The 120817-nt window shown below is 30.3% G+C and overlaps 5 protein-coding genes across 5 annotated transcripts; 4 read left to right on the top strand and 1 right to left on the bottom strand.

Moving 5' to 3' along the window:
• Nucleotides 1-20366: 20366 nt before the first annotated feature.
• LOC148278197 (circadian clock-controlled protein daywake-like) lies at nucleotides 20367-35050 on the top strand. The gene is made up of 5 exons (XM_088231780.1): nucleotides 20367-20525; nucleotides 23054-23294; nucleotides 31182-31312; nucleotides 33209-33361; nucleotides 34430-35050. The coding sequence occupies exons 1-5, from the start codon at nucleotides 20456-20458 to the stop codon at nucleotides 34579-34581; spliced, it is 747 nt and encodes a 248-aa protein (XP_088087906.1). The 5' UTR covers nucleotides 20367-20455; the 3' UTR covers nucleotides 34582-35050.
• An 11441-nt stretch (nucleotides 35051-46491) lies between these two features.
• Nucleotides 46492-61092, top strand: LOC148278196 (protein takeout-like). The gene is made up of 5 exons (XM_088231779.1): nucleotides 46492-46672; nucleotides 47723-47969; nucleotides 52958-53088; nucleotides 59155-59304; nucleotides 60842-61092. Exons 1-5 carry the CDS (start codon nucleotides 46597-46599, stop codon nucleotides 60994-60996), a joined length of 759 nt encoding a protein of 252 aa, XP_088087905.1. The 5' UTR covers nucleotides 46492-46596; the 3' UTR covers nucleotides 60997-61092.
• A 4773-nt stretch (nucleotides 61093-65865) lies between these two features.
• LOC148278195 (protein takeout-like) lies at nucleotides 65866-76962 on the bottom strand. Its single transcript, XM_088231783.1, has 4 exons — nucleotides 76944-76962; nucleotides 68390-68636; nucleotides 66034-66164; nucleotides 65866-65870 (listed from the first exon to the last, which is right to left on the bottom strand). Exons 1-4 carry the CDS (start codon nucleotides 76960-76962, stop codon nucleotides 65866-65868), a joined length of 402 nt encoding a protein of 133 aa, XP_088087909.1.
• A 4498-nt stretch (nucleotides 76963-81460) lies between these two features.
• LOC148278194 (protein takeout-like) lies at nucleotides 81461-85951 on the top strand. The gene is made up of 4 exons (XM_088231782.1): nucleotides 81461-81699; nucleotides 83306-83436; nucleotides 84291-84440; nucleotides 85800-85951. Exons 1-4 carry the CDS (start codon nucleotides 81461-81463, stop codon nucleotides 85949-85951), a joined length of 672 nt encoding a protein of 223 aa, XP_088087908.1.
• Nucleotides 85952-108467: 22516 nt separating this feature from the next.
• On the top strand, nucleotides 108468-111042 carry LOC148278193 (circadian clock-controlled protein daywake-like). Its single transcript, XM_088231778.1, has 3 exons — nucleotides 108468-108596; nucleotides 109047-109199; nucleotides 110773-111042. The coding sequence occupies exons 1-3, from the start codon at nucleotides 108536-108538 to the stop codon at nucleotides 110922-110924; spliced, it is 366 nt and encodes a 121-aa protein (XP_088087904.1). The 5' UTR covers nucleotides 108468-108535; the 3' UTR covers nucleotides 110925-111042.
• Nucleotides 111043-120817: the final 9775 nt, after the last annotated feature.

The raw sequence follows: 120817 nt of genomic DNA, 5'->3' as shown, positions 1-120817 counted from the left end.
GTCCACTCCATTCAATATCATAGAAACTCTAGGGCTTTGCCCCCACTATTTTGTGCCTCGTATCCACGTGAAAATTCGTTATCCCACCACACATACTTATTATTGATTAAAGTCAATCTGATTAAACGTTTTTAAAGAATGGAATTTGTTGTTAAAAAGCATAGTGTATAAATTTTTCAATTTTTTATTATTATATTTATTATAAGGTGCGGAAAGGGAAAGATGATGATGATGATGATAATTTACTATCTGTTTTTTTGCCATATTGATTCTAAAAATGTAAATAAGTATATGGCAGTGAGTACAGAGTACTTAATCATTACATAGCAAAAGTATAGATTATTTATTTTAATGTCTTAATTATAATGCCAATATTATCTGTGATTACTGTTAGGTGTTGAAAACATTACATTGAATATTGATTTAGTAGATAAATCACTTCAAGTGAAAAAGGCACAAACGTACACATTAAGAATATTTTATTTAAATAGGAGTAAATATTCATTAATAAATATCATTTGAACTGTAACGTAGAAAGTAATTTTAAAAATGGTTGTAAAATATTAACATTAAAAACATATGAAAAAAAATAAATTATGCTGATAAAGGTTCATTGGTTTTTATTTTACCCTTGAGAGAAGAGGCGTGAAAATGTATTCATTAAATGAAATGTGTTGTCATATTTTATTAAATAGGCATTAATGAAAAGGAGCCGAGTTATAAATATCATCAACCATCTGTATATTTCAAGTAGAATATTCATTCATCGCTCAATATTTTTAATACTGCCTTTCAATTTAGTTCGTCGGAACACGCACAGATGTCTATTTATATATTTTTAAAATTATTTCTTACCTATACTGCCGTCATAAGAACGAATGACGTTTCTACATAAAACAAAAAACGGAGAAAATAAATATTTTGTTACTCGGAGATTGAAAAATTCGCTGTGTGAAAAATACTATAAAAATTGTGTTTATTATTATGTGACAGTATATACTATGGTTTGTTCTAACGAAATATACATATATATATATAAATTTTTATAATTTTTACGTTGTATAATTAAAAATTACCGTTTTCATAATCATTTTAGTAAAAAAAAATACAAGAAAATATGTTTTACTGCAATGAAACGACGATTCTAGCTAGAAACGCCCTTTTTATTTAGTAACATCTTTCTTTTTTAGTGTTAATATGCCAATTAATTCTACTAAATTAAATAAAATAGACGTTTCTGGCCATTTACTGCTTTTCAAAATAGTAACGCCGATCTAATAATCAATTTACTTCGAAATTACCAGCAGATCTTAAATTAAATTGAAAACGAGTATGTACATTCACGAGATGTTTTTAAAAACGGAATAGAAGATAAAATAAGCATTTCAATCAGTCTTTTATAATTATAAAAGTCAGAACAGCCTTTTATATTTAGTAATCTTCAAGACTTTTTGCAAATCAGTCTCATTTATTAGAGAAAATAGTAGGGTTGTGGTTGTTTTAGGAAGATAGATGTATTTTTATTAGATGCGTATTTTATTCCTGATTCCGAATATGTATTTAACTCATTTTCGAAAACAATGTAAGATGCGTCCTTCTTTCTTATGACGTCAGTATATGTGTTAATTTTTCCATAAACACCTACAGGGTACTAATGTATTTTGAAATATTATTAGTTGAAGACAGAAAAAATATACATATAATGTTTGTTGTTTTTGTCAATATCAATAATTATTTAAGGTAGGGATAGGAATCTGAACCTCCACCAATAATTTAAATAAAGAGGAAGTTATTTTTTATTTTTTTGTTAATGTACTGAGCCAAAAAATTTATTTTTTTTCAATTCGGTATATCGTTTTATCACCGCCATGATTTTTTTAATGTTATGTATTTCTAAAATTACTCCGCATGTAACGTTAAAGGTTTTCTTCCGCTTATTCTCGGTCAGTTCTGTCGATTGGTACGTTCGCGGTAAGTAAACCAGATATATTTCTCAGCTCTCCTATCATTGGTTGGTTCATATGAACTAGTGACTTCGTTTAAAGTAGTTCGTATATATTGAAATATATAATTTTTTTTCTTATGCATTTTCAAAAAACTTGACAATACAATTTAATGCTCTTATTTTTACCGCGTGCAAGAAAACATTTTATGTACCCAATTTCCCATAGGCCTTACGTTTTTCAATCTGCTCTCAACCTACTCTTAAAATTCAAATACTGTAATTAAGCATTTATAATATTTAAATCAGTTCATTAATTCGTTTGAAATAAATTTACAAAAAAAAGTGTTTTTAAATTTAATTTCACCATTTACGCAAAAACATTCATTCGTTGAATTAGGAAGTTCAGCCTCAAGGATAATTGCAAAAAAATGTATTCTCACTCGTGGTAAAAATTACAGCATAAAATTGAACGGCAAAGTTTTCTTGAAAATGTATGAAAAAATAATAATAATGATTTTAATAAAAACAAATTACTCGGCAAGACGCCACAAGTCCTTTTGAATCAACCAATGATAAGAGTGTTAGTAATAATAATGATAATATTTGGCTCATTTATATAGCGCTAATTTTGTGAAAAATCACATCAAGGCTTTACAATTGTATACGTAAACTCACATTCTAACTAAGCTTATGTTACATTTTGTATTTTTTTATTTAAAATAAAACGGATGTTAACATAATACAACAGAGATGAAGAACATTTAAGAAAAGGTAATATAGAAGTCTAGGCATCTACGACCTGTCAATGCCAATACCTGACATAAGGCATCTACAGGGCTTATGTCAGGTATTGGCATTGACAGGTCGTAGATGCCTAGACTTCTATATTACCTTTTCTTTAATGTTCTTCATCTCTGTTGTATTATGTTAATATAAACAGCTCCCCAGGGAGTTGAATCCAGTCCTTGTCTACAAAAATTTGGACAAACTCAAAATATTTTTGAGAAATTACCTGGTCCATGAAGAAGTATAGAAATTGAAAAAAAAACATTTTCAGGCGTTGCCTAGTATGTAGGTGAAATAATTCAATTAGACGAATCTCACCCGCATAAATAAAGGTTTCAGCTCTTTAACTTCACAAACATCAACAGATGAAAGAATTGAAGGAATATAGATATTCAAATATAGGCAGAATGGTGAATGTTACACAGTGTGTAAAGTGGCCACTTAAACCAGCCATTGACAGGTCATAAGCCCTGTAGATGCCTAGACTTCTATATTACCTTTTCTTAAATGTTCTTCACCTCTCTTGTATTATGTTAATATAAACAGCTCCCTAGGGAGTTGAATCCAGTCCTTGTCTACAAAAATTTGAACAAACTCAAAATATTGTTAAAACATATGCATTTACATTTGTTCAGACTGATATAATTTCGGTTTGGGGTAAGTCAACTGACAAATCAGGAGAACTCATCGAGAAGTAGAAACGTCACCAGCGAAGTAATTTCAAAAATACAAAACTTTAAATAATCATAACTTACATCATTAACTTGAAATATTAAAAAGGTTTTAACTCCGCGGAACTGATTCCGTTGAACACCTGGCTAATGTTGATGAAAACAATGGCTCATTAAAACAATTCTACCCATTTCATACAAAACAAAGTGCAACTCACGCTCTTAAATGCTCTTTTAATAATGTTTAATGCACATTATAAAATTTAATTGGGCTGATTTCCGTACTGAAATACAAAATGACAGCCGGTTTAGCAAAAAAAAAATACTTTTTCGAAAGCTTTAAGCTCTGGTTGAGGGCCAAAAGTAGTATCTAATATTTTGTAAATATTTTTTGCGTTACAAGTATTCCAAAACTTTTAACTTTTTAGACTTCTTTCGTTTTGAAATTCGGAAAAAAAATATCGCCCCTCCCTACTGTAAATGCCTAGACTGCCATATTCTCAAAATGTTTCCCTGTCTGTTGCAACAAATTTAGATCATTCATTTTGCTTTCAATAAATTGACTTAAGTGTATGTAACTATTTAATGTTAAAACCTTATTTACCTGTTCACTTCAAATTATCGTGTTCACACAAAAAAACGTTCATTTTCATAAACTTATTTTTTACAAGACATTGCATCCTTAGAAATACACCGTCTAAATTTGGCTGTTTAGTTATGAATGCAGTTTGAACACAAAGTTAATGCTTTCAATTCTGTAATTGAAAATGTATTTGTGCGATATTGTATCCATAAATATTTTATCAGTAACCTTACTGAATTGCCATTATTATTAAAATAAAGCAAATGTACTCGTATTTTTTTAACTTAAGATATTAGAAACAATCTTTTTTTTTTTAATGCTAAATTATTATACCAGTGTAGTTATTAAACAAAATAACAATTTCCTGCAGCCAAAATAAAATTAATAAATCATCGATAAACGTCATTTAATTTGGGTAAAATGGTACAGACCTTGATTAAAATCACTATCTTAATAATGTTTTTTTATATACTTAAATACCGCAATTTGTTAAATACTTAATAGGAATATAGACTTACGTATTTTAGCGAATTCCATTTGAATGTCGTAAGTGTTAAAATATATTATATACTCGTATTATGAACACTTCCGGGAAAAACTAATTCGTTTACATAATTTTCATCAATTATGTCAACAAATTTATCAATTCTAAGAAGTGTTTACTCGTGTTCAAAAAACAACCTCACACATATATAACTTGAAGCGACAGTATTTTGAAAATTGGCAGCTTTTAAGTACTTATAAAAAATCAAATGTATTAAACATTTGTTCCAATAAAATATTATATAAAATAAATAGTTAAGGATTCTGACTGCTGTTTATGTATTTATGTTAATGTTTAAAAAGAGGAAAAGAAATGTAAAAATAAATACACGTCAAATATATTTATATACGTATGACTAGATATTTTTTTTTTTATAGTTTTCAAAATATTTTTTTATATTTTTTTAATTTTTCATATTTAGTTTTTTAAAGGGTTCATTATTTAGTTTCTTTTTATATTTTATTTCTAAAACAGTTGAGAACTTCTGAGCCCTTATCAGGAGACAGTTAGTTTTATACCTAAGGCATTCAATATACATTGCAACAATCCCGACAAATCAATGATTTATAATTTTTGCTATTTCGAATATACTGCGTTATCTTTATTTTTTTTATTTTACATTTTTGTTTATATATTCACTTTTTTTTACCTAAGTATGTCAAGTAGTAAAATTCCAAAATTATTATATAGAATAATGGATAAAACAACTGTGTAATACGAGCATGTATAGATATATTGTTATTATATTATTTCAGAATTTTGTAATAGAACACTTTTATATCTAATGTATTTATGTTTATGTTTATATATATAAAAGGCATTTGTGCTAATAAATAAAATAAAATAAACACTAATAAATCAAATAAAATAAATCAAATAAATGTTAAATTCCTATAAAAAGAAAACATTTTTATTTAGCAATTGGAAATTGTATAATTATGATTAACAGAAATAATACATTTGCCATCGTGCGAATATTCAATTAATATTATTTAAGCATCGCTTTTTTATGATTAATTGTTAAACTTTCGTTATCAAGACGATAGTCGCGGCATTATAAATAAATATAATCTGTCATTTTAAAGAATTATTTCATTTGTTACTGTTAACGAAAATCAGTTGTGTGTGAAATAAACCCAGGACCGCGATTATGAACGGCTATCTTCATTGGTAGATAGGTACTGAGACGGTATAAACTTATATCGATATTTATGTGCGAAATTTGTAAGAGAATTGAAAGTATCTTTGTCGGTAATTGGTAATTGAACATGTTTATAAAACAAATAGTAAAGATATTCTATTTTTTATACGGAAAACTTAATTTTACTTTGTAGATAAAATTAAAGATAAATTTTAACTTCCCATCAGAATACGTACCCAGGACCCTGCACGAGAGTTTTTGTCTCTATTGCTGCTCTCAGATAAAAATCCTGAATAAAAACATCAAGTGAAAATATGTCCGCCTAGTATTATATAGGTTAACGTGTTTGCCGACCTTTCTTGTGATCTTGGGTTCAATTCTTGGCAGGGTGGACGTGAAATATCGGTTTTAAAGGTTGTTTGTACTGCAATATTTCATTGCTTCCGAACATTGCACCTGAGGCGTAAGACTGATTACCTTACCTTTCTGTATCAGATTATCAAAATATTCTTAATTTTTAAACGAAAATTACGTTGTAGTTGATATGAGAGTAAATTTATTTATTTATTTAACACTTTATATTTATTTATCAGGGCGGATATATTGCAATAAGACAATTTCTTCCTACCTACCCAAACCGTTCAGTTTGTGAAATTTACAAGATGTTCAAAAAATAGAAATATGGATGTTCAAACTCAGGCAAAATGTTGAATGTTAAACAATGAAAAGCGGCTTCTTAAATCAGCCAATGACAGATCATTAACCTTGTAAATGCTTGGACTTCCGTATTCCCTTCCCAAAAAGGTTATCCATTTCTGTTGTAATTTGTTAATAAATATATGTATCAATGTCTCGTTTTTCAAATGAAAATATTACAATATACCTACAATATGTTCATATATCACTGATATACTTATATTAAAAAGTATGGGTAAGAAGGAAGAAAAAGCCTAAAGGCAATATGATCGCCCTTATGCACATGTATGTAAACTAAGTTTGTATAGTATATAAAGTTATAAAAATAAAATTCTTTTTCGTGGTGGCATAGTTATAAAAATGGCTACGCAGTTGAACTTTTCGAGGTCGTCTAGAAATCGGAAGAGCACAGTAACTCCTGGAAAACCTGTCTCCTGACAAGTTTAGTGTCCTACGGCCGTGAAATGTGTTATCTTCCTTCAACCTTCAATGAGATTTTACTGCAAAAAGGAGCAATTACAAGATACGATCAGGAGCCTACTGCTGGAAAGATGTGACGTTCCGTCACACACTCGACAATAGTCGATTGGGCATCTCGATTGCTTTGTCAAAATGCACGAACAAAGACGAATGAGAAAGTGGCAACACTGGGAAATCCGTATTTATCTATGGTTTTCATGCCACACGTCAACTTTTATTCTATCTTGTCAGACTTCTTCCGTTGAATATGTATGGGTTATTATAGTAAAAATAAAAGAAAATGTTATACTGAGACACTGCAATATTAAAATTATTATTTGCCTTTGACATAACACACATTTATTTTATTTATTTTTATTTTATTGTCATAAACGGCAAATCTGCCTTTTACAAACATTTACAATACTAGCATAATTGGCTTTTTTTTTTAAACATAAATTTCCGTATACCCAAGATTTATAAAAAAAAATTCAACCTAAAAATTATACAGCATATTCAGTAGAATGTTTAAATAATAAAACATTCTAGAGTAATACAACAATGAAATCATAAGTACTGTTTCATACAGCTGTGAAAAGTGAACAAAAAAACTGTATATGTTATGAAATTCATGAATAAATCAATATAATTACCATTCACCATCTTTGAAAAAGTTCAAAAGGTTTGTTCTTTAGGAACAATACCCTACACTAAATATATCAGATACGTGGGAACATCTTACATTTACATCTTATTAGAAATATTTTATATTCATTTAATGGATTTTAAAAACATATTGTAAAATGTATATTTGAAATACGTATTTTGAAATTGAAGAGAGATAAAATAATTTTATTATCATATTTCTAGTGAAATTTCATTTGATAATGGATTGAAAATAAGTACAATTATATTTATTTATTTATTACCAACATGCAAACCACATGCAAAACAACATGTTGGTTTGCATGTTGGTTTAATTGGAGTCCTGACGAACAGACGGGTACGTCTCAAAACCGGTTGACATAGAAAAACCGGTAAGTGGTTACATAAAAATATTTAATAAATTTAGTAAAATGATTGACCATAAAGTTAATGCTTTATTAATATTTGTTGCACATTTGTTGATACGCCATCATCATAATAACTTTAATATTGAATGCTGTGAATTTCTTCTCTTTTCAGTCTTAATTACTCTAGTATATAATATATTGTTGATCAGTGTTGTAAATTTTAAGATGAAATACAACAAAAGTACCCACTCGTCCTTCAAACATGGATACCGATCGTTTTACAAGGAGGAAGTTTGACATCTGAAGTTACAATGTCGCATTTGATTGTCAATGTCGAGTGCTTTGTGGCACTCGAGATCGACTGCATTCGTATGGGTGGTTCAGGAAAGCTGTCGCTCGTAGAATTACGGAAGTCGCATACGATTCTAAAAACGAACGAGTCAAGCATAAGACCCCTGTACTCGATTATTTATCGAAACACGCGTCGTTTTTTTACAATTTTATTATTTTTCATGTAAGATATAATTACTTGAATTTAGATTTTTATATTTAAAAAAAACCTTTCGTTTATTTAAAAATATAGAGGAAATTTAAGAAAAGCCCTTTTTGAAATAAGTTTAGATTACATAATAAACAAAGGAGAATTAAATCTAGTTAGGGGAGCTAGTGTCTCGGACTCACGGCTCAAAGGTTCGTGGTTTGAATTCCACTCTATCCCAACTCGATTCCCATTTTTATATAGTTAGTTATTTGCAACTCACTGAAAATGGCCCCCAAAACGAAATTGAATCATAAGAACGCAATTTTTTCGTTTAAAAAAAAATATATATATCTGTACCCATGAACGCATATTAAATATATAAACAACAAATGAAGTAAAAATGGCACGTCTTGAAATTACTCGTATTCATATTTTTTCATTCATCATACTTTTGGGTAACTTATTACATATTTTATTTGTTTATGCGTTACACAATTGAGGGTTTCATATTTCCAGTAGCTATTTAATGTAAATACGTACAGTTTTGACATATTACAACAGAGGATGAAGAACATTTGAGAGAAGGTTGTATAGAAGTCTGGGCATTTACAGGGCTTACGACCTGTCATTGGCTGGTTTAAGTGGCCACTTTACACACTGTGTAACATTCACCATTCTGCCCATATTTGAACATCTGTATTCCTTCGATAATTTCATGTGTTGATGTTTGTGAAGTTAAAGAGCTTATTTATGCGGGCGAGATTCATCTAACTGAATTATTTTACCTACATACTAGGCAACGCCTGAAAATCTTATTTTTCCAATGTCTATACTTCTTCGAGGACCAGGTGGATTTATCAACAATATTTTGGGTTTGTCTGTTAATATTAACATATTAAAACAGGGATGAAGAATATTTAAGTGAAGGTAATATAGAAATCTAGGCATCTACAGGGCTTATGACCTGTCAATGGCTGGCTCTTCTACCTCAGAGTCTGAGAGTCATCCAAACTAATTTTATTCCGGTTCTCGAGTACAGACCATACCCATAATATAAAATGTTTTCTCTAACAGAGCAAATAAATTAAATCAGCTCTTACGCGATGCTTTATTGACTACGAGAAAACGTTTGGTCCTCGTCTTTTAGTCTAAATTCCTCTCGAGATCATTGCTGTGCAGACTGTAATTACTGTTGTCTGATAATCGGCCGCTCTTTGGCTGATCAATTTGTGGTATCTACAAAAGTGGTACAAGGATGCGCCCTAGCACATTACACTCACTATACTGAAAATTTTTATTTTATGTTCATCTATATCATCTGGCTGAAGTAAAAGTATTAACTCCCCCCGCCTAAAATTCTAGGACTTGGAGTATGCTGACGATGCTTCTCAAAAAATTCGCAAGTGATCTATTGGAAATTTTCGACACGCTGTAGGGAAATTTCACGTCAAGGTTATGTGCAACAAGTCCTGTCCTGATAATGGACACCTCTGTCCTCATAAAGAAAGTTGACATATTTAAATGCTTGGGAGTTAACATAACTAAGAATTTGGTGGCATGCACAAAAAGCTTGCAACTCGCCTAGGAATTATAATTAAAAATTCGAAATATAATTAATGTACAGGAACTTTTAAAGATTTATTTTGCATTGTGCCAATCAATTTTGGAGTACGGTATAATCAGTTGGGGTGGTGCAAGTGACACAGTTTTAAATATTGTATTTGTTGCAAAAAAATCCACAGTTAAAATAATACTTAGAGTCCCGATACAGACTGAAGAAATATTCCATAAATCACAACTTATGACACCAAAACAATTATACGCTAAAACAATACTCACTTATAGATTCAAAAACTACTCTTACTCAAATGAAAGACATAACCCCCACAATACATCACATACAAATAATATAATCGCTAGACCCTCAACACAAAGACAACTTAAACAAATACAAACTAATACCACTTTCGGACAAAGGGATTTTGAGTATTATTCAATTAAAATCTATAACCTACTTCCACTATCTATTGAAGCAATTAATAATGAGAAAATGTTTAAAAAGGCTATAAAAAAATGGATAGTGGAGCTAGGTAGAAGTAAAATGGATTGTCTCATTCGCCCATACCAATACTGAATCAACTACTCCACAACTGTATAGCTTATGTTAGGTTTTTGTTATTTTCATTGTGTGTTTTGTAATATAAATAATATAGATGTACATTAATACCGTGTTTTTAAAACTGTCTGAATATTTGTTAATTGTGTTTGTTTTTTAAGTTAGTCTTCTTTGTTTATTCTCAAATGTAATTTCAAAAAACTAAATTGTTAAGTGTCCTTGGCTCGAGAAACCCCAGTGAGGTCACATTATTTTTATTATTAATTATAGTTTGTAAGCAAAAAATATGAATAAATAAATTGCAGGAGTAACTTTTAAAACGAAGCGTGTTGTCAAAAAATCCATCTTATTTTCAGTATTAAATCAATTCTGACCATTATAACTTGCATGATGCCATTATTTCAGGACGGGTGTGAACCCTGGCAGACCAGCAAAACAAAATAATACATTTCTGAGTTTGCGAAGTAAGTTCTCGGGGGAATATTAGGTAAAGGTAAAGTTATTTTTTTATAATCAGCATTGAAGTTTGAGGACGGATGAAAGAGTCTTATATACTGGAACTTAATTTATGTTTTTGTGTTTTCATAAAACAATTGAAATTAAACAATGCCACTCATAAAACGTATGAAAAGAGTTATAAACATGTAATATTTATTATTTTCATATCTTTAAAAACATGAGATATGAAACAAAATAAACCATAACAAATGTGTGCGGTCGATTATTTACCTGGAGTTCAAGAACAACATTTTCCGTGATATATTATATCATGAATCTAGTTAGGTAGTTTATTTTTAACCAGTTTGATTATCAAATTTAACGATAATAAGACGCAAAATAAAATACCTACGCTATTATTTATCGGGTCATAAATAAGGTATTTTGATGTGCGCGTAATTTATTTATAGCCGATTAAAATACCATGTTGATAACTTTGTTAGTCTAAAATAGGGACTGCGAGAAAAACAAGAAACATGTAGGTTTGTAGGTACAATATTCAAATTTTTATTTGCAAGTAAATACAACTACTATTTAAATCTTTAAATAAATCACCAATATCTCAACAAAGTCGATGGTTAATCGTTTATAAATGTCTCAACCAAGATAAAGTCATTATTAGAAAACGTGTAAATTAAGACATTTACATGGATTATGTAAGACCTGTCAGTGGCTTATTTGAGCAGTCACCATTTTCTTTTTAAATAAATATTTTGCGTTATGTACACAAATATAGTTGGATAATTGATATAGCGCCATTTTTGTGAGAATCGCCTCAAGGTGCTGTACAATAAATGAATATCCCGGCCCGTCTTGCAGCTGCAGAGCGCATGGACGGTTGGAATTCTGGTTCCTCGTTTCCAATTAAGATAAATTTAAATTATAAAAGAAAGGAGCTAGATTACAGCGCGTCTAGCAGCTACAGAGCACATGGATGATAAGAAATCTTGCTCCCATTTATCCATTTTTAAAATTGACAAAGAAATTTAGTGTATTCATGAAATTTAAAAAATTGAAATAATTATAATGCGTTCCAATGAACAATATTTTGAGTTTGACAATTTTTTTATAGACAAGGACTGAATTCAACCCCCTAGGGAGCTGTAAGTATTTACATAATACAACAGAGATGAAGAACATTTTAGAGAAAGGAATATTGAAGTCTAGGCATCCACAGGGCTTATGACCTGTCATTGGCTGGTTAAAGTTCTTATGATTTAGACAGTCGGTGCTGTCTTTTTTGAGCCATTTTAGTTGCCCACAATAATAAAAAATGTGGTCATATTTCCTAAGATCAAAAATATACTTAATGCACGTGTTCGGAATACGTTAAAGTTTATCGAATTGCTCACAGCTTAAATCAGTCATGGAAACATCAGCGACATCTAGAATGGGTAGTAGTAATGCTTGTACGAATGAGCATTTGGTATTAATGGGTGTGAATTTTTACAACCCGTACAAAATTCACCATTTACCATTCGCCTAGTGTTTATTATTTCCTCATCTCCATAACTTAATAAGTTATGGACGGAACATGAATAAATATATATTGAGTATGCATTATAAAACTTTATCAAATAAACTTTTAGAATAGGTTTTTTTATATATTTTTTTTTTTATATGGGAGTTGCTTTATTATTTACCTTGCTTATAATATACAAGGTTTATATTTCAAAAAATGGATTTTTCTGCAATTAAATATCTTAAAATGTATCTAAACTATTGGGATCAGGAGGGATATATTAATGTGGGCTAATCAGGAACTTCTCAACATTTGCTCACGTGGAAAGGAAACCACTTAAAACTCTTCCAGAGAAGCCGGCCTGTTGGCAGTAGTCAACAGGCCTTCCGTTCCACTAGAGGAGTGTTCGGCATTTTGTTCCTTACTTTGGTTTATTTTACCAATTTCCTGCGCTATATTTATCATGTATGATACTACCTCTCGCGTGAGTTCTTTATTACCTATCACCGATGGGATGTCGCATAGATCTTCACCCAGGCCTCTGCATCGCGCCTCCAGCTGTTGTCTTTGAAATATGAAAAAGGGGCAATGCATCAACAGGTGAGGGACATCTTGAGGAGTTTCATCGTCGCATGGGCAGCTGTCGATCTCTGAGAGCTTGAAGCGATGCAGGTAGCTCATGAAGCCATCATGACCCGTAAGCATCTGGGTGAGCTCGTAGCCAGCATTTTGCATTTTTCTAAAATCATAGGCATGAAAAATTGTAGTGAAAAACATTTTAGTTACACTTCCGGTTGTCTCACTTAAATAGCAAATGTCTATTTTTTGGAATAGGTTATTTTATAAAGCTCTGAATATAAATACTGAGGTTCTTTTGATTATTTGTAGATTTTTTTTAAAAGCAATTTTCTTGTAATAGGCTAAATTGCTCTTTCAAATAATATTGTCCACCACGGTAAAATATATATATAAGTCTACATGTATTTAGACATACTCAAAATACTGTTAAATAAAAAACATTCTTGTGAAAATTATTATTCAGATTTAACTAGGTAGGTTCACCCATTTACTATTAGTATTTCTTTTTTATTTATTTAATATGTACAAAAAAGTATATTTCAAGGCATACATAACACGAAAATTAACAATGAAATTTGAATGTAAAAAAATGTTAAAATAAAAATTCCCAGTATTTAAAATAAAATTAATCTATCATCTTAGAACTTTTTTAAATTTTGTATTGTAAATATTTATGTGTAACCACATACCGAATTTTCTATATGTAACGGTTTCGTGGCGTGCCCGTCTTTTCATCAGAACTCAAATTATTCTCCTATGTACATCCCACAATGCACCTTCACTGCTCAAAAATATAAAATCAATGTTCTGATAGGACACATGCTATTTGAAGCCAACACGTTTTGTAAGTGCACGTTGTGTTAGCGCACGATGGTATAAGCTAATAATATCACGTGTCCTATAAACACGTTGGTTTTATATCTTTAGCAACTAACATGGTGTAGGTGTATAATGGGATTTGCATTTGAGTTATAAGTCTCCTGATGAAAAGGCGGGTACGTCTCGAAACCGGTACACATAGAAAAGTCGGTAAATGGTTACATTCAAATATTAAATGACATTTATACAATAGTTTGGCTTGCAAAAGAGACTCTTTTGTGGCATATTTAAATAAATTCAGTCGCTAAAAGCATTGACAGCACCAAGAACCTTTCAGTCTACATTTGTGGTAGCTATAATTCTACAGTTGTCACTTGAATCCGCTCGGCGTATATCTGCAGTCACTGAAAAGCCCGTTGTAGTCCTGATCTGATCGGTCCAGAATTTTAATGCTTTTTATTTCCTTCTCTTCCTCCTTACCACCGACCAGCACCTAAAATTCCCTATCTTTCCTTTTCTGAATCTAATGTCTGACAAACTAAATATCTCGCTTAAAACAGGTATTGTGGAGTGGACCTTACTGAGTCTCTTTCTTATAAACCTGGTTTAAATTATCCCGAAAAATAGCGACAGAATAAAAAAGGTAAAATGATTATACTGACTTATGAACATCGCACAAAGTTAAACTCCATATGCATAGAGCTGGAATAGCCACAATTCAACGATTATACCTGGCTTCGAAGTGATAGAATTCTGCGATTGGTTAACTGTCACATTTTTCAGTAGTACAATGAATCACATTTTTTTTAAATTTAAAAATGTCTTAATCAGATAAAGTAAAATATTGTTTATGTAAGTAAAAATGAAAATAGAATTTACATTATTTTTTTATTTCTTTTTTAAAATGACAAATAAATAAAACCTGTTCGGGGTATGTGAACATTATTATATTATGTCAAATTATTTTATGTCTCGTCTAGCCAGAGTCATCGTGTACTTCTTAATCTTGATTTTAAATTTTAAAATTAAGTTTTTGTTTTTTTAATGTTATATTATTGTTGTTGTTATCTGGTTATTTGTTTTATTTTTACTGTTATGTCATCGTCTTGTATGCTTCCAAATGCAATTTTTATCGTTTCAACGTTTTTGTCACATATGTTTTGGTCAATCGAAGGAGTCATGTAGGGTAATTTATGTATTAGTACATTTAGTAATAATTAGATAATTTATATTTAGCTAAAAATAACTATTTAAATCAGTACATACTGGGTCCACTGTTATTTCTTATATATATAAATGAACTATGTGATCTTAAAGTAGAAGGAGAAATATTGTCATATGCTGTGGTGACACTAATATTATTGTTTATAATAAAACATGGGAGTCAACCTTTAATGACGCTACAAAAAGTATTACGATAATAAATAACTGGCTTGAAACAAATTAACTTAGTTTAAATTTTAAAAAAAACATGCGTTTGCCTTTTAAAATTTCAAACAAAAGTGGCCCTTCACAGAATTTGTAAATAAAAATCCATGATTTAAAATGTAATGTTGATATTTGTAATAAATGCTACAAAATAAGTTCAGGGGAAAGCTATAAATATTTGGGTATATACATAGATTATAGACTAAAACAGGAAAAACATATAGCTAAACTAGCATATAAACTCAGATATTTATCTTATGTTTTCCTAAGACTGAAAAATATCTTAACCAAAGAAATATTAAAAGTTGGATATTACGCTTTAATTCAGTCTTCGATAACATATGGTATAATAGCGTGGGGAGGAGACTTGGACGCGCATAGTCGCTCAATAGAAATTACGCAGAAAAACGTAATCAAAATAATTTCAAAAAACATAGACTATTTCCTAGTAATAAGTTATACGTAGAGAGTGGACTTCTTAGTTTTAGAAAATTATATATATTTCAGTGCATAAAGAATGTTTACTTGAATAGATAATTGTTTAGTAATCATTTAAATTGTATTAGTAATAGATCCGACAGTGTACTGTCAGTTCCAGGATACAGAACTAAGTTTGTACAGAGGCACTCCTCACATATTGGTCCAAGATCCTTCAATTTTCTAACCAAAGAACTTCAAAACATCAAATCACTGGTACATTTTAAAGTAGGTTTGAGGTCTTGGATCAGCATGGAAGGAACAGATAGACACATTCTTTAAAAAAATAATTAAAATTAAAATAAATGCATTCTGCAAATAAATCATGTTTTCGTAATATCAGCATATGTTAATTTAGTTTTTCTTTTATTTTTTTTATGTTCATGTCATACCATATATATATGCTATGAACTTTTAATAATTAAAAAAGGGATGGCCCACGCTCAAATGCTGAAGTCTTTGTGGGCATTTTTTCCAATTCGTGTCATAGCTTTATTTTAAGTTTTTTTTTTCTAAATTGTATTTTTGTAATTATATATCTTTGTAAATAATATGTGTATGGAAAAATAAACAAATGTTTTTTTTTTTAATAAAAATAAATAATAAAATATGAAAAACAGTTACATATTTTTACGTCATACCTACGAAAATAATATGACTTCAGGCCTTGAAACATTTTGCATAACTTTGGGTTCCCCGGTCATGATTTTGTGTTGAATATTAATTAAGTGTGAATTGCCTTGACTTTTAAATATGTATGTGTTATCATATTAGTAAGTTTATAACAATCTTACATATTTCTTCACCACACAATCAAGAACTTGTAATGAAATGTAATTATTAAGTTACTTTTCCTTGAGTATTAGGAATTCTACAAATCAAAATAAAGTCGGTGTTCAACGAAAGAAAGTAGCATTTATTTATTATTTAATTCCATATTGGTACCTAAGAATCAGCAAAAATTGTTAAATCTAGTTTGGAATGAATTTGTTCATACACTCAGAACTTATACTTGTTTAGCCTTAAATGGCGTCGTTTTAATCAGCGCATTAATCTTAAATATTTCTCACATTTTTATAATATTCCTCATAACCCTTGATGAAAATTTTATTCACCTTTCTGATCATGGCATATCACTTCGCCCTTCTCAGGATAGAACACTTTCCATTTCTAGTCTCACCAAACCACTCTTCAGAGATTTTTTTCTCTTCAAGGTGCCATACTTGAGAATGAGCTACCTCTTCATATAAAAAATTCCCATTTCCTGAGCCACTTTTAAGGAATCCCAAATTATTTATTTATTTATTTTATTCATAAATTTTATACATATTTTTGTAAAATTCTAAACATATCTATCTTTACACATCTAGTAAATGTTATCACTGTAACTATCCAAAAAAAGAAACTAACTCTTGTGCTTGGAGAGTGACTTACACTGTTTTAGTTGTTTATTTTTAAGAGTTTATATAATTTTAAATACGAGTACATGAAAAGAAAAATAAAAACAAAGGATATATTATTTATAATATATTATTTATTATAACTTTATTAATCAATTAACTTATTATATAAAATAACATTCACATACAAAACTTATGTTCATTAATCACTCGTCACATTGCTGTAAGAACAGTTTGTAAATATTTAAAGTCTTTTGAAAGTGAATTTCAAACCAAAATAATTGCATACTAAAACAGAGATGATGAACATTTTAAAGTAGGCAATACAGAAGTCAGAAGTCAACGCCTGAATTTTTTTTTTCAATTTCTATACTTCTTCATAAACCAGGTGGATTTACCAACAATATTTTGAGTTTGTCCAAGTTTTTGTAGACAAGGACTGGATTCAACTCCCGTAGTTGAATCCAGTCCTTGTCTACAAAAATTTGGACAAACTCAAAATATTCTTAATAATTGCTGTACATACAAAACTGTTTGTTTTTATATTAGTCCTAGGTTGTTCATGAGTTAAACTACTATTTTTTTGTATTTCTTGAATGTATATTGTAGTTCAAAATTTATTTCAGAATTCGTCTTTATTTTATCGTTTTTCATCTTAAATTTCATCTCTACCTTTTTTATGTAAATTGATTCATCTAAATTGAGCAATTTTGTTATTTTACGTATTTTTATATTTTGCCTTTCAGTTGTAACAGATGATCTCTTAAGCAGTACCTTGTGTACTTTTGAATGAAAAACAATGATTATGGTATTTAATCAAACAAAGAAAGTAAGCCTTTATTTCAATTTGATCTATTTTTATTATTTAAATGCTTAAAAATGAAAAAAGAATACTTCGAAGGCTAAAAAATTATGAAATGGTTTTTCGCTATTAAACGTTGTCGTAAATTTTGTGATGTCAATGTTAAGTGTGATTTTAATAATTATTATGAGCAGAATCAATTTCTCATTTAATTTGGAAGAATTTCTGCAGTTAATAAACCAGTTGTTGACGCAACTCTAATAGCAATGAAATATATACCTGTAACAATTAAATTATTTTTCCTAAAAGAATTTGCTATTTGGTAGAAATCTTGACAAACCTTACAAGTTCAAAACAAGTATCACTGGTTAGGGTGATTCAAATTCTAACTTTTTATTTTGCCAAGCAATATTAAATACCTTACTATTTGGTTTTTACAAAAAAATTTAATGATTTAAAAGTTTCAAATACTCATAATTTACTCCGTCTCCGGATAGATGAAAAATACAGTTACGTGTGTGAAATAGAGCAAGAATTCTGTCCGAGTGTTTTCGACTCGAACCTGCTCTCGGGTAAAAATCGAGTGAAGATAAGTCCGCGTCGTAGCTGACGCGTTCGCCTACCACGCTAAAGGTTTTGAATTCGATTCCTGTAAAATTTAACATGAAATATTGATTGTAATGGTTTTATACTGTATTATTTCTTTGTCCTAAAACTGGCACATGGAGAGCATATTACAGATTATGATTATACGCTAAATTTGCCCTCCGTGATGTAGTGGTCAAGACGCACGACTCGCGCATGAAAAGTTCCAGGTTAGATTACCGGTGAGAACACAAAAATTAAAATGTCATTTTTCTCAAGCCTGGGTGTTCTGTGATGTAATTCTCCCCTGTAGTTGGACCTCCTGGCCTGTTGTGGTGCATTTTTTTAATTATTTTTTTAATGGGCATAGTGCCCTATTCACCATATTGTGCTGGTAGGAACATAATTATGCTCAATTTCCCTCTCCATACCAAGGTCATTAAAGTATCGGGCTTTCAGGTATAGGGGGAATATTCTTACATCATTAGGTTTAACCAGTGATCTCCCGAAGATGCGGCTTCGTTTGTGATATTATGCATCATATTCACATATAATATTCAAAAATGTTTAGAAAAGTTCATTCTAGCAAGGAGTTTATTCAATTCGCAGATTCCGATTTAAACGATCACTTTACACTCTGCGTAACATGCACTATTCTGCCTTGAATTTGTGTTTTCCAAATCTCCACAAATTTCAAAATTTGCGATAAGTGTTAAGTTATGTTCGGTTTCACACGAACATAATTTTTCTCATAGGTGACCTCTGTAGTTTATTTGGAGAAGTTTCATTGCGATATTTTTTATTTAATACTTACTCTTACGCTTTATTTTGTCCACTCAGTTCGTTGGTCGATATACTAGTAGACTAAATCTTAGGCTAATATTCTAGAAATAAATGGATTCAAAATTTATATTTGAAGCACTAACTTTGTGGTTATTCATTAAATAAATAAAACAACTTTGTTTTTTACCACTATTTTTCTTTTACCGACCGGTTTCAAAGCAAACAAGCTTCTTCGTCAAGGTTTACGTAACAAGTTAATTAATTCCTATTTTATTTTCATCAAAGCAAGGTTGTTTTATTTATTTTATTAATTTAAAAATTGCTTATTCCTCAATTGTATAATATTTTTTACGTTTATTTTATATTTATCGGCCTTGTAGTGTCATAGTCAGTGCATTTGCCCACGATGCAAGTGGTCTCGGGTTCGATTCCCGACATGGTTGATTTGAAATATTTTTTAAAGGGGTGTTTTTACACTAGAATAGTATAATAGTGTTATAAATGTAGTCCCTAGACTGGCACCTGAAGCGTAAGACTGATCACTGTACCTTTATGTAATAAAAATGATCAAGATACCCTGTAATAGGTGTCCTAATGCAGTGCCCTGTACACCATTGGGTGCGGAAAGGGAATGATGATGATAAAATCTTACGAGGGTTAAATTCCAGTATTCATCTAGAATGATTTCGACATACTTCAAAAAATAAGTCAAGAATGAAATTTATTGAAATAGATACGAAAAAAAATTAAAAGGGAATATTTAAGTCTTATGTTTTACGGGCCTTGACCACCTTTTTGCTCTCCACAGAAATCACTTTCTAGAATGATTTAATAAATATGGATTTTTAAACACAAGCAGAATGGTGAATTTTACACAGTTTGACAAGCCGAAAGCCCCGTGAATGCATAGTTTCTCATACGTTCTTTTCAAAGAGTTTATTTATCTTCGATTATCTAGATATGTCAGTCAATCTTAAAAAACAAAAAGTATGTTTATATAAATTATGTAGACGTAGGTTAATTTTGAACACCCCTCTCAAATTTGGCGAGTTTTGCCTCCTTTTGGCATATACCTTACATAAATATGTGTTACCCTGAATTCCATTTCATTACCTCTCAGGACATGGTGATAGTTTACGTCCAATGATATTTCATTCTTAACAAAACTGTTTTTAAAAAAAATCAAAATGAGTGCAAAATATCTTCTCATCGCAGTGTTTTTAGTCATTCTAGTCAATGAAATAAATTGTGAATTACGTAAGTATATTTAAGAATTTAAATTCCGTAATATGAGAAAAAGTATGGATTTTCAAACATTGGCAGAATGTATTTTCAAACATTGGCAGAATATATTTTAATTGCGACAAATCCTCTCTTCCTTCTCAAAACAATTTTCAAATCTAAAGAAATTTGTTTATTATATTTTACAGTTGATAAAATATCTAATGATTTAGTTTCAACAGTTATAAAATTTTAATAATATACATAGATAGATACAAACATTTTTTTTTCCGTATCATCGTATTTTTTATTAAGAATACTTTTTTTATTACATTTTATTTTATTTTTCATATAGTTTAAATCATCGCCCGTGGCTTTATTTTATAAAAAAGTCAATAAACGTAATTGTAGATGCCAGCCCTTTTTAAGTATTTTCTTTTGCTTATTGGTTCTCTTATTGGTTATCTGTTTGTATTATAAAAAAAATATTTGAAAGAAATGTAAATTACGAAGAAAAAAAATCATTTGAACACTGTACAGTCTTTCTCAGAACAGGTTTTTCTTGTGAGAAGGACTCTTAAATTATTTTGTAAAAAAAATGTTTCAAATAGCATGATAATAAAAAATAAAAAAAAGTCATCGCCACCTCTCTTTCTGCACACTTTTTTTTACACTTTTGTATTTCAAAATTATTAGACAGCCGAGATTAATAAACCGGGTACTGAAACTATTCAATCAACTACCAGACAAAACTAAACAAAAGACTCAGACAACCTTTACTAAAGGTGTTAAAAATATTATAATTAACAATAGGATGGGAATTTCAAAACGAAAAAAATATTAAGTTGACTGAACGTTATCCATGGGGTAAATAAATAAATAAATTTCAAATATTTTATTTTTTTTTAACGAAGAAATACACTGATTCGAAGAATAACACTTTTTCCGTGTTATTGTGTCGTGTGTCGTAATAATTTAAATAATATCAATGTGTATCTGAACATTTCCAACTTTGAAATCTTAGAATTTAAACTGGGTTTGTACCTATATATAATTGCATTAAAATTTAAAATAAAATATACATGTATTTTATCGTTTCCCACTATGTATAGATAAAACAATTCTTTTGTATCGTAATAGAGAGGGACGATTTACAATGATGTCTTTTCAATGATAAATATTTCTAAAATGATAAAATATACAGTATATTCAATTAGTACCTTAAAAAAATATGTTCATATTATTTTCATTTACGCCATGGATAAATATTTATTTATTTATTTAGTTAAAGACAGTTTATTCCACATTATTTGAGACATAAGTCCCAATTCCATGGCACTAAAAGTCCTGTGTTGAGTTGAGGCGAGCAATTAGTTGACATAGACATATGAGTATATCATCACAAATATTTTATAGGATCAGAAACACAACAAAAATAATGACAATAAAGAAAAAAAAGGCACTTCAATATGGTAAACAGTAAACTCAAACATTTGGAAAATCATTAAGGAGTTTCTCACTTAAGTCCCTCTCACTAAGGAAAATATGCACTAAGTAACCGTCTTGTGTTCCATTCAACTTAAGTTCCAGAACTCAACTTGTATTCAGTAAATATGAAGCAGCGTAAAAAAGCGCGACAAACAGCTTCGAATTCACAGTAAATTGGAATAGACAGTTAATCTTTTTAAAGTCTAGATTTAGGCTCTTCAGTGCAGAAGAGGAAACATCTAATCATATTTTATGTGAATATTTTGCTTTACACCATAAAAGACCTCATCCTCGGGGGACCGCTGGTTAAACCTAAGTGTGTTAAAGAGCTCGTTCTCTATCTAATATCCCAATACTTTACGGATCTGGGCTTGGAGGGGGAGATTTAGCAAAATGTAAACTCTCGCCTTCCACTCAGTAGCCAAGTTCTTTATAGACCTGGGCTTGGAGGGTGAGAACTTTTCACGAAGACCCGTAGCAATAGATTTTTACAGGTCGCAGTGACGTCAAGAGTTTGCATAGCACTGACCCCCACCATGAAGAATGAGAATAATTGTCTTTTTAAACTCTTTTACGAGTTTTGCAAGGCAATGCGCATTGTGGCAACGCGTCAGCAACAATGCTTATTATTCAAAACATTATTTCAATATATCGTTTTTTGAAGCACCATCTCTATTTAATTGTGAACGAAGCAGTGTTTCTAATTCTGTGAATACTTCTTAATCCAGGCTGATGAAAAGTAGAACCATGGACGAGTGTTTTTGACTCAATAGCTGCCTTATAAGTCCTTAATAATGAAATCGAGTGTGAATTCCGCCTCCTTCCGCGGTAAATGGAGCGTTCGCGTACCACCCATGGATGCCCTGGGTTCGATTCCTGGGAATACAAGGATGCAATATTTTATTGACCCTGGATTAATCTGAAGCGTAGGCTTGATCACTTTACGTACATGTAACAGTTAATCAATGTATGCTGCATTCGATTTAAAAATGGTATTCTATACGCACTATTGGGTGCTGAAAGAGAAATGGTGATGACAAGGCGGTGTTTTTATTTTTGTTTTAAATTTTCCACAGCTAGTTATATCAAGCCATGTTCAAGGTCAGATCCAAAATTAAACGAATGTGCCCTGAAAGTCGCCCAAGCATCGTCAAAAACCTTCTCTAAGGGAGACGCTTCTAGAGGAATACCAGCTCTTGATCCCATCCTCGTCAAGGAAATCAAGACCCTCGGAGGGACTGGATCTAACGACTTGAAGATTACACTCACGGATAATGTCCTCACGGGTCCTGGAGATTTGGTTGTAAAAAAGATTTCGTAAGTACATACTTATTGTTTAATTACTAAATTGATTGATAAAATAAAAATCAAGGATTTTGACTGCGTCATAAGCGATTAAGATTGTCTCAAGGGCAACGCTGATATTAAATATTACGGTTGTATAAACTAGTTTTTTTTAGTATTTTACACAAAAATGCATTTTTTCCACCAAAAAAATACATAAAACATAAACGGGTTGTGGTCCCGTTGTAGATTCCTGGACTTACAGATCTGTGGTTTGAAGTACAAATCCAGTTCTACTACAACTTTATACCTATGTTTAAGCTTATTTCGTTATTTTCGTTTTCTTATAAATATATCTCTGTTCAAACGCATGAAGAATGCAGTTCTGGGTAAAAAATAGAAGCAGAAACCTTGACTAGTGTTACAGGTAAAGGTCCTGAAAAAGACAATCGAGTGTAAATAAGTCCGCCGCGTTGTGTAGTGGTTGACACGTTGTCTACTCCCCTCGAGGTAGTGGGATTGATTCCTTGAATGGAGGACTCGATAAACGGATTTTAAAGGTTTTTTTAATTGCAATATTTAATTCTTCCTGGAGTGAAACCTGAAGCGTAAGACTAATCACCTTACCTTCATGTAGCAGATGATTGAACTCTGCCCCGTTTCGTTTTCCAATGCAGTGCCCTATGCAGAGTAAGTGAATTGGATCAGCCAGATGAATCTCACCATATATAATAAAGGTTTCAGCTCGTTTACTTCAAAAAACTCAACAGATGGAAGAGTTGAGGAAATGTGGATGTTCAAACACAGACATAATGGTGAATGTTACAAAGTGCGTAAAGTGGCCATTTAAACCAGCCGATGACAGGTCATAAGCCCTCAAAATGCCTAGACTTATTCTCTTCTCAAAAATGTTTCCCCTCTCTGGTGCAACAAATTTAGAAAAACAATTTATTTTACACTTTATTTACAAATAAGGGCGGGCATATTGTCTTACGGATATTTCTTCTTACCTACTCAAACCGTTCAATTTAAAAAAATTACAAAATCATGGACATATTTTTACAGAATCTTATAATTTTTTACAACAACTTAAAACGAAAATTAACTTAAAAATTTACACTTAACTATGAAGAGAGGTGAGAAGAGATAATAGAATGAAAAGAAAAGGGAAAAATGAACAACTCAAACATTCAGATATTGACATTTCAATGTTTTATTTTATTTTTATTTTTATTTTATTGAAATAAACGGCGCTTAGTGCCTTTCACATATTAGTTACAAATACAAATAAATATACATACATGTAAGCATAATTATAAGTAATACAGAGCATTTAAAACAATATTATTAATTTAGAAAGTCTAAGAAATATAAACTATATAAAAGAATAAAATATTACCAGTTATAGAATTATCGATAAAAAAGATAATTTGGTATTAGAAATACTTTGAACCAGTTAAAAAAATAACTAAGAAGACAATTTTGAATAACATTAAAAAATATATATATATGTATTATTATTGAAAACTAATATTTAGGTAAATAGTATATGTTTATGTATAAAAATATATAATATAAATAATATTTTAAGAAATATTTTTTACTTATAAATTAATTAAGAAAAGAAACGAAAAAAGAAAAAAAAATAATAAAGAAGTTTAAAACTAGTTTTGTTTTCAATGTAAATAAAGAAGAGGGGTCTCTAACATTAATGGGTAGATTATATTATTTATAAATATATACGTATATACGTATGTCAATGTTTTGTTTCATAATATAAATATTATAATATGCCTACAATATGTTCATCATTATCTCAAATTGAACGGTTCGGGTAAGTAAGAAGAAATGCCTATGAATGTAAACCTTATATATGTACATATTGTTTAAATGAATAACTAGAGATATTGGGCTCCCTTGACTCAATACGATTTACCAACTTGGTCCAAGTACCTACGTTGAAATATTGTAGTAAACCTCATTTTAAAAAAATACGTACACGTATACCACTCTGACCCTGGCAGGAATCAAACCCGTGACCAAAGGGGGAGTGTCCCAACCAGTACAGTCATGATGATCACTCTTGTACTCCAGGTGATACTTAAAGCACCTATTAATTAAACATTTCTGTACCTCAGAGGCAGACGGATGGAAATCTAAACGTCAAATGTTCAACAATAGCTAAAATAATCTACTTTCTTTAAGTGATTTCTAATAATTCAGAACATTAATTTGTATTTTCAGTATTTTAATACATTGGTTAATTCCTTATAAAACTTACATGTCTTTGAAATCAATTGACTTGATAATAAACTGGACACAATCAAATTCTGGATTTGCATCCGCCTGCCTCTGAGGTACACATTTATTTCACGAATATCTAGAGAATGGTAGTCATGTGCTAAACAAGCTATGTAAATTGGCAGTCGTTGTTTTAAATTGTAATCAATTCAGTTTTAAATGTTGAACCAGAAACTTCCTGTAACTACTTTGGTGTACAGAAGGTTAACCACTCAGTCGTTTTTCTTCCGCATAATTCATATGGGAGACTACTTTACTTTCGCATTTCTTCTGTCGTTGCATTCTCATACAAAAATGAACTTTTGAAAAAATGAAAACCCGGTGAAATTACAAAATTTAAAAAAAACGAGATATTAATTATTGTTGGCTTTGTTGCAAACTTGGCAACCTCTACTTGAATATTGCAAAGTTGGTAATTGAAAAAATAAAATTTATTATTCCACTTCTGGTTTTTGATGCTTAAATCGTCACTGCTTACGTATAAAATATTAACAGATTATAATAAGAAATTTAAGTTTTAAAAAAAGTTGAGGTTCAGTATTTTGTCAGTTTTTTGTGATTTGCTCAAAATAAATAAATATGGATTGTGCCGAGTTTGCAAGTAGTACCCTCACATGCAATCCTAATTCCTTCCACATTCATACATCTTGTCATACATGCCCTTCAAATGTCTGCTTTTAATATGACCTGACTTGAAATTTTGGTTTATCTGATCATGACACCACTTTCCTGGTCGTTTTCTGTTTTTATATCGGTTTTTCCATTCTTCCGTCATCCATTCGTTCTATATGACCAAACCATCTAAGGAACTCTTTATTGGCTATATCAATAATTACACCTGTCTCAGATTATCACTCTAGTCTGATATCATCCGTAACCCTGTCATACTTTAATTTCCCACACATTTTTCTAAGATATGTATTTCGACCGCATTAACACTACTTTCAACAATACTCAGTCAGTTGCATCTTTCACATCCATACTAGTGTTGGGAATAAAACTCCGTAGTGCACTGCCAGTCTAGCTTCGATTAACATATACTTTTTTCAATTACTGTTTTTAGCGTGTCGTTCATTCTATTCCGCAAGACGTTGAAAGTTTAGAGACAAAACTTTTAAGTTTTTGTAGAACTTCTTTTTAATTTGAACCCTGGAGATTGTTTCTTCTTCTTCTTCTAATGATTCCTCTCCCCGATAGAGGTTGGAAATTATCGTTGCGATTCTTACTTTATTGGCAGCTGCCCTGAACAAGGACTGAGTGCTGCAATGGAACCAGTCGCGCGAGTTCTTAAGCCAAAAGATGCACCTTCTACTTGCACTGCGTCTTCCTTTAATCCTTCCCTGTAGAATGACTTGTAAAATTTTACATTTTTCGCCTTTTGTCACATGCCCAAAGTACTAAAGTTTTCTTTTCTTTATGGTCTTCAGTACCTAGGTTTTTTACATTTTCTAAACTTAATACGATCATTTTATTCGCCAAGAATATTTCATTCGTATTATATAGGTATGCATTCGTTGTACATTAAGTGAAACATTTTCAAATTAATGAAGTTGTGTTTGGTAATCTAGTTTAATTAAATGCATGGTAAACTGGAAACTCATAATGTCCGGATGTCGCAAAACTTATTAAGTATCCATTATTTAAGTTGGGTAAGACGTGTTTAAGATTTTAAACTTTAAGTGCACTCACAACTTGCAAACTTTGACTGCAGCATATTGTAAGAAAGAGAAATTATATTTAGACTGGATCCTTCTCATTAATCATTTGATATAAGTATTTCTCATGTATTATATTTAAGGTGGGTAATTGTTTGAATTGATAATATATATCTCAAATCGACAAAAACGTAGAAATAACATTTACTCCATATTTATGTTTAATTTTCTGAATGACTTAATTGATGAACAAGTGGCATTCGATGTTCCAATCCACCGGTTGCAAAATAATAATGTGCTGTTCCTTGACCAACACATCACAAACTATGGCTTGTACGCACCAATTTCCAGATTGTGTCGTATTGTAAACTCGAGACAGAATAAGGACTTTTTTGGTGTAAGTCTTTATAGATTTGAAAAATCACGAAGATAGACCGGATCTTGTCTTGAGGTAGTATTTTTTTTCATTTTTGTCAGAGCTTTAATTCTATGTAATTGTATTTTATTTGATTAGTACCTGTATTAATTATAAGATTTTTTTACTCTTGTTAGAATGGACTGCATAAGTCCGTCAATAAAAGTTTTTTTTTTAATAGTTAAAAAAAACACAATAATAAAAATATATTAATTTATCGTGCAAAGCACGCAAAGCGTAAGTAGTTTATTTTTTTTTAGGTGCCATAAAGTGTAATATAAAGTTTTAGAAAAAAAAAAAGTCCATTTTCTAAAAAAAATACACAATATCTGATGGGAGACTGCAGTACAATAAAATACGATTCTTGATTATGTCATCAGTTAGCACCTATATGCTGACGGGACGAATTTTCTACTCGTGCAAAATTCGTTTAAGAGGTGTCAAATTTTCTTAAATGTTTTACAATCCAATATTATGTAAATTACTCAACAATATCTGTTTATCTTAATTATTAAATAATCATAACTTTTTTTTATAATAAAACATTAACTTATCCTAAAATTGATTTCAAAAGAGAAGGAAAACATTTTTGAGAAGGGAATATAGAAGTCAAGGCGTTTACAGGGCTTATGACCTGTCATTGGCTGGTTTAAGTCACCACTTTACACACTGTGTAACATTCACCATTCTGCCCATGTTTATACGAATAACTCCCTAGGGAGGAAATCCAGCCAGTCTGCAAGCATTTGAACATACTCAAACATCATTCATTTATCCATGATTGTGATTTAGAGTTCGATTTCTGACAAGATAAAGCTTAAAATTCGGCATTGTTCTCTTTGTTACTAGTGTTAAAGTCAAGAAAAATATCCTTTCTTCGTCTTCTTCCACAGTCGAGTTCATGACTGAAGGTCAGGACTTCCAATGATTGTAACATGCATCAAATTTTTCGAAGCCTCTCTATCTCGAGCAAGTTGCAACGCGTCCACGAGGGTAGAATTAGCAGCCTACTTAACCTGATCGGTGCATCTTATAAGAAACCGATTCGTCGGTCTTCTTCGAAGCATCATCAGAACGGTGGTATCATATTGGTGGTGAGTGGTATGAATACTAATAGCACGGACTGTTGAGATGATGGACATCGTAAATGTGCGTAAAATTCTGGGATAATGGAGAAACCTGGGGAATCAGGTCAAATGTAAAGAAACGGAATATACATAAAGTTCCTAAGGTCCCAGAAAACATCAGACTAAGCAGCCTAAGATGGGCTGGACATGTGCAGAGAATGCCATCTCTCAACATGTCACTCAAAAATCTTTGATGGGTACACAGGAGACATAAGAAAGGTCGCTTAACCAAGGCTGCGATGGGCAGATGACATAAAAAGGATTGATCCCAAGTACTAGACCTATCTAACAGAAGAATTGCAGTAATAGAAGAAGGAGTTGGAAGCAAATGTTGATATGGGCAAAAATTCGATATATTCCATTGAAGAAGAAAAAAAATTGCAACATGAAGTTTGAAACAATTTTATAACAATACGTTCAATTTTCTTTTCTCAGACTGACACATTGCACTGAACGCGTAAAACTGATCGTCGTGACTTTATGTAATGTATTATCAAAATACGATGCAGTTGATAACCAATGCAGTGTCTTAGGCATGGTTACGTACGAAATAGGATAAGGTATAAAAAACTAAATAAAAACACCATTTTACAATATTTTTAGTACGTCTTAATCTTTCTTGACTGGATTAACTCTAACAGGAAGATTCTTTAGCTCTATTGAAACATCTACAATCTTCAATGAAATTAGTAGGTGTTTCAATGGAGCTAAAGATTTGTTTTTTTAAATAATATGAAAAAATGCTAAATTTGTAAGACTTGGCAGAATAATGCATGTTACACATTATGTAAAGTAATTCATTAAGAACCATTGTTTGACTCAAACGGTAACTTAATTAATTTATTTATTTATGGGTTTATTTAGTCCATTTAACATAGTTAACGAGCAATCTTCAAAATGAAATAATTTATAAATAATACAAATTGTTAAAAATATTTTTTTTAATGTTTCGCTTTTTTGTTGATCTATGGTGCATTCAAATCTTTGATTACCTATGTTTAAGTGTACGTGACAGTAAGTTTTCAAATAACATATGCGGGTAAATAAGTGAGCGACTCACACAGCAAATTTATTTTTATGGGTTTTGACGAGCGCGGGCGTTCAGATGCACAGTATATTTTTCAGAGCTATTATACCGTATGTCGTTCGTTATACACCCATCCTGATGATGAACTCTGTAATGCGATTCGAAACACATTAATGTTAGCCGACCGCATTGTACACGTGTGTGTGATCGATGGTTCTTTTTCAGAAACAGGTTCCAATAATAGTCCTTAAAATAAAAATAGTACGTAAATATTTTGAAAATATCAGTAAAAATAACCTTTCTACGCTATAGAGGAGAACTGAGGTCATCAAAACACATGATATATTTATTTGTTTACATTTTTTAAACAGTTATTTTTTATCATTGGTCCTTGACCATAACCCTTGTCAAAATGTAGGCAAAAATAAAACAAAACTGGCTTATTATTGGTTCTTTCAGATTTTAGTTACAGATATATCAAACCAAAATGTCATTTTTCTATAATCGATTATTTTCTCAAAATGTTTTATATTTAACTCATTCTAGTGAAATAAATAACTTTATTGCTATTCGTGTCAACCATGTCAGGAATCGAACTCGAGACCTCTTGTATGGTAGGCAAACACTCTTATCACTTTACCACTAGTCTTTAACACAAGTCCACATAGTAAATAAGTCTTGAAATATCCGTCTTATTTATTTCAATGATGATGTATTTTTTGTAATCTTTAAATGAACATTTTTACATCCAAATAAGAAAGTAAAATTTGTATAAATATGTTGGGTTTGATACAAAAAAAAATATCTTCCCCGTGCGAAGAATAATTATACGAATGAGAGTGATGCTAGTACTACAATAAATCTGTTTTACCATATAAGAAAATGCACGAGAATAGAACTTATAACAAGGAAGACAGAGACGCTGTTCTGTGGCTGGTGTTTGTGTGAAAGAGATAAAAAGAAAATAAAAAAACTTCATTCAATCAGTCGGTTATTGGCAGTAAGCGGGAATGCACGCAGTTATACGACCACCGCATTTATGATTTGTCCCTATGTTTTAATTAGGTCTTTTGCTTGAGGTTACGCGATGTTACATCAACGCGTCTTAAAGAATTTTGTAGCACAGCTTTTTAAGAGTTAACACGGCATTTTTACACTGGAATGTTTCATAGTCCTTAAACTGGCATCAAAATCCTTTTATCCTATTTGAGTAAATTATCACTCAGGGAAACATAAAATATAACAGTTACATCTTACAATAAATAATCAAACAGTTATATTGTAACCACATTGGAATTATTGTTAACGGTTAACTATGGTGTTCTCATTTAATTTTTCACAAAATCTCCAAACATGCTCATATTTAAGAATTATAATTGTTTAATCTCGTTTAAGGATTGATTTGAAGAAAAAGAAAGTGACTGTAAACCTATTTGGAGATATTTTACTGGAGGCTAAATACGTAATGTCAGGAAGAATCCTCATTATTCCTTTGGATGGAAAAGGCAATGCTCGTATCAATTTAAGTAAGTATTCCTGTAAATTACTGTGAAGGCCTGGATCCTTTAATGATCCAGGCGCAATTGATCATTTTTTATATGTTCGATAGTTAATAAGTAAAAACTCTCATCTTTTTATGTTAATTATATTTGATGTTCAAGTTCAATGTAATAACAGTACAATGACGTGTGACTCACAGGGCAGGCAAAACCCGAATGATAGAACCGGCCGCTTTGCGCATTACAATGTTGGTGCCTCTACACCAACATAATTACAATGCATTGACACTATAATTACCACTGCAATTATTTACCTCCTTACACAAAAATAGCAGCACATGCCTAGACTTGTACAAATCATAATTTAATTATTTTTACTAAACCGAGTATCGAATTAGAAACGATATCGCGTATGTAAAACACCCAAGCGATTAAATTACAATACCGCCATTGATTTTTTTTATTTATGAAAGTACACCTCAAATAAGATTTTTAAAAACCAGAGTGAAAAGTAATTTGGGGAAATATGTAGATATCAAACAATAGTACATTGGTAATTTACAATCGTGTATAGTAAATACATGACGTGTAAACCCACGAACGAGAAGTAGGAAAGTGAGTGCAAAATACTCTCTAGGTAACTCCCAAATAATCCAATTGCTCACTGCATTTCTGATTATTTCTTTGTTTCAAAATCTAAGACTGATGATGTTTAGACAAGCTGAAGACGCTCCTATGTACCTGCTTGAAAAGTTTTAACGCTTATCAGTTCATGGTTTACCTCTTCGTTCTAATTCACAAGGCACTCTCTTAATACCCAACCACAATTCCTCTTTCTTCTCTAACTCATAAAGTGTCCATGCGGCTCGACTGTGGAATCATCTCCCATCCACCATCAAAGATGTTACTACATTATCTCTGTTTAAATCACGTCTGAAGAAACATCTCCTTTCTCTTCCTTAATCTCTCCTCCTTTCCTTTTTCCTCTTTCCTCTTTTTTCCTTTTTCCCATTGAGTAATAGTTTTGATTTAAGGTAATTTATAAACAAATACGTTTATTTCTATTTTCATATATTTTTTACTTTTTAATCTTTTTTTTTTTTCTTTTGGATATGTTCTGTAACTTGAATTATAAAAATAAAACTTTACTTTATTGGTTGGTTGGAAGAAATTGCCATTTGGCAATAAGCCTGCCAACATTATGTACAAAAAGTTAAATAAATAAAAAGAATGTTTGTTTCAAATTCAAAACAGGGAAAAAAGTTCTATTCTGAATATTTAAGCTTTCAATTGAAGGTTAAACTCTTTTTTGACAATCATTTGACCGTAGAAAATTAAAGGTTTTAGAGATTATTTGCCAAAATATGCTCAAGAAAGTAAAATTGCAGAAAGTTTTCATTCGAAAATCAATTATTTTGATTTATATAATTTTGTTCAGGATATGCAAATAAATAAAGAATGTTCCAAGCAAAATGTTTATCCAATAAATTATTAAGAGTTATCAATGGAACTTTTGTTCAGTTTTAAGTTAAATTGTAACTTTTTTTTTTTCAATCTAATCATATCATAACATATCATTGATTTAGTCATGTCGGATAATAATAGACGCTGGACAAACAAACAATGAAAGTCTGATTCATTAAAATTATTACCAGTGTGACAAGAAAGTATCGATCATGATACATAAAAATAATGGAATGTAAAATTGTTAGTGGAGACTAATAAATTAGTCTTAAAATAGGCCTTAATCAAGACTGTCATTGAGTAAACATATAAAAATTGAACTGATGTTTATTTACTTAATTTTATTTTTTTAACTGCGCGACTTTTGATAAAATGGTATTAAAAATGGCAAAATCATATGATTCCTTAGCTTTTTATCAAACTACAGCCTTATCTATATGTTTAATTTCTGTTTTTTAGGCAATATAAAGCTAACATACGCATTTGACTACGACCTGGTCAAAGGAAAAGATGGAGCCGAGTACTTCAAAATTAAACGTGATGACTTTATATACAATATTGGAAAAGCTCACTTTGACTTGCAAAATTTATTTAATGGAGACAAAATCCTTGGTAAGCGATTTCAAAGCGTTTTTTTAAAATTATTAATCATAAAATACTTTCTTATTTTTCGTATTTTTAGGTACCAACATGCTTTGTGTTTTTTTTCTGCTTTTTGTAATATTAACCCTGTATCTTTGTAATTTGTAAATACATTACTTTTTTTTAGTAAATTGTATTGTATTCTGAATAATTTTTTTTAAACTTAGTTTCCCACTCAAAAAACATTATTGTATGCTGTTTCAAATCGGGCACTGTTTCACCTTTTTGTTATTTAACAAATTTTTAATAACCATCATCATTCCCCTGTGCGCATTTGATAGTGTATAGGGCACTGCACTGGAACGCTAGATGAAACTTATCTCAAACATTCAGTAGTAAAAGGTAAGTTGATCATAAGTCCTCTCAACTTATCCAGATCTGTTCCATTTTATTGCGAAAACTAATTTTTGGTCTTTTTAAAGAGTTAAATCACGTTTTAAAAATACTATTTGTTCATAAAAGACTCGTGGTATTTAGAATTTACATTTGTTGATTTCAATCACAATATCACCGTCAGTGCACCTCAGTCAATATAATAAATCTATTCGTCAGCATCAATCAGATTTCCCCAATTTCGTCAGCGATATTAATGATGTTTAGCTTGTTAGTAGACTGGAGAATTTAGCCCAATCGGCCACCCCTTCACTGGCCATTCTATAACAGTTTATGCAGAGCAAACTTTTCACGACGTTTTGCAGTTCTAATAAAATATTGCACGATAAAACTACCTTTTAAAACAATATTACACATCCTTCCTGCCAAGGATCAAACCTGGAACCTCAAGTTTCTTTTTCTCTTCTTTTTCTCCTTCGATTCACTTCACTTGAAAAAGCTGTGCTACATTTCTTTTTTACTTCATCCTCTCACCTCAGTCTAGGTCTTCTTATCCTTCTTTTACCCTCTGGATGTACAGTCATGACTCTTAGTTACTCGCGCAAAAGATGCATATTACATAAGTACTCTCAACGAAATTTGTAAAATAATATCTGGTAATTTTCCAATTTTAATAATAATAATTTAACAATTTTGTTCTCCCAGGTGAAACAACAAACAGGCTTTTGAACGACCAATGGGAAGATGTTGTAGCGGAACTGGCACCACCTATAGTCAAAGAAGTTCGAGTCGCAGCCAGAAATACTGTTCAGACTTTCCTTTCGCAACATTCCTTTGATGAACTGCTTCTTCCGTAGATCGAAGAATAAAAAAAACCTAGTTATATTTACTTTAAATTGTATTATTAATAATAATAACTCCTACGATTGTATCAACCACCTTTAATTATAATACATATTCAGAAAACGTGTTAATTGTTATACATAACTTTGCCGGTGCAGTTCATTTAATCAATAAATGGTTTGTATGAAATTTTTTTTATATGAAAAGCTGTCAGTTTATTTTTATACCCTGAAATTCAATTGAAAAATAGTTATTACAACGAACATAACAAATGTTGTTTCATTAGCTGTCATATAATTTGGTAAAATATTATGATTACCCGGTAAACACCAGAATGTTAATATTGAAAAATCTAAATTAACTGATTGATCAAAAACGTATACTGTTAATTTGTTTTTAATGTGTCTTGTCTCAATCGTATATTGATAAAATGTGTCCTTTTTAGTTATTAAAACGTGTAAACAAATAAACGATGTCTTAAAATTCAGCTGTTTTATTTCATTCTCTTCAAGCATCTTTGTCCTAATCCCGCCCGATCTACAATAACTTACTCTTCTTTAAAAAAATATTTAAAAAAAACTTCGATTATTGAAAAATATTTACGAGTAGGTACATGGAAATAACATTTTTATATGTATAAACTTATATGTATTTATTCAATATGTAATATATTTTCTTTAATAACTTTGTATACTTCGTAGAAATCTGTTATCAGTTCTGAGTTTATACACTATATCTGTTTGTTTACTATAAATACGAGTATGTACGTAAAACTGTTGATTTCCCAAATAAAATGAAATAAACAAAATTATCTCTGACCATGAGTTATTAATATTCCTATGTCACTAGTATATCGACAGCTTAAAGAACAAAGTCTTGCAGGGGGCTTTTTTCTGTATAAAATAAATTATAATATGATCATATTAATTGATATATCTTTGATGGATTAACAGCATAAGTGCATCTTTTGTTTATTTAACAATTTATATGAGCCTTGTGAATGCCTGCATTCGACTACTCAAAACAAAAATATACAAATCTTTGCCTATTAAACTTTGGTTTTAATAAAAATAAGTTTGCGCATTTTTGACATACTTTCAATGGCAAAAATAGCACAAAATGGTTTCAGTAATATACGTAGACTCCATCATCCATTGAGTGATACAAATAGTATAAGGTAGTTCTAGCAGTACAATAAGACTCATTTCTCTCCCATCTTTAATGGTTCAGGTAGTATTTCTGGAATATTTATGTTATTCGTACAAATTATTCGATCGTGGTTACAATTAAAATTATCTATAAATAATAACCCATTTTGCAGTTCTGTAGCTAAATAATTGGGATCATAATAACATTTTTTTGCACTTTGCACACAACGAATATTTGAAAATTTCAAACGACATTTGTTTGAAAATGCCCTAATAAGGCGAAACAATTGTCATGAAGTTTTTATTCTCATATGTTTATATTTGTAAAAATAAAATAAAGTGTTCAGTAGACTCAAATCAGTGTTTGATTTCTAATTATAAGTTTAAATATGGAGTTCTACAAAATAAACACCAAATCAATCAATAAAATTTTCTATTTGTACTACTTACGGCGTAATTCTTTAAAATATGAAAACTTTTAAGAAACGAAAAAAGTCATACCTTTTTTTTTATCCTTAGATTGCAATATCATGATGAGCATTTTATTGCCGCGACGCGCGTCGTTTCATTCTCAGGAAATGAAGTAAAAGGAAATAAAATTCATTAACAACCATAAATATAGAGACATCTGTCGGAAAAGTGTGAAACTAAATAAGAATTCAGTGAACGTTATTATTAAAATAACTTGCATAGAAGGAGGCTGTACAATGTACACGAGTATTAATTAAGAATAACAAAGATGCTGCTGGAAATTGAAACTTAACTCGACTTGGCATTATTTCATGTTGATATTTCAAGCATGAATAATAATAAGAATGCATCTTTGCCCAGAATCGTAAATAATTATAACACGTTTTTTGCGAAAATAGATAAATATTTCCTCACTTTAAACAAATCTAAAGAAAATGCCAGAACCCTAATTAAAAACAATAATTATAATTTAATCTAACTGTACCTTCCTAATATTTTTTTTTTTTGTACATTTTAATATTATAATTATTTTCTCTTGTTTGAAAGAAGAATCAAGGGAGGACTGATTACTCCGTATGGATCCGCCGGCGAAAAGATTTTTAAGTCCGAGTAAACAAAAAACTTTTTCTTTTATAATTTTATTATATCATTATTATTGTAATATTTTATTAATTTTTTACGTGTGGAATGATGCGGAGTGGCTATTTCTATGTACGATTTTTTTCTTCTTTTTTGACATTGTATTTAGTTATGTATAGAAAACTATAATTGGCCAATAATTTTGGTTTATTTGGAAATTTTTTTTTTTGTTGCAATGGCTATTGTTTTCTTTTAATAAATAAAATAAAATTAAAATAAAAAAAATACCAAAAATTTTGAATATCAATTTTGATTTGAGTGTTTATTAAAGGATTTTAAAAACAGCATTTTTATAAGTAGGTGTATATATATATATATATATATATATATATATTTAAATAAATACATTCAAGTTGATTTAATCTAATAGTCAAAACTAATAAATATCTTAATAGTCAAAATTAATAAATATCTTATTAGTCAAAATTACAATGATAAAGTTATATATTGAGAAATAATAAAAACAGGCACTTTTTAAAAACGTTGAGGTCGGGTTGGCACGAGTTAATGTCATCGCAGAGGAACAAAATTGTATATCATATATACATAACTCATAGTTGTTTTAAAATAATTAAGGGGTATGCATTAATTTGAGCTTTCGATTTTTCTTTTTCATATTGGTGATTTTGTACATAAAAGGTAACTTTAAACTACGTGAAAACACGGGACCGGAACACAACGCGTGGTTAGATAATCACGTGTTTATACGGCTCCGGGATACAAAGTGTTAATTCCATTTGAGTTTTATAACCCCAATATTAATGACAACATATGTATAGTTAAAATATTGTGTGAAGTTTATTATGTGCAATATTTAATTGAGTAATTTGGTTATTGAGGTATGCAATGTATACTCGTATTTGTCAATAATTACTAAATACCAACATGTAACAAGTGAACAAAGAGTACGAAATATTTTTGGCTGACTCATAATATTTTAATATATCTCACAGGCACAGTTAGTCAAAATTATTTTAGAAAAGTACTTAAAGCGGAATTTGTCCATAAAATGTTTTTATAAACATATAATGTTGAAGAGTGGACGAGGTGTGAAGAATACCTCCTAGAGGAGGAAAATTTAGAGTGGACTGTATTGTCGGGGAAGGAAGGTTGCGCAACTCCACTAACCTGCTGATGATGAGGCGTGACGTGTGCCGGAACCTGGCTGCTGAAGTTGGCGGTCGTGAGACGCTGGCACAGCGTGTATGGAGCGGCGGTTCAAATGGACGCTAACACAGCTCGCTTAATGAAATATTCGTTAAGTACTTCACTTGGTGGATGTTCGATTAGTACTGTTAATATGAACTTTTTTCGTCACTTACACGTGGAATTATTGTTGCGTGGAGTGCGCTAGAAAATGGGATGGTTGGGTAGGTGTATATAAATTTAGTTGAGAGTTGGTCTGAACAAATAATGTCCACGTTTCAGAATAATATTTATGTATGTGAATACAGATCATTGAGCCAGAGTTTGTTGTTTACCCTTCCAGGAGTAAGGGTAGTATGTAGGGCCTCCCAGGAAGCGTTTTTTTCATTTTATTAATATTAAAAAATAATACAAGAACAAGTTATGATACTCGAAGGAAATATAAAAAAACTTATTTGAGACAGTACATAAAAATATAAAAAATTGTGACAATACATACAGTTAATACAATCCAAAATAGTAAGAATCATAATGTTAGAAAAACCACAGTGTCATACACTATTTATATAAATTATATTCATAACTATCACCATCAAAAATATCTGACAGGCGCCGTGGCGTAGTTGGCTTGACGGCTAACTGCTGGCGTCGCGGTTTCGAGTCCCGCCAGTCGCAAGAGAAAAATTAAAAAAAAGATTTTTATTTCTCAATTAGTTTGGGTGTGTGGTGTATTTTTTATTACCTTCTTCCATATTCCATATTATCTCTATTACACATGCTGACAAGCCTCTAAATTTTTTTTAAAGGAATAACCCGCTTAGCGGGTTATTCCTTTTAAAAAAATAAATCATATTAATATTTGATACAAACAATCGAGACTAATTAATCAAGGACTTAAATTATACAATAAACCACCAGACAAAAATAAGAAAAATAATCTGATAAATCTTTCAAAGGGTGTAAAAAATATTACTATCAACCACAGAGTATGAAAGAAAAGATATGTTCTTTTTGTAAAATTAATGTAATAATTTAGTGTAATTTAATAATTTAGTTATTGAGAAACTGTTTAATTTTTTAAACAGTAACTGTAACTGCTACACTTTTAAAATAACCAAAACGGCCGTTTCTAGTATACAGTCTGGAACTTACGAAGTCTAAAAATCTCTCGATATAAGTATATTCTCTTCAGAATTTAATAACATTACAATTTTTTTAATGTTTCGGTTGTAAAACTAGCCCAATGTATGTATTACAAATCTTCTATCAATTACGCCATTTTATTATAACCTACATCACATATATACTTGTCATGTTCACACAATATAATTTGTAAAGGTACATATGTACACACACATACATACATACATAATACGTTATTTTTTTCTTTGATAAAACCAGCTCTTAAACATAAATATACAATGTTATGAATCAGTTTTGCAAACTTGATCTAAACTACTTATGAAAAAGTATTTGAATAATTAAAATTCAACAAAAAGGACCCTCATGCCGTTTCTCTGTAAGAGTAAGAAGAGTGGATAGAACATAGAGGATATTTATATGTTTTTTTAATATTTTTATTTCCTTTTTTAATTACTATTAAAAAAAAAAACCTTATAATCTTTTACATAATATTTTCTTTTCTCTTTATGTGACACAAAAATATTAAAACTGTATATATTATAGGAGCAAAAATTCATAAACATTTATTTTATACCCACAAACAGGCCATGCCTTTGTGGGATTTTTTATTTACCATTTTTACTGTTAATATTAATAATATCTCTGTTTTACCTTTTATGTATACTGTAAAAAAAAAAAAAAACAATTTTTTTTCATTCCCTTGTACAGAAGACGGTTCTGTGACATTGCTTTTAATTTATTTCCCAGTATTATATTTTTAGATTCGTTGCATACTTTTGTATTTCATATGAGCGTGATAATTAGTTATTGATGCCAAAATAAACTATACATAAAAACTTACCTACCTAAATAATAGCGTAATTCATAACCGTCTCTAAATCTTGCAAAAACATATTTCAATTATATAACTTGACTCCGCAATCTTAGCATTCTCCATTGTGTTGGTGAAACAGAATTAAAAATCTCACTTTTAAAAAAAAAAGTTTTTTGCAAATATCTCACTAACTCCTTCAAAGGAGATTTCTAAGTTTGCTTCAAATATCCTCGTATATTCAACATTTTATTCATTAAGATCCTCTTGCAGGAAAAAAATAAACAATCGTTGCGTTTTAATCAAAAATGTTAAAATAGGTTGCATGAAAAAAATAAGATAACTAACATGGTAAAAAAATCATGAATAAAATGCATAAACTAATTGAATTTTAAGTTTTATTTTTTGAAGTTGTTGGATCATTTTTGTAAAACAACGCTCATGCCGTATGAAGAACAAGTTCTAATTAGCGTCGCACATGTTATTACATAATAAACTAGACGGGTTCATACAATTAACCTGACATTGAATTCTTGTTTACTAAGTAGCGTCGATTGAACCTGAGTGAAGGAGTATAAATGAGTATATTATTAGGATAAACCGATATCTTTCCGAGTTCGGACCAACAATTTGTTATCCATGTAAATTCTGGGTCACCCAATATTATGAATATGGAAATAATTTTCCTTCCGCTTTAACCACGCTTGCCTCTTTACAAGACACCAGGGCCTCGATTATGATGGAAAGATAAAGACGGCATACCTTCATTTTGACGGTACAATTGAAGATAAATTCCCTCTAGTGATTATAAAGATACACTACCGACCCTCCCCTCCCCCACTTCAAGTTTTGGGTAGGTACATCTATTTGAATCAAGGGGAAGCGTACGTCACGGTACACATATTTACGCTCTAAAATGACATACATTTCTTCTGACATCATTAGCTTCTGTATGACGTCATAGTTGAAGATTAAAGTCTGCCAACCGCCTACAAAGATATAGTACCGATACACCCACAGTCAAGTTTTGATGTAAGTACATCGTTTTATACTGACTGGTCTAGAACCCCTCGATACGTTTATCTACGCATTAAAAGTGACAAAAATTTTGTTACACTGAGCAATTTTTCCATTAATTATAATTTATTAAGAAAATTAATCATTTTGAGGTTGGCACTTTTTTTCTTAAAAGCCTTTTAAAAATATGAGAGGGAAATAAGTAAGTTTTGAAGTCGAAGTGTGTCGAGTGATATGTGATGTTATTTTATCGACTGTTTATTAAAACTATTGTGTCATAATATATTACATCCCCCCATACCAGCACTTTTGCTGATTGGGAATATTTTGTACAAATAAAATGTGTAATGTAATTTATGAGTAAAATGTAAAGTTAAAAACGATGTATTTTGTTATAAATAAATATATAAATTTAAATCTAAACTTTTATTATGTGGGTGAGATTCATTCGGCTGAACCAATTCACCTACTAGGCTCCGCCTGAAAACTATTTTTTATTTTTTATGCTTCTTATACTAGTTAGTTTAATAAACAATGTTTTAGAGTATGTCCAGAAGTTTGTAGATAGGCTGGATTATTTAGGTAACTCCTTAAGGGGGAAATCCAGCCACTCCACAAACATTTGGATACACTCAAAACTCTGTTAAGTTAAAAATTTAACCTTACGAGCTCATTAAAATAAGTATTTGATAAAATACACAATTAAATAAAAGGGATTAATTTAATGAACAAATTAGTTTAATTCAAGTGCTTTTTGGTTTGTTGTTTAGTTATCCATACAGGTTTAACTTATATTTATGTAAAAGTTCTTCAATTTTAGCTGATTAGAAATAAAGGAATTACTCAAATATTAATATGAAAGATCTTAGAACTACTGACTATGGTAAACAAATAACAAAATCGGTCAAGCTTTTTTGTTAATGTTGACAAATGGCAGTTTTTTAAACGGACAACAATTCAATATCTCATTCTGGTATTTTTTATACTTGAAGATTAATTTATGAACCCGAGTACAGTTGAACGTAATTAGGTATATGCCGACCGCAGGTTTCGGGTTTTAGCCGAAACTCGCATTGTCGCCCGAAACTGACCGAAGCCGATACCAAAAACGGCATTTAAACTGATATTTCATGTCGACCTTGGAACATGTCAGGAATCGAACCCGGTACAACAAGCGTTGTAGTTGAACTTCACAACCACTACACTACGAGGCGTTATTATTTCTACTCTTTTATCTGAGAGGAGCGTTGAGATAAAATCACTCCGCCGGGATTTTGTTTTTTTTTTTAAAGATTTACATAAATATTGAAGAGATTTTTTTATATATGCAATTCACAATTTATTTCCCAACTACCCTTACACAAACTCTTAATTTGTACCTACTTGTTACTATAATGTTTTTTTGTAAATAATTTTTATTGGTTTCATTTTTTGTTATTTTTGTTTGTACATGTATATTACTGTTGATATTCCAAATAAAATTATGAAAATCGAAAGAACATTTCATCATGTTATTTTAAATGACGTTAAATAAAAAGTTTATTACTGCGTAATTACATAATATACTTTTTTATTTGTTTTTGTTTTTATTTGTTTTATTTAGTGAACTCCGAATTAGCCAATTATGTTATTACAATTACATGAAATTTCTTCTACCCTGCTCTACTTTATTTTCTCATCTTTAACCTTCTTGTGGAGCTTTTTTTGTATTTTCTTGTATATTTTATAAATTTTCTCCATAGTATGCAACAGGTTCAACTTTTTTATTTTTTTTATTTTTTTTATTTTTTTTTAATCTTGAAATAGGGCACACATATACAAATTCCTATTTGTGCTCTGATAATAACAATGTACACATATTTAATTTATAAGTTATTTAACACATATTTTTTTAACTTTCTGCTTGAATTTGGTTTTTTTTTCTTCATAAATATTATACACAAAAAACACCGTATTGTAAAATATTATTTGCCTGTACGTCAGTAATTTCAATTCATTTAACATCAAATTTACAAAAACATCTTTGTTTGTGAAAATTCTTGATGGAATTTCATTGTTATTTATTATAGAAATAAAAGATTAATCCACAAATTTGGAATATCCAAAATAATTTTATTTACTTTCATACAATTTTGAATTCTTTATCCTTACCTCTGTTTTGTATAAATACACTGAACTCCTTAATAAAGATACCAGTTTCGAAGATGTCGCGAAAACGATGGAACTAGTCACTGGATATTTAAATTTTGTGGATTAAAGTATCACCCGTCTTTATTTATATAATATGTAAATCAAATTTACGATTGTGTATCGTGTTTTTTCAAAATGATTCTTAAAGCTTTGTTTTGTGAAACAGTTAGTTTGTTTAAATTTTCTTTGTTGGATTAAAAACATATGTTGCTACAGTAGTTATTGTGTGGTTCAATAATTGTCTTATAAACAATTTTGCATGAATAATTATCAATAAATTGTCTGATTCTTCCCAAAACTAATTTTTTTTGCAATGTTTTTCGGTCTCATCTTACCATTTTTATTAAATGTAAGATTGAAATCTATCATTACACTAAAATAAATCATACTAACTTTATTCAGTTTTAAATTTACCATTACAGTAGGCGGAACTGGAATTATATTATATACTGGAACTTCCTTTTACGCGGGTAATACGTTCAACCGGGCACCGTGTAAAAAAAAGATATTAAAAAAAGAACAATGCTGGATCGGTTCCCTTTTATTAATATCAATTCAGGATTCAATAAAAAATAAATTAAATGAATTCATAACAACTTTGTTTTTAACCACTTTTTTATTGACCGGTTTCAAATCTACACAAGCTTTTTTTATCTAGGTGTACTTAACCAATGAATTCTATCTTATTTTATTTTTTACAGTGATTACGGAATATTACATCGATACATATGGAGCTAATAAATCTTTTTTTTTTTGTTATATTGTTGTAAGATGGGAAGTGTGAAGTGAAATGAATACAATCTTTAAAACTAGACAGAAATGGACCAAATTAAAATTATTATTTTTCGGTTTTCCATATTTTTTTCTTATCTCTTTTTAAATTTCTATGATTTCCAAATTGTCTTATTTAAATATTATATTTTCAACATGAAGACTTTTGAGATGAGATGGTTTGCGAATTAAGAAAAATTATAATTATTTGTTTGGTTGTGGTCTTGTGGCTAGTGTTTCGGACTCACGGATCAAAGGTCCGTGGTTCAAATCCCATTCTACCCCAACTTGATTCCCATTTTCTAATAGTGAGTTATTTACAACTCGTTGGCCCTTTAAATTTAATATTTGGGTAAATCATAAGAACGCTAATATTTATTTTTACTAAAAAAAAAACTCGGGCACTTTAAATGTTCTTTTACTTTTATATCAAAGTTTATTTTTCAAATGTAGATTTAATTGCAATCATTACAATTTAATTAGTATATGCCAGATTCATTATACCAATTATGAATAGAAATATTAAAAATAGTAAAACGAGCTTATTGGATAATTATACCTTGATAAAGAATCTTGAATAGCTTTGAAAAAAAAAATGTTGAAAAAGAAAGTATTTAACTATCATAAATAACGAAAAAGTTAGTGCTCCAAATATAAATTACATAAATGAAATGGTTTATAAAAAATTATTGCATACTTTTTTCACACAAAAAAAATAACATAATTAAGAATATTCACTAACATTTTCATATAACATTATTTGCCAAGTAATTAAAAAAGCGACATAGGGCATTCCAATGACGAATGGTTTAGTTATATTTCTATTACGCGTTGTTAAATTAACGCTTATTTTTTTTAAATCTTTGGTCTGTGTTATTTTGAAATCACGAAAACTAAGGTTTTACTGTATTTATATTTGTGAATTTGGTCGATTGGGCGTAAGTTCTACATTTTATAATGATTCTTTATTTGAATTGTTCATATGATTTTAAAAAAAAAAGTAAACAAAAATAAATAGGACTGCAGGATTTAGGTTGTTGAGGGTTGGAGCTCCTACCCCAGTTAGAGATTGACAGTAAACACGAGATCGATATTTGATGCGTGTTTTTTTTTACATGGCGAATAAATATACCACACTTTGTAGAGCGCGAGAGTAACGGTCATGAGGAGTTGATCTGACTGCGCTTGGACTTCATGCTGGAACTAAGTTATTGCATTGAGCTGACTTGCTTAGGCTGACTTGTTGAGATGACTGTTTGGGCTGACTGTACGCTACTACGCCCCGTGGTCTCTATATAGGCCACTTTCCTTTATTTTTCATGTCTTTATTATGTGAATGTACTGCAAGACAATGCTCTTGTGTAAATAGACGTTTTCTGTGTAATACTGTTTGTCTTGCAGTTCTGCAAGACTAACAGTTTTGCACAACATATTCATGTTGTATTCTTTTTTAAATATAAAATGATGACTTGCTTCATCGGTCGTTGGTCTTTATTTCAGGTGAAATAATGATTTCACCTGAAATAAAGAAATCATTAATAAAAAAATCATTATTTCACCTGAAATAAAGACCAACGACCGATTGGCACGTGTGTGTGTCATCGATTAATGGACTATGACTCCATATAATTTAATAGGTAATTTTCAAAAAAATAGAAATCTGGATTGCATAATTTTATATCTTCTGACTGTAAGCAAGTTATTTCAAACATATTTTCCAACTAACTGATCGACTATTTTTTTACTATAATTCTTCTCATACCAACTAAGAGATTATATTTATACAGTACAGCCTATAAGATTATATTTATACGGTTGCTTTTTAACTGCATAAATCACATTGTATTCAATAATATATACCAATTAAAACAATAATAATTACAGAAATTACCAAGATTATAACTCATTTAACCCAATAACTATATGGTATTTATATTATTAATTTTAATAATATATAATATTTGAATATCAAGGACACCTTGAAGGGGAGTTCAGATTAAAAATGAGGTATTTTCTTATATAAAAATATAAACAAAAGAAACTATACAATTACGTATTTAATTCAAATATATATATATATATATATATGTTTGACTAACACTACGTAAAATGAAAGCATCTACAGATCAAATGTTGGTAACTACTCCTCCCTATCAAGAATTCAACGAACATTATATCATTTATACAAAGTTGATTAGAGGTTGGATATCTTTTAGGAATTTGCACAGTCAAAAAAATATATTTAAAGGTCGTTTTGAGTCGAATTTTGTTTTTTGCTAAGTATTTATATGTTTTTTGTCTTTTGTATTGGAAACTTGTAGTCTATAAGTCTGTTTTCCCGTTTATGCCAGGAAAAAGGTTATTTAATTAATTATTTGATTGTCAAAATTATAAAAAATATTTTGAATCAAATTAAGGTTAAATCATCAGAAGTTTATTCGTAAATGCGATATTATTAATTTGTGTTATATGTATTTATGTTGTGAAGGTATGATGGACCGGTATTTTTTTGTGGTCAAATTTGATCTTAGTTTCTTGATTAACAAAATGTGAATACATAAAAGCCTAGCATATTTATTAACAAATTTAGTTAGCTTTGAGATCTCTCTCTTGAGAGTTACCACACAGATTAAGAATTCGTTTGTTTCGTATTTTTAAGCATTAATATAATATATTACCAATCAAATTACAAAATGCATTTTTCAACGATTTTGTTAGTTGCACTAGTAACATTAATTAAAATTAATGCATCATATGGATTAGGATTACGTAAGTTTTATTAAGATTTTTTAAATCATTTATCGTTAACTTTATTACTAACCTGTAAATTTAACACAGTCAATAATTGAATCCTTTTGGTAATAAATTCTCAGTTCAGAATTTCCTTTTGAATTGAAATTGTTCTTTTTGACAAGAAATAATTTTTTAATTGTTACGTAAATCAATTTACATTTTCAATTTCTTAAATTATGTAATTATATTTTTCCACTGCCAATTTAAAGGCGCTGAAGGTTTATCGAACGTTTATCAAAATATAAAACACCAAGTTACTTCTTCTTCTTTTTTCGGTGTTTTGTCAGGTCTTCCGACGTTGGCGATCAATACAACAAAAGCATTTCTATCCTGCGCTACTCGGACCAACCCTCAGGTCCTCAATCCCTTCTATTGCGCAGACAGGATAACTTGCCTATTGGATATACTCGCCCTTTAGCGATTCTTGGAAAAAGATGAACAAAGTGTTTTCCCGTTGCCTTTTCTGGTGGATTTTTCTGAGAGGTTACTTTCTCTAGGCTAGTTAATTCCGGTTTGAAGGCGTCAAAAACTCGCATTTCATTCTCTCGTTATCTTTTGTTATCACACCGTTATGATTGTGATCCCATTGCCCAGGGTTTGCGTCGTTCGCTTTAACGTGTTGGACTAGCCAGTATTTTTGCTGGCGGACTGCAACTAAGCGTTTGCAGCATTTTCTAAAATCACACCCCTTAGCAAGGTATGACTCACTGCGACTCCTACTGACAGTTTTAGCCCCATTACGTATTCTTAGCATATATTTATTTTCGATGATCCGAACTGTATTTTTATTTTAAAGCAAAAGCCTGATCACCTTATTCTATGAAATTGATTTAAATGGTTTGCAATTTCACTACCAATGAAGTTTTTTTAGGTATGCACAGGAAAATGATAATAGTTTCATTAGAATATACTACCTTCTTATATTTAAAACTTTTACATCTGAAGCTCCTTCTTTCGTACCCTCTCCAACTCAGTCTGTAATCTTTATTTTAAAATGTATTACTAATGCTATTGTTTTGTTTTCAGCATCCTATATGACCGCTTGCCGCAGATTCGATCCAAAATTGAATGAGTGCGCCCTTAATGTAGCGAAATCTTCTGCCAAGCGGTTTGCCAGTGGAGATCCTGCCTCAAACATCCCGAGCCTTGATCCTTTGGAAGTCAAACAAATCAAAACAGCCGCTTTTGGATCTGATCAGAACAGTGGAATAAAGATTCTATTCACTGATGTCTCAATTAAGGGGTTGAAGGACCTGGATATAAAGAAATTGTCGTGAGTAATTATTATAAATATATCTATTGTAGTAAGCCATTTTTTCGTGTCCGGGCTGATGAAAAATACAGTTCTGTATGCGAAATAAAACCAGAGCCCTGGATAAGTGATTTTTCATTGTGTTGAAGTTAGCGCGTTCCTACACATGCTTGAGGTATTGGGTTCGATTTCTGGTAAGATCAGCATAAAATATTTATATAAAATGTGTTTACATATCAATTTTTCAATGTTACTGGACTGACATATAAATGGTTGACTTACCATTACAGTGCCCTATGCGTCATTCGGTGTGGAAAGGGAATAACAATCACAATGATAATTATTTATTTCTTAATACGAGATTTTAATGAAACAAAAAGTTTAAAAAAATTCTACGAATAAAAAATCAGTATGTTTGCACTTTCTGTTGGTACTTTAGAATTTACCATATGGTATTATACTTGAAAACATGATTTATAATTGTTATCCTTTCATTGATTACTTTTTACACTTGTCATTTGCTGATTCAATTTTTGTTTTATATTTAATTTTAATTTAAAGTTTTGTGAGGCAATGTAAGCGTTGCAACACCCTTTAATGAGATAAATACTTCCCTTATACCTAGATTATGTCTATTTTTAAATAAGGGTATTTAACAAAATTGGTATTTTAAAATAATTAATCCTTAATTATTGATTAAATAAACCAGTCCATTGATAATTTTTAAATATTAAAACTTAATTTATATCATAAATGTAATAAAACAAATACTCATATGTTTATTGAAATAATTGATTTTTTACCACTTCCTCAAAAGGTTGGGGTGGACTGATGATTCTATTTTTAAGAAGAAATACGGTTTTACCTTTCTTCATACAAACGTAGTCCCTTTTTTTCTCCGTAGGCTATGGTACTAGAGCAATATTTTTGAAACAATATTGATATTTTTTATTGGCGTGTCTCTTTTGTTTTTTTTTTATTTTTATAAATGATTTTTTATGGGAGCTAAGACCATCCAAAACCCCAAAAAAACCCCACTTTTATTAAATTAAAATTAACTAAATTAAATTAAACAAATTCGATTAATAATTTTGAAAAACTAAGTAATTATCAAAACCGACCATTTCATTCTAATACTTTTCTAATAATAAAAAAACATATAAATTGGTTTAGTTTTGAGGAGCGGAAAATGAGACAACGAAACGTCGTTTTTTACCATTTTAGCTGGCCAAAATCAGTCCGTCGTGCAGTTGTCTTTTTTGCAATGCATCGGGGAGGCATTTGCGAGAGAGTGACAGAAAAACAATGTTCAAATACCTATTCGTCAAAATTTTTACCCACCGCTTATACTCTCAAAGTTGCATATAACATATTCATATTTTGTATTGCACAAACGTAAGATACATCAATTTAAATTCAAATTAATGTACATGTATGAAAGTGGTTTATCTAACATATTATTTGAAATCACGTTTCGCAAGTTTGCGAAAAATTTTAAAGTTGAATGATCAAATGTTTTGTGAAATTTTGAAATTATCTGGTATTTGTTTCCAAATAATCATTGTCGTGATCGCACGTAGAGAACACCAATCAAATAAGCTATTCATAATAAGTGAAACATGTCTTAAATAAAAAACGACTTTTTTTTTCAAGTAGGTTTTTTTTCCCATTAAAAAAAAAAGTTGCATTTTCAAAATATTTTTATACTGATATGACCATGTCCGATACGGCGACACGCGGTCTTGTTACCGGGATGTAAAAAAGTCACATCTGAATAAACAACATATCTAAAGCGTTAACTTTGTAGTCAAACCTTTCGATAAATGTTGGCAAATATTCATATACGTTTAACAGAAATTGATCATTTCAACCTAAAAGACATGGAATATTCCGGATGACCCCCTTGAAGCCACCTTAGTATTAGCTGAGCTGATGAATTATAGTCAAATGAATGTATAGCGAAGTAACCTTTCAATGCCAAATTTTTCTAGTTCTAACTAAAACATTTTTTTATTTGTGTTTTTTTAGGCAAATACTGAAAAATTGTATTTTAATTATGTTTCAGTTTTAATTTTATATTTAAGTTTATACAAATATGCTACATCGGGCATTCGGAGATTAAAAAATACAAGAAAATAAGGAAAACAAGAAATAACGATTCTGATAAAAAAAAAATTACATTATAATGAAAGTTGCGGAAACAATTATGAGTTTAAATTTACAAAAAAAGCGCTGCTTACTTTTTTATTCAAATTGAATCCAGAAATTTTATCCTGGTTGCCACTTTTCAAAATGAATTTTAATGTCTAGTATGTATACAATATAATAAACTAGTCGCCGAGTGATAAACACGTTTGAAATCACTTTTATACACCGATTATCGGTATGTCTACATTGGCCATTGTAGGGTTAAATCGTCCTACTTTCTTTTAAAACGCAAATGCCATGGACTATCTGTCCTTTCATTCATAGCATCTTCACCATACACAGCGTAAATATCGCGGGCAGCTTTGGAAACTTTATTCTCTCTACGGTGAGGCGTCGAAAATTACTTTTGTCTATTTGATATTTATGATGATAATAATAAATCCTTATTAACCCTAATACAAAATAAAATAAAGGTATACATGGTTAATTGGCGGACTTATTGTCATAAGCAATTACCATTATATTTTGAGTAGAATGAAATAATATTTGTAACATAAAAACAAACACAAGGTCCTGTTGAACAAAAAAAATATTTTGAATGACGTATTAACCGTAACCATTTTATTTTACTATTGATGCTCATTTTTTGATTTGGAAAAAAACAGACACAACTCATGTAAAATCGCTTACCGACTTTTCTGTGTCTACTGGTTTCGTCAGGACTCTAATCAAATTATCGTGCAAATTTGGTGAAGTGTGGAATTGTGCTGACGATGTGACGATTATGTTTCGATAAAACATAACCGTCACATTGATAAACATACAAAAACTTGTACACATACAAATATTTTTTAATATTTTTAAAATGTATTTTATTTAAAGCAGTCAGTAAAATGTATGATTTTTTTATTTAAATTATACATGTTTTAAAGTATTAGTATAAAACCACTTACCGACTTTTCTATATATACCGGTTTCGACACCAATTAAACTAACACGCAAAATCTACTATCCACCTTTGATATGCATTTTAATAAACAGCCCTTACACGCCAGATTAGGTAATGAAAATATTTTATGTTGCCGGAGAAATAGTAGAAAAGAGAGGAAGGAGATGAAGGGAGGGGAGAGAGTTTAAAAAGTATCATCATCATTCCCTTTCCGCACCTAATGGTTTATAAGGCACTGCATTGGTAACCAATCACCGCGCATCTTGATCATTTTTCTTGCAATAAGGTAAGATGATCAGTCTTACGTTTCAGGTACCAGTCTAGGAACTATGAACTTTTAAATAAATATTTTATATCAACCATGTCAGGAATCGAACCCGAGACCTCTTCCACGGTAGACAAACGCGCTGACCATTACACCAAGAGGCCGACTAAATAGGTATAGGGTAACCATTACAATAGAACATCGTATAATGGGCTAATATTGAAAGGTTGTTTGATTATTGATCAAAGAAACATTTTTTTTCTAATTTGAAATATTTCTATATTATTTACTTTTAACTCTTTATAAGAAAAGTCTGTAGGTGGGTATTATTTAACAACATGTAGTGAAATGTTTCATGACACAGATAATGCTTTAAATAATACAATTTTATTTAAATATGAATACTTTTAAGTGGATATTTATTATTATAACTAACGGCCGTAGCTAATTTGTACAAAATTAAAGTTAAATACAAAGTTATATAATATAAAGAAAGGATAGTTAATTTTTATGGTTAAATTTAGTAAAAGTAATGTTTAGTAAAAAAATAATAAAAGATGTATAGTAAAAGAGTGAAGTATAGAAGAAAGTAATAAAAAAGAGATGCGTTTTAGTTTTGTAAACCTGACATAGGCACGCATTGTTAGGCACACAAATTCAACCAAAATAAAAATAATTAGACATTTATATAAGTATATTATACAAACAGACTGAATCTCCGGTTCATCGGTTATTGTTGCAAAGTCAGTAGTACTTACTTCCTATGTACAACCGAATGAGCATGAGCCCATCTAGGTAGCAAATATGACGGCTTGTATATATAATGTTTTAGAGGTCTCAAACTAATTATTTTGTTTATTCTATCCTAAAATTAGAGAAAATACCTATTAAAAATCAAATAAAAATCATGCATATAAAAACTAAAAGAATATACAAATATTATATTTATCCATACACACATACATACATATAAATTAAAATACATATACATATATATACGTATATATTCATATATATACACACACACATGCAAACATACACACATGCACATATACCGATCATATCAAAGTAAGGGATACAAGATATTAAATATTATCCAGAAATATTGCAACCAAATTTTATTACTTTTTTTTTTTTTTTATTATATTGAAAACATATTATACATAATTATATACAATATTCCCAAGGAGTTTTTTTTTTTAAAAAAAACTCATTTAGGGACATACAGATAACATTTTTTTTAAAGACGTTTTTAAATTTTAAACTATTATATTATTTACAAAAGCAGAAAAATTAAAATTATGATAAACTACAAATTAAAAAGGGTATGAAAAATACTTGAAAATAACAAAATAAACAGAATACTAGGCATGGAAATAAATTCAAAATAATGTTTTCATTATGCAATCTGGGAAAGAAAATTGAAAAGTTTAAAAATTACATGTATGTATATATACAGACTGAACTAGTACAAAATAAAATCTTTTTTTTAATTAACAAAATATGCGCACTTGTTTTATTTATTTGCAAAGTATCTTTAGTGAAAAAAGGTTAATTATAATTGTCATATTTAAAAGGTATAAAATATTATGTTTGAAATAATAAACTATAATAAAGTTGAAAAAACTATTTTTTGTTATTTTTCAGAATTGACGTAGCAAAACAAAAATTCAGCGCCAAGGCTGTTGTAAATTTGATTATGGATGCTAAATACGACCTTACTGGAAAACTCCTCATATTTCCTTTGGTAGGAAAGGGAAAATCACATATCAATTTGCGTAAGTAAAAAATAGAGAAAGCTGATAATACCTTTAATGACAAATACTAATTGTATCCCAATAAAAAAATACCGTGACCCATAAATTGATAACGATAAGGAATATATTATAATATGTATGTGGTTGACTAAAAGTTAAATCAGCCGCTTAATTATGCAGCTGGGTTATTTATTAAATGCCGACATTCAATTGTTAAGATAGCTTAACGTTCAACGTGTTAGTTTGTTGAAAGCTAGCCGTTTGGAAACAGCCGAACCAAAAGACGCCGGGTTCGGTTAGAATAGGTTGGGTTAAGTTAAACAATACAGAAAAATATTTTTTTACGTAACTCATTCAGTTAATTTAGGGATGAAATAAAGTGCCTTTTTTATTTTAAACCTAACCCAGCCTATTCTACCCTTCAAAATAAATTAGGAAATAAAACAATTATTACTGCTCTTTTTAAATTAAAGAGGCAAAGCAACGTTCAGCCCTTTCGTTTAACGTGGCATTAAACATTTTGGCTAAGTATACGTTAGCTATTTAATTATATCCCGGCAATTAATGAATAGCCTAGCCGCCCAATTGAGTGGCTGATTTGACTGTTTGGCGGCAACATGTATACTCAATTGTTGTAACCTTATTTTTGAAAATGAGCCGTTTAGGCCATCATAAGTTAGGTAATCATAAAATTCTATTATTCATAATGTCGAAATTATGTGTTTATTTTATTAAACTTAAAACTCAGTAACCCCGGGTCCCGTGACCGTGTCAGTGTAAGGGAATTAACGCTTGTCTAACACGCAAGGGTTCCGGGTTCGATTCTCGGTGATATCAAACTAATTCATTTGTTTCTCTAGCCTGAGCTTCCATGGTTGTATTTTCTTTTTAACATCAGGCCTTTTGTGGCGTAAATTTCAAACAAAATTATTTAAACCAACAAACCATCTTACTATTCCGTAATGAAATTCCTAAATTCTCCAATGACCCGTCTTTGTCGTATTGTTAACTCAAGACAAGATCTGGCCTTTTTTGGTTTAAGTTTACAACGATTTAAACGAGCACTTAATAAATAGTCCAGATTTTATCTCGATGTCCCTTATGTTTGTCAATGCTTCTTTCTTTTTTTTTTTAATGTTTTAAACTATTATTTTATTGTAATAAATAAACCTTATTAATTGTATACATGGACAATGTCCGTTAATAAATAAATAAATAAATAAATGATAGGCAGAGGGGATAAAACGCCTTATCACTGCATTTTCATACATACCTCGATTCCTCTACATTTATACATTTTCTTAACCACGCACGCTGATTATTCCGACTTTTAACATCTCCATCTTCAATCATTTATTGAATTTGGTAATACCATGTCTTTCTTAGTCTTCCTTGTTTTCTGCATCCATCAATTTTCGTATCGCAAATCAGTTAAGGCGTTATTTTGCTGTCCATTCGCTCTACATATTCAAACCAACGCCGAACTCATTTCTTAGTTTTGTCTCAATGCTTTTCTCAGTCTTACTTATTTATTATTTACGTGCAACATTGCTCAGATTTCGATTTCGCATTTCAACAGCATAAGATTTGGCACCAAGACTTCATTGTAAAAGCTTATTTCGACTCCCAGTTGCAATTTTTTTAAAGACTATAAATTTAATTAATAGGTAATTTGTAAGTGATATTGATTTGTGATTATTGCATCAACAGAATCAAACCACAATTCTTAATTGCACTGTTCATAAATTACAAACTAAATTAATTTAATTATGCAAATATTTACATCAATTTACAGTGGTCTTGTTGTACCCGCACAATTCAATGATTAATTGATGTTGTGCTGTTGTCCTCTTCGCTATATCATAATTAATTCCCTTTTTTATAAACCAACTTGTGAAAACAATTTTACCACGAATTTATTTATTAGACGTACCTGTAGACCTGTAGTACAATTTCCGAGAAAGTTATGTGGACGTGTAGGCATTAACAGGGCTTACGACCAGTCGTTAGCTGGTTTAAGTAACTTCTTTACACACTGCGTAACATTCACAATTCTGCCTATGTTAAAACATGCAAATTTCCTCAACTTTTCCATATGTTGACTTTTGTGAAGTAAAAAAGCTGAAACCTTTATCATGTGGGTGAGATTCATCCCACTGAACTAATTTACCTACTAGGCAACGCGCAACGCCTGAAAACAATTTCCCAATAATTATACTTCTTCTTTTACTAGTTAGTTGATTTAACGATGTTTTGAGTATGTCCAAATGTTGCGGACTGGCTGATTTACATGTTTTTTTTAAATCTACACTTATTGAATAAAAGGGAAAACATTTTTGAGAAGGGAATATGGAAGTCTGGGCATTTACAGGGCTTATGACCAACTTTACTTTTATACTTAAATCGGGTAAAATCATTCAACATGACATTGGCAAAAGCATCAAATTTATTATGCAAAGCCATTTCTTTAAAAAAAATATAATTTTAAAAAAAAATCCCAGTTTAAATTTAGAAAAAATAGAACACCTCCTATTTTTCAGAAAATACGCTGATCAATTTTTGCATGATCTCAAAATAACACAGTCTCAAAATTTCGTTTTTATTTTTTTTTTACATTAATTTTTAAATATGCGTTATAATAATACTAATGTACTATTGGTTATTAGAATGCCCTACATTGCATTGTTTAGTCATCAGTGTGACCATTTTATAAGGCAAATAAAAAAAATACGTCCTTAAACTAACAACTCTCTAGGGGATAAAGAAGATCCAGAATACCACAACTGATGATGGATGTTTAGAATGACTAAAAGTAATTGTATTAATACTTATATTAAACTGATGTATTTTATCAATATGTTTCTTTCTTGGGTAAAGTCGCGTGTGTTGGATTTGTTCCGACATTTCGCGTTTTATGTATTATAAATATACAAAGTTTTTTATTTAAAATGTTATTCCACAGAGAAAATGCTTAAACAATAAATAATACTGTTAATCAAAATGGTGAACGTTCGTTTCACAATGAGTAAAGTATTCACTCAAACCAGCTCTTACACTCATAAACCCTGTAAATGCCGAGATTTCCACATTCTCCGGTAATTCTATCATCTCAGTTGAGACATTGGTCGATTCATAAGTATTGTATGTCTGATGCGTAGTTATTTAAATCAAGGTAACGTACGCACTAAAATTGAATACATAATAGGCTTTTTTTTAAATTGGAAACATATTTGCGTATTATTTTGCGTAAGTAAATAAACAATCATTGTACCAATTCAGCGTATGGATATTTGCAAAAAAACTTATTACTTCTAATACGTTGTCCATTATAAATACTTGTTCAGGATAGTAACATCGCTTTTTTAATCAGGATATCAATCTTAAATATTTCAACGACGTCTCAAGGGCAATGTTGTTTGGGTTGCTTATTATTATTCAAAATGTTTTTTTTTATCCTAATTGTCTGACACACTCAATTTGTGTTATTCTTTGATGATTATTTTTTTGCACTGAATTTGGCAGTAACATACTTTAAATATTTAAAGAAAAAATGGTACATGTGTTTTTATATAATCATAATAACATTTAATATATCTAGCAGGAGGGTACCGTGAATATAAGCGATTATGCGCAGCTTACCATTATATTTGACTAACCAGTATGATGTTTTATTGTTACTTTATTTACAGAAAAACAAATAAATAATTAACATTTATTTTAAATCATTTCCACCGTTTGTATTCTTATCGTAACATATATATAAATTTTTATAAAGCGCGCCCAGCGCTTGCAGTGAGCCAAGAAACTAGCCGATTATTCCAGTTTTTTTTTCACACGAATAAGTATACTATATTCATAGATGTTTATGCGCAGCTTACCATTATATTTGACTAACCAGTATGATGTTTTATTGTTACTTTATTTACAGAAAAACAAATAAATAATTAACATTTATTTTAAATCATTTCCACCGTTTGTATTCTTATCGTAACATATATATAAATTTTTATAAAGCGCGCCCAGCGCTTGCAGTGAGCCAAGAAACTAGCCGATTATTCCAGTTTTTTTTTCACACGAATAAGTATACTATATTCATAGATGTTCAAATATAGGCAGAATGGTGAATGTTACACAGTGTGTAAAGTGGCCACTTAAACCAGCCATTGACAGGTCATAAGCCCTGTAGATGCCTGGACTTCTATATTACCTTCTCTTAAATGTTCTTCATCTCTGTTGTAATATGTTAAGTATACTATATTTTGAATGTATTAACTAACCCCAGGGGGGTATTTGAAGATTCTTGATTTGGAAAACAGTATTTCAAACATTTTTTCTTAATGACTTTTTTTCTTTGAGATGGTACTTTTGACATAAGACCATAATTATTTTCATGCGTTATAATATTTCAGGACATAGAGCGCTCCACGCGGCCGTTTTTAGCACTATTAATTACTAGAACATTCGGCCAATTGAGATTTCAATTGAATACCTAATATCGACTGAATTCATAGTGGTATTTTTAATTTATTTTTAATGAATTATATATTAAAGTAATGGATAAGATATCCAAATAATATATCACGAAGTTACATCGTTTGAGTTGATTTCATGGATGAGATTTGTTGTATCACACAGAACCACAGAAAAATATCAATTTATAGTATATATCACTTACATTATATTATGTACCTTCTATGTAGGTACAAAAATATGATATTTTTTTTATAGCTTACCTGTAAATAAAATCACCATTTGCTACTGATATGTTGTCCCAAAACATATTTTTTGAACAACATAATACATATTTTATATATTATTATTATTGGCTTTACTATTAAATATATTACTTACGTAAAAAATACATTAAAGAACCAGTATTTTTTACATTGAGCAATAAAAAATACTATGAAATAAAAATATTAAAACACAATATACAACGAGCATTCAGTTTTAGATTCTTCAAGTAGAACTTTCTTTTCAGAGGTATTTCATGGTATTAAGTTTTAACACGTTGGACCCTGATATAAAGACGTCTGTCAGTTGCAATCCAAAAAAGTAGATGCTTAGCAGTTGGATAAAATGTAAACTTTTTAACATCCTGTGAATTGTTTCTTTGGCCTAATATTTCGTCCGTTTTAATTATGTCTTGTTTTTTTTATATTTTGTCATTTATATTTCCTTAACAAATTCGAAAAAATAAAATATATTGTAAAAGGTTTTGCCAAAACACAGGAAATTCCTAGCCGGTTGAGACTTTAAACAAAGGACATCTGTGCATTGCAAAAGCTGTGAAATTAATAAATATAGCACGACATCCAAGAAATGTCGAGTATCACATCAAACTGAAGCCAATAAAACTACTCATAAATGAGTAATTTTACGTTTTTGTCATTTTTTTTCTGCCGACGTCGCTTAGAGCGCAACTGTCGATTTAAATTCAACTACGTCGTGTTGTGTCGTTTTAAAGTGTCAAAATACTGCTTGGAATAAAAAAGAATACGGTGGAGTAGTTATGAATTCCCTAATTACACATGAAATGTGAATTCATAACTAATGTTATTTAAAAATTTCGTTATTTTACGACGTGTCAGATTGCTGAATAAAATAAGGAGGATGTTTTGTTGGTATTACCAGGTAGTCGAATTATTTACCCGGCTTTTTATATTTAAGCTTATGTTAATTAATAAATGAGAATTAAAAGTTATTTTTTTAACGTTTGCCTAATAAAAGTACCTGTTTTTTTGTAAAATCCAGTCTGTAAAATATTTTTTGTGGTAAAACATAATATAACATAACATAAAATTATCTAATATTTGTTCGCGGTTTGGCAACATTACGCGGCCACTTCACGCATGCGTGCAGGTGGGATGTGGCGCACAAAGAGGTCATTTGGCAATTTTTGGACACAGTTCGATGTATGCAAACTTGATTCTTCGCGCCTTCTGGTCTATTATAATTCTATGTAACAAACATTCCATATTTAAGCATTATAAAATAAATAAGATTTGTTAAGGATGTTGCATGTTTATTGTCTATGTCACCAAAATCTAGGTTAATAATAAATACTAATGTTTTATTTTTTTCCAGGTGAAGTCAAACTGTCCTACACTTTTGATTATGATATTATCAAGAAAGATGGCGTAGAATTTACAAAATTTACCAAAGATGATATTAAATACGAAGTTGGAAACGCATCCTTTAAACTGGAAAATCTCTTCAATGGAGACAAAATTCTCGGTAAGAATATTTTTCAAATCGATTTTCATACACACCTAATAGTTTTTTCTAGTCAGCAACTTTCTACATCCTGTGTTGGTATTCTGAATCTTCCCTTGAGAGTGATTAATTTGAAGATTTTTTATTTTTTTAATGCGACCACTCGTTGCTTCATATTACCATCCACACTGATGATTAAACGTCAATTAGTGTATAAAACTGCTCTAAACACTCTCTAGGGGATAGAGAGAAGATGCATGATGCAAGATACCCCAGGGCCTAAATCACAATGGGAAGTTAACATGTATCTTCAATTTGATCTACAATGTAAAATTAAGTTTTCTATATGAAAAGCAGAATACTTATACACATTTTTCTTTTAAACATGTTCAATTATAGGTTTCCAATGAAGATTATTGAAATGTTCTTGCAAATGTATTCATTTTTGCATACAAATATCGTTGGCTAGTTTAAGTACCCACTTTACATAGTGTGTAACATTTACCATTATATCTACGTTTAAACATCCACATTTCCTCAACTCTTCCATCTGTTGACTTTTGTCTTGAAGAGCTGAAACCATCATTGATTTGGATGAGATTCGGTTTTTTGAATTATTTCACTTTCAAGGAAACGCCTGAAAATTAGAAATCAGCCGAAATAAAGCATGTTTTCAATTGTTTGCTTTGAAAAAATATTCAAATCGTAATTTATCTAAGATTAAATGTTTTAAAAATCAACTTGAAGGCACTTTTCATAATAATGTAAACTACGGATTGGCAGAAAACATTTGTAGATACCTACTAATGTAAAATTTCTGTAACAAAACACTAGAGCATTTCATCTCAAAAACCAGTGGGTAATATCCCCGTCTTCGAAAATCTTTAATATCTCCAAAACTTCAACAGCAAGCTTAAAATTGTCATGTTTTTTACTACAAGATAAAATGTCATATCAAATGATATAGTACTCTCTTGTGTCTATCGATTAATATCCAGAATGTGAACAAATTTTTCCAATAATTCCTTTGAGGTTGTCACAAGATAGTAGTTCATCTGAGAGCTAATGCCAAAATAGCACAGCACATACAATCCATTCTCACTAGTGTCGCTAGAACAGGACAAGTATTAGCTGATAATACTTTTAAAATCCATCAAATTTGAAAGAATTACCGGTTGTACAAAACGGGATTTTTTTTAATATTTTGGATTGAAGCCAAGTAACCCTGATTTACGGCAGGTAGCGCGTTTGAGTCAATATCTGTTTAAAATTGTTTATCAAGATAACATTTTGTTTTCTTGCATCTGAAGCATTAGCCTGATTTTCTAGTTTTCATGCAATTAATAATCAAAATTATTGACACTATAATAATACATGACATTATAATGACATTATAATAATAAAACATTATTTAAATGATTGAGTAAAGACCGTTATTATAATTAAGTATATTTGATTAGGCATATTGGTACAGATGATACAACGTTGCCAAACATGTTAATTAGTCTAAAAACTAGAAATCAGCCGAAATAAAGCATGTTTTCAATTTATCTTACAGGAGATACAACAAATACCCTTCTTAACGAAAACTGGAGGGATGTGTTAGCAGAGTTAGCTCCACCCGTAGTCAGCTCTATAAGGGATGGGTTCAAGAATGCTGCTCAGTCATTCTTATCCCAAGTGCCTTATGATGAACTTCTTCTTATCCCTTGAGCAAAGCTTGAAATCATAGGTTAAGCTGTCTTCTTTTTAAAATTTACATTTATTTGATATATGTACTTTGATAAATTTAAATAAATTCCTCAATTCTTTTATTATTGGAATTTTATTTTATTTTTGTTTGAAAAACTACAAATCGTTTATTTATTTATTACCACTTAATGCCTGTCAATGGAAAGTCACAAGCCCTATAAATTTTAAATGTCTGAATTTCTTTCTTTAAAATAATTTCCGTCAATGTTTTAATAAATTTCAATCCGATAACTTTATTCAGCTTTATCTACAAACATTTAGACATACTCAAAATATTGTTGTGCAGTGAATCCAACACAAAATAATATATTTCTAATTTATCATTGATGCTTAGTGTGATATTTATTTTGAATACCTTCATTATTACTATGTTCAATTGCAAATCAATGAACTCACCATTTGTTAACCTTGAACTAGTTGGGCAACAAATTGTGACTTGCAAATTTAAAAAAAAATCACTATACATGAAATCGTTAACAGTTTTTTTTTTTTATTTTAGTTAGACACCAAAATATCATAAACAATGATGACTGGCTGAAATTAAACGCAATAGGGTTCTACAAAAATGACAAATAGCATGGTACTAGAATAAGGGGAAAATGAAGAATGGTTAAGACACAATTTTTTACAAATTTATTTTTACCCACTTGACATATTTAAAAATCATGAAAATCAGAATAAATCCAATTATAAAGATTTCTTTACACTACCGCCAAGTTAACCCAAACTGGCCAAGTACAGAGGTGTAAAGAGTGTTTTCGTGCTACTTTGCTTTACATCGGGCTTATACTCCTCACAATGCCAATACTTCAACATGGAACTTTGATCGAGGGTGTTTTAATATAAGGACGTGGCATCATTAGAGCGCTGACGAGGCGGAAGCCTAATAGGTCAGTTTAGTTAATATGGCTTTATGTTTTCTTCTTTTCGATGACATTTTAATAATGGTGCGCTAGTATCTTGGCATTCATGGCAGTAATAATTCATTATATGGAACTTGAGATAAAAGTATACTGGCTGCATTTGAAAAGTTTTCCTTGAGAACCTTAACGAAAGGCGGTGACAATTTGTCAACCACATCTCTCCAATTATCGTTCAGTAAATTGTTGGCAGTTCCGGCTGAAAAATATTTTAATTAAATAAGGTTTACAATATTTTATTCACCTCTGTGTCTGTGCGGATGAAGAATACAGTTCAGTGTATGAAATACGATCAGAATCCTAAACGACTGCTTTTGGCTCGATGACTGCTCTCAAGAAATAATCCGGAAAAAAGAAACCAAGTGGAGATAAATCCGCCTCTTTGTGAAGTGGCTAGAGCGTTTGCCTACCTGCTTGAGGCCCCGGGTTCAATTCCTAGGTAGTCGACATAAAATATTGATTGAACAAGTGATTCCACACTGCAATATTGTACGTTTCCTGACACCTGAAGCGTAAAACTGATCACGTTACTTTTATGAAACATATGTTCGATAAACGCTGCTTTTAGTTTACCAATGCAGTGCTCAATGTACCATTGGGAGAGGACAGGGATATGATGACAATAATGGTATTTGAAGCAATGTCCAGGAAACAAATACTGATATGTATATTATATTTAATTGCATGAATTAAATATAATGTCTTGAATGAATATGTCTTTGACTTTATTGGACATTTTTATGCACATTTATATTCGCTTTTAGGAATAAATGATAACCAAGTCGTAATGCAACAACGTCATTAAAAATCAACTACCTGTTTATATTCAATAATGATTTAATTAGAATTATCGAACAATTAATACACAATATACCAGACATGTATGAGACCAATCATGACATATACTGTGGAAGTGCGGGTTGACACTATTTGTACCAAAGAGACATTCAGAACTGCTTAAATGAAGGTATCAATGTCCATTACTGGAAAAAGACTCCGAGACCGAATCCGTAATACTAAAATTAGAGTTACGTGAGAAATAGAGGATAGAGGAGCAGATCCAGACGATGATACTGTAGGAACTATTTGGACAGAATGAGCAGCAACACATTTGTTTACACTGCAGCTAATGAAATTCCATCTGCACAACGCCAACGTCCATCTGGAAGAGCAAACAAGAGATGGAGGAACAGTTGGACTTCATCATTTCAGGAGAACAACTATTTTTCTGTAACACGGATCTTAGGATTTCTTAAAAGATGAAGAGTATGAAGAAAATGAAGAACAATTGAACGTAGTTATGCAGAAAGCAGTCAGTCCACAATTTTGTAAAATTGAGATATAGATGTTATCGGGTGCAGTAGGGTCGATTTTATGTTCTGTTAAAAACAGCCAGACCGCTTTCATAAAAAAAAAACTGTATTAATCACCTCCGGAAAAAGGTGTCGATCACAAAAACGGCATTTCTCAATTTGCAGAAAACACCCACAAAACTAGAAAAATCTTATGGTACTTTAAAAATCTTTTAAACTAGTCAAATACACAATAAGAATCTTGGTTGTAATATATAAAAAAAACTTATGTATTCATTGTTTATCGTTTTTTAAAGTCAAAAACATTCAAACTACTGTATAGATTTTATAATTTACTCTTTTTACAAAAATGGCTATTATCTCAGTTTCAGTTTTCTATGGCTGGCTGTTTTCTGTATAACTACGTTTAATTGCTAACACCATTCCTAGAAATAATTATATAATCAGAAACTAGCTATAAAAATCGATCAAATTTGTACGGCGTTCCCATACGATTCAATAATTTTATGAGATTTTTTAGAATTGTTAAATTTTTAAATACTTTTTTATTTGCTTCTCAGCAATTCTGTAAGTGCATTGATTTTTTTCTTCCCCCTATCCTAATCTGATGGCGTATAAGGCACTACATGGAGCACCATGTCCAACGTTCCTTAATCATATGTTGCATATGGAGGGTGATCAGCTTAACGCTTTAGACACTAGTCCAGGGACAGTAAAATGATGTAATATAAATATGTGTTAACGAAAAGGCGGACTGTAAATGAAAATTGAATTTTATTTAATTTTGTTATTGGGGATTATTTGAGAAAGGAATAGGTACATGGAGTGGATACCTACCTTTAATATAATCTTAATGTTCTTCAATTTCTGGCACTGGATCACAAATGAACTTTAATATAACAATGTTTTTCTCGACGCGCGTCGATTCCAACCACTTTTTATCCGATATGTAAAGTAAAAAATGTTGTTTTGTTTTTGTTCTAAATCTGAATCTTCTAATTTTGAATGTCTTCTATCTTGATGTTAGGTAGGTACCATAAGGATGGGTCAAGGAAAGGATGGGAGCGAAATGTAATCGGCCAGGAATAGTATCGATAAATGCTGTTATTTACTTAACAAGATGGATTGCCAAAAATTAAAAAAAAAAACCTTTCCAACAAAGTAGGTAAATGCCCCGACCACTGTCCTATGACGCCGATATATCCCCAATAGATTTCGTTTTTCAGGACTTGTACCTGAGAGTTAGTAGCCATCGATTCGAAAACGGTCGTCCAGGATTCTGGTTGGATTTGACACACAAAAATGCCTCTTCATCCCTCAGGACACAGACATTTAAAAAAAAAACAATCATTGTAATACATCAGTCAAATACTTTCCCATTAATTAATATAATGAATTACAACAACTGGACGACACACAATAACTGCATCTATTTTTATTACTGAATTGTTAATTTAATTATTAATTAAACCTGCTTAGCTTTTAGATTTCAATGCTTTAAATGAAAATAAACACATGCACGTGCTACTTACAGAATAAATTGAAGCCATAGAATAAATTGTCCATGTGGAAAACGGCAAATCCAATATTAAGGTCCAAATGATCCTTGGAAAATTTCATGTATGTAATCCCGTTTTTGCTTTGGACTAGATTGTATTCAAAGACGTAAGAAATTTCTACATTTGCTAGAAAATAAATTGTACATGCATAAGAAATAATAAAAAGAACATTTTAATTAATCTAAATACTATTTAACTCCACAATCACTTATAAAAGGGCCTTACTTATAAACCTGGTATAGAGTTACGCCTAGACATTGTGGCAAAATAAGGATAAAAATACCATTATTCTACCACTATAATAAAGATTGTATTCCCATCAGTATTCTATCACTATACCTAGGCGTAACTTTTTGCCAAGTTTATGAATAAGTCCCACTATGTTTGACCAGTCATAAATTTATGGTCGAAGTTTTTTCGTGATAAATGTTTCTCCGTATAAGAGCATTTTCATTGTAGGATACATATCGCACCTAAACGATAGTAATGAGACATATTCGAAGTTGCCGTCTCTGAGTTAAGTATGCAGAAATACTCCAGACTATGTGTTATTTTCTATTCGCACAAGTAACGACATAATTTTTAAAAAGATTTATGTAGCCTTAAAATATACGTATAACTCTAATTTTAGATAGAGGCACAGTGATCATTGTGCCATTGTTATTACTAAAAATATTTTTATCTTGTTATAAATGGCACAAGTGAGTGAACAACATGTGCCTTTGTTTTAGTTATAGCGCAGGTATGTGTGTAACTATTCTCCAGTAAAAAATATATTGTAATCTGCACTGTTATTTCCAGGGTGCGACGTATAAACGTCGAAATGTTACAATTTTCACTTGATTTAAAACGACGCAGTTTTTTTATAACATATGACGTTATGTAATAAGATTTGTGAATTTATTTTACGGCAGGGCCTCACTAATTAACATGTTAGTAATACCTATGTATTAAATCAATTGGTACAAAAGGTCACTTTTTATTGTGAACTTTAAATAAAAAAGATTGGGGTCATTACAAAAACAAGACAAAGGCAGATCATGCTAATAAAAGAACACCATGGGTTTAATTATTCTTCTAAAAATTCTATTGATCTGCCTGTATTTCTTTGTTCAAAGATTCCAATAATTGAATTGTTAAATTATTTATCTTTGGATACTATGTTAATTTGTAAAAAAGTGTGATTATCAAGTTTAAGTAACTTACTCAGGGATGTGTTAGAAGGTCCACTTCCGCTTAGAGGTAAAAAAAGAAAGTATCCTGTCATCTTGTAGTAAGATTCTATATTGAGATCTCCGGTCAAGTTTGCCAAGAACTGTTGGTTTTTAACATCTATCCTAAAATAAAAAATAAAACTTTAAGAGATAACTGAGGATTGGAAAGTATAAGAAGTTAAAGCTAAGATTGAAGCTTGCACGAAATTATATAACACCATAACTCCAAAAAGAAAGCGGACATGGAATTTGTGGGTATGTTTTTAAAAACCCAACAGCAAATTATTATTCTGAAAAGTGCGTCAGAAGAATTTCGGGTTTACAGTAGTTTTTGAAGCAAATTCTAGTGACAACTGTCATAAAAAAGTGATTCGGTTGGCTGGATCATATGTGTATATAAAAATTAAGGATGCCTTCCAAGAGCCTAAATCACGCTTGCCTTCTTTGGAAGACATCAGGTTTTTGCATTTTTATGTCTTCTGACAGCAGTTTTTGTGAGAATAACAGAACTTAATATGAAAGAAGTTAATACCAAAATTATTTTTATAAAACATTAGATTTGCAATTCAATAAAAATAAGAATACATGTTTGCTTCATTTTTTCTCTGCTTTAGTGCTTTGACAATACAATATTATTTACTTAGCTATGTAGACCATCAATACAAGTATTTAAAAAGCAGCTTTTTTTTCTCCATTTTTTTATTTCTTAACCTAACGTTATTGATAACATATTTACTCTAATCGTACTTTATCAGTACTTTCAAAATGATTTTTTTTTTAATTAAAAAAAAAATACTTGTTCTATTTTCAGGTTTCAATGATCATCGTCCTATGTCTAGTTAGAACAAATAGAAGTTAAATACATTACGTACAAGCGCTACTTATGCTGTAATGTTTAGTACTTAGAGTAATAATACGCCACCGGCTTATAGAGCCGCAGGGATGAAAACCATTATATTATTATCAACTGCGAAATTAGCTACAGTTTACCGCAATACCATATGTTTAGATCTTTTAAGAGTAGATTTCTGAAGACATTTTATTTTTCTATTAGGCCTACTAGAGTATTCTGATTATGTCTTATCGCGAAAGCGCATGAATATTTTTTTGTATGACGTAATTAATACTAACATTTTTTTTGTACTTGAATTTAAGTTTTAAAGCTTCAAATATGTACTTTTGCCTTATCATTATTTTTAGACTATTGTATCATGAATAAGAAATAATGTGTATTGTGTTTGTAACATTATAAGAGTAGATAAAACAGGGCGCTTTAAGAAAAATATATTTGTGTATTACTTTATTTCTTTGAACAATACAATTCGTATGTAATGCTCCTTATTTTTCGATTTACTGCGTAATACTTTTTTATAAAGGAAATAGAACTTTCTCAGGTTTGGAATGACGCAGTTTTGTTTTAGAATAATTTGTTATTAACTATGGCGTCTTGACGCCGGCCATTTGTTTATAATAAAAACTAATCACTAAACGCGGGCAGATTGAGGCGGACTGTAGTCAGAATTAAGAGACAGTGGAACGTTTTAGTTTGATCAGTGGAGTGTGTACTAACACCGTTCCCCCGCGGGGGTAGGCGGAAAGGTTAGAACGCCGTATCACTCTGCGTTTGTATACGGACCTCGCTTCTTCTATTTTTATAATAATAAATTTACTACCTTGGCAACACTAACGAAATTTCCATTTTGTTTCTTCGACAATCAGACAGACGGAAAAATAAATTTATTTTTTAATAATGCATTTGCTATTTAAACATTCGTTTTCTAATTAGACATGAAATGTGATACCATCCTGTTTCTTTAAGATCTTAGCAGTATTTCTACACTTTAAAAGGACACAATACGGCATAGTTGAATTAACCTCAGGAGTTACGTACTGAGCGACGTCTACAAATAAACTAATGGGTCAAAACATAAACCTACTCATTTATGAGTAGTTTAGTCTCTTTTTGTTTGTATGTGCGTGTGCGGTTTCTGGACTTTTCCTAATTTTATGATAGCTTTCTTATTTTTTTTCTAAGGTCTACCTCTACATATCCGAAAACTATTTCTAAGACCTAGGGTTTTTCTATCGGTTTTGCTTGTACTTTTTGACCGCGTGGTGTTTGAATTTAGGAATAAATTCAGTTACAAAAATCCATTTCCGATATGGTATTTTATATAAATTAAGTAACTCTAATTTAGATTATTACTTTATTATTAATTTCTAAAACTATATAACTCTTACCCCATTCATACGAGTCACCGGGATATTAATTCCATAATCTCTAAGTGACTAGGATGAAGGGTTTTTTTTACTTTTTTTAAAAACAAAACGTTTTTCTACACACTCACTTAAAATCTTTCACAGTTAGACTTCCCAAGCCAGTCACAACACTGTTGGAAAAGAATATCTTCATCCCAGTGAATCTTGTCGTCTCAAAGGCGGCAGTATTGATTTCCTTCACTTCCAGAGGATCTAACCTCGGGTTCCCCCTCACAGGATCACCTCTGGCAAATATGGCTGCTCCAGATCTCGCCTGTTTCAAGGCGCAGTCGTTCAATTTGGGGTCTGATCGGCGACATGCTTTCAAGTATCTGGCTAAAAAATAAGAGTTTTTTTATTTTTTTCAATTATAGGTGGTTTACATGGTATGCTTTGAATGTAATGAACATTGTTTTATTATTGAATACTCAATCACTACTAATGAAACTCATGATAAATAATTGTAAAAAAGTTATTATTCAACGAACACGGCCATAAAACAGACAATTAACAAACAAACCCGCCAATGGGAGATGTACTTTTCCAGCACACTGTTTGTGTTGCTGAATAAGTACTTAAAATGTAATATCTCTTAAAACAATACACATCTCTGCTGGTGAGCTTATGAACTAAGCCACAAAATATTTTTCAGTCTACACTCACTTAGAAGGTTGCAAAAATTCTTACCCATTAATACTAAATGCACCCTTGTACAAGAATTACTACTACCCATTTTAGATTACGCTGATGTTTCCATGACTGATTTAAGATGTGAGCAACTCGATAAACTTGAACGACTTCAGAAAACATGCATAAGGTACATTTTCGGTCTTGGGAAATATGACCACATTTCTGATAATCGTAGGCGCCTGAAATGGCCAAAATTAGACAGCGGAGAGACTATCACTCCCTCTCACTTCTGTTAAATGTACTTCATCGCCCTAACGCTCCGATATACCTGCGTGAAAAATTTCAACGCTTATCAATTCATGGTTTACTTCTTCGTTCTAATTCTCAAGGCACTCTCTTAATACCCATCCAAAATTCCTCTTTCGTCTCTAACTCATATAGTGTCCATACGGCTCGACTGTGGAATCATCTCCCACCCACCATCAAAGATGTTACTAAATTATCTCTGTTTAAAAAACGTCTAAAGAAACATCACCTTTCTCTTCCTAAATGTCTTCTCCTTTTTCTTTTTCCTCTTTTTTCTTTTTTCCCATTGAGTAATGGTTTTGATTTAAAGTAATTTATAAACAAATACGTTTATTTCTATTTTTATATATCTTTAGCTTTTTAATCTTTTTTTCTATCGAATGTGTTCTGTAACTTGAATTATAAAAATAAAACTTTTATTTTATTGGTTGGTTGTTTGGAAGAAATTGCCATTTGGCAATAAGCCTGTCTACAAATAACATTATGTACAAAAGTTAAAGAAATATATACATTTTTTTTAATTCTTATAAGTGCTGTTTACAGTGGATACAAAGCATTAAAAAAATATAATAAAATGAAAATAAAAATATCCCACATATGCATAGCCTGATTTACTGATTTCAGTTTCAGATCAGTTTTACGTGACAGCACGATTGTACGTACAAAATTACACATTCATACAAAAACATACATTCATAAATACATACACATTCATACACAATACGCGTGTGTATTTACAAATACATATATGCATACACATGGACATATAAACAACCATAAATGTATGAAAAATACATACTTTTATATAAAAAAACAAAAGTAAAACACATGTTACTAGCAATTTAGCTGAAGTAATCAAGGGCATCTCTTTCATGACCCACTTTTTTGCATATTTTTTAAAGGTATGATAAAATTAACTTATCATGTCTGTCATGTCATAAGTAAATGCATTATATAATCAAGGAGTGAAGAAAATGTCATTTTTTGTCTTAATCTATTTGTACTTTTAATTATTTATTTAATAGTGAGTCTAAATGTGAGTCTAAGACCAGTTCAAGATCTAGTCCGCCAGAGATTGGATTAAAATAGAAAAATCAATTACAATAATAAACCCACGTATAAATAACTGTTCGTCGATTATTGTTTATGTAATGAAAGAGAAATAAACGTTTTTTTCTTTAAATAATATAAAAACACTTTAATTCTCATTATTAACTTGAATATTTAAATTTTCACACAATTTCCTAAATTTTGTCAACAACTTGTGCTGGAAAAATGGAAATCGAATTGTTATAGAGTTGGATTTGGGCCTTGGACTTTTGGTCCGTGAGCCCATATTACTACCACAGGACCACAACCTGGTTTATTTATATTATTTTTAAAAATCTACTTTTACAATATAAGGCGACGAGTGTAATATTCGAAACAAATGTAAATTCAAGTGTAAAAAAATGCATACGATTATTGGGTTTCTCACAGTAAAGTAAAGAATTAAATATAGTGACGCAATTTTCATTTGTATAATAATTAAAGAGAAAGATCAAATAAAAAATATAATGAAATCTCAAAACTCGTTGTAAAAAATGTAAAAGAAAAAGTCTCAGTTAAAATATTTCAAACCAATTTGAATAAATATAAGCTTTGAATTTTAATAAAATGTAATGTTAAGATGAGTTTTTATTTAATGTTTTGGAGTTAACTAAATAAAACAAAAATAAATAGATAAAAATCGTAGATAAAAATGACGAATCACAAAAACTAACAGGTGGAAGAATTGAGAAAATACAGTGACGTATTATGACGATACATTCTCAAAATGGTAAATCCCACTGAGTCAAGTGATCACCTAAACTCATTACCGACAAATGAGTTCCTGTAAATGCCACGAAGCCTAAATTCCTATCGCAATTAAGATCTCAGACACTTTTGAAACAAATATAAATTCAAAATAAAGGTCGCTTACGCATTCCTTGTCCATGGGAATATTGTATATTATAACTAAAAACCATAAATAATAATGTGAATTTAAATGTCACAGTCAAAAAAGTTATTACAGACATTTTGAAAAAAACAACCAAATTGATTTCCCCTTTTGAATTTTTTTTTTTTAAGTAATTTTGTCTTTTTTGCTAACTATTATTACTATCGAAACATTTTCTCTACAAATTTAATACGAACTGAGCTGTAATTAATTTAGATCATCTATTTATGTTTGTTTGAGAATAGAGCAGTGTGTCATTAAAATAAAATTCCATGCATTCTGTACTATTGATAAAACTTTATTAAACCGGGTGCTTTGAATAAAACTATGTAAAAATTAATTAACAATAAATTTGATAACTCAGACAATTAAATGCATTTGGTTAAAAATGTACTTCAATAATAAAATACGAATTATTAAAAATGTATTGAATGTAACCAAATATTTATACATCACCGCCTATCGACTTTTATATATTTTCATTATCTTTACAGATATTATAAATAATATTAAAACTAACATATTACAACAGAGATGAAGAACATTTAAGAAAAGGTAATATGGAAGTCTAGGCATTTACAGGGCTTATGACCTGTCAATGGCTGGTTTAAGTGGCCACTTTACACACTGTGTAACATTCACCATTCTGCCCATATTTGAATATCTATATTCCTTCAATTCTTTCATCTGTTGATGTTTGTGAAGTTAAAGAGCTGAAACCTTTATTTATGCGGGTGAGATTCATCTAATTGAATTATTTCACTTACATACTAGGCAACGCCTGAAAATGTTATTTTTTCAATTTCTATACTTCTTCGTGGACCAGGTAATTTATCAACAATATTTTAAGTTTGTCCAAATTTTTGTAGACAAGGACTGGATTCAACTCCCTGAGGAACTGTTTATATTAACATATTACAACAGAGATGAAGAACATCCCAGGGAGTTGAATCCAGTCCTCCCAGGGAGTTGAATCCAGTCCTTGTCTACAAAAATTTGGACAAACTCAAAATATTGTTAATATTAAAACCATAATACCGTTAATATAAATAATAATGTATCTAATAAATGAGTTTCAAAAACAAATGTTTTTAACAAAAAGACATTTTTCTTTATGGTAAACTGATCTAATTGGACTAACTAATAACTTAACTATGAAAAATTGGACAATAAAACGAATTGAAATAAAATATATCATTCGTCGATATTATTTCATAATAACTGAAATGTAACTTAAAGTAGAGAGATGCGTAAAACTTTGATAAATATGCCTATCTGATCTCTAATCTCAAAGAACGCGTGGTTGAATGAATAAAAATACCACATTTTTTATTTCATTTTTATTTACATTGAGAAAATCACGGAATATCCAATTTATTTTCAATATTTTACAAAATATACACTTTAGATTTATGAAATAGGAAAGAGAAATAAAAAATTATGAAAAATGGACCTTCAAATTACAATTTAGAAATTGCCTTCCTAAGAGAAATCCCACTGTCATGAAATATATCGACATCCGAGGCGATACGATTGAATAACATGAATGCTATACCTACCGTCATAATCAGTGGCAGGTTGATTCTGCATCGTGGTAGATAGAACAACCTGTTTTGTCTCTGTCGGGGATAATTATCAGGGACAAATAGACCGAATTCATTCAGAATATCGGAATTATGTATGCGACCGCCAATGAGTTGAAAAAAGTAAACACCCAAATGAATATTTCTTCTCCCCAACAATAATTGGTAGCCCAGCATTGCTAGTATGTAGTCAGTCGGGAAAAGCCACGGGCAATATTACTACTTCCTGTGATACATATAACGCAGACATTTTTTCTGCACCCTCTCTATCATTAAGAAATATGTGGTTTCATTTGGCCACCAAATGATTGTACTAAATTTCAAGCTTTGCATTTGTACGACTTGCATTTGCATTTCTGGGTTTGTAAAATAGTGCATGAAATCTCGCTCTAGCATAATTATTGGGAACATACAAACTGATCTCTTTTAGTATATTTTGAGTATATATATCTCGAGAAATCAGCTTATAGAAATGTTTTTCAAGAAAAAATTTCGATGAGATTCGAGGGTGTTGTAATCCAGCATCCCTGCTTGAAATAATGATGGGTACAAGAATGAATAATTATTATTTATTTTAGATATAAGTATCACTTTTGAACCTTTTCTATTTTTAAATAATACTAGCAGACCCTTAAAGTATATACAATACTTTAAGAGCAGACCCGATAGACGTTGTCCTGCCCAAACGTTGGCTTGCCTGCTGTCATCTTGGAAAAATACTTTTTATCTACTTAGGTACTTGTTTGTGATCAAATCCAAAACTAAAAATTGTTGATATTCAAAAAATATTGAATTTAAGTAGGTACTTGTTTATGGTTGAATTCCAAAACAAATATTTTTTCAAATATGGCATTCTTATTGCAAACGTCAAACTCCGGTCGTCTCTCCAACAGAGTGGTGTACTCTTAGAGTATATACATCTATACTCTAAGGGTGTACTAATGTAGGATTATGATTCTTTTAAATGTATTGAATTTAATAATATTTTTGTGTTACCGAAAATCTAATATAAAGAAATAAATGGGTAGAAATTATGAGGAATTTAAGGAAAAAATCTGATTGAGATCCACAAAAAACAAATGCTGTTTGTAAACATTCAAAAACAAACTTTTTTTACTCAAAAAAACAACATCTTTCCATTTTTTTGCAAATGCATTCTCCTTGAATGCAACCCTGGTAGATCGATGAATAAAACATTTATGCTCCTAACTTTTTTTTTACATATTCGATTAAAAATTTCAATATCTACGAACACGCACAACGCAAAGATCTATATTTCTCTGAAAACCGCACGTAAATCGGTTAAGCCGTTTAGGGGGAGTACGGTGACATCACACGTACAGAGGAATTATATATATAAAGATTCTTTTTTGTATATTCTTTATTTATGCAATGTTAAACACTGTAAAACGTGGGAAGGTCTCGTAAAAACAAAGACACAAACTAAAAATTATAAATATCATGATATAATATATTGTTTTAAATATCGTGATATAAATATCATAATATAGCTGGTATTCCAAACGATCTCGCCGCCATAGAAACACTATTTATCTCATGTATTTACATGAATAATATACGATGTAAAGTGTTTTCTATGGCCACGAGAGCAATTCAGAATAGCACCCCTGGTGCCATAAATAATTTACATGTTTGTAATCGTCGTGTTACATTTATGATTGGAGCAATCTGAAAACAATGCGGGACTTTTCCGATATGTCTATACTAACATACTCGTAATTAGATAATTAGTATTCATAGGAAGCTTGAAACATTGTTAAATCACCATTGACTTATTATTAATACACATAGACACGCACTGAGCCCTCAAAAATTATGACAAGTTTTTAAAGTCGAGTTTTACTCGTCTTTTCAAAGTCAAGTAAAACTGTACGTGATATAACGTAAAACTGATCGAATCATGTAAACCCACGCACAGGCTTATGTGGGATTTTTTTCTTATCTATTATTTTTATGAAATACTTAAGATTATGGCAGCCACAGGACAGGATACGTTCCAAATTTCCATTTAATAATTTAAGAAATATTTTCATTTAGGATTAAATTATATAGTATTTTAAATTGATGATAGAATCAGTTAGTAAATTTCATTTCCAATAAAAATGCGCATTGTTTTATATAATTAAATTCATATGTGGTAAGATCTGTATTTCATTTCCAAACATCTAATCACATAAACGTTATTTTTGCAATTGATGTATCAATAATAAGCTTCGAATTCATTCGACCCTGTAATATTCTAGCATTTTTCCATTTTAATTTTTTTAAATTAATTTAGAATCTGTACAATAAAAAATAGGATATTTTTATTCGTTCGTTTAGAAATAATAAAAACAATAAGTCAGTAAAATTAAGTATTTATAAAAGTAACACCATTACACACCATTGAGCATAATATTATGTTAAAAGTAAGAGAATCTTGTAACGAAAAACTCCATCAAGTAAGTGAAAAATGTCAATGTCCAAAGTAATATTGTTCAATATAGAGATAGTCCTTCCAACGGGCATAACCATTAGCAAGTTGTTCCTGTAAATCGGAATGTGAACAAAGTCTATGTTGGCGCTGTCTAAGGTAATTATCCGGAACATAAAACCTAATGCTCCGCATAATTTCAGGGTTGTCAAATACACATTCCTTCTGGTCTTCGAACTGTTATAACCAAGCATACCCTCATTGTTACTTAGCCGGTGCCAATGGTTTTGTGGGCGGAGAATCGTGGGTTTGGGAAAGCAAATTCTAGTAAATTCTTTCAAATCTCAATTGACTTTTTATTTATCGATCCCTCGCGAACTTACCGTTGAAGTATGCATATTTCATTGTCCATAGACTGGCACCCTAAGCGTTAGACCGATCACCTTATCTATATATAAAACATAACTGAGATTATTGATTGATTTGGTGTTTATTTTGTAGAACTCCATATTTAAACTTATAATTAGAAATCAAACACTGATTTGAGTCTACTGAACACTTTATTTTATATTTGTAAAAATACAATTAAGTGTTCAGTAGAATCAAATCAGTGTTTGATTTCTAATTATAAGTTTATAACTGATATTCACTGCAGGCAATTTATCAATACCGTGTCCTATGCACCATCAAATAAGGATTAGGATTCGACGATGATGATAATAATAAATGAGTGCATAAAACTCTTGCTTTGCCTTATGCTTAACCATCCGTCAAATCATCAGAGCATCGCTACTTAATTTTATTCTTAAAAAACATCTTATAAAATAAATTACTTTAAACAAAAGTATGGAAATTCATTATACCAGCACAATTTTTTTATTACCTTGAGTTCTTATAATCTTGACATAATAATTATCTGAAATTGAACATCAGATTATGTGGAAAGACTTAACATAACTGGAATTGCAGCAATCTGTATTTTATATAAAGCAATGATTTAATAAAAGGTGTTTAGATAATAGTAATGGTACACGCGACATAGAAGTTAACAGTTATCTTTGGTGTTTACTGCATTTTTATTTGTTTGTGGTGATAGCTAAGAATCACAAAAATGGCCCTTCTTAGATTTTGCTTAATAATTGCAATAATTGCAGTTTCACGGCTTGATTTAACATGTGGGGATGCTCTCCGTAAGTAAAGTTATTAGTTTTATTTTAAACTACTACTACCGTCTCGCCATTTCCTGGTAGGAGTAGGCACATTACATGTCTTACCTGACGTACATTACAAGCTACTTCCACATGTCCTTGGGTCATGTCTACTTTTGAGAAAACCAGACTTGAGATTTTGGATTATCTGATAATGCCACGTCTTTTTTCGTCATCAAAGTCCTACGATACCATTTATTCCTGCCATTTGTATCTGTTTTGCCATTTTTACGCCATTCATTCGTTCTACTTGACAATTCGAAATATTATTGAAGTAAAAGAACTTTAAAAGATTTATTTAGCATTTTGCCCATAAATTTTGTAGTGTGATACAATCGGATGGGGTGGTGCGAGTAACACAGTTTTAAATAGTAAATATGTTGCACAAAAATCCATAATTAAAATAATACTCAGAATCCCAATACAGACATCTACTTAAGAAATATTCAACAAATCACAACTTATGACACCAAAGCAATTATACGCTAAAACAATACTCACATCCAGATTCAAAAGCCATTATTACTCAAATAAAAGACATAACCCCTACAATACATCACATACAAATAATATAATCGCTAGACCCTCAACACAAAGACAACTTAAACAAATACAAACTAATACCACTATCGGACAAAGGGATTTTGAGTATTATTCTATTTAAATCTTTAACCTACTTCCACTATCTATTAAAACAATTAATAACGAGAAAATGTTCAAAAAGGCTATAAAAAAATGAAAACTGGAACTAGGTAGAAGTAAAATGGATTGTCTCATTCGTCCAAACCAATATTGAATGAACTGCTTAACAAATGTATGGCATATGTTATGTTTTTTAACTTTCATTGTGCATTTTGTAATATAAATAATATCTACTGCTAATACTATCATGCCATTTCCCCGTAGGGGTAGGCAGAGAGAATGGACACATTCCTAGCTTCTTCCACATTCATACATTTTGTCATACATGCCCTTCGGTTCTGTCTGCTTTTGACATGACCAGACTTAAGATTTTGGTTTATCTGATCATGCCTCGTCTTCCTTGGTCATTATTGTCTCACGTTACCGTTCAGTTTTGCCATAATTCTGTCTCAGATTTGCACTTCTGATTTCATGATTTGTAACCCTATCATACGTATTTTGACCATGTTCACTCCTACTTTCATTCTTTCTCTGCCAGTTCCATGTTTATTTACCATACATAGGTTTTGGGACTAAAACTCCGTTGTGCGCTATTCCATCTAGCTTCGATTAGTGATATTTAATGATAATTTTACTTTTTTTATGTTAACTAATTACAACGGGGATAGAAAACATTTTTGAGAAGGGAATATGAAAGTCCAGGCATTTACAGTGCTTATGACATGGCATTGGCTGGTTTAAGTGGCCACATTACACACTGTGTAACATTCTTCATTTCGCTTATGTTTGAACAGCCATATTTTTTTGTTCTTCCTTCTGTTGATTTAAGTGAAGTAAAATAGCTGAAACCTTATTGTTGTGAATAGATTCATCTGATCGATTTTTAAAATTTTCAGAAATATTTTTTTTTTTAATCAATCAGAATGAAATTTCCTTTGAGGTAAATTTTCTGTTTTTCAAAATTATTTATCATATTTGTTTACCGTACGTTCAAAGACAACAGATAAAATTAAGAGCTTTTTTGGATTTTTGAATGGTCTTAGCTCCTGTAAGAAACTATTTATTCAAAAAAAAACACGCCAATAGTATCTATAAATTCATACTGTGTAAAAAATCACTGCTTTAGTGCCAATATCCAGGGAGAAAATACGAGGATACGTTTGTATGAATAAAAGTAACACCGCGTGTTCTACTAAAAATCCTTTCGGCCATCCGGCCATATTTTTAGATTACTTTTAACACTTTGTATCCCGGAGCCGTGTAAACACGTGATTATATAACCACGCGTTATGTCCCGTGTTTTTACGTGATTTACCAGCTGTTCAAAAAAGTGAATTTAATTGACATGTAGTGACTTTTATCAGTATTTTTTCGCTGCTGGTAAACTACGTAAATACTGGGGACCAGGACACAACGCGTGGTTATTATAATCACGTGTTTACACGGCTCCAGGATACGAAGCACAAATAAAGGAATGAGACGTTGTAGGTATATGTGCGAACATTGCAATGTGGCTCTCCGTAGAGGCCAATGTTGGCAAAACTACCATACAAAAATGACTTTTAAAACTGTTACAAATAAACATGAGAAGTAAAAATTGATTTAAACAAATCTTTTTGTTATTATGACACGTTTGAGAAACCCATCAGAAACCCTGAAATTTCAAAAAAATGGGCCGGGCACAGCGTAAATTCTATGTGTATTCGGCCGGTACTCGAAGTGTTAATACGTTTTTAAAACAAATTTGGATTAATTTACTAAAGTTATTTTTGTAAAGCAGGAACTTCTTTCAGCAACAATGTATGTGAGTAAAATAAAAATATAAACATGATTTTTATCATGTCATGTATCTAGGATGTAATTATCCGTAATCTCTAATGTGTTATTATGAACTAGTATACTTACGTACATAACACGATATTACTTAGTAAGAAAGATAACGAGTTATCATTAAAACTGAATAATAAACAGGTAATTTATTTATTTCTAAAATAAATTTAATTAATAAAATCAACTTAAACAAGATGGCGCCAATTTAATAAGAAATAATCGTTGTTCGGCGTCTGCGCTTTTCTACTACGAACATATAAATATATGAAATATAGTGTGAAATACTTTTTTGTTGAGGCTTTCAATGAACACATGATAGTATTGGCTAAAAACTAGATATATATTTACAAATTACAGTGAACATAGAAACAACAAATTATAAAAGACAATGAAAGAGAATACGTAGGAAAGATAAAAACAATGCAAATATATATGTACAAGAATATCATCAAATCGTTGCCGTTCAGGCAGGTCACTGACCCTAAAAATGACAGTTTTTTTAACAAAATACGAATATGCCAATCAAAGCGTAAAATAATATAATTGAACGGGTAAATATAACCATGGTAACTAAATTAGAAAAAAGTTGCGTAAATCCGAATTATTTGTTTTGTGAATTTACACTGTTAAATTTTAAAACAAAAAAACATGTTAAAAAATATTTATTTTAAAAAAAGTTCATTCTCAACTACATTACAATAATTATTTCTAATATAAACTTCCTTTTTTAAAAGATTTTGTCTTTTTTTGATTTTGACTCTTCCCACGTCAATCCAGCGCCCTTTAATTCCACCGAATAAAGTCTAAAGATAGTCATTGACGGCCTTCCAGGGCGTGACGTGGCGTGAGCCCGCAGGCTTATAGAAGAGACAACTTTGGTTTAGGTTCTCCTGAGGCATGCGCAGCACGTGCCCATGCCAGGTCCACCGCTGCATCCTTAAGACGCTTGTTATAAGAGGCTGCTGCGTCCGTTCTTGGACTTCAATGTTGGTTATAAAAACGAACTACCTTATACCTAATGTTCTTCTCAAGCACTTACTCTCAAAACTCAGAAGCTTGGTGTTTTGAGCTTTGGTAAGGTGCCAAGATTCGCACCCATATAGGAGTACTGGTATTATACAAGAGTTGAATAACTGGCATTTCGTTTTGACTGAGTACAAACTTGAGTTCCAGACAACACGCATCATGTTAAAAGTTGCTCCAGCAATTCCTAGGCGGATTGGGAGCTCTTTGTGCATGCTTCCATCCTCAGTTATGTAAACTCCCAAGTATTTAAAGCTGTCAACTTTCTCAATCCTCTGCCCATTATTACAGAGAGGTTGATCAGGGTCAGGACAAGATTTGTTGCCCATAATCTGAGTATTCTTTGTATTAATATTAAGACCCAGACGAGTTGAGTTTTCCTGCAGTGTGTCAACGATTTCCTGAAAATCACCAACATACTTTTCAAAAAGAACTGCATCATCTGCATACTCCAAATCACACAACTTTAGGGGGCAGTTCACTTCTATACCTCGAGGTGAAACATATGGGCAAAAGTGTATATTTTAAATTCTGTAATGTCCTGCCGGTAAAAAAACTTTCTGACTACAAATTGATTGTTGATTATTTTGTTGATCTGGGATATAAAAAAAGGGTTTCTCACACTCACAAAATTAAATTGAAAACTAAGGGCTCTCTGATCGTTCCCAGAATTTACTTCGGAGAACGAACATTCAATTACGTAATTCCAAGGTTCTTCAATGATCTCCCACAAACCATCATTAACATGAAAGATCTTCAAATGAAAAAAAGAACTGAAAAAATATCTTCTAAATACTGTATATTGCTTGTTAATAAATAAATTTGTATAATATAAATAAAATAATGTAAAATAAACCTGCCATTAAAAAAAAATGTGTCCTACCGAAAATTCTTTAGAATTAGTAGGTAACAAATTGTAATATGTATTTAAAAATATCAAATAAACGCTGCTCTGCAGCACTGAAACTGAAAAACCTTCAAGATATTTCAAAATGTATCAACAGGAAAAAGTTACTTGTAGAATTTATTAAAAAACTTTTTATGAATTGTTTGACAAAACATCTCTAAAACACAAAAATCAGATTTTTCCTTGGTCACCAAATTTTCAAATTGCGTTTTTAAAATGATGTTTTTGGGTTAGTGACTTTTCCTTGAATGGCGACAAAATGATATTAGTAATAATAACCACAGAACTAAATCATATTTGTAAAAATAAGAACGTTACGCAGTATGCAAATGTAGCTGCCTATTTGAATTTAGAAATCCGAAAATACTAAAGAGAAAATGGCATGAATAAGTTAAATAAAGTGGGTTGTGGTCTCGACGTGGGCTTCGGACCAGGAGGTTCAAGGTTTGAATCACGTTCCAACGTGTTTCCCATTTTTAAATACAATTGTTTGCGTGTAAAAGAAGGTGGGCCAAAATTAAAGTATTTTCATAAATCATAAGTCTTAAAAACCCATTTTTTTTTTTTTATATTTCAGGATTGCTTTCTTTAGTTTGTATTATTTCCAGCTTCTTACATGACTCCGTGTTACCGAAGCGACCCTTACATGAATGACTGTATCCTAAAACAAACACGGCTGTCAATCAAGTCTTATACCAAAGGAGATCCTTCCAGAGGGCTGATTAGCCTGGATCCTATAACAGCAGATGAAATTAAAACCGCGGCCTTTGGCAGTGGGAAAAATGATGGAATCAAAATTGCCTTCAGAAAAGTTACGATTCGTGGTCTTGGCGATGGAGATGTGAAAAATATAACGTAAGTATTATTTATAAGTCCCTATCCATACCAGTAGCTCAATCACAAATAACTATCGACGTGCTTAAAAACATGTTAAGCATTTGAGCGATCACAATGAACAATAATGAACATGCTTGTTATCGCAGTCATAAGTCAACGCATGTTTGATCTCTAAGTCAACGCTCGTGTCGGTTTGTTTTTTGTTTTCCTAGTAAATGGATACAGTTTATTGGCGAAAATCAGCGTTATACAATATACTGCATTTGCAAAAAAGTAAGAAGTATGTAATACAAAAAAAAGAAAATGAAATTAAAATTACTAAGGCGACTGCTTTTCTTGACATTTGGCTTGCGAACCGTTGGTTAAATGCAATGAATAGCATGATAAATAATAAATCTTTTTTTTTAAAAGCAGTTTTGGAATATTTTCTATATTTATACCGGTGAAATTCAAATATGTGATTGCGCAGGAGGATTATACGTCGCGAAACGTAAATATTTTGATATTTAGTATTAGGTGTTTACGGGTGTTCTTTTTTGATCGCGAATACGATAAACAACCATGGTGAGAAATTGTTATCACGTCGCTTATTAGCACGTCGATAGTTATTTGTGATTGAGCTACAGAAGCTCCTACATGAAATGTGAACATGCAATTTACATATGTATTTTATTATTTAAATGAAAGACAAATGATTTTTCAATTCACTATGGAATTCAATTTAGAAATTCAAGTATCACTCATATTTTATGTGTATACATAGAATTAAGAATAGTCCAGAAACCGCATACGCACATCAAACAGAAGGCGACTCAACTACTCATAAATGAGTAGGTTTACGTTTTGACCAATTAGTTTCATTGTAGACGTCGCTCAGTACGCAGCTCCTGATTTGAATTCAACTATGCCGTGTTGTGTCCTTTTAAAGTTTAGAAATACTGCTAGGATCTTAAAGAAACAGGATGCAATTACATTTCATCTGTAATTTGCAAATGAATGTGTATATAACAAATGCATTACTTAAAAACTGATTTTTTTTCCATCTGTCAGATTGTCGAAGAAACGAAATTGAAATTTCGTTAGTGATGCCAGGGTATAATTTTTTTTACCCTACTCTGCTCATCTAATAAAAGAACTAATGAAAATTAGACCTCGGATTAAACTACGCCGTGGAGGATATTTGAACATTATCTTTAAAACTTCAAATATTATTTGACATGATATAAAAATATCCGTTTTATGTCAAATAATTTTTTTTTAATATTTCAAGTTCAAAGTTCATTAATTCTATTACTCTTTTTAAATGACCCTTTACTTATCTACTCTGTTGTGTCAATCAATGTTTCCGCGAGCACAATAAAATTTTTAAGAAATTAACAGATTACTTTTTTTTTACTTTACATTTGTGTTATGATTTTTTTTTCCCATCAAGCAACATTACCCGGCGACTTCACGAATACGCGCGGCGAAAGTAAACTGGAGTGAGGAATTATTGCACACAGTCCGATGTATTCAAATGTGATTCTACGCTCCTTCTGGACTATTCTTAATTCTATGTTTCCAATAATTTTCATAAAAAAACTTGAATTTTTCACATTTATAACGATTTTCTGTGTTTTTTTAGATTGGACCTTTCTACACTTAGATTGAAGGCCATAGCTAACGTTAATTTAACACTCGATGCTATGTATGAACTGAGTGGACGATTGTTACTCCTTCCTTTGGTAGGAAACGGAAAAGCTCAGGTTGTTTTTAGTGAGTAATTTTATATAAATACATAATTACTTGGCTGTTTTTTCGAATGAAAATTACAGTTTTGTGTGTAAAATAGAACCAGAATCCTGCAGGAATGTTTTTGACTCGATCGCTACTCTCATGGCTAGACACTGAGTGCGCTAATAGACGTTTATATATATATATTTTGAGGAAAATATAAACGATGACGTGAATTTACAATAAATATAAATTATTTTATTTATTTTCCTATAGTTAAAAGTACTGTAAAACATTATTATTGATAGTAAAATATAATGGTAAGCTGCGCATAATCGATAATTTAGACGATTCATCCCTGCAATATAGCTCCCTTTGCACAATTAAGAGTCGATAACTAAGTGATAATGACGATTCTTGATTTTTTTTAGTTTTTTCTATCGCCTGTTAATTCTGTCTAGATATATTTTCGCGTAAATAAATGACTTGTATATTAGTATATATAAGATAGTCCGTTGAATAAAATTATGTTTGTATGGTGGTTTCATTTAATTGAAGAGGTGCTCGTATATTTAAATATTTTTTTGTTTTTTTAATAACCTACCTTAATTAAGTAAAACTGTATCCAGGCAGCAACGCATTTTTTTAGAAGTATTTTTTAAACCAGTATCGGCATGTTTCATCTTTTTTTTTGCTAGATAATGAGATAGGCTGACAAATCAGATTTTCGATCTGTTTGTTTTTCTTCCTTGAGTTTTTGCAGTACTTTTTAAGGTCCAATAATTATAATAGTATGGCTCTATTGATCGTTAACTATTAAAAATGTAGGAGTTTATAGGAGTTCATTGTTTGAAAATTTTTAAGTTAACTTAATCATTATTTTTTAATATTTTCAGAAAACGTGAGAATGGTGTACACTTTAGATCACGAGGTTTACTGTAAAGATGGTGTTGAATATTTACGATCACTGAAAGATGATCTGAAATACGACGTAGGAAAGGCCCAGTTTCGCTTTGAAAATTTGTTTAACGGAGACAAGATTTTGGGTAAGTTTTTTAGAATCTCTATACGTCTGGATAAATTAAGAATACTATCATATGTATAGTTAAACCTTAGGATGTTAAATAGCTTGCCTCTACTTAGTTGCTCGCTACTTAATGGATCTGAGCTTGGAGGGGGGGATTTAGCGAAATATAAACTCTCGCCCTCTACAGAGTCAGGCTCTTTAAAAACTTAGGCTTGGACGACGAGAACTAGTTTACAGGGACATGTCACAATAGAACGTAGTTATGCAAAAAGCAGCAAGTCCGCAATTTTGAAAAAAACGATATATTGGTTCTATCGGTTACAGTAAAGTCAAAAATTTAATTTTCTGCTAAAAACATCCAGGCTGCTTTCATACAAAAAACTGTTATAATCACCTTCTAAAAATAAAGTTGATCACAAAAACGGCATTTAGCAATTTGCAAAAAACACCCACAGCACTAAAAAAATCTTACCGTACAGATACTGATGGGAAGATCAATGTCTCCTGAAATCTACTTCTTTAAATAAATTGAAGTGGATAAATACATGAGTATTTTATTTTTTTAATTCGCTAACTTAAAAACAACCGTTATAAAAATGTATGTGTTAATACTGAATATCACCTCATACATTCAAAATTTAAATGAGGTTACATTCAATATGAGATCTGGCCGTTTTCTGTAAAATGCTTATTTTGAATCGTGTAGTCAGCAGGACCTAAAAAAATCACTAGAATTTCTTTAACAAGTGATAAAATTACTTTTAAAGTTATTATAACAAACGAATTAAGTGATTTTTTACAAATAAGTACCCTAATTTTAATAAAAAAATAAACGTTCAATATATAATGACAGCATACATCAGAGTTTAACTAGGGCTGAATGTTTTTTCTAAAATACACATCTTAAGTTGTGTGGTCAGTCACACTTAAAAAATCATTAACACTGGTCAAATACATAATAAAATATTTTTGTATTACAAAAAAAAACAAAGTATTCATTATTTATCAAAGTAAAAAACATTCCAACTGTTGTGTAGATTTCATTATTAACTCTTTTTACAAAAATGCTATAATCTTAGTTTCACTTTTATGGCTGGCTGCTTTCTGCATAACTACATTCAATAGATCAACATATGTCGGTGACGTCTGGAGTGTATAATAAAGCACTTACCTCTGTTTTTTTCAGAACCACAATAAAACTTAATTATCTCTAAATAAATTATTTCGTAAAGAGAAAAATTTTGAGCAACATTTTAGTACCCAAAAACAGGTTAAGTCCTTGTGGTATATTAGTTGAAACACTTTTCGTTCATTGTATTTTTTAAATTACATGTTACAATTTTATTACATGTATTATATTTACAATACTCTTTTTCAGGAGACGCAACAAATGCACTTTTAAACAGCAATTGGAGAGACGTGGTGCAAGAGACGGCTCCTCCTATAGTGGACTACATAAGGAGGAATTTCAGGAAATCTGCTGATATTTTACACGAACAAGTTCCATTTGATGAATTTGTGAGACCGTAAAATTTGTAATGCGACTTAGCTTGCAGAGAGATAGTTATCATTTTAATGTTTTCATGACTAAAAAATGGATATGAAAGTTATCGTTTATCGACTACAATACATTTTCCAAACAAAATTTTAGTTTGTTTTAATTTATGTTTCTGTTCCGAAATTTTATTGTTGTTTTATTTTATTTTTTATAAAATGCTGCGCTTACGCATTTTCAAAATATATTTTTTTTCTAATTCAAGAAAAAAAAATGTGTCAAGACATCAATTTATTTTAAAATATAAATCCGTTATTTCTTTTTTATTTGTTTATTTATACATCAACGGTTCAAAGAACCTTTTACGGCAAAATGATTTACAGAAATAATCACAGCAGTGCACAATAATCATGTTGTTCATAGTATAAAATAATAGAATAATTTAAACTAAACAATTGAGTGAACATATAATACAAAAACCAAAACAGTAAAGAAGAAACATAACATCTCTCAATAAAAAATAACAAAAACCATGAGAAAATCTTATGTTCTAAATATAAATATAATACAGTAAAGTTGAGAACAACTAGATAATAATAATAAAAAAAAACTAATACAATATTAGTACTTTAAAAATTATAAGTTTTTTAGAGCAATAAAATATTTTTAAAAATAAAAAACTTAAAACTTATAATTCAATTTTTATTATATTTTCAAAGTTCACGTTTCAAGAAGAATAAATATGAAAGAAAGGTTTGCTTTATTTATTTTTTTTATCTATAATTGCAGGGAAACTGAATTCACATAACTGTATTACAAATAACCAAATACAACAGAGATGGAGAACATTTCAGAGATGGGAATATAGAAATCTAGGCATTTACAAGGCTGTTGACCTGTCATGGGCTGGTTTAAGTGGCCATTTTACACACTATGTAACATTCACCACTTTGACTGGGTTTGAACATTCATATTTCTTGAATTCTTTCATCTGTTGATTTATAGAAGTTAAAGAGCTGAAACCTTTATTATTGTGAAGAGATTCATCTGATTGGATTATTTCATAGATTAGGGAACGCTTGAAAACAATTCTCTAATTTTTAAACTTCTTCTTGAAACAGTTGTTTTTTGTTTGTTTTCAGACGTTTGAGAGTTCGTGAAATAATCCAATCAGATGAATCTCTTCACAACAATAAATGTTTCATCTCTTTTATATCACTCAAATCAACAGATGAACAAATCGAAGAAATATAGATGTTCGAATACAGAAAAAATTATGAATGTTATACAACGAGTAAAGTAGCCACTTAAACCAGCCCATGACAGATCATAAGCCCTGTAAATTCCTAGACTTTCATGCTCCTTTATGTAAAATTTTCTCCATCTTTCTTGTAATTTGTTAATCTTAATGACTTTCTAAGGGGTGAGATCCAGTCTTTTGTCTGTAAACATTTGGACAAACTCAAAATATTGCAAGTATTACAATCGTAGAGTAATAACCTAATGGAGTCGCCTATACGGAGAAAAGATTATTGACCACGAAGTTAGCTACAAATTACAGGAATACAACGAGCCGTAGATATTTGGGTTGAGAATCTCAAGCGCTACGTGAAACCGTCCATTAATTATTTATTTATTTGACACTTTATATAAAAATACAATATGTATAAGGGAAGGCATATTGCCTTAATGCAATTTCTTCCTACCTACCCAAACGTTCAGTTTGAGGAAATATAATTACATGGACATATTGAATCTTACAATTTTATACAAAAATTAAAAACAAAGATTGATTAAAGAATTAAAAATTATCACTTTACTATGAAGAGAGAAGAGGGGATAGGAAGGGAAAAAGCAGGATAAAGGAACAATTTAAATATTTAGATAGTGACATTTCAATCTTGACTCAAATGTAAATAAATAACGGGCGTCTCGAATATTAGTGGGTAGATTATTCCACAATCATGCAGCTACTACTGTGAAAGAGGAAGCAAGAAAATAAGAGCAATGACAGGGTATTAAAAGGGTTCTCTCGTTTGTTGTTAAACTAAAAGCCAAACTAAAACCAAACCGAAAAATTGGAACGCTTTTGTTCAATGCAATAAAGCTTAATGGCTTTTCTAGGAAATTATTACTCTTAGAGACTTACTTATAAATCTGGTATAAAGTTAACCTTGAGAATAGTGGTAGGATAATGATGGCATAGCAAAAAGCATTACTTATAAACCTCGCATAGAGTTAAACTCGGTTTAAATCAGGGATAGCGACCATAGAAACTTATACCTGCACATTACGTGGTATAACGCTGGAATAAGCACGCGATCTGTCAAAAATCATATTTTTCGGTAATCAAAATGATAGTTTTTGTATCAGAAAAGTTGATGCATGCCACGGATTGGAGAACCTTACTGGATGTCAAAAATAAAATATAAAAAATAAGGAATAATTAAAAAAATATATCTTCAAGCATTTTTGTCCTTTTTTGTCCTTATCCCGCCCAATTTACAGTAACTTAATGTTCTTAAAATTAATATTTAAAAAATCTTTGATTATTGAGTACTTGAAAATAACATTTTTATATGTATAAATTGTTTGTATTTATTTGATATGTAATATATATATTCTTTACTAACTTTGTATACTATGTGGAAATCTGTTATTGGTTCTGAGTTTATACACTATATCTGTTTGTTTACTAAAAATATGTATGTAGAACTGTTGATTTCCCTAATAAAATAAAAATAAAAATAAAATAAATAAAAATATATTTATAGATGACAACCATGAAGTTTCGCATAAATAAATTGTCTATGTTTTTATGAATGTATGTATGTGTATGCGCATGGGTGTATGTACGTGTGTGTGTACATATGTACATGTGTATATATGTGTATATTTATATATAAATGTGTGTATATATGTGTATGTCTGTATGTATATGAATCAAAATGTGTATCCGAATAAGTTTATATTTTGTTTGTCTGTGCTCTATATTAATTTGTTAACTATTTTAATATATTAAAATGTAATTGCCTAGCTTGGAACGGGGTATGTACCCTTGTTAGCTGGGCAAAGTGAACATGGAATTGTATTTTGATAAAGAGTGTGAATAAATAAATAAATAAATAAATAGATTTTTGTTCAATTTGAAATAATTTCGAAGTCCTGCGACTTTTTCAAGTGATTTTTAATAATTTGTTTTTGTAATATCTGAAATGTTTTTAATGTATTTTAATTAATTGTGATAAACAAAGAAACACGAATAAACTAAAGAACTCGTTTTTACCTTCTCCTCTTCTTCCCAATTTTGATTTATTTTTTTAACGGTTTTCTCCATGTTCTCAATTACACTGACAGTAGTCTCGATTTGACTTTGACGTTTGTTTGTTGTTTGTTATAAAAGTTACTGCGCACGCGCACATATCAGTGTTGACTGTTTAAAAAAAATGATGCGTAAAATAACCAGTGAATTGTTTTTCCAGGTAATAAATATTTTTATAAGTAAGCCTTTTTATATCGGTTAAAAATAGTAAAATCGGGTATAGTTATTTCTTAATCTAAACCTGGTATAAGGAAATCTAATAAGTGAGGCCCTACGATTACAATTGATCGAAAAGTACAAGATCATTAAGATAGCGAAATCTGTATGTAAAGAAAACTGATATGATTTTATTATTTTTACCGATTAAAATATTAAATGAGGGTATTTATCCAATTATTGTATTTAATTGGGTGAAAAAAAACACGATCCGTATCTTAAATCATGAATAAAAAAATATTATAATTTTTTTGCAAAAACGAGACGAGACATAACTCAATATTGCAAATTATTAAAGCCCTCTAGTAAATATTATAAAAAGCTATTTCAATGTAATAGTTTTCTTTTGAATAGTTCTGGAAAATTCCAATAGATGGAAATCATTACAACTATTATTTTTTATGAAATATTATTAAATTTAAAAATCGGGTTGTGGTCCTGTGGCTAGTGTCTCGGACTCACGGACCGAAGGTCCGTGGTTCGAATCCCACTCTACCCCAACTCGATTCCATTTTCTAATAGTGAGTTATTTACAACTCGTTGAAAATGGCCCTCAAAATTAAATATTTGGGTAAATCATAAGAACGCAAATATTTCTTTTTTTTAAAAAAAAAAAAAAAAAAATTTTATATTTAACAACTTACCGACTTTTCTATGTATACTGGTTTCGAGACGTGCCCGTCTCTCTGTCAGGACACCAATTAAAACAACATGCAAAACCCACTATACACTTTTACCATAGTTGTTGCACAAAAACATAAAACGAACATGCGATGCATTTTAATAACCTTAAGGTACACGCACTGATTAGGCCGTAAAAATATTTTATGTTGTGGGAGAAATAGTTGAAAAAGGAGAGAGTGGTTGAAGGGAAAGGCATGAGCTTAATAGGTATGGGGTGACCATTACAATTATTTTTAAAGCTTTCCTAATGAGAAATATTTCCATATTATTAACTTTCAACCCTTTATTATTTGTATTTGATTTGATTTTCAAATCCGGAGAAATTAAATAGGGTGACCATTATGAAGGGACATCGTATAATGAGCTCTATTAAAATTTTGTTTGATTTTTTATCAAAAGAACATTAATTTTACAAAAAAACATCAAATACGATGAACAAATTACAACAGGTCTATGAACATTTGGACAAACTCAAATATTGTTAATACGATTAAATGAATATTATAAATGGACGAAGAGACGGGTACTCTCGAAACTGGTAGACATAGAAATGTCGGTAAGTGGTTTTAAAAAGCATTTGGTAAAATATTCAACCACAAAGTTAATGCTTCATCGTCCCTTTCCGAAGCCTATGGTGCATAGGGCACTGCATTGGTAAACTAATCACAGCGTATCTTGATCATTTTTGTTACATGAAGGTAATATGATCAGTCTTACACTTGAAGTTAATGCTTAAAAGATACATTTTTATATTCAAACGATACAATGATATATATGTTAATAATACATATTATTATGACGTGGTATTTAGCTAATAAGAAACAATAAATTGTTTATAATTTATTACGCTCATACTGACAGATTTGTATTAGATTTTAACGAGTGGATGTTGTAAGAAAATGCGATGAATTCAAGGTCGGTATTAATAAATATCACAATATCGTACAATAGACGTAGAGATAATAAAAAACTTTGTTTTTGTTAGCATATAATACAATAAAAACACTTAACCTAGAACAAAAAATAGCAATAAATATCAAAAGGTTAAAAAATAATTTACATAACGGACCTTTAAGTTATTTGATCAAATGTGTAAACATCTGTATCACAAATCGAATCACACTTTATTTTTAACATTATGTAGCAGTTTTCCTTTTCGACGCTTACAAAATCCCATACAAACACCACAAGTTAATTTTAAATCAATGGCACACTACATGTACATACCATTCGATGCAATTAATGCAAGTACATTTTCTCATAAACAGATGTTTACATGAATGCTGGTAACTAATGAGTTTATTTACGATTAACTTGCCACAAAACTTACGACGAGTAATTGAAATATAATGACATCTAAAAAATATTCACACCTCCTATTCAGTACATATTTAGCGATTTTTTTTTAATAAGCAAAACAATTTTTTAATATTTTAAACAGTTTCATATTTCTTTGATAATTGAGAACACCTAAATGTGAGATCAGTGTGAACGAAGATATTCTGAATCAGGTACAAGAGTTTGTGTATCTGGGAAGTACGTTTACTGGGGATGGAAAGTCTGAGTAAGATTATGAAAGGAGAATGAGTGCCGGGAACAGGGTGAACGGTGCACTGAAATCTACTTTGGGAAAAAAATGTTCATCGCAGGAGGCAAAACTAACAGTTAACAATGGAGTTCTAGTGCCAACTCTAATGCATAGGAGCGTAGAATGGAATTGGAAAAATAGTGATAAAAATAGGTTAAATGCTGTCAAAATGCGATCCCTCAGGTGAATGTGTGTTAAACTATGTATGATAGGTGCACAAATGTCGAGATCCGTGAACTGTGTAAGACTGAGACATGCATTATCGAAAGAATCAATAAAGGGGTGCTGCGTTGGTTTGGACGTGTTGAGCGAATGGACAGTGAAAGAGCGACTAAAAGGGTGTACGATGCGAATGTTGATGGATGCAGAAAACAAGGAAGACCGAAAAAGACATGGCACGATCAAGTCCATCAAATACTCAAAGATGGACAAGTCAAGAGTAGGAATAATCGGCGTGCGTGCATGAGAAGATGTATGAATCTAGATCTAGAATCTGAGTTCCTCCAGGGTATGCTTGGTTACAGCAGTTTGAAGAAGAAGAAGAAGGAATGTGTATTAACGAAAGCGCTTCTTTCGATTGTTGCGCGGTATTATTGACAACCCTGAAATTATGCGGAGCATTAGCTTTTATGTTCCTGATAATTACCTTAGACAGCATCAACATAGACTGTTTCACATTCCAATATACAGGACCAACCTGCCAATAGTTATGCCTGGTGGAAGGGCTATCTCTATGTTGAACAATATCACTTTGGACATTGACATTTTTCACGTCTCTGAGGGAGTTTTTCGTTACAAGATTCTCTTACTTTTTTAACATATTATTCTTTGGATTTTATGTATACTAATGTGTTTTTTTTTATATATACCTAATTTTATCTAATTATTTCTATATGTATGAATTAAGATATTTTATGTTGTAATGTACATATATATGAATAAATAAATGATAAAAAAAATGATAAAAATGAAGCGAGGTCTGTATGCAGACAAAATGATATGGCGTTCTATCTTATCTGCCTATCTCTACGGTAAAACGGCGTGATGGTTTATTGGTTTGTTTGTTTTTTGAGAATACCTCTAGGCAATTGTAACACAATGTGGCACAAATTTCAGACTCTAATTTTCTACCGTTTTATCGTTTTATTTTGAAATTTTTAAAAAAATTATAAAAAAATACGTGTTTCATTACTCGCACAAAGCTATCAAAACACCGGTTATTTCTTCAATTTGAAACGAGTTAAGTTATAGTGGGTTAAAATTTTCTTTCTTTTCACGTACTAAGATCCTAGAAATAATTCAGAAATATACAGTAAAATAATACCATTTACTTATAGAAGACCTTTGATCTTATTTATAGTAATCATTAAAGAAACTTTTTTTTTCTTCTGCGCACAATGTATCTAAGTAAGTACACACACACATATATATATACACTCACGTACATACACTCGCAAACATATAAATCCACGTTTTATGAATGCCATGTTTATATCGCATAAAACTATAGTTATATTAATTTCATTTTATTGGCCATTGTGTATAATAACAATATCCGTTTCCTTTCAATAAATTACTGAAATTAAAAATTACAAACACAACACATTAATCAAATTGATTCAGTGTGTAAGAGCATTAATTGACATTAAAAATATTTTTAAAAGTCTGATCTAGGCAAATATATTTCATTTCAACATTATCATCATTGCAAAGGTCATTGTATTGATGCTTTAACTACAGCGTATCTCGATCATTCGTTACAAAGAATAAAGGTGATTAGTCTTTCGCTTCAGGTGCCAGTCCAACAGAAATAAAATATGTCAGTGTGTAACGTCCCTTAAAACCAATATTTTACGTCCATCTTGCCGGAAATTGAACTCAGGTCTTCAATAATTGAATGCGCCAACCACTTTACAACGAAGCGTATTTATGTACATCTAATTGATTTCCATTTTTATGATTTTTTCTTGAGAGCAGCTATCAAGTGAAAAGCGCTCGTCCAGGGTTTTGGTTCTATTTTACATTCAAAGCTGTATTTTTGTCCCCCCGGACACAAATTGTCGGTGATTAAATACGTTTGTTTTTTTTTTCAATTAGAGAATTTTATATTATTTATGTTTAATGCATTAACTTTGTGGTCAAACATTTTAACTAATTCACATATTACAACAGAAACGAAGAACTTTAAAGAAGGTAATATGGAAGTCTAGGCATCTACAGGCCGTATGACCTGTCATTGGCTGGTTTAAGTGGCCACTTTATACACTGTGTCACATTCACCATTCTGCCCACATTTAAACATCTATATCCCTTCAATTCCTTAATATGTTGATGTTTTTGAAGTTGAAGATGTTTAAATTAATGTTAGTAAATATTTTATTTTTTTTGAAAAAGAGAAATACTGTAGTTCTTATTATTTTCGCAAATATTTAAATTTTCAGACCATTTCCTAAAATTTATAAAAAACTTGTGCTGAAAAAATGGAAATCGAGTTGGGGTCGAGTGGGATTTGAACCTGGGACCTTGGGTCCGTGAGTTCACAATACTGCCACGGGACCACAACCCGGTTCTGTATTAGTATATAATCACTTACCGACTTTTTTAGTGAAGGTGGAGGTGTATTTTAGTATTTGCATGTTGGTGTAGTGAGTGTCCTGACGATGAGACGGGTACGTCTCGAAACCGGTAGACTTAAAAATTCGGTTAGTGGTTATGTACTGACATTTACTTATATAAGTTAAGAGAATTTTATTTTTTATAAAGAAAGTTCCGTTTTATTTTAAAAACAATTAAATAAAATATTGTTAACTTTTCATTACAATTAGGGCCATGGTGTGGAAAACACTCATCCAGGGTTCTAGTTCTTTTTCACACACAGAGTTGTATTCTTCGTCCCCCTGGACACAAACAATTATAAGCGTAGGCAAGATTATTTGGTCTGCTATCGTCTAGCTTTTCATATTATCATCTCTAAAATATGTTCAAATATTTATCTATTAAGCTTCAAAATATCAAAACTACGTCACTGATTTTTTTCTTCGGATGTGTAATTATATTTTTCCAAGAAGTCGATTATTTATTTTTACAGCTTTAGCTCATACGTACTGGTATAAACAATTTCCAGTGCAATTATAATAACAGACACATTATAGGATTATAATTAAAAATTCGCGATGCATATGATAAGGTGCTTATTATTTATTATGAATACATTATCGCGTTTGTGTTTTGTGTATAATAGGTACTTCTTGCTTTTATTGCCTATGTTTGTTTTATTTAATGTGTTTTGATTTCCATACTCAAATGTTGCTGGGAGCTGAGACAGCTCCAATAAGCCCTGACTCCTATTGTGTGTTACCCAAATGTGCTTCTCGTAACGAGCTTGGGTCATTGGCCAGGAAGCAGAGCATAATGCTTTGGAACAAAGTACCTGGCTGACACCATGCTGACACCATGCGAAAGAACTGATAAAAGGGTTTTCGCAAAGATTTCCTTTGACCTAATAAAGCTTTGCTGAAATCAAGTAAGGATATAGCCTTTTCAGGGCAATAGAGCCTCTTCAGGGCACAGCAGATTGAACCAACACCTTGCTCGAATGAAGTTTTTTCTCTTTTTGCAAGGCAGATGAAGAAACACTTATACGCATTTTATGAGTGTGGCGTTTTGCATCGTAAAAGAAGTTTCATCCTTGGGGGACCACTGGTTAAACTTGAGGATGTTTAAAAGCTCGCTCCCTGCCTAATAGCTTGATACTTTACAAATCTGGGCTAGGATTTTTATTTTATTCGGTTAACTAGAACATTACAAAAAAAACCCCGATTCTTTTTAAATACAATAATTAATCACAAATTATAGTAGGTTGTTATGATACTAAAATAATATAACAAAATGTAAAAAGAAAAATTAAAAGTTAGAAAGTGTTTTTCTAAGGGAAGGCCCACGGTCGTGAAATATGTCGACATCCGAGGTGATGCGATTAAGTAATAAGATTGCTTTTTCAACCGGCATGACCATTGGCAGGTTGGTTCTGCATCACGGTAGGTAAAACAATCGATGCTGTCTTTGACGAAGATAGTTATCAGGTACGAACAGACCTACGTCCATCAGAATTTCTGAGTTATGTATGCGACCACCAACCACCTGGAAGAAGTGAACACCCAAATAAATGACCCTCCTCCTCCATAATGGCTGATAGCCGAGCATTTTCAGTAAACAGTCGGTTTAAAGAGCGAAGGATAATATTCACACTCCTTTAGATACAGATAGAGCAGAAATTTATTCTGCACTCTCTCCACCATCAACGAGTATCAACCCGCATGTGGCGACCAAACAATGGAACTCAACTCCAAACGACTTCTAACCGAGGAATTATAGACAATAGAATTATTCATTGTTATTCTTTATAGACCTGGGCTTGGAGAGCGGGAACTATTCACGAAGACCCGTCACATTATATCTTCATAGGTTGCAGTGACCTCAGGAGCTTGCGTAGCACTGACCCCCACCTCTAAGAATAAGAATAGTGAACTCAAATGTTTCAATTTTGGAGCCATTCTCAATAAATAAGTCTCAAATCTCGAGATATTTTGACAAGAGTCTCTTTATATATTTTTTGTCTTTTTTTAATATGAACGCATTTCATTTAAGTTTGTGATGTATGTATTATTTTTAATAAATTAATTGAATTTAAATAAAATACTTGAAGATGGACTTGTCGAATGTCGGAATAATCACAATTATTACGCGTACCAAAAAATTTATTTTGTCCAAATTAATGGACAAAAAGTGGTTGGAACACACCCAATTGTTATTTTCAGGAGACAATTGTTCCGTCCTGTCTTATGGATCCATTTATTTCGTCTTATTTCATCTATCGGGAATCCAAAAAAAATACATTAATTAACTATATTATATGTGTATATACTCTAAGATTATAAGGTTATATATATATTTTTTAAAAAGGTCACATAGATAGTTTAGTCATGTAAAACGAACGGAAGATGAAAAATTGTAAAACAGATATTTTTAGCAAGAATGAAAGGTAACGTAGGACGAAGACGACCAAGAAAGACGTAACATGATCAGACACACCGAAATTTCAAGTCTGGTCATGTCAAAAACAGACTCAACTGAAGGGCATGTACAACTAGATGTATGAATGCGAATGAAGCGGCGAATGATTGTCAGGACAGATGCGAGTGGCAATCTATCATCTTTGCATACCCCTACTGAGCAATGGCGGGATGGTAGTAGTAGTAAAGATAACTCTTTTGAATTCTCATTGTAATTGAGGCCCAGAGATTCAAAAGCAAAAGCAATGTTAAAAGTCATAACGTTTAAATGTCAAAACATGTTGAAAAAATCACAAAATTTTAGTAAAGTACGTTGTTTTTATATAATTTGTAACTATGCACCATTTAATAATCGTCGTGCGAGCATTAGAAGGTGTATGAATGTATAGGAAACGAGGTGTGTATGCAAAGACATAGTGATACGGCACGGCGCCTTTATTCAACTAAAATTTGTACCTCAACATCGTTAAACAAAACTTTGTATTTGTAAAAGGTACAGGAAGTTTCTAAAATCTGATAAATAAAAAAATCTAGGTAAGTCACACCCCACTTTACCACAACCGCGTTCATTCTGTGGAATAACCAATTGATTATTATTCTTCTCTGCTTATTTGTGCCCGTATAGTTATAATTTATTTTGCACAGTTCAGTTAAACCCTTTGCTCCCTGATGGTACAAATTTTCCCAGATGTAAAATCACTCGTATATATGAGGATGCATTTAAAAATAATATATTTATCAACATACATTGTACACTTACAACATTTTAATTTTACTAAAACTAAAATCCCACCGAGCCACTTGCTGTGGTTTGATGGTGTAGATTTATATAAATTCTTACTTATATACTATTACCTAAACTTATAAAGAAAGTGAATTTGCAGATATAATTAACAGCCGTAAAGATCAGTAATAGAAACAATTCTTTTTTTATTTTTTATTAGTAAATTTCAGAAAAGGTATATTTTTTTTTTTTAATTCTATACAGATCTACTTTTATACATCTAGTAAATGTTATCACTGTAATAAAAATATTTGTAAAAATATTCACTACAAGAAAGGAAACATATTTTAAAAAGGAAAAATTTACACAAAAACTAGTTTAATTTATACACAAAGCCACTCTCTCATTTTGCTCTTGTAATATAATATTTTAAATTCAAGTTCATTTTGGCAATAAATTAAAAATGCTAAGTACTAAATAATTAAGAGTTCTAGTACCATACTTATTACATATTTTTGGTACTATTGAAGAGGGTATTTAAGAGAATTTAAGAAATTATTACTATTAAAATTTTCTAAAATGATGCAAAGCCACAGTAATCCTTTAACTGGCAAATGGCAGTGTTTTTAAGTATTTTGTAATGGTGATTTTATGACTCCTTTATCTGTAAATCTATGCTGGTGCAATTATTTTAGCCATAGACTACTGTAAACACATTTTACGTAATTTATCACTGTCGGTACATATTTGATCGTTCTTGAGTAGTTTCGACCATTTTGAATAATTAGTTTTAAGAAATGACTCCTGGAGATCAGTTTTTCGTAGAGCCATCACCCGTTTGGCTGTGTAAAATTACAACTCCTTTACAAACCTTTACATATATATTTTTTATTTTTTTCTAGTTGTATATAATAATAATTCGAAATGAAACATCCTATTAAAATTATGTTCAGAGAACAAAGGGTTAACCGGAATTATTGCAAATTTCAATTGATAAAACAGTTAGAAAAATAAAGTACTTGTAGTGCAATATTTATGAGGATCATCTACTTATTTATTTCCGGAAATAAATCCCAACGGCATCAGTTGTTTTAATGTAAGAACATCACGTCTCTTCAATATTTATTTTAACTGGAGTTGAGCCGAATTCTCTAGCATGCAACTGTTGCTTGCTGATATCAAACTATTACTGAACTATCGTCCTATTTATGCAATGCGTACAGTCATAGTGTCGGATTAATTTATACGTGTATTTTTACCTACTTAGTTATCAATAATACAATGAAACTCAACTAAATATTTAGCGTAACTAGTTAACCACTCTTGAAGATGGCTCGTAATTATTTTATAAAATAGCTTGAGTGATACTTTGTATTAAGATGAATAATTGAGGAATTTTATCAAGAAACATCTTCAAAAACATGCAACATATCCTAATATTTTTTAAAGTATTATTTGTTATTAATTCTTCGTGATCATAGAACAACGACTGATATGCAAAAAATGCAACATTGACTTTCTTTCATATTTAATCTTAAAAAAGGTTGTATAAAGTCTTAATATTCCACGTTTATAAAATAAATAAATAATTATAACTAACCCAAGTATCAAATAATATTATTTTGTACTTATCCAGTTGTGACTTAAAGTGTCAAAAAATAAATTCAAATACCCTTATGTCAAGTTGATGAAAACTACGCACGTCGTTGTTCTATGATGACGTTGAATTTTGCTAGAAGTTTATGCCTTTTTGGAATTTTTTGCCAATATTGTTTTCAATTTTATGCACTTTGAAATATAATACATATGGAGGTACTTCCATGTGCATTATATTTTGTGCGTTTATAATAGACATTGTTATAAAATAAGAATGTTTTTTTTTTAATGCAGGATAGTCTAAAATAGTATACAATGGACTTCCCTGATTACTTTTTTAAAAAAAACACTGATTTCTTATTTTAAATCAACATAAAGAAGCACATGATTACTTCACTCACCAGACGTGACATGACATGACTTGACTTTATGTAACCCAAAGGAGATTTTATTGATCACAAATATTTTTTTTATAAAACTGAATTAAACCTAGTTAACAAAGTTTGTGTAGGTTCAAACCCCGGTCAATAATAAAATAAATATTTAGTTTTAAATTTATTTCAACAGAGAGAGAAAACATTTTTGAAAAGGGAATATGGAAGTTTAGGAATTTACAGGGCTTATGACATGTCATTAGCTAGTTGTTACACTGTGTGTAAAATAACCACTTAAACCAGCCAATGGCAGGTCATAAGCCCTGTAAATGCCTAGACTTCCATATTCTTGAGAAGAAGAATATTTTTAAGAAGGAAACTGAAACTGAAAAGGAATTGAAACTTTGACACATACATATATTTTGTTATACATCAATAATATTTTATATTATTATAACCGACACTAAACATGCACTAACTTCATAATTGGCAAAAAATTAAAATACTGAAATAAAATGAACATATTACAACAGAGATGAAGAACATTTTAAAGAAGGTAATATAGAAGTCTAGGGATCTACAGGGCTTATGACCTGTCATTGGCTGGTTAAAGTAACCACTTTACACACTATGTAACATTCACCGTTCTGCCCATATCCAAACATCTATATTCCTTCAATTCTTTCATCTGTTTATAAATGTTGGATTTCTGTATATTTATGTTGGACCTTAATAATATAATCCATTTTGCATTTTTGAAAAATCTTTTTCTTGTAATTAACTTATCATATATGTACACTGTAATTGGCAGTCGTGATGTATTGTACATTGAAAAAATACACTAATTTGCTCATTTATGAAGGAACTTGTGATTGGGCCGGAGTGCACCGGAAACGCACTTAAGAGGATGCGTGGTCTGACTTTTGTTCGTACAAACGTATTCCCATATTTCCTCTCTGGATTAAGGCACCTGAGCAATGATTTACATACTCTAGAGATCCACCATTGGCATGTTCCTATCGTTTAATTTATTTATTTATTTTACTTTTATATTTTACTAGCGGATCCCACAAATGTTGGGCTGCCCAAACCTACCTAAGTACCTACTTATCAATGAAAAGTATTTTTCCAAGGTAATAGCAGGTGAGCCAATGTTCGGGCAGGCCAACATCTGTCGGGTTGAATTCATGATTGAATTCCAAAACTAAAATTATTTATATTCAAATATTGAATTTAAGTAGGTACCTATGTAGGTACTTTTTTATGGTTGAATTCCAAAACATAAAATAATTCATTTTCAAATATAGAATTCTTTTTGCAAATGTCAAACTCGTCTCTTCTCACCATCAGGGGTGCATTTTATTCATGAATGCGATTTTCAAAAAAGTTTTTAATGTCAGGTAATATTATTTTATTATTACCATAAATCCGGTAAAAGAAATAAATGGGAAGAAATAATAAGGAATGTAAGGAAAGAATCTGATTAAAATCCATAAAAAGGAATTGTTGTTTGCAAACATTCAAAAACAAACTTTTTTTAAACACAAAAAAACAGTATCCTTCCGTTTTTTTATTTATGCATTCTCGTCGAATGCAACCCTGGTACGTCGATAAAAAAAATTGTGCTTCTAACTTTTTTTTACAAATTCGATTGAAAAGTTTAAAATCTTTTTAATATCTTAGCTAATGCATATGCAACCGCTCTATCTGCATATCCTCTTAAAAAAAAATTTTAGTGTTGCGAACTTACGAATCAGAGGTCTGAGGTTCGCACCCGCTTTACTTCAACTTGGTTCCAATTATTGAATTGTTTGTTATTATACATTATCAACGACTCGTTGAAAATGCTCTCTAAAGTTGAAATATTTGAGTGAATCATAAAAACTAAAATATTTATTTTTCTTAAAATAATAAATAAATTTACGTAGTCTTTCAATTAAATGCCAAATTATATACGGTTAAGAACAAACATTTAAAAAGCCTTAAAGCTTGTTGCTACAATAATATAAACTAAGAATAATAAATTAATTACCATTATTCATATCTGTCTTATTTAGTAATTTAATTAGTCTATTATGAAAATTAAATCTTTTAACACGCTATGTCACTTGACGTTTTGAAATGTCACATTTTCTCATGAATTAACTTTAATGTATGCAATTATCCTAATGATTAATATGCAGGTGATTTAACATAGCTACCCATAAGGGTAATAAGGGCATAAGCAAACTATATAAAAGTGATATTAACTTGGGATTTTTATTTATACGTGGTTTGTCTTATCTTTTATACGGAGCTCCTACATTAGACGCGAAATGAGAAATTTATTCCAGAAATGTGTGCTAATGCTAGGAGGCTGTATTTGTTCAGTAAATTGTGAATATTACCTCCGTAAGTAATCGTTTTTAATTATTATTATTTTTTAAAGAAAAATAATTCGCTAGACGCACCGCGTACACTTTTCGCTGTGCAAAAAAAATGTGTCGCGCTTAAAGTTGAAAAGTTCATTCAGGTAATTTCAAGAAAGTGAGTTTAGTTGAGTGAGTGAGACACAAACCGATGTGCGATCGTTCTGTGGTTTGCTGTGTTTAGCTTAGTCGTTGAATGCTTTTGAAACCTTTACCCTTTTTCTCTTACATCACATCACATTACGTACTTTAATATTGTTATTTTCAATTAATGTCTTTCCTGAAACTTTTATTACTGCTAATATTGCTTTAAATAAATTGTATTAACTGCCTTTGATTTAAAATCTTCTCTTAATGTTGCTTTTTCAATTTTTTTAAATTACTTGATATACTTGTTATTTTTCTTTTTTCTCAGCTACGCTTAACATGTTTTTATACTTTTAAACTCTTAGAATTGCTCCTAAAAAGTATATTTTGCCTTTTTTGCTGTAATGTGTCATTATTTTTTAATATGTTTTTTAAATTACCTTAATTTTTTTTTTTCTTTTTAATTTTTTTTTCATTGTTTCTTTTTTGAATCCCTTAAAATATGTATATATATAAGTGTTTTTCGTTTTTGAAAATGTTTTTTTTTTGCATTATGCATATTCTTTTAATATTTTTTTTTTTATTTCTTACCTTTTGATTACTTTTATACTATTTCAACTAATGTAAATACGTTAGTATTAGATATACAAACTTTAAAAAAATAATTTGATTTCAATTTTTAAACTACTTTTACTTATATTTTTTTTCCTTCTTTTTTGCACTAAAAATATTTTATTAATAACCTTAGATCATAGAATTTAGATTAGACATAATGATGATAATATGGAAACTTCACTGGCCCACTAGAGTTAAGTTTAACTGTATATACCATAAAACTTTGTAGTTGTACTGTATGTTTCCTCAATAAAAGAAAATGAAAAACTAAAAAAATACCTTTATTATCGTGCCCCAAATTACATTTAATTAATGCACAATCGAACACTTAAGTAGGTACGTAATTGTTTCAACTTCTTATTGTTATTTTATTGACACTGCATTTAAAAATCACAAAAAATTACTATTTTCTTTCAAAATTGCGCCATTAAAAAAATGGGTTAAAAAAAATTGCTGATTTAAAAAAAACATACTTTAAGGCACGCCTTATAAATTTTCAGACTAATTTAGGTACTCACATTAAGTATTTAAGTAAGTTTAAAATTTTTAAAGATGAGTAAATAAACGGGAAAGTTATTAACCGTTCTGGTCCTTAGAGTACCTAGAGTTTAATGTCGAAAATGTATCAAAAAAACAAAAACATTTTTCCAACGAATTCTTTCAATGATAATTCACATTTCACTTTGCCCCCGTGCTAACAGAAATAAAAACAATTCATCACTGTACTGTTTAATGTTTTTTGATGGACAGTTTTCACGTGCGCTTTCTGCTATTTGATTGGCTTTTTTCTATCCATATCCACAAAAAAACAGATTTCGTGCTTTACATCATACATGCATTCTCTTTCCTAGCTCCCCGCTGTACTTTCCCGCTAACGAGTGATGTGAAATCAGATCACTGCTGTTTAACGTGTCACGTTGAACGTATCGCGATGTCATACAACATCCTCTCGCAACAGTATTTTATGAAAAATGTATGAATTTCACTGAAAACTGGTAGTATTATGAAATAGTTTTATTAACTACCATGAAAATTACGATGTCATTTTTTAAAAGTCGTATTTGGATTTCGATTGATTTATTTATGACATATACCATTTTTAACTTTTTTTATTTGTATGAAATATTTCCAATCAGCAAAAGTATCGGTATGAGGGGATATAATATATTATGACACAATAGTTTTAATAAAAAGTCGATAAAATAATATCACATATCACTCGTCACACGGGCTCTAAGAATTCTAGTCCCCCTTCAGGAACTCTCAGATTTTCTTTGCCCCCAAGCTCGGAAACGTTAAAAAAAAAAGAAAACAGTATTGTTGTTTTAAAAAAGGAATAGGTACTAAGCATTGATTGATTTTGTGTTTATTTTGTAAAACTCCAAATTTAAACTTATAATATAGGGTGGGCCTTAAATGTACACCTAGTTTCAATTACCAATAATTTAATAATTGTAGAACTTTCAAATGTTTATTTACTTATTTGACTGACTTATGCAGTCTTTTCTAACGATGATAAATACAATTTCTTATAATAAATACAGGCACTAATAAAATTAAATATAACTAAATAAAATTTAAACTAGGACAAAAAAAAAAAAATTACTACCTCAAGACAAGATCCGGTCTATCTTGGTGAATTTTAGAACAATAAAGACCATTTAAACTATAAACTTAAAAATACATGGAAACTAATTTAGTTTTATACTGAAAATATTAAAGTACAGTATGTTCATATGCCACTGATTTTCTCAAACTGAAAGGTTTGGGTAAGTATCAAGAAATTGTCTTTGGGCAATATGCCCGCCCTTATACATATATGAAAACTGTGTATGTTTATATAGTGTTCAAAAAAATAAAATAAATATTTTTAAAAAATATTATGAGATTACTTTTAAAAAATTGAGAGCGGGTGATAGGAAGGAATGGAGATGTTTGGAAAAAGCTCTTATCCAGAAGTAGAGAGAATAAGGCTGAAGAAGAAGAAGAAGACTTAAAAAATGTTACACTATACCAATAAAATGAAATAAAAGATAACCGAATAAAAATTGAAAATTATAAACCATTACGAATACTCCATTTATATATTATACAAATGAAGACCTGTAATAAAATTGGGCCTAAGCACCAGAAAAGTGAAAAAAAGTTACAAGGGTTTAAAGATATACTCAGTTTTTTTGGTATGCAGCATATATTTTTTAATTCTTTAAAATGTGTACAAATGTGTAAGAAATAAGTTTAGTGAAAATTATATAGTTAAATATTATTTTAAAAGGGTATAAAATAACAAAGTAATTGAGAAGGCCTTAAGACCAACTGCTATTTCATTAGTCAGGCCTAAGTGCCTAGCGTAAAAACATAAAATAGGGCCTATCACCAACATCCATTAAAATGTCCGATTTTTAATTCAAGGATGCGTAAAACTAATAAGTTTGAACAAAAAAATACATAATTTATAATGTAGGTATGTAAATTAAAAATAATAATTATTAATCAATGGAAAAAGATATATATCATAACTCTCTACTGGAAAAGATTTTTGTAGAAATTTTTGTTTTCTTCAGAAGGCATATACTCGATCATGTTGAGTACATCTTTTTTTTTTCGTCCGTGATCCGGCTTTGGTAATCTAATTGGCGTAGTTTATAGGTTTTTATATCGCCAATTAATTTATTAATTTTTAAATTTAATTAATTTATTACTTGTCTTAGCTCGTGAATAGTGGCTTTCTTGTCGTGGAAACAATTTAACATGCCCGATGACTTGGTTTTCGTATTCAAGATCGAATTTTCGATATTTTTTCTCATTACCCCTTTTTCGGTGAGGATAGTCTCTCCGCATTTTTTTCTCTATTAGTAGGACTCGAATACCTTAATACTTACTCCAAATATATCAATTAAAGTGGCACGACAGACATTGACAACTTGACCATTGTCATTAGGGACAGTGTAATAAACAGTACACTGCCTTTTGCTTTCTGATGGGTTTTTGTATTTCCCATTTCTCCGTCTTTTAATGTTTGAAATATGGAATAATCCCATTAAATATGCACTTTGCTTCAACCAGTCACCTGCTTCGTAAAATTATTTATGCAACTGCAGTTTTTGATCATAAAGAAGACTTTTACAGTCATTCTGGCACTTGCAAGTGAACTGAAAAAAAAAGTCAACTTTACGGAGGACTGTCAAAAATAACCCTAAATGCCACTTTCTAAGGTTAACATGCAAGCAATACTACAAATTATTTACCTGGGTGAATATGTATTTCACTTTTGACATTTCGAAAAGCCGTATTTTTATTGCTTTCTTGCCAAAAAATAAATATTCACCCACCTATCTGATAATTTCGCAGGAGTAATTCGGAAAATGCCCAAAGTTTCTTGTAAATTAAGCTATAAAGCTATTTAATCTTCTAAATTATATATGAAATACATACTAAATTATACATGAATTTTAGTTAAAACGTTTGAATAAAATTTGTAAAATTTGGTATAACGGGGTCAATTTAGCACTTATTACAGCTATAAATATAGAAAAATCCTTTTAAAATTTCAGAATAAATAAGGCAAAGTATCATGCAAATGAACATAAAATACTCCGCTATTCTTAAAACTTTAGTAATTCACTCAAAGATTGTATTTTAAGCCGATATTTTTCCATACTAAAATAATTGAAATATCAGACGCCGTGCAATTCGAAAACGAAATTCGCCGACAATTATTTGGAATTCCCCATACAAACATAAAATTTTTGACAGCCGGTTCTTCATTTAAAAAATGGCAGAAAATATCACTCACTATTTGGTGATCGTGTTCACTCGATTTCTCCTCCCAGGCTACGTGCTTTGACTCCTGTGCACCTCAGACATCGTTTGCACATCCCTAGATTCTGAACGCTAGTTAAAACTTATCAAAAATTTGTCAAAACAGATTTTTAAAAACAAATCGGCTTACCGAAGTATTCGGAAGACTTATTGCTGGTACAATCACATTTTTAGTAGAACAATATTGTCTCCCTTGGGCTTTTAACTTTTTATTTTCACTTAACTTATTAAAACCACTTCTTTTCCGCTTTGTTGTAAAAGGCGTATCCGGATCACAAGTCTCGCGTCCAGCTATTTTGTATGAAATGCTTAGCGCTGCGATTAATCACGTAGGCCCTTATATGCGTTAATGGGTATTGTACTAAGGCTCCATCCCATATACATGACTTCAGATTGATATAAAATATTTTTTTCTGGTACATAAATTCTTATTTGTGTTATTGGCGTAGGCATATAGAACATTTCCTCATACTCAACGTCATTTTTTATTTTTTGGTATTTAAGCCCTATTTTATTACAGGTCTTCAAATATATTATGTATTTATTTAAAACAGTCCCGTCTAAATATTCCTTGCTATTTATTATTTATTACTTTTTTCTGAAAAAATATTTATTTGAAAAATAATGGATTAGTTTTTATTCAAATAAGCATAAAGAAATTTACCTTGTTTACTGTTTTTATTTTATAATACAACTTTAATCATTAATTTCAGCTCCTTATTTTAAAGTTTGTCACCGCTCTGATCCTAAATTAAATGAATGTGTCCTTAATGCTGGGAGGAAAGTTTTACCCCTTATTTCAAAAGGAATCCCAGAAATAGGAATGGGACCATTGGATCCACTTTTCTTGGGCAAAATCGACATAGGCAAGGAAACTGGCCTGGGAATAACTCTTAAAGACACCATAGTAAATGGTATGGGAAATCTTAAACTTCACGCTTTTAAGTAAGTAATTCCTTGATTAAACGCTATCGTTATTATTTTTTATACTTTATCAACAATATTTAATAAATGGTGTGTTTTGAAAAATCAGAAATAACGATAAAAAAATATTCAATATTTATTAGGGAGTTTAACGATTCTTTAACGATATAATTATCAATGGATTGCACAAGATTAAAACACATAAACATTGCGTCTTTCTATTTTAATCAAAAAGGAACTCCTATGAATGAGTCTTTTCACTAAAAAATAATAAAGTTATTCTTCATTACCATACTAATAAACATTGAAACAAATATGTAAATATAAATGAATATATAACAAGTTTTTCTTAATAAATTTTGATTTGAAAAAACGGCTCATAATTGAAATCACGTTGCTTTGACGTCACTCGTCGTGCCCGCCGAGTACTCTTATCACATCAAAGTAGATATTTGTGGTAACGTTTTCCCCATAGAACGCAAAAAGTTTAATTTTCAGGTAATTCAAAATAAGCATATTTAAAAAAAAATGTTATACCGTAACCATCGTAATTTTTTAATTTAAATTGAAAAATAATAATTTTATAATGTGGAAATATTATACAAAAACAGTGATAGGTATACAATGTGCTGATTTAAAAGATGTTCGTTTTGTCATTGAATACGGATCTTCATTTAGTGGTTATTAAAAATGCTAAAAACAAAGTGTAAACGCCCGTAGGGCGTACAAATAAATTAATTAATTAAACAACGTTAAAAATAAATTATTATTGTTTAATTTGTTATTACATTTATTATAATTATCAGTCTATTCAAACAAATGCTGTACAATTATAAATCGTATTTATGTACTAAGTTAATCAATTTATATATTTTTTATTGTCCTATCTCTCTCTTGAACATTTTACACCAGTCCTCTAAATCTGTAGTTTTTGTCTATAAGCGACCCCTTATATTAAATAATATCACCCTCAGGACTTTAATTCTCGCATTCTACCCATATGCCTATGATTTTAACGACGACGATTTTCGTCTGACGAATTAAAAAAAAACTTTTTAATAAATGGTGTATTTCTTTTTTTGTCAAGCATTTATTTAAATTAACTATGTTTTTTTAGAGTGAATACACGAAAACAGCATATAACAACAATTTTTACCATATTAATAACTGTTAAAGGAAAATATAATATGAACGGTAATATACTGATGATCCCACTGAAAGGCAATGGTAACTTTACTATTAAAATGGGTAAGTTTTTGGAATGGAAAATAAAAATAAACGTAATACAGACGTTTTTTTATTCTCGTAATATTTGAATTCAAAATTTGTAAATTTTTATGTTGAACAATTTGAAATTACGCTTATTTTATGAAAATCCACGAAAATAAATTTTATATGCCTACCGATTTCGGGACGCTACTTTTCCTTTGTCAATTTGAAAAACACAAAAAACTCTTATCAAATTATTAAAGTATTAAATTCTACGTTAATTTATCTTCATTTTCTTAATTTTGATTGAAAAAAACGTCATTTGTATTTATATTTTTGTAAAGCTTCAATATTATTTACAGCATGAATGAGTTTAATTAATAAGGTTTTTATTTACATTAATGCAATATTTATTTTTTAAAATAATTTTATTTTTATTGAATTGATATTAATTCCTAAGTTTATTCATTATCTATTGTATGCTTCCAGATGATACAAACTGCACATTAGATTATAACTTCATATTAAGGAAAAAAGATGATGGGATTTTGTACCCCCATATCCCGAATGAAACTTTAAAATGCAATTTTGGGAAAGCTAAATTCAATATGGAAAATTTGTTTGGAGGAAATAAAATTCTCGGTAAGGTTGCTAAATAAAAAACAAAACATAAATGACGTTCGTAAAAATATACATTATATACACACGAAAAATACTAATTACTAGGCGAATTTCAAAACAATTAACGATAATTGAACGTAGTATGTATCTTTCGAACTATTGATTTTCATAAATATATCTTTTGTACATATATCTATACGTGTGAATTTAATCATTTGTGGGGAATTATCAATTATTTGTGAACGTACAGAAACATTGAATACGTATTTTTACTGTGCTTTGAAGAGTATTTATTTTTATTCTTATTATGAATCACTTATTGGATCATTTTTGTAATATACCACAACGCAAGGGATTTTTTAATTTTTTATTTACAGTTAGAAAAATTTCACACAGAAGTAAACAAACAGTTTATAAAAAATAATGTATGCATAAAAATAAAAAAAACATATCTGTACAAAATAATAATAATAATTATCCTAAGAAAGAGTAAATTTTTAACAAAGCGACAATTAAAATAAAAAATGCTCAGGTTTTTAACTATTACATGTTTCAAAGAAAAGTTTTAAATTAATTACATTTAATTATAACAAAATATATTTTTAATTTTTGTAAAAGCCATGAAAATACTAAAAAATGTAAATGAAAATACACAAAAGAAGAGCATGTTTACAAAAACGATTCATTTTTGTTTAAAACAAATCAATACTTAAATATGGAAGAAAAATAATGTTTTATATTTCGCACCCCCAGGAGTACACCGTTGCAAGTCTAAATTTAGCTATTTTAAGTTATGAATGCAGTCTGACGAAATTTTTTTCCCTCGGATAACTGACGTATATGTACTACTTTTTTGAGTGCGATTTACTACAAACATCAGTTTTATTTTTAATCAATTGAGTAAAATATTGAGAAGATGCAACAAAATTTTAAAAACATTGAACACATTATACACTATTTATAAAAAATATATTAACAACTATCAATATTAAAAGTATTCAAGTAATATTTTTTAAATTGCTACCTACACTTTTAGATTTACTATTCGATTTTTCGTTTATGAGTTCATCTGGTGGTTATTTATTTTCAAGAGATTTTTCTGCCGAACTTCGTCGAGCAAAATTTAGATACATAAAGATTTTTTTAATGTCATGTATTGTGGTTGTAAATATCATGATGAAATGTGTATTTAAAATTTATGTGGGCAAAAAACTTTATGTTATTCAAAATGGTGTTGTTGATGTCATGCAGTGCCATCACCTTGAAAGGAAGTATTTTTGTCTGTTGGTATATATCCTCGACATGGGAATCCCATTTCAGTCAAAGAATGCTCTCAGAGCTCTGTTCTAAGGGACGTGTATTTTTGAAATCGAAATCCCATTTACCTGATAGATAGGATAAATGGAAACGTATTATCGCTTAAAACATGGCAAACAAAACGATTTACGGTAGAAAAAAGTTATGAGTTTAATTCATTATTTAAAAATGTTTTTACTCTCCTGCAAATTTTCCGATTTAAACACATCAATGTATTTTTGAAGGTGCGATTTATTTAATCGTATTATAGTAAACCTTTTTTTGTATTTTTTTCTAGGTGATACAGTCAATCAACTTTTGACTGATAGTTGGGATGTGATAGGGAAAGATTTCATTCCACCCGTGATTAAGGAAATCGAAAATGCAGTTACTAAGGAAATCAATGTTCTCTATAATAATACCCCGTTCGACGTCATACTTCCTGAATAACGAAAAAGACCAATAAACTGACGTATGATCCAAACTTACGCTTTACATCTGTTATAATTTTGTTTGCAATTGTAAGGTAGAAACTGTGATAATTAATAAATACAATATTTTTTCAAACCATGACGTCTTTTTTGCCCAAACTCATAATATTTTAACTAACTATTTTTTTTTACAAAACATGTCTTAATTTTTTATTCCATTTATTTTCTCGGTCCTCTTTCTATGTCTTTCCCAATATTCCTCCTTCTTTTATTTAAGAAAAAATAAAATTATGAGTATTTATCATTTCGACCTCGTAGTTTGATGGTCAGTGCATTTGCCTACCATGCAAGAGGTCTCGGGTTCGATTCCCGACACAATTGATGTAAAATATTTATTTAAAAGGGTGTTTTTACACTAGAATATTGGTACCTGAAACGTAAGACTGATCATCTTACCTTCCATTTGTTTTCATCAAAGTACGCTGCGATTGGTGTACTAATACAATGCCCTATGCACCATTAGGTGAGGAAAGGAAATAATGATGATGATAACTCTTTACAAAACATGCCTTAAATTATTTTTCATTTCTTTCCTCGATCCTCTTCCTGTGTTTTTCATAATATTTCTCCTTCTTTTATTTGGGAAAAAATAAAGTTATGAGTAAGTACTTATTATTAAAACACAGATTTTTAACCCTTATCTTGGCAGAACGAAAAAATATTTTTTTACACATTCGGTGGTTTTAAAGTGTCCCAAATCCCATAAAAAAACATTTCTAAGTTTATTGAATGAAAAAAATGCGGTTAAGATTAGAAAATATTGTAAAATTTTAACTAAATGCTGTTTTATTCATCTTAAAAAAAATCAATCACATGTGTCCTTTAAATAAATTGCCTAAAAAAGGGTTTCACATAAAAAATAGCAATTACGTTTATTGAAGGCTCTACATCTACACCATACAATGTATTTTCATTAATAAATTTATAGGTATGTACAACTTCCATCTGCCTTTTTAAAAAAGACAACTGTATTTCGTAAATATATGTATGTACATAATATTATAATGTGTTATATAAAACATATATATATTTTCCAACTTTTACACTTCTTCTTAGACCACTTTTAAATAACAATATTTTGCGTTTATTCATTTGTTTGTTAACAAGGATTGGATTTCACCCCAAGAGGAGTTTACATTGTTATCGTATTACAACAGGTAGGCAAAAAAAAATGAATTCGTAAGTCTAGGCGTTTACAGGTCAATAAACATATATATATCTCGTTGATGTAATGGTGATGAAACCGGTAACTGTTCATTCCAAAATATTGAATTTAAATGTCACTTATCTTTTATTTCTATAATAAAAAGATATTATTATCATTATGTTAAATTACTGCTTGTCATATTTTATTCATTACAATAGCATACAAAGTAATAAGTGAGTAAGAATTGATGTGGAATTCGTTTTCTTTTTTTTAATTTTTTTTTTTATTTATTTATTCACACTTATTATCAAAATACAATTCCATATTCACTTTATTCACTTTATTCCTTTAACCCTTTTCTTCTTAACATGGCGGAACAAATTAGTCCAGGTGTAAAATAATTAATATATCTCTTATATCGATGGCAGTTACGTATACTATCGTATCCCAAAAAATGACGACCAAAAATGATTTAGTTTTTTTTAAGTACCGTGTAGACAATAACTTTAGATCCCTTTATTGAATATTTTTATACCTCGAAAAACAAAGAATTTTTCCCAGTAAAAAAAATAGTGAACTGAGTAAACTATGGTATTTACACAAACGGCTGTGATGAGTGGAGGCGAACGTAGTGCTGTGTCGCTTATCGCATATCAGTTACAATTCATTTCGCCGTCAGTCCGCACGCTGACCCGTGTAAGGGTTTCGTTTGCTTTACAGACACAAATGTTATAACGTTTTATTAAAAATTAATAGATCCTACAAAAATAAATATTTAAAATGTTAGAAAGTATATAATACAAAAAAAATCCTAAGTTAAACTCTCGACATGGAGAATATTACACCTTTAAGAGTCATTATTATAACTTGTTTAAAACAATAATATAAAATACATACGAATATCTACGTCGTTTTTCTACTAGAAAAAAAATATTAGTACGTACCACACACGGTAATTTGATTAATTTAAAAAAAAAAACAATATATCGTAAGTTATACATACGATCATTTGAATGAATGTTAATTCCATGTAAAAAAAAAACGTAAGTACTATATACGGTCTTTAAGCCGATAAGGGTTTCATGCAAAATGTGTAGCACCAAAATCTTAAAGAGTATTAATTGTAGACATAAAATTTTCTAATGTCATTTGAAAACGTGGAAATTTTCCTCCGTTACTCAAACTAATAGCTTTATAGTTGTAATTTAGGTATACAAAAACATCGTTCAACAGATCTCCTAAAAAATTGATGTTTTCAACATGCAATTTTTTACGTAGCTGCCATAAATATGAAAATGCGTTCGATAACATATTTAGTTATTTTTTATTAGTTTCAGCCATTTTGAAGGGTACAAAAAGGTGCGTAAGTTTTCACGGTTTCAGTTATCCATATGTATTTTTTGTGCCGATTGTGACGCGGTACAAATTACTAATACATAAATTATTTTTTTTCTACAAAACATTCCATTTACCTTGAAGAAAGCTCCTGCAATGGTAGCCCAAATATCGGAACGAATCCAACATACACGGGATAACCCAAAAAAATTATATTAATCCCCGGGATCAGTTTTGCGTTGAGTTTTCACCCGATTCGTTGTGTGAAATTACTACTCCTTTACCAAACCTCAATATCATAATTATGATAAGTAAGTTTGAAAAAAAAAATATGTTTGTAGTTTGATGCGGGTTTTTATTTTAATTTTTTATCAAATCCTATTTCTACAAAACACTCAGTTTACCCTGAAGGTGGGTCTTGCAATGGTAGCCGAAACGTCGGAACAAATCCAACACACATGGTATCACCCAAAAAAAAAACATATTGATAAATAATAAAGTTCATAAATTCAAAAAGAAAAAGTTCAAAAACTCAATTAAATCTATGTTCTTGGATCGAAGGGTTAATGCTATAAAATAAATTTAAATGTTTTGTTCATGATTCTCCATAAAATTGTAACCTTTGACATTAACTTATAATATCAAATGGAAATAATTTAAATTATTAGCTACTCAATCATTATTATCATTATCGTTCTCTTTCCGCATAAAGCGGTGCATAGTTCACTGCCTTGATGCACGCAGTCCAGGGGCTATGAAATATTCCAGTGTAAAACACCTTTATCTTAAAATAAATATTTCTCGTCAATGTCGTCCATTGTCGGGAATTGAACCCGAGATCTTTTGCATGGTAGGCAATCGCACTGACTATAAGACTACAAGGCGGAGTCACTCAATAATTTAAAAAAATATTATGAATATATTTATTTTAATAAAATAAATAAAATAACTTTGTTTTCAACCACTAATTTTTATTTTCCACCGACCGGTTTCAAAGCAAACAAGCTTCTTCGTCAAGGTTTACGTAACTAATGAATTGATTCCTTTTTTATTTTTATCATGTTCACTAAATACTACACGTAGACCCAATGAATCAAGTCGTTTTTTCCTTACACGGGTGGTAATTTGATATCATTATTTTCGAAGTTAGACAGGAGAGGACTAAGTGAAATATTGTTTATTTGGTTATTAATTATTGTTTTCTTATTATGAATCACTTGTTTAATTTCTAAGATTTCTAAGTTGTCTAATTTTAATCTTTTATTTTCATCAAGAAGTACTTTTAATCCAGTGTCTTAATTGAAGTTATGATTATTTTCTATCAGATGATTTGTGAAAATTATTTTATTTATTTCTATGATTAACATAGTCTAATATATATTTCCAACACAATATTTACATCTATACTTATTTTAACATTATTTATCACTATTATACACTTAATATCCTAATTTATAATATTAACTGTTTCATATGTACATTTTCATTAATTATATTCACTAATTACACTATATACTACCTAATATTCTTCACATATATACTTTTTACATTTAATTTTTAAAATATTTACATTAATTTCATGTTTTATGCTTTCTGGCATTTCCTCAAATAGTTGTATTCCCTTGTACATGCGGCAGTTCTGGGACATTGCTTTTGATTTCTTTTCCAGTCTTATATTTTTAGATCCTCTTGTTGCATAGTTATGAAAGAACTCATTATTTTTTAGTTTATTTTTAAAATATCTCGGAACTATTCCTTTAATAATTTTGTTTATTTCATTGGCAACATTGAATTTGATTCTTTGATCAATTTTCATGATATCTAGAAGTTGAATCACTTTCTTAACTTTTGTTCGTCTCCCACATCTTAATATTATCCTCATCGCTTTGTTTTGTATTATTTTAAGCTCAACGTGACAGATATTTCAACGAAATTCTAGGTATTTACAGGTTTACCCGTAAGAAGGCCAAAAGTATTTTCTAGAAGAGCTAAGTGGCCATGCGGAGGTAAGATTTCGTAAAAAGGATCCCAGTAGATAAACTTTAATCTTCTACATCCCGAATCGATCCTGGTCAGATGATGACTGGAGAGCTAAGGGTTAGCTTTTGGGACTTTCACTTTTCCACAAAATGATGTCGACGAGGTGGATAGCGTAAAGCGGTAAGTTGATAGAGGTAAGTGGTCAACGCAGCGCCAGCGTTCAGATTTTTTCTATTCTTACTAGAAATGCGAGGTAGGTAAAACGTGCGGTTTTGAGTATTTTACAAATATATGCAGAACATTCAATGTACTTTATTGCCGAATTTTCGAAAGAAGTTTTATATAAAACACTGACGATGAATGTGCCTCATATTTGGATATATTTAATTTATCACTACCCAACTACAAAAATTAAGTTAGCAATATATTTTCGTCATAAAAAAAAATCAATTTCAATAGATCAAGTTAGAACAGTGGTTGTGTGTAATGTACTTGGTTGTTTATTTTACTAGCCAAAGATAGGTCGCAAGTCTTGTAACTTAATATTGTAAATTAATCAACAATATTTTGAATTTGTCCAAAGTTTTGTAGACAAGGACTGGATTTAACTCCCTGGGGAGCTGCTGATATAAACATATTACAACAGAGGTGAAGAATAATTAATAAAGGTTTTAGCTCTTTAACTTCACAAACATCAACAGATATGAAATAATTTGAAGGAATATAGATGTTTCAGTATCAGCAGACTGTCGAATGTTACACAGTGTGAAAAGTGGTCACTTAAACCAGCCAATGACAGGTCATAAGCCCCGTATATGGCTAGACTTCTATATTTCCTTCTGTAAAATGTTCTTCATCTCTATAAGATTTAATTATAATGGAAAATTATTATGTATTGTATAAATAATTTCAGTTTTTGTCGGCCTCGTAGTGTAATGATCAGCGCATTTGCCTACCATGTAAAAGGTCTCGGGTTCGATTCCCTACTTGGTTGATATGAAATATTTATTTAAAAGGGTGTTTTAACACTAGAATATTTCATAGTCCCTGGACTGGTACCTGTAGCATAAGCCTGATCATCTTACCTAAATGTGACAAATTTGTGACATTTTCAAAATACTTAATGCCATAAGTGATGTTCCATCTCTGTTGAAATGAATTTATCTTCATGTTCCCAATAATGTCACCAGAAGTTAAAATCTGCTATTTATTAAATCTTTTAAGGGTAACTTTTGTTTTTATTCCCCAATATCCAGAATGTGTAGATTAGTCAATTCATCACACGACTGGGAATTCTATGGGATTGATCTTCCGTCTTTTCGTAGATCTCTTCACGACTAAAACAGTGTGGGATGAAGTGGGATTAGCATGGTTAAGGTCAAAGTCTAATGTCTTTCGTTTTCATGAATATATTGTTTACTATTATTGCATTGCCCTTGTTTGTCTTTGCTACATAGTTTTATGTTCTTTTTTGTCAGTTTCTTATATTCATGTTTCTGTATCTAACTGTTATAATTGGTTCAGGACGTAGATATAATAAATAAATAAATATGCTGCATTTGGTGTACCAATGCAGTGCCCTATGCACTGTTAGGTGTGGAAAGGGAATGATGATGATAAACAATTTTAGGGAGCACGGTTGACAACTAACCGTAAAAACTAATCGTTATAATTTCTTATTAAAAGAAAGTAACATACCTTTTATTACGTCATAAGTCCTCTAAATTCTTACCTAAGAGTTAGTTAGTGCCTACCCAAACACGTTCAAATTTGATATCTAACAAACGTATTTTTTGTATAGTAAGAAAATATTTTACACAATTTATTTTTTCTCCTTGTGTATCTTCAATTAAATGAATAATTTCATAAATTTATAATATGGAAACTTCACTGGTCCATTAGAATTAAGTCTAATTGTGTTCAATATTAAACTTTGTAACTGTACTGTATGTTTCCTGAATAAAAGAAAATAAAAATAAAATAAAATAAGATAAAACCAGTTTAATGAAACCTACGCCTACATATTCATAAAGTGTACCTAACTATAACAGTTTTCTTGCAGAACCTTGATACGCGTGACACAGTTTATCCTGTCAGTAATAGTTAACGATAATTAATTCAAATCTGCTCGAACAACTTCGTTTACATCACAGAATAAATTGTTTTGATAGAAAAGTACAAAAAAAATGTAAATAATAGAACCTTATTTTAAATACCTCCCAAATATGTTCAAAACCTATATTTTTTGCGTTATTTAGCTATGTTATTGTTTTAAAATACTGTTTTTTCACTTGTTGTCACAAACAATATTTTTCCTACAACTCAGTTTGAGTAAAAAAAAAAAAAAAATTTCATAATGTTATTATTAAATTAAATTAAACCGTTTAAAATATTCGTAGTATTCATTTCCAAGTAGGTATCCTTATATCGGCTTCGTGTTGTAATGGTCAGCGCGCCTACCATGCAAAAGGTCTCGGTTCGATGATTGACACGAAATATTTATTTGAAAAATAAAAATTAAATTAAATTATTAAATTAAAATATTTATTAAACATGCACTATCCTGGATTCAATCTAAAGATATTAACTCTTTTTTTCTTTGATTTATTTTGTTGCCCTTTAATAATAAGGAATATTTTTGTGTTTTTTTTTAATATTTTTTATTTCCTTTTTTAATTACTTTAAAAAAACATATTATCTTTTACAGAATATTTTATTTTTTCTTTCTTATGTTACACAAAAACATTATAACTGTCCATTATTTATTATAGGAGCAAAAATTCAGTAACATTTTCTTGTATACCCACGAACAGGCCATGCCTTTGTGGAATTTTTTCGATTACTTTTTTCTATTAATATGTATTTCATTGATATGTAATTATGCTTTATTTTTTTAAAACTCTGTTTTATTATTATGTTCATTGAAAAAAACAAAAAAATATATATATACATTAGGGTGTCCCAGACTATAAGGGCAATTTTTTTTTTTTACAGATTGAGACACGCATACCCTCTTATTTTGTTCCATTTGACCTAAATAACTGAAATATTAAATATTATTGAAATCGGATAGCGATAACCCGTGCCGACTTGATGTCAAACTTTGAGTATAAAAGTATGTATGGAAACCATAGGGGAATATTTTAACTTAATATTTATTTTGTAAATAAAACAATGGTACTTTGATTATTGTATCATATTTATTATGTTTTATACATGTTAATTATTTAAAAGACATTATTAATCAAGATTTCTTTTTAAGGTTTGTTTTTTACAGTCAGTATATACTTTTCTGTGTTCTTGTACGCAACATAATAAATATTGTTTTTGTTCCTCGTCCACTGTAATTAAGCCATGAAAGTATTGCATCAACTTAACAGCTCTTTTAGCCGTATCCTTAACTGCTTTTAGTGACTGCACCTTCACTTTAACGTGTTGAAACGAAGCATTAGCAGGCCACGAAGTAAGACACTCCATGAGAAAACTGTCATCAATTTTGAGTTGCCTGAAAAAGGATCTGCTGTTCATGGAAACAAAGTCATCGATGTTTTTTTCGAAAAGAGACCCGCTAAGTTTTTCTTTTGATGGAATGTAGCGTTTATTGTGGACCTATGGATTTTCTTTGGCCAAATTCGCAACTATTTTTACCTTACTTTCTTGGTTAATATCATCGTCAAATAGATACAAGATAGACACTTCGTCTGATAAATACCATAAATTCTGGCAAAACTTCTGTATAGCCGCTTTTGATATAGTTTTGTCGACCATTTTGTATGCCTTCACAGCTTTAAAAAAGCACAAGTCCTGGTAGGACGCTTTTACCGCTAAAGTGCATTGCAACCAAGGCTTGACATAGGATGTCGCGATAAATAGGCAGACGTCTAATTGAGCTGTTTTGTCCTTATTTGACATTTTGAATTGAGAGCCAAAAAAACGGATATTTTTAATGAATAAATAGCTCTTGCCATCCACCTTGCTTGCTGCATGGCACCTGGAAGTCGAATATTAAATTCATTAACTTTATCTCCGCCAAAAAATATTATGCAGAGCTCTATTAACTCTTGATAGTCATCTCTTACAATTTCTTTGGTCAATTCAGTTCTGTAATACTCTAAAAGTTCATCAATTTTAGAATCGTTCAGACGTAATAGCGTTTCTTTGTGGCTTTGTATCTTCTCTATATTGATGTTTATTCCAGTTTGATCGAAAACTTTTGAATAAAGGGATATCGGGACTTGTAGTGACTTGGCTGATTTTGGCCTCGAACACAGCTTTTAGTACCAATTCGTAGATGGATTATCTCTAATTATAATTGCGATTAGCCATAGCCATTTATTTCTCATGTGATCAAAAATAGTAAAAAGACTTATTTGAGTTTCTAAGTACTTTATTGTTTTTATTTAAATACGCGAGCCGTTTTACGTTGACTCCTGTGAGTTATACGCTTTCAAGTTATGTCTAAATATTTTTTTATTTGTGATGTCTTTTATAAATATCGCTTTAATCGGCCTTGAAATTGCCTATGAATTGACTTTCTTCGGTTCTTGGATAACGGACAATGGTAGTTGCAAGCTTGAAGAAAAAAAGAACGTAAAAAAAGAGCTGGGATGGTAAAAAATGCAATGGAAAATTTGGCAAAGATATGGAAGAATAAAGCGACGAAAGGCATATCAAAAGCGACAAAATGAAATTGGTCAAAACTTTGATACTTACTCAATTTTCACGTTGGGGTTAATTGATATGCTCCCCTTCTGACTATCTTTGAGTTGACCAGTCGAGCTGATGAGTATCAGTACGTTATGTTGCCAAAAATGACAATATCTTAAATACCCAGCGACATGTAACAACCTACTTTAATTTAGTAACAACAGGCTGCTGATCACTGCAAAATGCTATTTCATCGGAACAATGCTCAAGCGCACAAAACATAACTGTCAACAAATGTTTTGTGCGAAACTGGATTTCGATTGGTTAAACACCCCCCGTATTGACCTCACCTAGCCCCCCCAGAGACTACCGGCTATTCCTTAAATACAAGAAACATTTGCGTGAAAATAATTTTTTGGACGACAATTAAGTCATTTTGTGTGTGGCTGGGATGGGACAAATATTCTGCCAGGAAGCCATAGAAATGTCGGAGTATCTATGGAAGAAGTGCATACAATTCCGGGAAACGATGTTATAAAATAGGGTACAAAACTACTTTGAAATAGGTCAGAAGAGAAGTGTAGCAATCTACCCTCGAAAAAATTTTTTTTTACGTGTTTAACTAAAAGACACAAACTTGTGCTCGGACATCATGATTAGGTCAAAAAAACTTTCTATAGACTTGAACTGTATATTATATTTAAGGAACTAAAAAAATAATGGAAAATAACTAAAATATCGAG

Source organism: Micrasema longulum, unplaced genomic scaffold, assembly GCF_059751315.1.
Source record: "Micrasema longulum isolate JH-2025_06_02 unplaced genomic scaffold, ASM5975131v1 h1tg000916l, whole genome shotgun sequence".
Taxonomy (NCBI): domain Eukaryota; kingdom Metazoa; phylum Arthropoda; class Insecta; order Trichoptera; family Brachycentridae; genus Micrasema; species Micrasema longulum.
The sequence above is the reverse complement of the archived record's forward strand: the minus strand, read 5'-3'. Positions and strand labels throughout refer to the sequence as shown.

What these genes read in the sequence shown, in the direction of transcription:
- LOC148278197 (XM_088231780.1), top strand. Translation starts at nt 20,456, where the DNA reads ATGAGTGCAAAATATCTTCTCATCGCAGTGTTTTTAGTCATTCTAGTC. An exon ending in TGAAATAAATTGTGAATTAC is followed by an intron (nt 20,526 to 23,053) that starts GTAAGTATATTT and finishes AATTTTCCACAG; the next exon opens with CTAGTTATATCAAGCCATGT. An exon ending in CAATGCTCGTATCAATTTAA is followed by an intron (nt 31,313 to 33,208) that starts GTAAGTATTCCT and finishes TCTGTTTTTTAG; the next exon opens with GCAATATAAAGCTAACATAC.
- LOC148278196 (XM_088231779.1), top strand. Translation starts at nt 46,597, where the DNA reads ATGCATTTTTCAACGATTTTGTTAGTTGCACTAGTAACATTAATTAAA. An exon ending in ATCATATGGATTAGGATTAC is followed by an intron (nt 46,673 to 47,722) that starts GTAAGTTTTATT and finishes TTTTGTTTTCAG; the next exon opens with CATCCTATATGACCGCTTGC. An exon ending in CTGGATATAAAGAAATTGTC is followed by an intron (nt 47,970 to 52,957) that starts GTGAGTAATTAT and finishes GTTATTTTTCAG; the next exon opens with AATTGACGTAGCAAAACAAA.
- LOC148278195 (XM_088231783.1), bottom strand. An exon ending in CTAACTGTGAAAGATTTTAA is followed by an intron (nt 66,165 to 68,389) that starts GTGAGTGTGTAG and finishes TTTTTATTTTAG; the next exon opens with GATAGATGTTAAAAACCAAC.
- LOC148278194 (XM_088231782.1), top strand. Translation starts at nt 81,461, where the DNA reads ATGACTCCGTGTTACCGAAGCGACCCTTACATGAATGACTGTATCCTA. An exon ending in GGAGATGTGAAAAATATAAC is followed by an intron (nt 81,700 to 83,305) that starts GTAAGTATTATT and finishes GTGTTTTTTTAG; the next exon opens with ATTGGACCTTTCTACACTTA. An exon ending in AAAAGCTCAGGTTGTTTTTA is followed by an intron (nt 83,437 to 84,290) that starts GTGAGTAATTTT and finishes TAATATTTTCAG; the next exon opens with AAAACGTGAGAATGGTGTAC.
- LOC148278193 (XM_088231778.1), top strand. Translation starts at nt 108,536, where the DNA reads ATGAACGGTAATATACTGATGATCCCACTGAAAGGCAATGGTAACTTT. An exon ending in TAACTTTACTATTAAAATGG is followed by an intron (nt 108,597 to 109,046) that starts GTAAGTTTTTGG and finishes GTATGCTTCCAG; the next exon opens with ATGATACAAACTGCACATTA. An exon ending in TGGAGGAAATAAAATTCTCG is followed by an intron (nt 109,200 to 110,772) that starts GTAAGGTTGCTA and finishes ATTTTTTTCTAG; the next exon opens with GTGATACAGTCAATCAACTT.